The sequence below is a fragment of the Caloenas nicobarica genome, chromosome 2 (assembly GCF_036013445.1).
Source record: "Caloenas nicobarica isolate bCalNic1 chromosome 2, bCalNic1.hap1, whole genome shotgun sequence".
Classification (NCBI taxonomy): domain Eukaryota; kingdom Metazoa; phylum Chordata; class Aves; order Columbiformes; family Columbidae; genus Caloenas; species Caloenas nicobarica.
In genome coordinates, this window is record NC_088246.1 from 122892080 (window position 1) to 123036258 (window position 144179).

The 144179-nt window shown below is 38.8% G+C and overlaps 2 protein-coding genes across 14 annotated transcripts in view; both read right to left on the reverse strand.

Moving 5' to 3' along the window:
• Nucleotides 1–31159: 31159 nt before the first annotated feature.
• Nucleotides 31160–77772, reverse strand: PCMTD1 (protein-L-isoaspartate (D-aspartate) O-methyltransferase domain containing 1). Of its 9 annotated transcripts, none has more exons than XM_065629546.1 (7): nt 77480–77527; nt 58687–58718; nt 57196–57622; nt 53027–53129; nt 42597–42768; nt 40886–41009; nt 31160–33945 (listed from the first exon to the last, which is right to left on the reverse strand). In XM_065629546.1, exons 3-7 carry the CDS (start codon nt 57500–57502, stop codon nt 33575–33577), a joined length of 1077 nt encoding a protein of 358 aa, XP_065485618.1. In that variant the 5' UTR covers nt 57503–57622; nt 58687–58718; nt 77480–77527; the 3' UTR covers nt 31160–33574. The 9 variants fall into 9 exon arrangements, with proteins under 9 accessions (XP_065485618.1, XP_065485620.1, XP_065485617.1 ...); XM_065629548.1 differs by lacking the exon at nt 77480–77527 and adding an exon at nt 75415–75544; XM_065629545.1 differs by lacking the exon at nt 58687–58718 and having other exon boundaries at nt 77480–77568.
• Nucleotides 77773–138940: 61168 nt separating this feature from the next.
• Nucleotides 138941–144179, reverse strand: part of ST18 (ST18 C2H2C-type zinc finger transcription factor) — a 165246-nt gene continuing 160007 nt past the window's right edge. For all 5 annotated transcript variants that reach the window (XM_065628046.1, XM_065628047.1, XM_065628050.1 and 2 more), the window contains 4 exons: nt 143674–143762; nt 142073–142176; nt 139906–140049; nt 138941–139081 (listed from right to left, as the gene is read on the reverse strand). In XM_065628046.1, coding sequence (XP_065484118.1) covers nt 138941–139081; nt 139906–140049; nt 142073–142176; nt 143674–143762 — 478 coding nt within the window. The remainder of the gene's footprint in view (nt 139082–139905; nt 140050–142072; nt 142177–143673; nt 143763–144179) is intronic.

Below are 144179 nucleotides of genomic sequence, written 5' to 3' on the forward strand. Positions count from 1 at the left end.
CTGTTAAATCAGCACTAGCAATATCCCAAACCTTTGTGGCAGGCACCTAATGCCAGGTCACCACCCTTCAGCAGCTGGTTCTTCGCAATGTCTGAGATTCCTTTTCATTGACAAACCCAGCTCTGCATTTCTTTGTCTCCTGCTCACGAGTTCTCAGTCCTTGCTTAGAAAGATGGTGGTATTTAGTACTCGAGTGTAATCACATAAACTGACCTTTGTTCTTCACTGTTTGCCACTAAAGCGGTTGAGATTTAACTTCCAGTTTGGAGGTTGCATAACCAACACAGAGAGGTGCTGTAAGACGGTAACTGTAATTCTGAATCAGAGGAAAAATTCGACTTAACACTGTACTACCATGTGCTGTCAAACAACTTTATCTACTCTTATCGTGAGAGTACATCAGAGATCCAAAAGCTTTCTCTGCTGCTCCAACAAGTCCTGCAGCCAGCACTGACCCAGGTCTCTCACCTAGCAGGCTACCAGTGCCAAAGCCAGCTAGATTATAAACAGGAAAGCTCCAATATTGCCCTAAGTGCTATGTGTTTATATATACATACATAGACATATATGTACACAGACATATACACATACATGTGGAGACTAGTAACATAGCTTTGTTTTTTTCTTGGATTACCCACCCATGTCATTTAGTATGGGTGTTTTCTCTTTAGTAGTTACACTCATCTTTCGATATTTCTTATGGTTTAACCTATTAAAGTTGAAAGGTCTCTTCATGACCAGAGACTCTTCTACAAACCAGAGACCCTTCTACAGACCAAACTCTTCTACAAATACAGACTCTTTGAGATGACAAATATTAAGGATTACCCTGCTGTTATTTTTAAGGCTCACTTCACAGTTCAATGCTATGTTAGGGATGTGTGAGATACTTCCGAAGCAAAGTGTGTGTCTATAGGCATAGCACCATGTTACACAGCGATAGTGAGTCCAGTTCAAGATGAAACACAACTTCATCGCAAGATCTTGCATCTGTGGCAAATATAATCAAATTTCTGACAGAAGGAACAAAGGTTTTTTATGACCATCACATACTTGTCCTTAATACAGATGAGCTTTCCTATTAATGGCTGCTATAGAGAATTGATCTAATTAAAGCTGAGAACATGGAAGACATGCATTCAAGTGTCCTCATCGTGGATAGATTTGCTCTGGGACATGGCTGTTGGCAAAGTCTGTCTGTGCTTAAGATTTCCATCTCTAGAAAGTGGAAAAGTAGCTTTTTCATTTCTTCCAGGGATTTTGTGCAGATAAATATATGGTACTTACAAGTGCCATGTAAGAATGTAAAACGGGATCTGAACAACAGCCTCAAGAAAATGACCATGATACTCATTCTTTTAAAGCGAGGATATTAAATCAGTCAAGCAGAAGTATATCATTAAACTATTTCTCTTTCTAAGGTTGTAGGATCATTCCCCTGAGGGTGAATTGTCAGGAACACATGTATACTCTGTAAGCTATCAATCTCTATTTGCAGTTTGTTAAATATTACTGATAAGAGAATCAAGGCATTTATGCTTCAAATTGTGATATTTTCAACAGCTGCCCACAGAATCACCTACCTGTCAAATTTTCCCATCATGCACCAAGAAGAAATAAAGTAAGAGGAATGGGATTTCCCTTCCCCAATCTTATAGCACAGACATTTAAACCTGAGCCAGTCACCCAAGGCTTGCTTTCAAGTCCATGTTGTGAATACATTCCTTCTAGCATGCAGTTCATCTCATCCTAAAGCAGACAACTAAAAATAGGTAAGAACTGCAGACTAGGAGTTTTTTCACTTCTGTCAACTGCAGCAGAAGGCTCTCATGAGAAGCTTACCTGAAAAGGTCTATACAGCATTCCACCATATATCAATTTTTTCTCATTGTTTTGTCTAGACTGTCTTTATCTCATTTCTCGTGTGTTTAGAAAGTCTTTTAGTATAGTCTAAAATAACAGTTTCCCAAAATGTAATGAGTTTAGAAAGAATATTACATGCAGATTACACCTTTTCCTTCCTATGAGATGAACATTTGTCATGCAAATTAATTGTACTAAAATTTTCTGAAGCTTGAGTGTTTCATACATAGCTAAGTAAAGAACAGCGAAAGTTTAAAAGCCATGCTAGCCTTTTTCTTCCTTCTGAAGTAGTAAATATTCCTCTTTCCATAGAAATGTCGTGTTTCCTGTCAAAGATCTGTCAATAGTAACTATAAGTTACACACTGCTATCGTAAAAATAAAAAATAACACATTAGCACTGAGATTTGAGAGAGCATTTTTGCCTTAAACAAAGAACAGCTTCCAGAAGTCTTGATAAATTTTCCTAATATAACTTCAGTGATCAATAACATGTTTTCAGTAGAGGCACCTTGGGAAGACCTACTTAATGAGCAATCACATTCTCTAGAAACACCCTGTTATTAGTGCTTACTTTATAAACAATTACTTCTCAAATGAAAGACATGAGTAAAATTACTTTTAAACAGTTGCAATTAAGACACCAAAGAGGACCTTAAAATGAACTGAAGAGGAAAAATATCATATGTTTTTTGTGGCTTTTTCACATAGTGCTAAGGGAAGTAAGAAAACAGAATTTTAGTTACAGACCAGTAGTACAGATCTTCTTAGTGTTTTTATGGTCTTTTAAAGGACAAAAAAAATCTTCAGTGATATTTTTAATCCATTTTAGAATAGAACAGAGAAAGGGAAAGGATCTGTTTATTTTATCGTTTGCTAAAAACCATTTTATTATTTGTTAAATGTCAAACAACTTCTCCTTTTATTGACAAACCTCTTCGTATGTCCAAGAGATCTTAAGAAGTTGTGAAGTCCAAGAAAAAGCAATGCAACCTACTCAAGGTATGAGCTGCACTAAAAATACCATTATCACTTTCTTCTAATTGCCGGATGGAAACAGCTCAATTTTATCTCAAGGAGAAGCCTGGGCTGCATCAGTAGGGGAGGGCCTGACATATTCCTGACACCCCGTGCAGAGGAGACATGGAGCACTTAGTACCCAAGGGAATGGCAGGAAGATGTGCCAGGGAAGGTTTAGGCTGGATATTAGGAAAACCATCTTCTCCCAGAGGGTGGTAGAGCACTGGAACAGGCTGCCCATAGAGGTGGTCATGGCCCCAAGCCTGACAGTCTTCAAGAAACTATTGGACAATGCCCTCAGATACATGGTGTGAATTTTGGGATTGTCATGTGCAGGGACAGGAGTTGGACTCAATGATCCTTTTGGGTCATTCTATGATTCCAGGATAATTTCCAGTGCATCCCAGATGTTCTCTGTGCTGCTTCTTGAACTGGGTGCAGGTGCCCAAGCGCTGGAAGTGGGAGCTGCAAGGGTGGCTTCTGTGAGGACAGGCTGGGGCTGTCCTATGCTGGACATAGCTGGTTCCAGCCATCTCCAATGGACCCACCACAGGGCACTGGTGAGCTGATCAGCAATGCTGGTGGCTCCACTGTGGTAACTTATTTAAGACAGAGTAAACAATTCTGCATACCATCTAAGAGAGAGGAATGAGAAAAACGTGAGAGAAAGAGTCTTGCAGACACTGAGGCCAGAGAAGGAGGGGAGGAGTTGCTCCAGGCATCAAAGCAGGGTTTCCCCTGCAGCCCCTGGAGGAACCACACTGGACCTGTGATATTCTTGAAGAGACCAGTAGAGATGGTTTACATATCCCATGTGAACGTGTAACTGTTTTACTCACAATATTTGATCTTTTCCTCCAGAGACAGCCGGAAGGGTGTTCAAAGCTGTGCAAACTGAAGTTATCCAAAACTTGGAAGTGGGCTATAAAAACAAATGAAGAGGTTAGCTGAAATTAGGTGAGCACAAATCCTTCTTCATCTACTGAGAACTCATTCTTGCAAAGCATTTTCTTGCAAGCCTAAACAGCAGGCTTAAAGCTAACTCTTAGAACTCTTTATTGCTTGCACAGCACACAAAAGAAAAGCTCGGATACTCTAAATAAAAGCAGGATCCATCGTCCATTTTTCATATTCCTTCCCTTACAGAGCAATACAAAACCTATCCATACTTCAAAAGCCGTAGCTCAGAGTGATCAGATGCAGCAAACAGCGAACAGTCCTAAAGCAGCTTCACTAAATCCACTCTTCAGTGACCAAAAGTTTGCCCTGAAGTTGTCCTCACTAAAACTGTGCAATAGAGCCCTGTATACTTATTTAGGGAAAACATATTGGTGCACACTCCTATCTCATGCTCTTATGAAAGGAATGCAAATATAGCTGCAATCCTGCCCTAGAGACCCACTAATTTGTATTTTTTTCCTCATAGAATCGTTTTGACTTATCAGCATGACTGTAAGTTATCTGAAACATGGTGTGATATAGCGAACTTTTCCTGAATATTGTTTTTAGGAACTGTTAGATCCCTTGATTTACCCTGTTACTAAGTATCTAGCATGCCAACCACAACCACCAATTTTGAGCTAACTTCTTGATCTGGGGTGAAAATATATTTTTCCTCCATTCATCAGAGCAACGCAGTTCAGCACAGACTTTTCTCCAGGTGACAAATACATTATACTTGGTAAAGCAAGGCTTTTAAACTAATGCTTTATAAATGCTAGTATGACTTCAAGGATTTTTCTATAAACTGTTAATGTTCATGTTACACTTTAAGATCAAATTAGAATATTTTCTATATAAGAAAGATACAGTTTACATCTCTCTTCACTTGTATTTTACATACAAGACATCACAGACTGACTTCAAAATTTGACTTCATAAAGAAGTGCATTAGCCATTCCTGTGGCTTTTCCAGCCATGATTAAAATTTTAACATCATTGGTCAAATTTGGAAAACATCCCTTAGCTTCCCATAGTGTTAGAACCAATGTTACTAGATATTAGAATTTGAATGGAGTGCCATTCAGACAAAAATCTAAAGGACTTGATTTATAGTTAAGACTTGTATTTAAGATGCAAAAAATTTAACTTTTAAGGTAGCCAAGACACAAACATCTGTTTTGTGCTTGTCTCACTTAAAATTAAGATTTAGGAGCCTGTTAAAGTAATCAGTGCCCATTGCTGTTTAGGATAGAGAATGAAATGCAAACAGGCACAGAAAACAGTCTTGACTTTTCTTTTCCCCTTTATTTCTAACTGCATGTGGCTGTAGCCTTTAACCTGTTCAAGCTCCATTTCTTTAGAGGATGACATTTGGATTATGCTGGTAATTAGCCCGGGGAGGCAAAGACTAATGACCCCAATTACTGCTGGAGGCACAGCTGGAGAGTCTTAAAAGCTAAAGTTTATCAGTGTGTGTGGGGGGGTGAAGGATGTTAAAGAACAAACAGAACAGCTTTCCATCTAAACAGGGTTGCAGTATTCTTGCTATGTATTTTAAATTGAAGTTCTTTGGGAAAAAGCATTTTTTTGCATTCAAAAGAAAAGAGGTTTTTAAGCAATCCAAATGTTTGAAATGGGCTGATGACAAGGAGAATTTTTGAGAAACATAAGCACCATATTAAAAATGTCCACATGTATTCAGAAGCATTTTTTCCTTTTGTAATTATGTAGCCTTGTAATAGGGTATTGACACTAGTAGTAACAGGTCACATTCTTATACTGTTCGTGAGGCCTCTGGACTGGCTACACCTGAGCTTTCATTCACTGCCCATACCTTTCTTTTACTCAGTTTAGCTGTGACAACAGTCTCTCCAGCTGAGTTGGTGTCTATAGCTCACCCATTTTACTCATGTTTGCTGTATGGTTGTACGATACAACTCTAGTTTTGTATAGGTAGCAGTAAAAAGCAGTTATAGTTGGCAGATTGAGAGATTTATGATTCTCACACAAGGCCATAGTGCAGAGAAACGCTGTCTTGGTATGACAACAGAGCTCCTGAGAAGTGGATATGCAGGAGGTGGCATAGGTGAATTCTGACATGGGATGGTAAGAGATAGGTCCAGCATTTGGTGCAAGAGACCCCAGAGCTGTGCACAGCTCTCTATAATTGTCAGTTAAAAATCAAACAAACAAGCCAAAAAAACCAGCCTGGAGCTGGAGAGAACTGGGCTTTGGGGTAACAAAGAGAACAAAGAAATAGCATCTAATATATGCAAAAAGTACCATATATCATAAATCTAGATATAATCTGGAGATGCAGAGCAGTGAAGAAAAAGAACAACATAGAAGTATTAGCAAACATACAAATGGTGGATCTCAAGTGGACTGTGGAAGAGGAAAACAGCAACATGAACATCATATTCCCCCCAATGAAGAATTCCAGATACTGGTGATGTATGGAATGATGCTGGAAAGCAGCATTGCAGAGAGTGACCTAGGAGTTTTGGCAGACAACAGGTTGACCACAGGTCAGCAATGTGCCCTTGTGGCCAAGAAGGCCAATGGTACCCTGGGGTGCATTAAAAAGAGTATGACCAGTAGGTGAAGGGAGGTTCTCCTTCCCCTCTACTCTGCCCTGGTGAGGCCACATCTGGAGTACTGTGTCCAGTTCTGGGCTCCCCAGTTTAAGAAGGACAAAGAATTACTGGGGAGAGTTCAGTGGAGGGTTACTAATATGATCAGGGGTCTGGAACATCTTTCTTATGAGGAGAAACAGAGAGCTGGGTCTGTTCAGCCTGGAGAAGAGAAGGCTGAGAGTGGATTTCATCAATGTTTATAAAAATCTCAAGGGTGGGTGTCAAGAGGATGAGACCAGACTCTTTTCAGTGGTGCTAAACGATAGGATGGGGGGCAACAGGCACAGACTGAAGCATAAGAGGTTCCATCTGAATATGAGGAGAAACTTCTTTACTTTGAGGGCGACAGAGCACTGGAACAGGCTGCCCAGAGAGGTTTTGGAGTCTCCTCTGGAGACATTCAGAACCTGTCTGGATGCATTCCTGTGCAATCTGCTCTAGGTGAACCTGCTTTAGCGGGTGGGTTGGACTAGGTGATCTCCAGAGATCCCTTCCAAATCTAACCATTCTGTGATTCTGACATGCTATAACACCCTTCCACACATCAAACTCTAGAGTGAAGCCACCAACCTTCAGACCCAACAGAGTGGAGGAAAGGTAAACATAACCACAGGAAAAGAGATAAAAGTGTATTTTGTGACATTTTCTGTATCAGTATTTTAATTACACTATTCTTTCTTTTTCTATACAATCAGATACGGTCTAACGATGGTGCTTGAATTAGACTATTAAGATTCCCATTATACATACAGTAAGTTCTCGGCTTTACAGATAGATAAATATATGTGTATGCACACATATATACGTTTATTTAGATATATATATTTCTATAGACATATAAGACATGCTTCCATTCCCCGTAAACAAGATTCTGAGCATAACACTTCATAGTTTATTAAAATACTATAACTTACTGATAGTTGTTTTCTTCACAACACACCTCACAATAACTCAAATCAGCCCACTCTTAGCAACTTTACATCTCTATTGTTGTTGACTGTTGGACATCTTGCCTTTTTGACCATCCAAAATGGATGTCTTGCTCTTCTGTCCTTCTGCAAAGATATCCAGGAACACAGATGGCAAGGGCTGTCTAGTAGGAGAGGGCTTGCAGCAGCTATTCAAAGCTGACATTGCCACTTGTAACGTCATACTTAGAAATATTGGAAGAGTTATAACAAAACTATTAGCAGAAATAATTCACAAGCTCTTTACTAAAGAGCAAGACAGGATTCCATTTCCTCTGAGAATATGACTATTTAAAAAATTAAAAAACAAACAAACAAACAAGCAGCCTGCTTGTTGTATCATAATGACAATCTAGGTACAATGTTATGTGAGCTTGTATTGGACTACAGTCTAAACTAAATTCTTAATTTTACACCACATTGTCTGTTCATGTTCTTCTAAGCATATAGGAACTTTCCTCCTCAGAATTCAGTCCAGTTTCATGTTTTGCTTCTGTGTCTGCAGGACTTCTGAATGTCCCGTGCAGAGCAAACAGGCACCTATTCTGCCCTGTCCCGGAACACAGTGAGTACATGCTCTCCTCAGGCCACTGCACAAACAAAATCTGTGCTGCACAAGAGATGCTCTTCATTTTGCTCGGAGGAAAGATCTCTCAAAGCCCAGGGCAGTGGGGAGCACTCTGTGTCCTAAACCCAGCCACAAGGACCAGGTGTGTAGCATGTAACTCCATTTTAAACCTCTGCTGGGAAAGCTGCTTTTGGGAAATAGGCTCTCTCACAGTCCCCAGGCTACAGTAGGACACAAATGTAGAGGACTGCACCATCTTCCTAGATGTATTTTTTATTTCGTTGTCAGAAGTATAGTATTCCTTTGAAGCCCTACACTAGTTCCATTGTCTAGAATGAGACCTTTCATGTGTGAGAAGTATGCATGGAGCATGCACAAGTATAAGCAACATTAGGAGCTTTGTCTTTCAAAGATAACACAAGTTGAAGATATACCTCAGAATCGTTTTTATAAAGTTTCTTCTTTACATTTGGTGAAATGGTAATAATCCATTTCAAGACACAGAAAAAAAAAATAGACCGCCACCCTTTTATTTTCCTTTTAGAGACAATTCCTCAAACTATTAATACACTTTTTGCCTCACTGAACTCAAAGTATTTTTTGGGAATAAATGGATCCCACGCATGTGTAATTTTGTAGTTAAGTGCGTGTTCTGTCTGATCAACGCTGCTGATCACAACCACACAGTGATGGCTAAAGCGATAAACAAATTCAAAACATACTGACTGAATTAACATCTCCAGGAACAAAGGCATTGCAAGTAAGCAAAACAACTGGGCTGAATATTGCAAGATCAACACAAGAAGGGGGAAACATTGTCATACTGAATTTAGTATTCTCTTCTGCATTGGATTGAATTCACATAGTCATCTAAGGATAAAATTTTAGCAAATATTCACACTTGTGAATCTACATATACAAAAGTAAAAAAGTTGCCTAATGTGTTCCCAGGAGTATGTTTTCTTCCTAATTTCTCCAATTTTTCCTGCAGCACAGCCCCTCGGCCAGTACTGTAAAAGCTTCACCATTTCATGCAGCTGAACTGCTCATTAGTGCAGGAGTTGATAGTATTGCATAAGGCGGCACACATACTGTGTTGGAGCAGAAGATAAGAAAGAAAATGAAAGTAGTAATTTTCTTTTGCTCAGGCTTTTTCTTCACTTTGATGTGATTTGTTAGAATGCACTTCGTAATTTGATAGCTTGCTTTTTTCCCCATCAGTACTTTAAGAGTGCCCCAGGGTGCCTGTCACTCCCTGACATGTGTTACAGTTGAAGGCCATCACCTGGGTTTGCATGTCGAAAACAAAGTCTCAGTAGGTCCTGCAATTTCTCTGGGCTGTTGCTGTGCAGCAAAGTAGTATCTATTGATCACTGACTAGAACTGTGGTAGGTCAACAATTACTGCTGATGGGAGCTCTCCCGTGCCTCAGCGTAGCAGTAGGCATTTATGTTGCTCTAAATGAGCAGGTGGAGGGCAGGGTACTCAGGTAGATGAGACAAGGAAAGGCTCTGCCCCTGAGAAGTACTTTTATAAACAAAGAAACTTTAAAGCACTTAAACGTATAATAAAAGAAAACCACATTATGTAATGCAGAGCATCCATCTAACACAGAGGAAAAAAAAAGAGGCCAGGAAATCTGAAACTTACACAAAACTATCTTAAACATCTACGTTAAAAAGTCAGAGATGATAACAAATTCTTCCTAAACTCTCCCATTACTCCATCCTACACCTGATGTTTCAAATGCAAACACACATGTAAGGAATTAAAGAAGTACTAATGTATTATGAAGAGTACTAAAATAATTTGTGTTTAGAAGTGAAGCTATTTTAGACACTTTCTTCCCTTCCATTTTACTACAACATAAGATTTTGAAACTTCAATCAATTCAATTCTACACTACAGTAAAAAATTACCAATTCTAATTGCAGGTGGGAGAACTGTAGGTGATTGCACGCCTTTAAACAGTGCTACTCAGATTTAGACACTGGGATTTTTTTGAGAGAAAATAGAAAGCATGAAATTCAAGCCAAAATTTGGCAATTATGTCAGATAACATGCTACTTTTTATCAGAGGAGGCAATAAATAAATATCAAGCCTGTCCCACTGCCCAGAGCCTTAGTATTGAGGTGATTAGATTTCCCAAAGATCTCATTTCAGCCTTAGTTACTAAGAGTGAAAATCGCCACCAGCAAATACCTTGAATAAATGCAATCTGCGAAACTTCAGTCAAGCCTGTCAAAAAAGCTTAAAAATCTGATTTCTATCTTTTCTATCTCCTTCAGTCTGGAAAAAAAAAAAACCAAAACAACACAACACACACAACCAAACCCAAACCCAAACAAACAAAAAAACCCACCACCACCACCACCACGCAAACAAAACCCACTGTTTAAAGAATATGATCTACCAACCATGCCAAACACACTGTTACCAGACACAGGACCAAGAAAGCTGTTCTCCAGTCCCTAAGCCAGCTCTGCCTCTACCCAGCATGATCAAGGTCTTCATTTCTTCCCCCAACACCTTCTGGTGAGGAGGCTTCTCTCCTGCCAGCCTACACAACCATCAGTGCTGGGAGCTGCTGCCTGGGGCAGGAGGTCCAGAAGTGCAAGGGTTCCCTCACCTTCTCCCCATCTCTGCATCTTCCAAATAAATCTGAACTCACAGAAAAATGCAAGTCCTTTCCTCACTGAGCAGAAATGATCTTTTGCCTCTCAAGTAACCTGTAACACACCTTGTACTGGTACATTCGTAAAGGGGTACAAATAAGCCCTATCTGAATGTCATAAGCCAGTCATGATCAGAGCAGAGATACTCAGTCTACTGCATTCATATTTTCAGCAACCCTATTCCCCATTTTGATGTGAAAAGGAGACTAATGAACACACACACACACACAGAGTGACAGACTTTCTTCTACGAACAGAAAATTCCATTCATCTGGAGAAGAGTCTTTGCCACTCTTGCCATGACACATTAAGGATGTATTTGCTTCATGGCACCTCAGCAGAGAGCAGGGATGGGGGGGAAACATCATTTGCAGGAGTTAAGCAATGGTGTTTTTCCATTAAGAGAATATTAACCAGAAACATATGTAAAAAGAAAAAAAAATACACTGTTTTAAATCATAGCAGTCAGTGTTAAAGTTGAAGGCTGCACTTGAAATATCAGAAATGCCTAGAAATTAACAGGACCAATAACAGCTAAAATCAAATCTGAAATTTATGGAAGTGCAAGAAAAAAATCATTTTAATTACTCACACCACTATGATTGAGGCAAAGGGGGTAAGCATTTCCAGTAATGTCTCTTTCCACTAATTACAACAACGCTACACGGAACTAAACCATGGAAACAGTCATGTTACTTTCAAACAAAGAACATTATTTGAAACTCGTAATAAGAAAAAAAGTAGGAGACTGAATTAAAAATGAAGTAGAATGAAAAGGTTTACAGACATAGTCATAGCACAATAGCTGGTAATAACTATAATATTTAAGATGTTCTCTTTTGAAACAATAACAACTTGGTAGTTCCTCTGCATTGCTTAAAACTTTGAAAGCATAAAAAGTACAGCAGGGGCATAAACTTTTTTTCTCCTAGATATGTATCTGTTTCATATTCAGCAATGCCAAACCATTATTGCATACATTAAAACATCTTTTCTGCATCTCTATGAAAACTATTTTCCTTTTCTGTGTTTAAAAGGCCACAACGATGTGCAAGTAACTTGGGACATAGTTCTAGTGCTGATACACCAGCAATATCAGTTACAGCAAGTACAATTATATGAGCATAAACCAAGTCAAATGCAAACACATGGTTCATTCAATCAACCAATAAACTGTTCAGACTGCATTTTTCCTCTTTTGCTCTAGTCTTTTTTGAAGTCAGTTTGCCATGTGCAACAAACAACGCTATTTTTGTGGCCTCTGATTGTAATCTCTTCATGCATTTTTGCTTTCAGATTCTAGATGTTCAAATTCACCATCATGTCTCCAGCATGCAAATGCTTCAGTTTAGCCTAACCTGGTTTTCTTACCAAAATTTAATTTCTTTTTTGTCAAGCCTTAACTCTGAATATCACATGAATCTAGCACAGCAGATTTGGTGCACTTCTCTTTATGTTGTTGTCTTCCAGTGCCATTAGCTTTTCTCTCCAGCAACTTCAGCTTACTCTCAAAATCTTCCATGTTTTCTACCTCCTTCTGAAGTTCTGTAAATCTCACCTTCCTGGACTTTGGTGTTTGTTGGGTTTTTTTGCTGAGTTTTTGGTTTGGTTTGGTTTTTTTTTCTTAACATCTTATTCAGTTTATCTCATTCAAAACTCTCTTGCCCAGTTAAATAAAAAGAAAGCAATCAGATAACCCTGGAAACTTTTTTATTGCTGTTGTTGTTAATATTCTTTCATTTGGATTGTTTCTTCCTTTTGTTTTTTTCTGGCACCTGCCATTACGATGCATCCCAGTTAGACCACAGTTTCAGGAATATCCAATGAGAATCTGCAATAATGACAGAAGGGTTCCAAATTCTTTTTCCTTTGCCATTAATACATAAAAAACATGTGCAATGTGATCAGCAACACAGAATTTTAAAATTTACTTAACGACAGTTTTTTTAGCCTTTACTTGGAAGCTTCTTTTAACAGTATAAACCAATGCTTGTCACTTCATTAAGAATTTGATAATATATAAATAAAAGCTATGTTTTCATATTGTCACATAATAATACCCTGATAGAAGTTGCACTTATTTTATTTAGGTATCATTTCTAGACTGCTTCTATTTTTCCCCACCCTTTGATTGATTATAAGAATTGACATGCTACATAAGTGTAAGTCTTTTGAGTGGTGTTAAAAAAACCCACTAGATTTCTCACACTGACAGTAACAGCTATGGAGAGACAAAAAAAAGTATAAGCTTAGCAAATGTCAAATTGCTTTATGAAAAAATCAAGTTCTTATCAGTCAGGCAATCTGCATAATATGCACTTTTAGGTCTCTGCAACACTGCAAACAACTACCATATGGACTAGTGCTGCTAATCCTACTTGAGACCACAAACGTAATGAGACAATTTTAGTAAGCCAGAGGATAAGCTGTGCTCTTCTGTGTGATGTTGAATTTCATGAAAAAAAAGGAACAGGATTTACCATTAGCAGCCTTTATAAGACTAGCAGAAATACTACTAAGAAAGGAAAAGCAATTGAAATTGCACAAAGTGCATGCCCCAAAATATATTAAAGTATGTCTGGAGAGAAGCAAAAATTGTATTTAAATTGGATAAATGCAGCATACCTTGCTATTCTACGGTTTAAATTGCAATGCAGTTCCAAATCAGTCAGATAACTTAAAGTGATGGAATCTGTTTCCATATCATTGGCTACATGCAAAGCAAATTTTGCTGAAGTAATCCAATTATTCTTTCTATTATTTAATTTGATAGCATGCTGACTAACTAATTATCTGAAAAGTTGGACAGATGTATTTCCATAGGAATTATGCTGGTACCAGCAGCTAAGATTCAAATACCATGTAGGAATCAGCAAGTGGAACACTTGGTTCCTGGGGAGTGTTATTTGTTGACATGAAACTTCTGCTCAGAGGTACTCAGGCTCTGCCAGTTCCTCTGATGCCTCTTATTCTGGTGATTTAAGACTTTGTCTTCTCCAGATACCAGGCAGACATTTGCCTTGTACCAGAGATGACCAGCTACTCCTCAGCTACTCCAATTCCTAGACTGACATTTAGGGCAAAGTGTCAAAAAGGGGTTTTGCTGAGCCAGCAGCAGGTGGGCCTGCAGTATAGAGATGTCCACTTTGGTCACTTCAAGCTACCATAGCTCAACCAATCAGGCATTGTCTGTGAGAGACCTGGACCTTTACTGGTCAAATCTCTGGAGGCAGTGTCTGCTGTGGTGTCGCACACCGTGCTTTTATCTTCTGGACCACATATTTTAGTAGACTTCGACGTGTTAATCATGGCTGCTGTCAGCAGGTTAAATAAAAAGAGGAAGATGTAAGAGTTCCTCAGAGATTGTTAATATTTTATTATTAAATATCATTTTCACCAATGGGACTATATTTTATGTAGAACAGGTAAAAGTTATCACATATTTTTATTTGGGATCTAGTATGACTTCTGCTAGTCTCTGACAAAGTTTCTATTTGACTCAACAGAACAGGCCTGCATCCTGTAAGTGGCTTCTTTTAATTTTTAAACACCATTAGTAGGCAGTATCTCCTGTATAGGGTTATGCAAGAAAACTGATTTATCAAACTAGCTGTTAAGTCAGTCTTATGATTTTTTTTTAAATATCGAGTTGCACAGAAAAACAATTCTCTCCCTTCCACTAAAATGAAACTTTTTTTTAAAATGGATGTGAAATGGGACAATTTATTGTATCACACAAGCCAAATGTTCTGTCTTAGCTCTGAAATGTACTGTACTTCTTGTCAAAAGTACAAGACAGAGTTGTTGACAGCCATGTTTGCAAATCTGCTTTTTAATTCCTTGTCCATATTCATCCATTCAGTCAAGTAATTCACTTTCTCCCTGATGGACTGCTATTGACAATTAAGATAATTATTAATATTGTAGCAGTACTACTTTCATGCAGACCCACAGCCTTTAACTTTTTTCTCTTCGGTCCAAATGACTGATAAATTTTCCTTTCTCTCTCAAAAAAAAATCCAAGCATTTCTTCCTCAAACTTAGTATTTCTACTCATAATGAAATAAATTATTTTATGTCTTGCTTATTAAGACAATTTTCCCATGAAGGGACATTCAAGAAAACTGAAACTTTGGTTTTTATAGGCCCCTACAATTAGATATTTCCCAGTGTAAGTCTAAACACACAAATTACAATCTACACTCAACGGCTACTGAAATTAGAGACTTCAGTCCAAGATATCTTCAAGTAAAATTCTCTACAGTAAACTTCAGTGTCTATCTTATTTTACTTCCATGCTCCTCTGCTACAAAACTGATGGCTGAGTCTGTTTTAAGATCATGAACCTGCAAAGACTGATAAAGGAACTTCAGAGGCAGATGTGGCCCTCAGCATTGCATGTGTGTGCAAAGCAGTCAGAGGAACGTTTCCCCACTAGACCTGTTGGTAAGCCCCTTGGTGAATGAGCCTTCAGCCACCCAATGTGTTTGTAGCCACCAAGACAGCACCCACCACTCCCCATGGTGCCTTCTGTTCAATGCATTTCAATGAAAAACTTTAATCTAAACCACTTTAGAAGAAAACTAATAATAAACGGATGGGATAACCCGTCTGTCAATAGTTAGAAACCGGATAACAACCTGATACACAAAGTTTTCTCCCCCTTCTAATATCAAAAAGCAGCCCACTCACCTCTAAAAGACTATAAAAAATATTCTGAGAACATTTGTTATTTATATATTCCATGAACTTGTCTTCACCTCTACCCAGTAACAGAGTCAGCATCAAGAGAAGTATTGATAAATGAATTTATTAAATAGTGAGTTCATAACATCACCACATTGATACACAGAAGCCGAGAAGTTTATAGTTTTATAGATCATTACCAGCTAGTATGGTAACTGACAATATTTGAATGATGCTCTGAAATAACATTCTTTAAATAATTTCCAGTGAACTACATAAAAATGAAAATAAACTGCACTTCTCCCTATTCGATACTGTAAAAATCTGTTTTGAGCTTAATTTTCTGGAAAACATACATATAAAAGAAAGGGAGTCTAAAACTGCAATATATTGTCTTACAAGCATAATTAAATCAGAAAGTTTTGCTAAAATATTTTCCTTTCTCCACTGAAAGCATTCTCTTGCGAAGTCCTGAGATTCTTCTGCTATCCATCTCTCTCTGCATATTTTACACAAGACTTTTCTGGCCGCATATTGCAAAAGGAAATGTGTCATTAAATTATTTTCAAAATGACATCACCGAGCGTGTTGGAATTATTTTCTGTGCTCTTCATGAATGACAGGCTGTGCGTCCCAGGCATTATCTGTGCGCAGTTCATTAGTGCTACACCTGCAGCAAATCAAATGGCTGTTTTTGCCAGCTTTCACTGACTGAGGAGAAGATGAATCCTATAGCCACAAACTTCAGCTTTTTTTTTTGTTTTGATTTGGTCTTTGGTTGCTGTTATTAGTTTTGTTTTGGTTTTGCTTTTGTTTTTTCAGAAAACAAGTTGTTAGTCAGTGAAAAGAAGAACGAAAAATAGATTTCTAAGAGACACATAGATCTTTACAAGAAACTTTTCTATCCAGGTCAAATTGGAGAGTGGGAAATTTTTTGCTGGAAATTTTTCTGGAAAAATCCTCTATTTTTCCTTGATGATTTCCTTCATAATTTGTGGAGGTTTTTAGGAAAATCTAAAACAGGGTCAGGTGCATCCAGCATCTGGAAAGGGTACACAGAGACAGAGAGACAGTTTGCTTGCAGGAAGTATACTTGAAGTTTCCTTAAGTGTATTAATATATATACACTTCAAATTTTACTTGCAATTACTAATTCAGGTAGCTTTTCTATAAGCCTGGTTATTAATGTATGCAGTGGGATCACTGCATTACCAGTAGCTTGGTTTCCTCTAATGGTTTGCTGTATAGCTAGATTTTCATGAATGGAAATGTAATCAGTAGATTAAAGTCTTGAGTGCACCCCAATATTTTCCAAGCACAGATGGGGAAAGACTAGAGCAAAAGTCTCTTAGGTCTTGTTTACGTAGAACCATTCTGAGAATTAGTCATCCTTATGCTAAAGGATAGGATATTTTTTTAGCAAAAAAACTGGACAAAACATTTTGGAAAGGTAGAGGAGAATATTTTTAAAAAATGCTCTATTAGTTCTCTAAAACCATTTTGTCAAGTTTAAATGTGAACTTATGAATACTTTCAGAAACTCTTAGAATTGGGATAGGGTGTTGCAAAGAAGAGCAAGCTTTGCATCTGCCAAATCATGCTACTAAGGACTAGAGAATGAGATGGAAACACATACAGCAGTTTTAAGCATAAACATGACTAGTTTCTGTATGCATTTGTCACAGCATGCTCCTTCTCCTGAGATATATAATATCTGATAACCTATCCCACAATCCAGGACACAGACAACATTAAAGCAAATTTGTGCAGCCACATGACACCATACATCAAAATACACATTTAATGAATGTAAGCAAGCCACTTGTTAGCATGACCCACTGAAAAATGATTGGAATCCAAAAATCACTTAATCTTTCTGAAGGACCTCGAACCTGAACATCTGGCACCCCTACTATAAAATTCTCATATCATCTTTGCCTCTTCTTTTCAATTATGGAGAGGTAAGACACCAGGAATGTTCATAAATAAGTGAAAACTGCAAAGCAAAAGACTTCAGGCTGGATGTAAACCGCCCATGCTTCCTTTGTCTCCCAAGTCAGTTCAGATAAGCTTGTGACAACAGATTGCTCAGCTACTGAGAGATTCATAGTTAGACATACATTCTACACTGAGAAAAAAAAATTGAAAGGCTAGCAGCAAGTGGTAGGTTTGACAAGACATCAGGTGAAGAGAGACAGATGAAAAATGCAGACTTTACTCAGGAACCCAGGTTTCAAATTAGGTCCAAGCTCACAACTTTTCTACAACTGAGTGATTTTATAAGCATCTCACAAATCATTTTGTCCACAGCGAAAGGGAGTTTCTAGCTCAAAGAGTAACAAAACAAAGCAAAAAATAGCCCACTTGATTACAGCTTTCGGCATAAGATCCAAGACGTGAAAGAAAAAAGCTGTATTTGATCACCATTCCCACTAAGGAAAAAATGAAGCTTTTTTGATCCAATAAAACACACAGGCTAAGATCTGGAATGAGAACTGCCAAATCTCAAACAAAACCCTATTTTGTCCTTGACAAAGCAGAAATTATTCCTTCAAGATGGAAAAAGTATCTTTTTGTCCAAGCTTATTCTTTTCACAGTTTGTTTCATTTCTTCACAGAAATAGGTAACCTCTTCATTTCTACATCAAGCAAAAAATGCCATAAATAGATCAAATATAGATTTGACACAATCCAAGTGAGAGAAGTGCATTCTACAATATATGAAAGGAATCCTAAACTAGAAAAACAAAAATGAAACCAAACTTCTAAACAGGTATTTAAAATTTATGTCTGAGAAAGCACTGTCCATATTCAAATGAGAACCAGTTATTGCACTTATTTACTCAACTTTTTCTTTAGTTGTTTATCTTTCTATATACATAATCATGCAATTCACCAGAGAATTGCATGACATACTGCAATCATGCAGAGAACTCAGCTGAAACAGTTGAGACAATGTTAGACTGTTTGTCAGCAAGAATTCAGTTTGCATCTAAAAAAACGGTATTTATTATAAGGATTTTTTCCATCTCCCGATATTCAGGTCCATTTTGAAAGCAGAAAATTTTATATTTTCCACCCTTTAGGCTGATAAGGGAATTCACACTCTTTGAGGGACTTTAATGGTATGTCACATGCATTTATAACCAGGTTAATATTGAAGATACGGGATAAGATTTCAAGCAGATGTAGCTCTGCATTTAGCTTAAGTTTATTTGGCTTATGCTTAAAAAGCCCTAGATTTGCACCTTTTGGCAGAATAAGGTTATAGTTTAAATTAATACATAAACGGGGTTAATTAAATGCATACAAACATTTCCCTAGCATGCTTGTGAGTACATTTGCAATGCTCAGTAATTTTTGTCTTATGGTAAGTAAGCAGATCTGTTCCAGAGCAGACCTTTTATCACTTGCATCTTTTTTAGGTCACATGCCTGAAAAATGGTACATCATGGGAGTTCAAGGCACTGCTTATAATACATTGCAAACCTTTTTCACCATTAAATTAATTTAAATGTTTTAAAATAAATCTCTTGGCTCCCAGAGGTTTTCATTTTCTACATATATTCCACCCTCTATGGAACACGCAGTCTTAAATCTCTTTTAAGATCCCATATTAGTGCTGTGCAAAACACTGATTAATTACACAGCACCAATGATAAAGAGAACTACCAAGATAAAACCACGCTGCTTCTTGTGGAAGGTATGTGACACTGATGATGATTAGACACGGCATCCAGCTGTGAAGGAACAGTAGGTTCCCCACATACAGCAGCCTTTTGACCAAAAAACCAACCTCATAAGAATCCAGTGAGGATTTTCTCTACAGACTTTTTGCTCTCTCTGTCTATACTGCATATATATGTTCCCAGTGCTATTCCATCTCCTCTACTACACGTTTCCATATTTCTTTCGGCTGTGGGCAGCATCTCACCAGGTCCATGGCTCTGCCTGGGTAATCCATGCTGCTCAGGACACTTGGCAGCATCTACGTAGGACCTCACTGCTTGCCACAGAAGAGGCTCCCACGCGAAGGAGCAATAGGAAGGATCCCACCTCAGACCATAAACTGGTGCATGGACTGTGCCACAAGCTTGACATGTGGGCCCTTCATGAATTATTACTGACTCTAACAGTACAAACAACAATAGCAATGTTTTTGATAATCTTGTTGTATTTCATCAATTAATTTCAATGTAATCCAGAGATGATTTAACTTCCTAACTAAAGCCTCCAGCATTCAGCTATATGTAGGTGCTATGAGTGACTGTAAATTGCTCTTTTCTTCTTTAGGAGAAATAAGCAGGTGAGCTCAGGTGAAATTTTCATTGATCTGAGCTTCAGCAAAGAGAATGTGAAGGAACAACACACAGTGTTGTGGCTACAAAACTTATTGCTTAGCAGTTTCAGGTAATACACTGTATTTGAAAAGATTAATTCAATTGTGATCAAATCCAACCCAAAGTTCTTTCATTCCCATGTAATTTCCAGCCATCCATTGTTCACTGCCACTTGCTTCGCAGGCTCCAAAAAAACATCGGGCAGACTACAAGAGGCTATAAAGAAAAAAAAAAAGGAAAAAAAAAAAAAAAAAGAAACACCACAATTATTACAAAATTCTCAGCATTGTTGTAACTCTTTCCCGAAGGCAAACTAGGACATCTCCTGACTCAGATCATCCCGTCTACACACAGAATTAGATAGGCAAACAGAGCATGTTTGTCCACAGCAGTTTTAGTCAGTTACAATCAAACTATTTTTGATTTTAAACAGCCCGTAAGTAGGTGGCAGGCTCAAAAACATAATCACTTACAAGCACATACTCTGAAATAATAGTAATTTGAAAATCCCATGCTGCTGTAATCATTATCCAGTGTTCCTTGTTCATATTGCACTCCCACAAAACAAGCATTTCCAAGCATCCCCTTCTGACGTATGAACATAAGGAGAGCAAAAATTATATGTGGAAACCTTAGCTAAATGACAATACAAGTAATCAAGCTGAAAAAACATCTGCTACTACTGGCTGTGCAGTGAAGTTTGCTCTAAAAACTACAGTGCGGGAAACTCATCTCATGAGCAGAGAAAAAGGTATCCTGGCTTAGCAGCAAGGAGAACCAACAAAGCCCAGACCTTCAGATGCACATCAGCTTCCTCCACCAGCAACAGCACTGTGTGGTCTCAAGTCTGCCATCCAATATGATTCAGCTTCCACGTGCAGGAAGATGTTACCTACTACTTATATTACCACAGTATCCAGCAGCCTTTTTATTCAGCCAGTGCATCCAAGCACCATATGATGCAGCCACATGGTGCAGGAAATAAGTACTTCTCCTTTAAGCAGACAATTTTCTGTCCTGCTGCTGCTGCTGTTAATTCTGCTCAGAGGTCCTGCCAGCGCTAGCCTCTTCAGAGCTGCTGCATTTTTACCTTTGATATTTGTAGAAATTCAAATATTTTGAGGTTCTGCTCATGCACCAGGACAGTTTCCCCTTTCCCCCTGCCCCCAACTCCATCTCTCCTTGCCACTCAAACTCTTGCAACCCAGACAATCACCTGTGGTCTGGCCCTTCCCTGGAGCTCTTCTGAAACCCAGCAGAGTAAGGCCAGTACCCTGTGGCCTGGGACAACATCTGAGGAAGGTTTCTGCATGCCAGCAGGTGCAGAGACCTTTCAAAGGGAAAGAGGAGCTAGAGGAAGAGCCGCTTCTCACCTGAAAAGTAATGAAAGCCAGGCTGGAGAACTCAGCAATGCACACACCTACATGGAAAAGGGGCAAATGTTGCTGATGCCAAACTGTCTTGCAAGAGGAGAGCTGCCAAACACAGTATACTTCTGAAATTCCTCAGGGATAATATCAGTCTCAGGCTGTGACTACCAAGAAGTTATCTAGATACAGAGCATTAAAGCTACATCACATTCTCTGCAGCCTGGGCAGACAAACCTCCTCTCTTTTGCTTTTGCTCATTCTTCTGTTTTTCACGGCTGTCTTTCCCCATTATTTCCCAATAAGAAGAAAATAGGAGGAAAGCAGCTCACTGACTTGGCTTGTCCTGCACCAGGACCTCAGCCCAGTTACATAAGGTCTCATTTAAATAATAAAGTGCTTCTTGTAATGAAGTAGTCCTTCTTGTAAAAGCATTTGTTAAAGGGGTTCAGTGACACAAAGCATGTTTTCCTAATGAGTAAACTGAGGCATTGGCTAATGACATGTATTGTCACCAAGAGATCACAGAAGGAGCCTCCAATTCCCCCCCCACCGATTTCCTGCATCCCTATTACTATGAAAGGCTGTTTCTTCAGATCTACTGGTAAAATTCAAAATTTGTGGCTAGATGCACTTAACAGCTTAGATCTCACAGTTTTAGCCGTAGCATTGTATAGTATTCCCTAATTTGGGGGCATGATGCCTAGAAATGATATGTGCTCCTATTGCCAGACAACATTTTAAAGTTTTAAAAAGAAAATTTTGGAGACAGGCTCTTTACTTTCAGCTTCACATTGTAATGAAAATAGACTGGCATCTTCAGAGGAAATTAATATGGTTCCCTTGAAGCACAGTGTAGAGCATCTATATTTATTCACAGCCTCCTGTTGGGCCCCATACCAAAGAGATATTTGACAGCAGCCTTCTCTCTCCCACCAGTCAGTCTCTTGTTTAACTGCAGATTTAAAGGTATCCATGGCACCCTGCATTAAGTGATCTTCCTCCCTCTGTGTCTGTCAGGCCCCGAAATCAAGGCTGGGGCCAGGTGACAGGAGAACCACCACGGCCAGGCAGAGTATTCAGCCAAAACGAAGTGTTAAAGAAATGGTGGGACTGGAAGTTGAGTCTGAAATTTTACAGTTCTAGGAAGAGCATATTTCATCGAGTCCTACCATTTATCTTCATCGAGGCTGAAAGGGCCGAGCATTCCCCTGACAGATGCCTGTGCTGCTCCTTTCTCATGAAAAAAGTACCAGTGTCAGCTCTTTCTTTCCTCAGTAGTTGAATTACTACAGGAACAATTTTCTAATATTTTCTCTGCTCCCCTGAAGGAAATATGCTGTGCTGGCGGGACACAGGATGGCCATGGTGAGCCCTGGCTGGGGAAGGGTTGGCCAGACCATGCAGGGAGCAGGGGTCCAAATCAGCACCAGTGAGTTCATTCCACTCCCTTTTCAAGGGCAGCCTCAGTACTTGTTTATTTTTTTATCCTCTGATCTCTGCATATCTGCTACCTTTCATCTGTTTCCAGTCAGAGTGATCTCCATTTTTGTGGCTCTGCCCCTGCCTAATGCACTTTCCCCTCGTCTCCCACCTCCATGTCCCTTCCTTTCCCCTGGAAGCTGCATTTAGAGGTGTCTCAGCCAAAGTCTCCGCCCCTTTTTGGAAAGAAAACTTGCCTGGGTTTTTCTGCATTTAGTGTGTTCCTTGTGAGGGTGCTTAAAATAAAGTATTTAAACACATATGGGATTGCAAGTTGAAATTCAAGTCCCTTCTCTCCCCAGTGAGGACCCTATCCACCAAAACCATTTTTTTCAGTTGCCTCTGACATAACGCTTACTGAATAATTCCATTAAAGTGAAAATATTTTCAAGTTGAAACTCAGAAAAATCACATATTATCTTCCACGCAGAATAATCTACAGGTCAAAAATTAGCATATTCAAAAGACAGAGGATTTTCAAACACTTCGATCTAGCACAGAACTGCAAGAGCACATCACGTACATTCAGTGGCCTATTGTTCAGCGCTTTTTTCTTTGAGGCCTTACATACATTTTAGATTGGACTCCAAAAGCAAGAGAACTGGAGAAATTTGCAGAACCAAGGAGTTTCAATGTGAATGAGATGAACCCTAGACATAAGGACTTGTGTTTGTGAAATGTTACAAGCATGTGAATAAATTTTCTTGCCCTCCTCTGAGTTATTTGGACAGATCTAGGAGAATAAATTGGTATCCCTTTTAGCCAGACTAGGTCAGAAGTCAAGCAAGGCTGTGCCATAGCAGCCCAACCACCACCCGCCAAAGCCAACAGGTCTCACTGGGGCTTTGGAAGACTTACAAAAATCTCAGGAGCTTCCCATGCAGGGTACAAAAATCAGCAGCTCGCTCTTCCAAGCTACAACAGTATCAATGTCATTTCACATCTTCCTTTCATTGCTGGCTCATCAGTCCAGTCCCTCTCCTACCAAGAGAATCCCAGAGCAAACCCAGTCCATCCTTTGTGCCTGATACTCACAGTTCTTTCTTACCTTCCAACTTTCCTCCTTCTCACTTTCTGCTTTATCTGCTCAGCTCATGTCCCAGAGAAACCTTCATGCTGTTATGCAGGCTCCATTTCACATACTTGAAACCAGAAAAGGCTTTGTTTTAAATTTGAACAACTTACTTTAAGAAAAAACAAACCACAACTACTAATCTGACATGAGGCTGGTTACACACTACTTGCATATCATATTCCTTTACTACACACTTCATCTCTTCTTTGTCTTGTACTATAAACTCTTCAGAGAAAGGAATTTTTTTTGAGCCATGAAATCCAGTATTTATTGGAGGTGATAGCAGAAATCCCATTGACTTGAATGGAATGAGGTATTCATTTTTTTCCGTTATTCCTGAGTAGACTGCTGCTCTTTATCAAAATACACTAGAGTTATATTTGTAGCTGCTAGCACATTGATGTTATAGGTAAAATCCAAGTCAGAAATGTATATTCTGTTCAAAGCTATAAGATTTCTGGTACGTTTGAGAACAACACAGTGAGAAGCTTACTGTTCAGCTATTTTCATTAATACTATTGTCTGTTCTAAGCCATATCCTCAAGCACTAATTAGGAAATTGCTTTGACACAGAGCTTTAAAAACTGTCAAAGAGCATAGCTAGCACTTTTGCCATTCTTATCTGTGACCATAGCCTTTTCAATCTCCCATTTTTTTATATTGATTCTGAAATCTCCAAGCAAGTTCACAGCAGAGCAAGGCTGCATCATTAAATACAATTGACTTAACAAAAGCTATCATAACTGGAGAAGAAGAAAAAAAATAAATAAATACAATAAAAATTGAACCTAACATAAAGCACATGCAGGCAAATACATATTTTGCTCTATGGTGCTACAACCATAGTAGGGCTTTTTTTCCCCAAAAGAGCTAAATAGATAAGTGAGACCTAGTATCCCACTATGTTGCAGAAGCCACACATCTGAGATAACTTGTGGGGAACAGCATAGGATTCACAGCTGTCCGCACGATGACATGGGAACTAATTCAACCAGCCACAAATACTGAAGCCTAAGAGAGGAAAAGATGGCTGCTATTCACTTCGATAAATTCTCCCACCATGGCAGTTAGATCTCTTACCTGTCACAGGAGAACTTCCATTGACAACCTTTGTCTTCCTGGTTTTGGGATGGCACTTGCACCAGTACCCTCGCTGTCTGCAATAGCATCATTCACCTTCTCTGAGGGCTGAGGCTTAATTCAGCAGAAGTGTTTTGAACTTTCAGCACAAAATGAACTGGTGAATACCTGCTCTGTGATCCTTGTTGGGATTTAGGTGACAGCTAAGTTATATTAAGCCCCATGGCAGGTGGGAATTGGAGGTAGCAGTTGAGTTGAGAAGCTACAGACATAAAAACTTTTGTCTTACATGCCTGAAGTGGTGGCTGGGCACTTGAACTCTTTTGCAGACCTTTGCCTCTATGATTTGCAGTCCTTTGATTTTTTTTTTTCTATAATTTTATATTTCCCTGAAAATGATCATGCAACTCCATTATCCACTGGCATTCAACGTTTCATCTGTGATCAGTTCCTAGAGATGATGTTCTCCTCCCAGCATCTTATACAGGCAGTGGCTTGCAATTAGTGACTGCTGGAGTCCATGGATTAGATACAAGGCAAAATGTCAGTAGTAAATAAAAACAAGCAAGATCACTGTGACAAAACTAAACCTGTCTCACCACAATTCCTATGACTGCAGAGAAAAAGAACATTAATGTGATGATTTTAATAGTAGTAAAAGGAAATATTATGTTTACAGGAAAATAGTTACATCAGAATTTATCATTAATCTTCAGTCAGTATCATATCACTATCACTCCCTAAAATGTCAGTTATTTTCTCTTCTCCACAAAAGAAAAAAAAGTCTGATTAATTTTTAAACCGAATTTCTTGAAGTGAGATAAGGTCATGGAGATGTATGGCATTTTAAAAAATATTTAGTAAGGGTTAAAGAAAACCCAAAATCCCTGTTTCTGGTATGGAAGTAGTTACTGAGTGCAGGTACTTATGATGATGATCCTAGAACAGCTTTCACAACACATTCACACAATCCCTATTTTAGGGAGTGCCTGAGACTAGAAAAGAGAAGCTGTGGAATGAAGCACTAGAGGTTTTCCTAAGGAGATGCACCTTGTTACCCCTTTCCCTTATTTCAACTTGTACAAATTCTGGTCTGAAAGCTTCTTAGTGGCACTTTGCGTACCTTGTGCTATTCGAGCTAACAAGCCTGCCAACCTTTGTATCCAGGCAAAACCTCACTCTGGCCTTTGAACATTCATCATTGGTGTCCTCTCTCTGCTACCACAATAGTTTAGAAATATATTCTGTTTATCAAGAGCATCTGAAACTGCATCTGAGTAAGGTTGTTGCCAGTGCTCATCTCAGCACTGGCATCATCACCAAAGCTGAGATCACACTGTGGAAATAGTATGACAGATCTGTTTGTCTTATGCTTTAAATATGACACTCGTGGTTTTGGCCACTGTTTTCTATTCTTCCCAGTTTTCAGAAGTACATCAGCAACTGCCAGAGACTATGAACTCTCAGGACTGCAAAACTGCCAGTTTGCATAATCCAGAGGCTTGAATGGCTACCTTGGTTGTTGCTGCAAACACTGAAGGTAGGACTGGGACCTGTTTGTGGCACAGCTAGAGGATCTGGGATGGACAAAACTCTTGTTGGGGCCCTTGGCAGCAGAGCAACTCCAAGGTTACACCTCTTTCTCTGGGAAACGTTGTCCCGCTGGGGCCAGGCTTTAGCACTACATGCTCCGTAACACTTAACATGTTTTTGCTTCACAACTACCGCCTCCCTTGCAGCCAATGCCTCTGCAACACACACTGCTCTCCAGCATAGGAGATGAGCAGCAGCGCTGTGCAGCAAGTACGTACAGCAGGCACAGCAGCAGCCAGCTACTGCATTATATAGGTCTGCAAGAATCATGCCCACGTATAGGTGACATCATGCATGGCAGTTTTCTACACAGCCATGCTTTCCTCACACGCTCAAGCATCCAGTTCTCACGTTTTCAAGTAAGCATTAGTATGAATTTGAAAACATCTCTGGCAGCTGAAGATCTCTAATACCAAATTACACAGCCAGTCAAGCCCTTCCAGACCCTTCTACAGAGTGGTACCTTAAACTCCTATGAATGGAAGGCTTTATCCACATCAGTGACTATGGAAATGTCTCAAATTGCATTAAAACATACCCTTGAAGAAACCAGTTACACTATACCCCTAAACCAGACATTTCATAGTATTTAGAAAAATCATAATACCACTTAGAGGAAGATTCTACATTTTTCAGTTATGCATCTAAGCAAGCTACTCAAAGAAACATTTCATTATGAAGCATCAATATAGGTATGATTTTATTATTGTCTTTTCTGCCAGTTGTCTACACTGGCAGAACTTTAAATTTCCTGTGAGGCAATACTGCCCTCCTTTGGTGTCATTTATTATGCACAATTCTTTTGATGCAATTCCTCAGCAAGGTCAGAAAGCATTTTTAGGGATGCTGGGGTTTTTATTTTTGTAGAAAACTAACCCATTGAGTTTTGAAAAAACACAACAAACAAAATCAAGCAAAGTACTACAAATAACAGACTTTGTTTTGTAGGATATTGATCTAAAAAGGTCACTACTGTTAACAGATTACTGAAAGCCAACATTACAGAATTTGGAGCAAACAATACAAAAATAGTGCATTATGTTTGCTTTTACTAATTCCAGCACAAATATGCACTCTACCATTTAGTAGAGAGGCAAACTTCAGGCCGGGACAAAAACTAATCGAAGTTAGAAAAATTAAAACCAGATATTTAAAGTGGTTAAACCACTTAACCAAGAAAAATCTCCTTTCAAGCTAACATTCAAAGATTATTGTTTGGACAGACCTGAGAACTAGGAGAAATCAAAAACTTTGAAACAGAAATTAAAACTTCTTGCTAAATCTTCTGTGATATAAACTGATCTGTTGCTACTATTTACCAGACACTTCCCCCTATACAGATTTCCCACCTCTCACTCCTCCTTTATCCCTACTCCTGTCCCAGCCCTAAAAAAATGCTTTGTGATGACTTCATCAAGAGCTTGTTTTCACCCTTGTGAAGCCCCGTAGTACAGCACCGACACTGCCAGTAACAGGCCATATACTTTGTATGGAGTTTGCAAGGCCTCTGGACTCACTACATTTGAACTTTCCTTCACCTGCTTGTAGCTTTTGCTCAGTTTAGCTGCGACGGCAAGCTCTTTCGCTGACCCGGTGTCCATAGGTAACCTGTTGCACTGTTTACCTATGTGTAGTATAACCCTAGTTTATACAGATAGCACTAACAAGCAGTTATCGTTGGCAGAACAATATATTTATCATTCTCGCACAATACCACAGAGCAGAGAAACGCGGCCCTGGCTCAAGAGCAGAAGCCCTGGAAAGTGGGGACACAGGAGGAAGCATAGGTGACTACTAGCACGGGATGGCAAGAAATGGGGCTCAGACCTGGTACTGGAGGTCCCACAGCTGTGCATGGCTCTCTGTAATAGTCAGCTAAACAACCTGCAGACTCAAAGCTTAATAAAACTGGTGTTAAAGGCAACAAAATACAGTACCTAACATATAGGGAATATTGTATATAGCGAACTTGGATACAAGCTGGAGCTACAGAACAAAGAAAGAAGATGCAAAAGCACATTATCCAACATACAGACTCCCAGGCTGACCCCAGGAGAGTAAGAGGGAACCAGCAACATCCACAGAATACTCCTCCCACAAAGGACTGCAGAGGTGTGCAACTCTGTTACCCTCTCCAGTAGTCACAAGCTCTGGATTTAACACTCGGGAAGCCAAGGGAAGTTGAGCATAACTGCCAAGAGAAGGAACAGAAACAAAGAAGTGCATGTGCTACAGTTTTGCTTTTATTACTGTGATTTTTTTTAACTCAATTGTGGTGGGGAGGAAGGGGGGTGTGTGTAACAATGATTCCAAGTGTAACATCTTCCAAAGAGAAAAACTACCTACCATTTTCTGAGAAGCAGGATTAGTGACCCTGCATATCTTGATCACGAACCAGGTGAAAGCTTCAGTAAAAATGACCACTTCAGTCACAATGGTTTCTATCAGAAGATGGAAAGAGTCTCGATCTGGGACATACAGGTTGTCATATAGATTTGTAATAAAGATCTGCAATTCACCAACACAATTTCAAAAGTGAGAGTCTAAGGCTCCTGAACTAGGTAGTTTCCTTATTTAAATTGTCTGATTTTCAGAAACATGACATGAATAGAAGCCACTAGCCTTCAAAATCAAAGTATACAGAAATGTAATCAAACTGAAGATGCTAGTGCAAAACTCAAAAGCACATCAAAGAGAAAAAACTAACAAAGGGTGTATCAACAAACACACTACAGGTCTACTTGCCCACAAGGAACATTTCTTGGTTTGTGGAGATCATCCACGTGTAGTACAGATGCTTGAAGTAGGACAGTCAAGTAAACAGTAGAACAGTAGGATGGTTCAGTATTGTCCTAAATCAGGAAACTCTAATTTATTTTTCAGCCAGGAGGAAGAGGCTAGCAAAATAGCAAGGAAATTATCATTAAAAAAAATAAATTTAAAAAACCATTTCGCATGTATTGATGCACTTCTACCCCAGCCTCTCCTTCCAGTCTACAGTCATCATGGCTGCTTGTAAATGCATGAGAGAAGAGGGAGATAAAACAATTTAGTGCTTCCTTCAGTGCTTTTGCTTCTCCCCAGCACTGAAGTATTTCGCAAAACATCCTGGCGAGGTATTAGAGAGATTTCTAGTTCACAGCAAAAGAGGATGGAGCTTTAACACAGAAGTGTAAGTTCCCTTAGCTCACCTGACAAATCTCTGAAAGTCATCACAGAATACAACACATGACAGACAACACTACAAAGAAAATGCTATCGTTTTAGAAAGAATTGATACATCAGTGTTAGACTCTTGGTGCCATACTGACCATAAACACGGTGCAAGCCGTGCAGGCCAGCTTACTTGAACAGAGTAATTCATGAAGTTGGCACAGAAATATACAATCTTTTAGGTTCGAAAAGACCTTTAAGATTGAATCCAAGCACTAACCTAACACGGCCAAATCCATCACTAAACCATATTCCTAAGTCCCACATCTACACACCTTTTGAATACCTCAAGGGATGGGGATTCAACCACTTCCCCGGGCAGCCTGTTCCAATGTCTGACAACCATTTCAGTGAATAAATTGTTCCTAATATCCAATCTAAACCTCCCCTGGTGCAAGTTGAGGCCATTTCCTCTCATTCTATTACTTGTTACTTGGGAAAAAGAGACTGATGTGTACATGGTGAAGCTGAAGAAGCCAAAGAGGCAGGCACTTATCAAGCCAGCCACTTAAGATTTTACTAGGTTAATTCCACTGAAGGGATATCCAAAACCACATAACTTCAAAGCTTTCCTGTTCCAGTTACACTCCAATGACCTTCTCAAACCAAGTTTATGGAAAGGACCTCATACATGATTCAAGTCTTGCCAAAATAATTAGCAGCTCATTAAGGTGAAGCTCTGTACACACCTCTAAGAACACAGCACACAATTCCTTTACCTTTTATAGTTGATTACTAAGTTACACTAAGGTAGAAGCTTTCATTTTTACTCAATTACATGAACAATGGAAGGAGACACTCTTGAGGAGATACAGATTAATACTTAATGAGTTAGAACAGATTTAATCAGAACCAGCACATTTTATTACATTTCCTATTTGTTTTCAAATTGACAGGTAAAGATGCATTTTAAAGAGTAGTTTAGAGAGAAAAAAAACCTAACCACACAACAAACCACAACAATCCCCCCACACACACACACCAGGATTTAAAAAAAAAAAGGCAGACTAAGTTGCCAGCACCTAAACAAGCCAGAAATACCACCCAGTTGAAAAGAGCTATTAAGGTTCACTTCAATGAAAACCTTTTCCCAAGTTTTTCAGTTGTCCTAAGCAACATAAGATTAAAAACTCCACATCTTCTGAAAGTCTGCAATGGTCTTGAGTGCTCCTCCAAACGAAAGAAGATAGAAGTCCCTCAAAGTTCCAACTCACCGCATTTCCTCACAGTGATGACACTTGAGCAGCACTGGTCAGCTTCGCCCGCCCACCCGCCCGGTAATTTTTGCTCTAATTGGTAACAAAGTACAGCTTCATCTAGAGGGAATTTCAACACAAGTGTGAGTCGCTAGTCAGTCACCACCCCTTGCTATTTCTTACCTCAAAATTGTCATTATTTATTTTGACATATAGTTGCTCTGTTAAGGGTGAAAACAATCTCAGTATTTAGAAAAAAAAAAAAAAAACCACGAAACTCTTCTTGAGTATATGGCTCAAGCATAGGTTCTGGGCTCTCCAGAAGAAACTAACTCTCCACATGAGTACTTCAAATGTTGTGCTGGGCCCAAAATGCCTTTGCTGTGTTATGAATAACATTGCATCTTCCAACCTCTGCAAAAATTGAAAATTTAGAAAGAAAGTGTATTACTGTATTTCTGAAATTCAAGAATAGCCTTTATTAAGAAATTACTGACCTAACTATGAACAAACTGGTATCTGAATTTCCAAATAACTGAAAAAAACTTGCACAGAAACACAAAGTCAAGCAAGCAGAAACCACCAAAAAAACCATTTTATTGCAACAATGTCCCCATCATAACTGAGATGGCAAAAATTAAGTTTTAATTCATTTTGCGTTTCTACCTTTTTATTTATGTAAATATAAATTCAAGAGTGTAAAATAAATCCACATATAAAACACAGAAGAAACATCCTCTTTCAGCAACTCAAAAAAACCCTTACATACTGAAAAATCATGACGAGTCATCCGCTGTCCATTTTTGCCAAGTATACAGGCATGAAAGAATGCAGAAATTTATTCTCCAAAAGCATCCTGTATAAAGTCCTCAAAGTATTTAAGTAACATTTAGTAATCTCATACTCTTGAGCTTATGGATGTAGATTCCAAGCAAAGGAGAGACAAAAACCATCTCAAACTTCAGATTACTTAAACTCCATCTAAAATAATCCATTTAAAACATGTTCAATTCTTAAAACTGAAGCATCACAATTGCTTTATTAGTATCATTATTTTGGAAAGCTATTTCTTATTAGTTTTTCCTGCTTTTAAAATAAAGTCAGAATATTTATTTCAAATAGTTTTGTCTACTTATACTGTAAATATATTGCGGAAAGTAACTCCACATGCTGGTACAACAGGCCTTCATGAAGTTCCACTTACACACTACTACAATGTACCTTAAAAAAACAGGGACTACAGCATGAAATGCATCATAAAGAGTCAGTGTCATGGGATTATGCATTATCTTCCTTCTCAGATGCAAAAAAACAGTTATATATTTTGAGGTCAATATTGGACTGTTAGGACCACATGAATATTGGCTGGTTATAAATACTTGGAGTAAGAACATTTACTGTTTTAAAAAGATATGATTATTTTGTTTTATTGTTATTACACAAAAAAATAATTACTAGTATTATAAAATGTATTTTGCAGGATATTTTAAGAGGAATGTTTTTCACTGGGTTCAACAGGCAGTTCCTATGATTGTGGTTTTTAATGCATATCATGCCAAGTTCTTAATAAACAGTGTTTTCCCTCATGGTTATAACTGCATGAAAAAATTAATCTGGTAAAGGCAAACAAAGTTGAAAATGAGTACTGCAAGTAACTTCACAACTAGAAGACGAAAAATTGTAGGACTTAAATCAGTACTATTGTGGATCCCCACAGTTGCACTGCTACTCTTAGATTTCCAAAAGATGGATATGATTTTATAAATATTTTTGTGCTAACAGCCATGCTCAGAAACAAAATATAGGCTAGCACAAGTCTGTCTTCTTCAAGATGCATGTTAAGTATAAAACTCGCTTACTAAAGTGCATTTGCTGAACAAATTCTAGCTTCTACTATTACAGCTATCCCAATAAGCAATACAAACTAAACTTTTGTTGAAATCCTCTCTCTACTTAAAAGCAGTAAATATAGATGACTGCAACCTAAATTACAACTTTGTATTACCAAACATTTTGACTCAATGCTGTGAGCTGTAGAAATAAACAAAGTGTCCTGTCCCAAACCTCCCACAAATGAGGACGTGCCTCTAGTTAGAAATACTGAAAGTGTAGAATGGAGTTAAATATAAGCAGAGCTGAAGTAAGCATTGCTTTGCTTCTTATTCAATGTGATGTTTCTTTAAGGCTCTGAGAGAAGCTGTTACTTTTCTCAAGATCTTTTGGCAAAAGATATAAATGCAGAAGTAGCAAGGTCATCTGACATTTTGGAACTTGTATTTTCTTATTTCACTAAAGCCAGCGCATTCAGTGTCTGAATATATTTATTGCACTTGTGTTGTTGGAATACATCTATACCAACATAAGGAATAATGATTGCAACAAAGCCATAGTAAAATAAACTTTAAAAGGGTCCGATTCTGACATTAGAGGATAAGTGTCTGCATGTTTAAAATGTTCCCCTAATAATAATAATAAATACAGACAAATTGCTCATCAAGTCAGATGCACATGTTTAACAATTATTTAGCATATATAAAATTTCACTCATCCTTTTATCAATACAAATCTGTTAGGGATCAAAAAAGACTTACCATGCAAAATACTGATTAGTGCTGCATAATGGAATATATATTTCTATCAGAGTTAAAACAGCATTTTCAAAAGTTAAAGAAAAATAGATTTTTAAAAAGGGATTCTACTGTTGAATGCAAGTCTTCCTTTGTAGCAAAGATAGAGACAAGTTACGATTTATCGCTGTACTTCAGTCTTGATGAAAGACTAATAATAATCTGTCCACCTACTTCTTAATAAATGCTACATATTCAAGAATAAAGGAACTATCAGTAGGCATTATTTCTACTTAAAACAAGTTATTTCTCTCTGTAATAGGTCAAGTATGCTTTTAAAGATTCAGGTAATGGTAGACTCATAATTTTCTCTCTCAACAAATTTCGAGGAGGCTCTTCTGGCTTCAAGGCCTCACTGTGATCTTTATCCTCCTCCTCTTTGTTATCGTCTTCCATTCTTTCATCTTCTTCACTATCTAGAGGCTGAGGAATGAGCTGATTACCAACAAACACATAGGTGTTAATCCTGCGTCTACGACATCTCCTGCGTTTTCGTTTTGGAGGAGCCTTCTGAGCGATACCCTTGGCTTTCATCTCCTCATTTATGAAGTTTCTAAGGGTGCGTCTGATATATATTCGAGCTAGGTCCTGGAGATTCCTAACAGCACATGGAGCTGAAATGAAAGAAAAGGAAGTTACAGTAAGTGAAATTTCCCTCTCTAGCAAAAAAAATTAGCTGCAAGGCAGTAAGACTAATGCTCAAGAACAACTAACATTTTAGTACACAACACAATATGCAAATGAAACAAGGGCAGATAGAATTTTTCCCTATTTCCTACTGAATCCAACTGATGAGGGAGGGCCATGTCAACTCCACTGCTGACCAACCGATGTAAGTTACCTGTGTCTTTGCAGCAGAAAATGAATCAAAATTACTCAAGTCCTGAAGAAAAAAAAAGTAAGTAACAAAAAGCCAAAAGCCACATATTTTCCAGTAACAGGCAGGTGATAACTAAGTATTGCTGTGCTGGTGGATGTCTGTCCTAGGTAAGCCACGGCTGGCTAATTCCAAGGAAAACAAAACCAAAGAAGCACACAAACCAAAACCGCAGCCCATTCCAACTTGCTCCCTACACAAAGTAGCATAATGTTAGTGGGGACTACAGCAAGGAAGAAGTTAGTGAAGAAATAATTTTGGTAATTATACTTCCAATATTGCATCATCAGCTTAAAAAAAGCTCAATATACTTCAAACAAAACCTATATTTCATACACCAACTTCAGCTGCATGCTAATTACTGTTATTTGAGACAGAAAGGGTGTTTATGACTGGTAATACTCGTTTCAGCTAATGACTATAAGAACAAATAAAACCACACACAACCTAAGCCACATTTGTTTAATATAAAACCAACCCAGAATTAAAGAACAAAACCCTATCTAACCATCCAAAACACATTTATCAGCCATGATTGCAGGTTATATGGCAGTAATAATAAATGCAAGCATAAGGTATATAAAGTTGAGGTAATGGACTAGCAAGCACTCATCCCATATGCAGAACTGTGTAAGAGAGACTTCACAAAATCAGAAGAAAAAAAAATTATTTCCTTCAGAAGAGGATGGAACAAAATTTTGAAACACTGTGTCCTGAAAAAGGTGTAAAAGCAGTAAGTTCTCAGCTTTCTTATCCTCTAAGGTAACGAAAAATGACCATATTATTTTTAGTGCGAGTTATGACTCATTATATGCTATTTGATTGTGAAGACAAGAGCATCTAAAAGGTTTAAAGACGAAGAAATGTTTCAAGGTCCAGATGGGAGATAGGTGCCAAGTTGTGTCCCTCAGGGGTCTGTACCAGGACCAGTACTGTTTAATATCTTCAAAGACACAGACAGTGGGATTGAGTGCACCCTGAGCAAGTCAAGCTGAGTGGTGCAGCTGACACACCTGAGGGATTGTGGCAGATTTGAGGGATTTTCTTGAAAAGAATGGACATTATATGGAACTGAACAGGCCTGCGAGACCTATGTGAACACAAGCAAAACAGTCTACGTGCCTTACGTGACTTCGAGCAGCCTTGAGCGAGAACAAGAGAAAGTGTGTCCGGTGAAGAAATCAAAAGTCAGCAAGTCAGCAATTTTGTAGTGAAGTAATGCTGAATGTTAGAGCTCGTGCTAACTGTTAAGATCCAATCCCTTGTTAGTTTGCAGCATGTGAACAGTAGCTATTAACCAATTACATGCAGCCTGTAAGCGCGTGGACAGAGCAAAAAGATATATAAGGAGTATTGTAACAAGTAATAAACGGCTTCAGCTGAATTCATATTAGATCACGTGGAGTCCTTGGAAAACGTCCTCGCAAGCGGTGACCCCGACGCGATCCGCAAGGAGAATTTACGGCAAGGGGATGACTCAGAGGGCAAGCCTCGGCTGGCAGACGCAACTGGACCATGACCGAAGATGCAGTCTGTGGGCTGCGTGAAAATAAAAAAGCCCAAACAGAGGATCTGACATTGTTGCGCAACGGAGACCCAAAGAAGAGGTCAGTAGCCGGGGGCGAGATGGGGCAGAATGTATCAAATGAAGAATGGGCGATTCTGCAGCTACTCTCGCGTATACTCTCTAGGAGAGGAGTGAAGTATGAGGAGAGTAACCTCAAAAGATTATTAATTTGGTGCCAGGACAACAGGTTTGGATAGAGACTTGGGAAAAGGTGGGAGGTGTTTTATAACATAGGAAAGCACTTGGAAATATGAGGAAGGAAGATCTTGTGAAATACTATAATCGGTGGTTGCTGTGTAAGTTAGATGAATGGGAAAAGTGGCCGGAGAATAGAACCTTGAGGTATAACATTTTGTTGCAAGTAGTGTTGTTTTTAAGGCGAGAAGAGCAGGACAGAGGTTTTGCAGGAGGAGTGGTTTGGGCTTCAACAGGCTGGGGAAGAATTGGCTGATGATGCACGGGTCATGGGGGGCTTACTCGAGTCTGCAAGATGCTTTCCTTATTAATCTGTTTTCTTTGTAGGTATCTGTTTAAGCATATTACAGTTTAATAAATCTTTGCCTGTTATATGATATAGTAAGTTCACAGAATCATGAGAATCCGTTGACTCAAAATATGTATTTTGTGATTATACAGAAGAACGTGAGTAATTCAGTTCTTTACTGCGTGAATGTATTGATAAGATTTCGTATGTAACAGCTGTTAGTTTTCTTTCTACCATGCTAGCTTTATTCCAACATCCGGACTTGTGCAAGTCTGTGATAGGCTGTGTCTCATCTCGGTGTACTGAATTTGGCTCTTTTGTATGCACGCCGGGTAAACAATCCTGTTTTGGGATAACAGTTGTAGCACCTCAGATGAGGCGCATACAAAAGCCTTGCCCAGTCCAGCTTGCTAGAGCAGCGGGGGGGCAGGTGCCAATTGGGCTCCAGCGCGCACTGACCTGTTTTGTCTGGGAGATCCAGTGGTACCTCTACCTGGCTGAGCAGCAAGCAGTCTAAAGGTGCAATGCTAAAATTGAGATATTGTCTTGAATAAGTGTAATTGTGACCCATTTGCGTATTTGAACTTAGCGTTTGGTTTGCATATCTGAGCTCGGTATTTTAATTTGCATATTTATATTTGGTACCAAAAGAATTTTGTTTGGGGAGATAATTACAAAATGGGAACCGGTTCCAATACTAAAGTACCACTTCACTTCCCCTTAGGATGCATCCTTACACATTAGAGTAACTTTTTGGGGAAATACTCTGATAAAAGAAAAATGTAGTTTGAATGTGGAATTCTGGGTTTTAGTGCTATATTGCAATTAATGTTGTTCTACAGAACTTTGGAAAAAATGAGATGAAGTATAGTACTATATGTAAAAAATAAAATAAAAAACCAAAACAACAAAAACAAAAAACCAAAAGCTGTTAAACTCTGATTCATGTTGAATTTATGTGCTAGTTAGAAGTATAGGAAATAAAAGGTTGTATTTAAAAGTTGCTAAAATATGAACTGATTCAGATTTAGGAGAATTAAATTAATGAAATAATGGTTAATTTGCTGTTTATTAACATCTTTAAGAAATTACAAAAAGTAAATGGGGCTAAAGAATGTAGCTATTGCTGAGCTAATTGGAATTGCACATAAAGTGTATTATGTTTGGAATGAAACGGGAATATTTAAAAATAAATCAATAAAATAGCAAAATATCCCAGGTCTGTGCCATACAGCTTGAACATAAATTTAAGGCCTGTGTCAAGCTGCAAGATAAACTCAGCTCATTGTAACTGAGAAGTTTTGCCAAGGCCAGGCAGCTCCCACTTAGCACCAGCAACTATGCCACTTGTGCGGCCTTGCCTGTATCTAAACTTCAGCAAGAAGATTCTAAAGCAGCAAAAGGGGGGATTCTCTCCCCACCCCCGACACTGCAGCGGTGGTGTAATACTGAACGAAGCAGTCTGAGGGTGAAATTTAAAGACATCTCCAGCAGATCCGTAGTTCTAATGAAACTGGGAAATTAAACCAAAAACTTTTTTGATAGACTTTTTCTGTGGTAACTAGTTGTAAGAGACTTCTTATTAAATTCACCGTGATAGTTTTTGAAATCGTGAGAAAGGCCATTTTTTGAAACCAATGGAATGCCAAATTTGGAACGAAGTTTTAAGAGATGAATTCTCGTATTTGCCAGAAAGCCCTATACCTCTTTTGGGTCAAGATTTGTTAAGTAAACTGTAAACTCAAATAATGTTTTCTGAGAATTCTGCTCAGTTGCATGTCCCATAAGATGATGTTTGGATGGTGCAGATCTGCTTGCTGCAAGCAAAAAATCTCCAAGGAAATTCTGGATGCTGTATTTCCACTAGTATCGGCAGCCGAAGTATCGGTAAAGCCAACGCTATACTGACAGAACTTAAACAGGACTTCAATCTGGTAAGGAAAAACAATATCCAATAAACATGAAAGCTAAAATGGAGTTAGAGACTTTGATGAACAAATTTTTGACAACCTTACAGGCTGACTGCATTCGACTGGACTTGCATATTTGTCTATTTACAGTTACAACACAAAAACAATCTGTGGCTATTGTAGGACAGTATGATGAGAACGCTAACAGACTGACATACTGATTGTTACTGATCAAAAAAATGCAGGGAATTAATTTAAGTCTTAATGGGCCATGATCCTTTTGTCATATATGTACCATTTGTGAAATCTAATTTTGATCTTTTTTTTTTATTTGCAATCTATGTCCCTTTAAATTACATTAGCTGATTTTCTTAATGGCATAGCTTTTGGCATGCCTAAATGTAAATTGATGTAGAATCTGCATGTCTCTGATGTCAAGCTACAGAACATACTTGTATTTGGTCTGATCCCACATCCTTGCACAGTTTTTGTAGATAGTTTAGGAAAGTCTCACAAAGCTGTAGTAGTTTAGCATGAAGATAACAACTGGCATCATTCTGTTAAAATTATTGAAGGTTCAACCCAATTAATAGAACTTGGTGCAGCTTTATATTTCTTAGGGCTTTTTAAGAAGGAACCTCTAAATTTGATTTATGATTCTGAGTACGTAGTCAGGACCATCCCCTCCACCTTTTCTGAAGAAATCTCGCAACAGTAGCTCTTTGAATTGTTTGTATCATTGCAAACTGCATTACAGCATTGCAGACACCCACTATCTGTTACTCATATATGCTCTCACACCTTGGAAAATGTCCTCGCAAGGGATGGGATGCCATCCAGAGGGACCTGGACAAGCTTGAGAAGTGGGCCCATGTGAACATCACTAAGTCCAACAAGGCCAAGTGCAAGATCTTGCACCTAGGTCAGGGCAACCCCCAATATCAATACAGGCTAGGGGATGAAGGGATGTAAGCAACCCTGTAGAGGAGGACTTGGGGGTACTGGTGGATGGAAAGCTGGATATGAGCCGACAACATGCACTTGCAGCCCACAAAGCCAACTGTATTCTGGGCTGCAAAAGCAACGGAACCAGCAGGTCAAGCAAGGTGATTCTGCCCCTCTACTCCACACTGGTGAGGCCCCACTTAGAGTATTACATCCAGCTCTGGAGGCCTCATTACATGAAAAACATGGACCTGTTGGAAAGGGTCCAGAGGGGCAACACAAATGATCGAAGGGATGGAACACCTCTCCGATGAGGAAAGGCTGATAAGAGTTGGGGTTGTTCATTCTGGAGAAGAGAAGGCTCCAGGGAGATCTTACTGCGGCCTTTCAGTACTTAAAGGGGGCTTATAAGAAAGATGGGGACAGACTTTTTAGCAGGGCCTGTTAGAATAGGACAATGGGTAATGCTTTTAAACTAAATGAGGGAAAATTCAAACTAGATATAAAGATGAAATTTTTTCACAAAGAGGGTGGTGAAACACTAGATGCCCCATCCCTGGAGACATTCAAGGCCAGGCTGGACGGGGCTCTGAGCAACCTCATCTAGTTGGAGATGTCCCTGCTCATTGCAGGGGAGTTGGACTATGTGACCTTTAAAGGTCCCTTCCAACCCAAACTATTCTATGATTCTAAGTTAATTTCAGGAAATACTTCTGAGGTCTCAAAAAGCAAGTGTTAATGCAATCCAAATGATTTCTACAAAGAACGGATTACATAAAGAAAAGGATCATCTAAATTTTGAACAAAAAAAGTAAAGAGAACTATAATAAGGAACTATCCTTGGCAAACTCATACACACTCTCATAATTAATAGCCAGATCAGTAGTTACAGGCAATGCCACCTGATAGGACATTCTGGAATCCTGAAGAGTTTATATTTGTTTCACAGTTAAAAAATGTTCAAGGAGGCAAAAAACATGTGAAGAGGACAGGGGGATTAGTTCCCATTGGTTATGTTAACAGAAAACAAACAACAACAACAAAAAAACAGAAAGAAAAGCTGTTTTCTTCTAGGCTCTTTGTTGTGTTTACTTAAGTTCCCACATGTTACTGAAGCTGTGTATTACTCTACTCCTAGCCCTGACTACTCTGACAGGAAACTTCAACTCTATACCTTTCTCTGCCACTTTTCTCTTTCCCCTTATCATATCATCTTGGCAACACATGTACATTCAGAGACTTTCCAAATACACTTAATAAACTAACTCAAAGCTAGAAAGCCAACCCCAATGACTACTTCAAAAAAACCTACGCATGTCTGTATCAGTTGCAGACAGACACAAACACACTCTGCTATTAACATCCTCCAGTACCACAGCTGCACTTTAGACTTGTTCCTTCCATTTCAGGGAGAAGAGAAAACATCTTTTTCTCTGGGAGTCCATCAGAAAGTTAGCATTCTTGACAGACCTAATATCACCTTGCTATTTTATCTATACCGTGCTAGAAAGAGATATGATGAACCTAAAAGAAAAGTGTGGAAAAAAAAAGCCAGAAACATCCTATCAATTTAATTCAAGATATTGACTGTTTAGCAACACAGAACACGTGCCAGGAGCAACATATTGGTGAGCTACTGCTTTGCGAAACTGTATGTTCCTGTTCTATCACATTATGTCTATATAGCATGGTCCTCCTACTTTCAGACTCCCATCAGCAGGAACTGTAACGACCCCTCAAGACAAGAGGAGTGAGCACAAATCACACTTACGCAGTCCCACGGTGTCATGTTTGCCATTGTCATTTCTGTTTGGTTGCACTAGTGGAGCAAATGAAACAGCAAGAATATTTTTACTTTCCCATGTGTTCTGTCCCGTTCTCAAGATTTGTGTTAGCTGCATAAAAACAAGAACAAAACAAACAAGCGGTTACAGTTTTGTCCTACTCAATACTATTCAGATTGGTGTTCAAACACACAGCTACTTTTGATTTGCTTCAAAATCAATTTATAAAGGCTTTTTAATGAATAGAAATAACTTTCCCCTTCCTTTAAATATTACTGGGTCACTAGAGAACTGAATACGGCTCTTCGGCAATGGGAAAAGATCCAACTGGAAAATTAAGGCACAAAGTAAGTTTTGCTTTTTCTCTTTTTTTTTCCAAAAGATCACAGAATACTTCAGATTGGAAGTAACCTCTGGAGTCCTGCATCCTTCTTGAAAAAGACCAACATCAAAGTTAAATCACGCTTTTACAATTAAGTTTAAAAAGATTACCTAGGACTGAGATTCCTCCAGCTGTCTAGGCAGCCTGCTGTAGTGTTCAACCACTCTTATTATAAAAAACTGTTTTCCCTATATGCAGGCAGAATGCCCACTTGCTGCCATTTGTAACTTTGAGTTTGCTGGGCATCTGCGAGAACTGGACTCTTGTCTACTAGGTAAATTGTCTACCGCTTTAGTAAGTCAAGTCAAGAATTATATGTTCCCTCAACTGTTTCTTTGCAGGCTAGATTAACCCAGACCTTTCAGCTGCTCCCTATACTTCACATGGTCTGGCCTCCTAAACATTTGTATATAATGTAGAGATGATCAGAGTTTTAGTTTTAATTTCAAGTCGTGACTACTTTTAAGATCGATTCCATCAATTTCAATTGACAGTATCTTAGTCCAATAAATACTGAAAAAAACTATTTATGGAACTAAATCATGCAGACTGTGTTTAAATCACTTTGGTATTTTGAAAAAGAAGATACATAATGTGGTAATTCTTTTTGGAAGATAAATTAACTAGCATGTTTATCAACAAGCATTCTAATAATTATCTGTATTTAGGAGGACATCAATTTAAATTATATAATCTTTCTCCATTTCCCTATTAATAAAACAGGGAGAATACTACTTACCTTCGTAAAGCCTTTTGAGATCTAAGGATGAAAAGTGATAAAAGTGCGAAGTATTATTAAAATAATACACCTATCTGAAAAATGTTTAACATGGAAAAGCAACACTAAAACCAGCTGGAAATAAGTTATATTTTTTCCATCAGTTTTTTCCTCCCTGTACAATGTCTCACTAATCACAACTATTTTATATTTCTCTGAAATAAGTTCTCTTGGTTCAGAGGGTGGTTTCTTTTTTTTGAAGTACCAACTGAAAACATCTGGCAGGCAGATTTCAAAGCAGTTCTGGGACTGGTATAATATACCAAAAATACTTTGAATAGAATTCTAGTTTTACTGAAGACACAGTTTTGCCACAGACTTTGCTGGAAGCAGGATATTGATGCCTTCCTAAAAGTTTAATGGAAAAAAGTTCAAGACTTCATTTAAAAAACTAATATGTGCTTAACTGCAGCAATACACTGAATCAAGACACCATTAATTGAACATTAACTTAAGTCAAATATACATTTAAATGCATTACTTAAATAATACATTTCTTATACAAAACGATAAAAAGGGGAAATTGTCACTAAGTCACCTGATCTTCTATAGGCATTACTAAAATGCCTCCAACTTTCAATAAAATTTTCATGTAGTTTTCATGGTCTTTCTGGACTCCAGCTCCACAGTAAATCCGGTCATATTGGTGACTGTCTGAGGCTATTTCCAAACAATTGCCAACCACAAAGGCAGGTTCACAGAACTCAAATCTAAGGAGAAGAGAAAAAAAAAAAAGGGACAAATTTCAAATCAGGATTTTTAAGAAAAACTAGTCTGGATAAAGACAGAAAAGTATTTTTCATATCTTCCCTTATAAAAAAAAGATTAGCATACGTACTTTAAAAGCCTGTATTATGGCAATAATATGAAAATAATCTTTTTCTTCCTGCCACATCAAGGACCAAAGAAAAATTCTTAAGCAGTGATAATTATGTATTATGCAAAACAGAAAAGCCCTCAAAGCATCACCAGACTTCCTAACTGCAAGCAAATAGATCTGTCTTCAGAAAACTTACAAGCCATATAGTAAAAGTACCTTTTAAATAGTGCATTTATCAACAACGTGCAATATCCAGGCTGTTGAATAAATACTGAAACAGTTTCTTTCCTAAAAGCCCCCTCCATTTTTATTTTAAATTAGGCATTTAAAAGATTTGTTTTCCTCTACCTCCTAGTTTTCCACCTTGAAACCAATCCACTTTTGACCAAAATAGGAATTTAACGGAAAAGTCTGCCACTTTTTTGACCACACACTAAGGAAAAAAAAAAAAAAGGAAAGATTGTCTCAGAAGCATCTGTTCCAATTTTCACCAGCAAATGAAAGTTATACAACTGCTTTTAAGTGGACTTAAGTTTATGATAAAAGCTGCAAGGACTGTTAAGTACTCTTTGTCACTGCATAAAACACTGAAGGGAAGAACAGGATAGAGCTTTATTGCCAAAGCTGGATATGTTCTCTGCTTCGCTTATATTTGCTGACGGTTTTCAAGTCTTTGCAGCACCTTACTGCTTCAGCTGTTAACACCATAATAAATGTAATTTGCCTTTTTGTAAAAAAATTCCTTCAGCTAACAACTTTGTTTTCTCCAAGCACTTTAATTTTAAAGACAGGTTATACAGTTTGTCACAGAAAGGATTTATGTTTTTCTTTGAAAAAATATTAATTCAAACTCAACACCTTGTTGTTGCATGAAATAGTTCATAAAGTTCATCTGGCACTATTAAAATCTAACGCATCATACACCTCAGCCAGAAGGAATGAATTTTTCTAAGAACTTTATCAAATACATATAGCCATTTACTTGAGTTGGTCTGACAGAAATAGAGTAGATTTTCTTCACGCAGTTAGAAACTCTTATTAGAACAGCTATCATGGTCTTTTGTTTTAGATCTAGTATGAGAATACTGTGATAACACACTAAGTTTCCCATGTTTTGCCTGACAAGAGCTAACTTATTTTTTCTCAGTAACTTTCTACTGTTTGGGATGTGGTATGAAGAGAATGTAAGAACTTACAGCTATGGATACATTGTCAGGGAGACCAAGGTCTTTCTGGGCTCTATCTGCAAGTGTGAGGCAGCTAGGGAAGCAGATATGGATGGGAGACCTTGACCAACATGCAGGTTGATCAATGAAAATATTCCCTACCATTATTGTCATGCTTCACATATAGTTGGAGTTGGCTTTTCCAGCTCATTAGTTCTTGTTCTGGTTTGGTTCTGTTCCAAAGTTCCATTAGTTCAGCCTTTTGCTGTTTTCCAGTTGGCCTTCGGGCCTTTCTGCCTTTTGCCTTTCTGTTCTCTTGCTGGGACCGGCTGCTCAGCACAACTGGAGTTTCATGAGAGATTTTACTGATTATCGTTTATTTTATATGCATTATTATTTTGTTATTACAAGTAATACATTATTATTTTGTTGTTTCATTAATCTGTTTTTATCTCAAACCATGACTTTCTCCCTTCCCTTTCAATTCTCTCCCGTTTGGGGGGTGGGGAAGAGTGAGGCACCAGCTATCATGGTTCTCTGTTGCTAGTTGGAGTTAAACTGCAACACCATATTATGAACTTTACAGCTGACTATCACTGGAATTTTTTTTTTTTTTTTACTTGGCTAGCAGTAGCAAATCCCAGTACAACACCTGACAACATTCAAATCTGTATTTCTTCAGTTAAGCAAAGCTTGGCAGCTTTCACTGCTTAGGGATGCTGCTTATAAGGCCTGGCTGACCTTATTATCTACAGCACTGCCATTAACAAACTGAAGTTTTTGCCTGAAGTTGTGCGGTTTTTTTGTTTGTTTGGGTGGGGTTTTTTTGTTTTTGCTTCCCCCCGCTCCGCCCCCAAAGATGGGATGCTTGATCTTGAAAGTGATCTTCCTTCTCTGACTAGTCACAGACAGACCCCAGACCCCCTGTAGTAAACAGTCCATAATGTTGTTCCCTTGTGCAAATCCGGAGGAAAAACAAAGCTAGTAAATTAAAAAGTAAAAAGGGAGAGGGAGGGCGAGTGGGGAACAATTACCTTGTTGCACACAACTGGGCAGCTACCCCAGCCTGAACTGTGGTTGAAATAATTTCAGATTAACACAGAAAGATCCAGAAATACATTACGCAAGGTTAAATGCTGGGAAGAAAATGTAACCCAAGGCATTGATCACTTTGCTGAAGAAGAGATCTCAATTCATAAGCACTTGGACTATGATGTATTTTTCTAAATTGACTGAAGGTTGATCAGGCAGTTATGTCATAGTTTTAATTTAGGTTGCCTACAGTTTAAGTCAAGCATCATCACATCAATTTAATTCAAAAGTTTGAGCAATGTTTTTTTGGTGGCTTCAAAAGTACAAGAGGAAAGGGGTATGGGAGCAGGGAGAGAGACAATATGATGCTTTTCTAAAATGCAGTTTGCAAGCTTGAGATAGTCTCTGGTTAGTTTTAGAAAACTGAAAACAGCCTGCCTGCCTAACCTGGCAACTTTCACAGCTCCTTGTGATCTTCTCAGAACACTCCTCTAAAAGCTTGCAAGCTTATTACTGCTAAACTGTTTCCTCTACTAAAAAACATCCTAAACCTCATGAAGCCACTTGTCGCACACTCTTAAAATAAGCAAGAACACCAAACTCTCCAAGGAAGCAAAAATACAAATCACATTAGGTTCTTCAGTTGAATCTGGTATCTTGATTACAAGAGCACCAACAGCACAGAAATTAAGACTTCCTATTATAGATAACATAGCAACAGAAAACAAGCACTTGCCATAGGATAAATTTAAGCACACACAGATCACATTTAGCCATGGCCCAAGCTAATCAAACAGTTTCAAGCACATAAAACATCTGTTGATTCCATTCCACCCTTCTATCTCCCGCATTTGTGTAATCTATCCCTTAAGGATGGGCATTTCAAGTTCATCCTCACAGCCACAGGACTTTTCTTCCAGCTAAATATTAAAAAATAAAATTCTGTAGAATTTAAAGCACATTTCTGTCTTTTCTGCAGCAACTTAAGAAAATTCTCAAGAAAATTCTCAAGAAACTGACTGTTAGTGCCCATGTTCTTTTAAGTAAGATTCCCCACAAATATCAACACAATTAAGTATTACTATTGTAATAAAATGAATATCCATTAAAAAAACATTTATAGCAAAGAACTAAGATTAAAGTTTGTTGCTCTTGTATCCATATCCACCAATCTAGTATTTGTGTGATAACGAGATATTAATAAAAAAGAGAGCATAGTAAAATGACCTACCCTAATGACAAGTTGTTTTTTTGTTTTGGTGCTTTTTGGGGGTTTTTTGTTGTTGGTTTTTTTACATCAGTTGGTTGTACCATAACATCCACTAACAGAACCCACCCTTAAGCTATTTCCAGCTCTGAGGATGTGCAGGACGCTTCTTGGGCTAAGCTCTTCTATCTATACAACCTTCTTGAAAGTTGGATGCCATCCTGATGTCTCTTGAAGACAGAACTAAGTGCAAATAGGCATGAATTGTCTTTTTTTTTTTTTTTTTTAAGTGATATACATACTTGATTCTTTAAAAAAAAAAAGTTCAATGAAACTAGGGAGAAAAATCAAGTAATGTGAAGGAAAAACAACTTTCAACATCCACAGCCTTCTGTTTGAAGGAAAGAGCAAGATACCTTACAAGATGCTTTAAAAAAAGCAATACTGAGGAACCACTTAAACTACTTACACTTATCTTTTGCTAAGAGAAAAATTAATTAGTTCTTAAAACCAGCATCACTCCAGGTACATTTTACACGTCTCAACTACTACGTTCAAACCAAGATATAATCTCACAGTACACTTCTGCCTATGCCTTTATTTACTAACCACAACCCTACTTCTAGGAAGTTCTGGGTCCTCTGACCATTCGCATTAAAAACACTATATTCTCAGAGCTTCTCCTATGTCAAGCGTAACAATTTCATAAATCAGCAATCTTAATTCACGTACTTGTAGAACTTGTTTAAACACTAGTACATTCACTGAAAGAAGTCCTGAAGAAGCTTTCAGATAATTTAGATTTGAAGTTTTAAACTGACATAAAACTTTCATTTCTTTGAAAATCACAGATGAAGGTCAAAACTCACACTGCTTTGTGTAATACAACACATCACAAGAATGTGCAACAGAACAATAAAATAGTTTTTGATTTCTATGCCTTATTAGCCTTCCTCAACTTGCAAAAGTGCTTTAGAGCCAATATCAATCAGATTTAAAGGTACTTCTTACATATTTGCAGGAAAAGGTTTTTCCATCTGTTTCTCAATAAATACTTCCCATGTTATATCCTGTCAGTGATGGCCATTTAGGATTAAATCGCTACCTAAGAAACTTAAAACCTGTATCAGTCAATATGAGAAAACAATTTTAAAGAGTGTTAACTCTTTTTCTATCAAGTAGGACAACAGCAAGGCAAGAGGGCAAGTTCTTTCCATCTTTTTTTGTATTTTTTCTCTATTTTTGATTCCATCTCATTTAACTGTTTTTTCAAGCTCTTTGAACTAGTATTTGGTTCATGTATAAACACATATCTATACACATGCTACAGCATGTTTTGTTGAAAAATTACACACATTTTACCTACTATTAGTACTGCTGTTATTTGTGAGACCTTCTGCATGTACACTACAACCATTAGAATAAACAGAAACAAAAATTCAAAATCTTTGAAAGCAAAATCTACAATGACAACTTTTAAAGTCCCTTGCATCCCATTACAAAACTAGTAATTTTAATCAGATTAGAGTAATAATCAAAAGTAATGGTGGTAAAACTTCTATTCAGTAACTTTGTCTTGAACATTTTTTTTTCAGATTCCAGACAATATAGGACAGTAAGTGAGAAACTTGCATTTCTACTTCACTTGTATTTGTACTTGTAATCTCCATTTTTGAATAAAATTGTCTTGGTACTTCTATTATATGACCTCAGCTATCTTGTTTACAATTTCAGGTATTTATTTCATTAGTTTCAGTGAAGTGGAATAAAACAATTATTTTTGAAGAAAAAATTCAAACACTGGCTCTTAAAGATACTTATGACTAACCTCATTCTCCTTTCAATATTAGTTTATAAAATTTAAACTTCATTGTGTCCTACTCCTAAACTTTGGTGGTAAAGTGAAGAATTATATCGAAAGAATAATTTTTATTGATTCCACTGTGAATTTTAAGAAAGGTGGACAGGAATAGGGAGGTGAGAAAACATTTCTCTCACTTCAGTTTACTGTCAGGGCTCTAACACATTCATGGATGGAAGTCTGGAAAACAACTCATCTCTTTACAGAAAAGTAGGGGGGGTTTGTGTGTAGTTTTGTTTGGTTGGTTTTTTTACGGAAGCAGAAGAATGTTCTTGTAGGTTGAAGTTATCATATTTTATACTGCATGTTTTAGCAAAGCAACAGATTTTAAAGGAACTATGCGCTAAGCATTGTCATCACTTGCTTTAATTTAACAAATGTTCTAAATACTATCAAAACATGTAGCAATGAGAGATTTCTAGAGGAAGGCAGTGTCTACCACGGATACATTTCTGAAATATGTGTGTTTCTGAGAGGGCAAGAATATACATTTCCGCAGCTACCAAATACTTCAAAAATGCAAGTCCATACAGGGTGTTTTAAAAAGATAGAACCCATTTGAAATCACAACACAAGGTGTTTTAGGTCCATCTATTTGAAACAACCTGTAGATTCCTTCCTAGATAAGAGTCGATTCAACTGTCATTTCTGAAGCCTTCTCATTTATGAAGTGCAGGATTAGAAATAGTACTTTATTAATCTCTAAATGAAAAAGGGATATTAGAAAAGCTTATTTTCCTTTCATTTTTAACATAACCTCTGGAATCAAGAATCCCACTAGAATTCTTGTAGTCCGTGTGTTGTTCTGGTTAGACTAAACCTCAACAAGAACTAAAAAAAATATCTGTCATTTACACTGTTTGAAACCAAGACTAAGTTATCAGTAAGATTTAAACTGAAAAAGCCACCAGTGAGTTTTGGAGACAGTTTGCCTTCCCTGCTTAGATTTTCACTGCAATCCACAAGCTGCACAGAGGCAGGAAGGATCTTTTTTTCTTTGCATGTATACAAGGAACTTTCCATTTTAAATCTGCTCTAATGACAGCGAGCCTTCAGAGTCCTAGCAGGAACTCTGAATTTCAATTAAGACAAATATATACTCTGTTGGAAGATTAAGCTTACTATTTTTCAATGCCAATAAAATCTACTACAGGACTTCAGGAAGAAGTTTCACTCATAACAATTATCCCAGAAGTAGTACTAGGGTTCTTGTGACTTACCATTGAAGTGGTTTCTTTTGATCCTGAGAAGGGTGGGTGATTTTCCTTCACAGCAGGGACTTCACCAGCTTACCCAGGTTTGGTTTTTGATAGGGTGCTAGAAGATGGGCAACCTAGCCTTGCCCTGTGGCTCTCTCTCCGAGCTGGATATTCTAGGTCTAGAAGTTGACTGGGAGCAGAAAAGACAACACATTCCCCTTCAATAAACAGGTGAAGCGGGGCCTGGTACTTGCACATACGTCTTTCAGACAGAGTCGTCTTAAGGAATGATTTTTTTTTCCCCTTAATTGGCATGCATTTCCTGAAGGTTTTAAGAATGACTTATGCCTTATGCATATTTTAGACTCTCAGATTTCTTTAGTCTATACCTAAAAGTTTTGTACCTCAAACATAACACTTTCAGATGCCACTTCTCCTTTGCTTCTACTGGTGAACATAGGTTGTCAAGTAAAATCAAGGCAGCATTTTACCTCTCAGAATGAAACACTCCACCTCCATTTAGAGGAAAACTTTTTATAGATTGGTGGGATATGGATACAGATACAAGTGATTACTGGAATTATTTGTCTTTCTTAAACAGGTACCTGAAAAGCTTTTCCTCTAATCAACAGTTCAAGAGGCCAAAACAGAGAGAATCCCAGCTACCAGAGACAGATGACCCTCCCTTTAGGCAGAGAGTGTGTCTCAGATCCTTCTGAACGTTCTATTTTTACATTGTCTCCAGCCTCTGGTCAAGCACCTACCCCAATCATAGAAAAGCAAGTTTTTAATTACATTTCAACAACATTCTTATCAAGAATTAAAAAAAAATATATATATTTTACCACACCACACTGGATCTTTCTTCCATAAAAATGGCATCAAAGCAATACTCCATCTTGCTTTATCAGATAGAAAACTACCCAAATCATGACCCAGCTCCATGTAAAAGACAGATGCAAAGACAATGGCTTATTGCTCCAAGCAAAGGAACACCACAAAGCATTTCTTTAGGATCCAGGTTGAAGCTCTCCAAGTATCTACCCATAAGGCTAAACCTCTGCTTTTTGTTTCAAAAGGGGATTGCTTAAAATATTCAGACTATTCAGACCAGACCAAAGAACATTATATACTAAAGAAGGAACACAAGGAAGCAGCAATGCAAAGCTTTACAGAATTCTCCATCTGCATTACTCCGCTACAGCAAGTAAAACTAATTGTGGTCTCCATGTTCTTTCTGTCCCCCACATGCCTCTCTAGAGGCTGCTGGCAAGAGTAATGTATTTTTCCCCATCCACTCAGACAGTTAAATTCATTCATACCAGTCTAACACACAAAATCTATTTCCAATCAGTAAGGACACCTACAAGGTATACACCAGTGTTCAACAGGAGACAGACACTGCACACCTTTTTCTTGAGTGGTCTTTCATCCAAATACTAAGCTGACCAGCAGTTAAGTTCAGATGCCACAGTCCACACAATTTTGGGTAAATATATTTCAGTTATAAATGAAGATGCAGGAAAAAGTTACTGAAACAAGAATCAAAACCAGACTTACTGACCCAGAGTACATTATTTTGAGATACAGATTAAAACTCAAGACATGCTGTATGAATTTGCTTCTATTAAAAAAAAAAAATACAGAAGGAAACCATGACAGAAAACCCCACATACCATCTTCATTAACTACATTAAAATACAGAGTATTTACAAAGAAAGCAGTTAGCCAGAATCAGCTATGCAAACAAGTTACAAATGCCCCCACAAAACAAAAAATCCAATCAGCCACTCATGTCAGCTGCAGTGCAGCTCTTACCAAGTAGATTTGTATCAAAAAGCATTTTCACAGAAGTATAATTTTGTTATGGTAGTGAGGAGGGTGTTTCTGTAGCCATTGCTTAGTATTTTATTGTTGTGAGGAGAAAGTGGATTGTTAAACAGCATATGCCAAGATATAATATACAAATTAGCGATAAAGTTTAATCACATTCACCAATCTGCTGACTTTTTCCCCTCAGTGGAATAACTTACTCCATTTCCTTCAAACACAAGAGACATGCAACACTGACATCAACTTACGCCAAGTTTAGCAACTTTGAGTTTTTCCAGTTCTTGTATGTTTTGAAGCATAAACCGCAGTGTTCTAATATTCATTTACATAAATATCCTAATGAGATTGTATTTAAACAATAATAATATTTCTTCGCTATCCGTTCAGTTTATTTTAATTTCTACATATAAACATATCACCAGATTGGAAAAACATTTCAATCAAAACCTGCTTTTTGTACATCTGAGTACACACACCTACAGGAACGCAAGAATCCAGGTATGTGCAGGAATTAGCTGGTAGGTACATCCAACTTAATAGAGCCACTAATGCAATATTAGTAATGATCACAAGTGACCACATTTCACACACTTTTTTACAAAACACGTTATATAAGGTGCGCCATAAAATTCTAGACTGAACCCATTTTTATTTGTTCTGCCTTCTGTATGTATTAAACTCAGCCAACATAAATTCTTGAATTAAGACTGCAGTAATGAAGCATATGTACTTCCTCTTACATAATTGTATTGATTCTAATGGAGGAACACAGTACTAAAATCATCTAGCCAATATCAGAAGTACAGAACTGAATTCAGATGCAGGTAACACTAGGATGATGCTAAGCTTAACTTTACACTCTAATTTAGAGCATTCCATTACTTAGGAGCAGGAAGGCTTGTGGTCAGAACAGAGCTCCCAAAACCTGGGGTATGGAAAAAAGTGGATTGGGCTCCAGCAAACAAAACCATGAGCACAGCAGTTTATAAAGCACATTGCAACAACGGTAAAGGGATAGAAAGAATTTTCTCTGCTGTCCTCTGGGGAAGAGAACAGGCATAGGACGTGCAATTCTTAGGCTGCTCCTGCAATTCAAAAGCCCTTCTGCATTTCCAGAAGCTACCTTATAATCACTGCTGGAGAACTTAATGCCTGTAAGGGAAAAAAGTCTTTAGAGAAAACAGCCCTAAGTTAGAAACTTGTTTTGCCTTCCACACAGGCAGAGAGGCCCAAGATCCAGATTCTTATGGACAAACATAAAACCAATAATAATAATACAAAACTGTTGAGCAGGCAGAACAAGTAAGTTTCAAAGCCCTGTAACCCAGTACAACAGTAAGAATGAATAGTGTGTGAGCACAGATGAACACTCCTAAATCCCTCTCTTCAGGAAATAAACATGAAGACAATCAGATAGATTTACTCATGTCTAGATCAACAGTGGCAAATTAGAAAAAAAGCTAATACTGTACAGAAAGATGATGTCCAATTTAAAATTGACTTAATGCTCTGTACATGCAAAGACACCTGCATATCACATCATTCTTTTAAGTATGTATGTATATATGCATGTATGTGCACATACATACATGTCCCAAGTGTATGTAGACACACCACCAAAATGCAAGGAAATCAATTTTGTTAAGTATTACACAACAGAAACACTCCCACGCTTCCAAGGTGTGCTTTCTTAAGCCTTAACTTACCTTATGAACTATTGTCACAAACTAGAAGTTTTGTGTTTCGGTTGTGTGATGCCATTCTTCTCCCCTCCCTAAACTCGTAAGCAATGACACAGTTTAAAAACAAATACATTGCTGCAAAGTGAACTAGACAAATCAGATACTTACTTATCAAAGCTATCACTATATTTTATGAAGCACTCCAATTTTTCCTTGGCATATTCTACCACATCTGAATGAAGCTCTATTCCATGATTTATCCCAAAAGGTCCTGTAAATAAAAACAGCAGGGTGTTGTGGGTGTTCAACTTTTTTTTTTGCTTTAAGCACAGCACGACTACATGGAACAGCATTATATCTTTAATCTGTGAAAGCAGCAACATCACATAAAACACAGAAGTCTCCCAACACCGCTAGACAAAGCTATTTTTTTGCATCTGCATTACCAGTGCTTAAGAGGAAGGTAAAAAGCCAAAGGATCAATGAAAGAATAGGGACAGAACTGTGGCAAAAATATTTTATAGAATGAATTTTCTTCATAAGCATGCACAAAGAAAAGATTCTGACTGCACTTACATCAGTCTGAGCAACATCTTTTTCAACATAGCATTTAGTTTGACTACAACAATTTCAAATTATAACTCAGTTGGTATTTTGGTATTTAAATTTTGAAGTCTCCTCACAGCAAAATTTTAAGCTTTTGACAATTCAGAGATCGGGTACTATATCCCTTAGCCACACCTGATCTATTTTGCAGGTTCCAAAATGTGAAGTCTGCTCCTGATCTACTTACATAATAATTAATTTCCATCTAGAACATTGAAATTGACCACATGTTATGTTCACTCATCACAATCCCATCACAGTTGCAACACTGCACTCCTGCAATCAAATCCAAGTAAATCTCCAGGTCAATTTGTGTGCCAAAAGTTAACGCTATTTTTCAGGAACAAGAAGAAATCATGAGACAGCATTATAAGGATTATCCACATCAGGAAGGAATCTGAATCAGATAGTCACATTTGCTGTGGGGATTCTGTATTTAACATATAGTCATAGCCCACAGACTTTAGTCACTGGAGTACAGAATTGGGAAAGAGAGAGGGAAGGAGAAGTAAACATCAGTAAGACAAAACTTATACCTCATTCTAAAGCTTTCCTAAATATTTAGCTCAAAGACGTTACCACAGTGAAAGAGAATTCCATTTGTCTTTTCTAGGACACCGATTAACAAAACAGACCTAGGGTTACTGAGAAAGGCTTCATTTTACTGCAAGAAAAACAGTTTATGTCACTAAGATGATTAATAATTGCAAATCTTAACATAGTTTAGAGTATTTTCTACTGGTAGAATAAAACAAATCCAGTAGGTTATATGCAGTGCTCATAAGACCTCCTCTGATGACAGGCAAGAGGTAGGCAGATCATCCAAGGGATGTTCTTAGAACTTATGAAAACATGTACCTCCTGTTGACACTCATACCTACTCTAAATTTAGTTTATTATCTACCACATTAAGAAAAGCATTAGCATAGGCAATCCCTTCCTAGATGTTTAATTATTAAATGTTCCCCCTTGTACAGTGATAGGTATAATGTTTCTACCCGGCCTAGCTATGGTTCTACAGCATGCAGCAGCATCCAAGGCACGTTTTCTTTAATTAAAGTTAATTGCCATTCCTTGAACCTCCTAATTATAATTAAAAATGCATCAACATCATCCCTCCCAAAATTCACTAAACATTCCTATCAATACTCAATTTTGAAAAACAAAGAACTAAAACCACCTGTAAATGTCAGTTGCCCCAACAGCTTGAAATTAAACCTATGAATGCAAGACACCACCACATCGTGATACATTGTAGTATTCATAATACAAACAGAAATTCGAGAAACATGTTCTCTTCTTTCATCAGGAAAGTCACAGCTGTACATTTAAGCAAAGAGTCAGCAATTCTAAAAATGTGAAACCAACTTCTGTGCTACTCTCTGAAGTCACTGGCCTCTTTCAGCATAATGAGCTAGCAAGTCCACCACCTAGTCTGAGCTAGGTTTACATTTTAATGGTATCAACAACTGTTAATTTAACCTCTACAGAGTCATGTGGGTGGGTAGTGATTTTTATTTGGTGGTGGTGGTTGGCCAGTTTGGGAGTTTTTTGTGTACTTCAGCATAGCAACATACTGAAGAAGAAAAAAATAAACAAAACCAACAAATGTTTACCAGTTTCAAATTATTTGCTAATTTAATGTTGTCATTTTGACACTGCCAAGGTGAAAGAAATGCTACTCACTACACTGTCAAATTGAAAGATAACCAACTACTGTAAAAAAACCACATGGTTCTCTGTTACTAATTGCAGTACACACTGAAATTGGTTTTAAAAAAAAATGTGAGCTTCTAAAAATATATAAGGTTTATCTGTCAGAAAATTATGTCTGTTTTTCTTTCTTAAAGTAGCTGTTCCCTGGTTTAAAACAAACACTAAAATAAAGAAGAATGATTAAATATAACTAGTAATTTTATCAAAGGGAGCAGAGCAATACAATTTGTGTGCCTTTATTGTATTTATGTTTCATGCCTCAGCCTAGCACTCACACCACATCAGAACACTAAGCAGACTTTGGAGCCTGGGTACAGTGCTACAGAAACACGGACAGTCTGCTTCTGCAAGTGGCTGAGCAGTGGCTGCTCCAGGCTCCTCGGTGCTGCTAGAGGAGCATCAGCACCTGAGCTGGCTCTGTGGGTACATCTGCAGCTCTCTCTCATCTGCTCCTCGGGGCTGGCAGCCTATCTCACTCGCTGCGGAGGACACGTCTCTTGCTGTTTAATTTCTTCAGCTCCACGTATTACACTCTGAAGGGCAGGAATTCTGCTTGATAAGGAGAGGTCAAACCCAGGAGTGCTCAACAGCCCACCAACAGCCACTCAGAATAGGTTAGATAAATACACAGATACAATTGCAATATACATAAGCCACAATTTCTTTTTTAGCTGTCATAGTTAAGAATAATGGAATAACAAAGCTTTCCACAGGGCAGAGAAATAAATGCATATCATTACTCACTACCGTGGGCACATATTTTAGAAAAAAAAATACAGCAGTATTTACTAATTAATGCTGAAATAGAACTCTGAACTTATAATATTACAATCTCATTAAAAGTATCTAAACAGAAACACTTGAAAATGGCAAAGCACCACTCCATTAGACATTATTTTTTCTTTAAACTGTGAATGAACATAATTATTGTTTCCACAAAAGAACAGTACACTATCTGTTGTGTTTATTGGTATTAATTGAAAGAAAAGACATTGCTGAGATGCCAACAAATGAAGTTTGCTATGTACTATTAGGGATAATTTCTACACTTCTATCAATAAGAATGAATGATAGAAAGTAACTAAAGTAACAGAAAATTCACAAACTCGTTACAGTTCAGTTGTGTATATAACTATATGCAAAATCTGTGTATCATCTGTCAGCAAGTTTTCTGCAACTAAGGAAATATGAAAACTCCATGTAACACAGTCAATAAAATTGCATCTATGAAAGCTACATACCAAAATAAGTTATTTCATGTAAAGGAAATTTTTAAATTATTTGTTGGTATACATACTATGTTAAATTTTGGGGGGAGGGGGCAGAAATAAAGCATTTCTCTCTTTACATTTGTGGTTGGTTTGTTTGGGGTTTTTTTGTTTGGTTCGTTGTTTTTTGGGGGTTTTTTTGTTTGTTTTTTAATTTAGACAGCAATATTTCATTCCATTTTTTTTTTCCCCATAAAAGAAATGTATTTAAAAACAGAAGAAAAAACAGTGCTAATCTGTTAGAGTAGTTTTTAAAACCTACAGACCCTTAAGTCCTTAAACAGTCTTATCAGTTTACACCCCGAACTTTCTCACTACTCAAGTGATTAAATAAATGTATTGTAAAAGAACTGTTTGCATGCTCATAGAAAATTATATTTCAATTAAGTTTTTAAGAGTCATTAGTTTCTACAATTTAGATTTTTCTTTCCATAAACTGAAGATCAAAACAGTAACCTAGAGTAAGGACATAAATACAGTGCAAACACAGACTAAAATTGTCCCTCTATGCCTTTTCTTTTTAAGCAACACAAGGACTGTTTCCTTTCAAATAAGAACTTTAGCTTATAAACAGGCAGTGTCAGTGAATAACCTGTAAATAACAACAATATTTTAACAAATCTCAAACACCCTGTCTTAAGTATAGTGCTGTCATTTTGAAGAAGCAGAAGTTTTACAAGGCTTGTATAACCTGCTGAAAATATGCAGAAACACTATTTTAAAAAAAAAAAAAAAAAATCAAGTTACCTAATATTAATCCCACCATTGTACTCAAGTATCCGGTTCCACTACCCAGATTTAGAAAAGATAATCCAGGCTGAAGCTTCAGTGCTTCCATGACTTCAGAATAAATGCAAGGTGCTGACAAGTGTATATTTCCATGCTTCCAGGCCAAGTCTTTATAAGCATTGTCCCTGTATCCTTCCAGATAATAATCACCACGATCAATTGCTCTGAAGGCTTGCTCCACACTCTCAGTGCGAATGTACTGAGCTTCTTTCAAGTTATCAATTAAGTCATCATTGTCTTCTCCAGCACTCACAGCTCCTCCCATGCTGAATTTCTATGATAATTCAATTAGTTTGCAAAGCACATTAGGAGGAGAGTTTTCCCCAAAGTGTAAGTATGTAATGGATTCTCAGTTCTTCTTTCAGAAGTACATCACAAAGGTCTCCTGGAAAACAGACATGTTTACATAACTTGAGTTTCGAAAGATAAACAAATCAACAACTATTAGAGGGCGATGAAATATTGTTAGAGTTAGATCACCTCACGAAGCAGAACTATTAAAAGTCAGGACAGCTAGTATTTAATCAAAACTCTGCACTTCAGATTTTAACTCAATCCAATGTTTTTTTCAGTTTAGCTTTAAACTGTCAGCATGGGCTGGCTACATCAGTAAGCAGCGCAGGAGTTCACACAGACACTAAAACCAGCACTAAGAACCTATCAACCATCTTATATACATTTGGGGGCAGGTTAACAACTGCCTTTGGACTCACTCTAGCCTCACCCTGAGAACTAAATGTCCAACAGGAGTTGGAGCATGTACCAACTTAGCTACATTTCAAAGGAACCAGGTTTACGTGCTCTGAAATCACTCCACAGTGGGAGACAAAGCCAGGTGAGTAGTGATGTCCAGGAGATGCTTCTCAGATGTTCACTTTTGAGCTGACCCAGAATATGGGGCTCTGAGCAACCTGTTCTAGTTGAAGATATCTGTACTCATTACAGGAGGGTTGGACTAGCTGACAGTTCAAGGTCCCTTCCAACCCAAACCACTCTATGATTCTACTAGTGCAGACACTACCGCACATTGCTCTCTTCAGGATTCAGCACAGGAAACCCCTTCTGAGCACCTCAGCTCCTCCCAAGGCCTGTCATATTGAATAAAGGAGTACAAATTCCTTAAGTATGTACACATTTTCAACAGCTTGCCAGCTCTTAAGTGACTAGCAAGTTTCACAACTTCAACACAGCATATTAACTTCAAAATAATTCCTTCAGATCCATATTTTATCTGCAGTTATTACATTATTAATAACTAAACTCATAAAAACCATGTCAACATTTTTAATGTTGCATGAATTACACGTAAAATAGCAACAGAAGACTGAGGGAAAGGAAAACAAAAAAGTTTAATCTATAACTTCTAGATGAATAGAGTACACATAGTGAGCTAATTATTAACATTAATTACAAAGTCAGCTTAGATAGCCAAAAGAAGAAGAAAATTACCATCATGAATCCTGGTGCACATTCCAGGTAACCTAGTTAACAAAGGGAGAAAAAAAAACAAACAAAAAAAAGGACACACTCACTCCTGACTCTTTAATTGCATTGCTGAGTATCACCTTTTAAAAAATTCCACCTGCCCCATTCAACAAGCATATTGCACCAAGAATTATTTTTAGAATTACGAAAGTAGTCTTTTATCCGAGAACACTCCAATACAACTTAGCAATTTCTTGTTTTGTACATGCCTGTTTGTGCAAATTTGTGAGTCGGGAGCTCACAAACACAATCCAGACACCCAAGGTCATTTAAGTCACCAGAATGAAGCTGGTTTCTAAGTTTGCAATGTGGGGATCACCACAATACAATTTTTATGGTTACGTGCTTTAAACGATGAACCTTCTTAAAGCACTAATGAATCCTTTTCCATATGTTTAACAGGTCTCTATCAAAACAGTACTAATAAACCTTTCCACAAAACTAAATGTAAACTTCCAGAAACTACAAGCAGCTTCAATCCTGGTGGGGTTTTCTCCACTCACTGCAACAATAAACAAAGAGTTCTGGAGATTGAACCATTTTCCTGAAGGATTAAACTGCAAACAGTGATGATTCTGAAGTAGAGCACTGTAACATCCTTGCAAATAAAAAAAAAAAATGTGCTCATGTGCTGGACAGTAGCCCATTGAGTAAATTCACTTTTCTGAACACCAAGCTCAGAATCAAGAAGAGTACTAAAACTAATGAAGATCAGTTCTGAACAGAAAGGGCATATATTTTATAAAGAAACACAGTCCTGAATAAGGGAAAATTACAATTAAACTTTCGACATTTAGTTTTGGCTTGATCTTTTCTTCTTGCTTTAAAAGTTTGCACAGTATCCAAAGTTGTATAATTCTTATCCCTCCTCTGTCTAGATGGCCATCACATTCTTCCAACAAAGGAAATCTCATTTCTATTTGCAATTCTGACAGTAGCGTTTCCTTATCCTTCTCTTATTTTTATGTATCATTAATTTACATAAACACCAAGTCATTAATAAAGATAATAATCATATAGTACCAGTGCTAAGATACATAGCTAGGTTTAAAATTTCAAGCACACAAGCTCAAGTTTCCCAGATCATACAGTCACAAAGCTACTCCTTAACCACAAACATACTTAAAAGGGGGAAGAGAAGGAGGAATGCCCAGGGCTGCTAAAGCCTCGGTAAAATCATGGGTGAAATGATGACTGTTTGCCACTCAGCTGTGTGCTTCTGTCTGAAGCAAATGCAATTCTCACTGACATCTTGGAGTGGGAAGAGGTAAAAAGTGACCAGGCACAATTATCAACCAGCAGCAAAATATTTAGTGAACGTAGAAAAACTGCACTTCCCTAGTGTTCCTGGGCAGGATAAGTAACAGGAACATCCTTTTTTATCTGTGAAAAAACTAAGGGACAATTTTAGACCGGAAATGTGGAACTTCAGGGAGGATTTTGTAATTTTTTTTTTAAGTAAAAAATAGCTTATGAAAATATTCCAGCCCTGCTCATTTCTCTGCACTTGCATCACACCAGAAGTTCAAGGAACTACTGAAACAAATTATAGTTAAGTTAAATAATCTACAGTGACTAAAACAATAGTTTTTGCCATCCCTTCATCCTAAAAAGTTTATGGCTGTCTTGAGATATGTTTGGAAATAATTGCAACTAAAAAGGAAATTTAAAAACTCAGTTTAAGACTAATGCAGCTGCCACATTTACAAAACAGAAGCACCACTTTATCTCAACCTGCAGAGTGCATTCACCACCTCGCACCAGCAGATGGAGAACTTCACCAACTATCTACAACCCAACTGGTGAGCAGGCAAATACAGAAACTGCTCTGGCAGAAAAGGGCTGTTCTTCCAACCTAAAGCTTTATTGTTTTTAATCAAAAAATGTCTTCACTAGTTTCACATATCATCTCTTTCCCATAAATAACATTTTCTAATTTGAATATAGTCACTATGGTAAAGCAGAATTTATTTCTTCAGGTATTTTGTAATTCTATATTCTTGGATGTAGCAGCTAAAGTTACTGTAGTAACACAAGACTTTCTACTGATGACACCCACCAAGCGTTTCACCTTTATTAATGGTTATCACACAGAATCTCAAAGGCAAGAACAGAAAAATTCTGGTATGTAGCATGACATTGTGGAAAGCAGGGGAGAAAAACACAGGGAGCATCTGTCACAAATGGGACACTTGCTTACACAAGAGAACAGAGTGACTAGTTGGAAGTGTGGTTGAATGTTGCGTCTTATTCTCAATACAATGTCCAGGCTGAAAAAGCTGACATTAGGTAGAGACAGTGATATTGTTTGACTTTTAGGTATCTTGCTTTTGGTTTGCTTTCGTTCATCAACTATGGTGCTCTACTCTGGCCTCTACAGCTATAGGTAAGCAAAAATGCTATTCAAGTGGAAAATATTAAAAAAAACAAACAAAATACATCCCAGGAAGTTAAAGAAATAGATCTTCTCATGGAAAGTGACCTCTCATGCTGCAGAGAAATATTCTGTGATATTTTAATTCCCTCCAGTGCTTTTGTTTGTAAGCTTTTACTATATGAAAGCAAAATTACTTGCTTCTAACAGATGCAACAGATGTTTGAAGTCAGATACATTTTCTACTATTTTAAACACACAAAACAAAATACGCCACAAGCTATTTTAGTACATCTGGAGAAAAAAAAAAAAGGCAAGTTAGACTAAGCTTCCTTGTGACAGCTGACCCAGGACCAAGATAAAAACAGCAGAGCATACTATGATAAAACTTTCTACATAGCTGCAATGTTTGCAGAAAGCATCCTGTGAAGCTCACCAATACCTAAATTGAAACACACACAGTTCACAAGGACCACAAACAGCATTCTGATGCCTATTACACCAGGAGGTATAGAAATTTCAGAAGAACTAATATATTAACAAAATATTAAATATTAAATATTAAATATTATAACATAATATTAACAAAATGCAACAATTGCCTTTAGCCTTAGGCATCTTTGGAACACAGAAGCCAACAGAAATTGTAGTTTAGGAGTTAAAATTTCAATATAGTCTTGAATAAAAAAGTTCATTCACTGATTAAAACCAACTACAATTTAAAAACCCTCTGTTTCTCATTCCACACTACTCATGAATTCATTTTTACAAATTGGAACACTTTATCTTTTTCATATTCACAATAAAAATTAAAGTGTCAACACACTTTCAAATTTCTGAAAACATTCACACAACTGTATCATAACACATCTGACCTGTTTCTAACTTGCAACCAATTTTACTGAAATTCCTTACCATAAATAATTTCTGGGGTTTTGTTGTTGTAGGTTTGTTTGGTCAAGGGTTTTTATTTATTTTTTTTATTTTTTTTTTTTTTTAAATATTGTCACCTTAGTTGAACAGGTGTTCTTTGGCTATGCGAATCTAAAACGTGCTGACAACTTGAGCGCATTTTAATTCTTCAGCCTTTTATAAGCTATGCAAAACTCTTATCTGAGAAGTCAGTAACCACATGTAAGGTTTGCCAAGGGTTTTTTTTTGCCAGCTCTCAAAAGGAGAGCTTGGCACATTTTGAATTTTAACAAATACATTTGCACTTCAAGGAATTAGGTCACTAAGGACTGCATACTCTCTTAAATATAGATTAAATACCATGCTAGCAAGGTATCCAGTTAATGTGACAGACAAAACTTTGCCTTTGCTAAATCCATACAACAAATATCTCACAAATTCAGTATCTTGTAATACTGACACATCTTGACTCTACGTAGATAACCTGTATCTTTAAGAAGTTATCTGAGCCTATGACCCATGTTGTTTCAAAGGGTGAAAAATAGAAGAGAAAATACAATAAATGGGATCAGCCATATTTCAAGTCTCCTCCTCAGAACTATTTTCACTAGGCTATCAGCTTGGAGCACACCACTACAAACTGAATCAAGACGGTGATACATTACTTTAAACTCATGGACGGCATACAAAATTGCTTGGCAAATCTCCCCCAGGAGGGCACGAGTTGGAAGAGACAACAACAAACCACTGAGACGCTCATTAATACAGTCATAGCAGTCAGCTGTTGAGTTTCCCCAAAAAGGAATACTCTGTGACTGGTGATAGGAGAGAATTAACCACAAATACACACAGCGGTTTGAAACACTTCAGTCCATTTAACAGTTTCAGTTTTCTCGTGACAGAAGCCAGCAACACCACTCTCATCAGCAGAGGTTCAAACTTTCCCAGGCCACCAAGCATTAGACCTACTTCTGTTCAGTTTCAATTCGTTCCACTCCTGCAGCCACAATTAACTCAACATCATGTTTTGCCTGTCCTCATCCCCTCCAATAACTCCTGCAACAAAAGGACTCCACTTGTAGTTTAGCTTCGCCTTTCTTCCTAAGTATTGTCACAGTTGTTGCACAAGGGGAAATTCTATTCTAAACTGCAGAGCTAAGTCTAAGACCTTTTGAATAAACAGAATGACTGATTACTATCTGAAAGGAAAAGAGAAATTGTAACATCAGCTTCACCAGACAAAGGCTGGAGAAAGCCAATATATGAACTGTGTGCTGGAAGTAATTGTAGTAGGTGAGTACAAAAATCAGAACAAACTGTAGTACAGCAGTTATTTTAGAACAAAATCTTTACAAACATTTTTTTTTCAACTTTTATACATATGCTTTGGTGCTAAACTTCTAATAAGGACAACAAAAAGCCTAAAAGTTTTGGAAAAGCAGATGCTACTGGAACTGCCTTCTCTTCCACAGTTATTTGTTTTGTCACTCCAAATACTTTAGAAAGAAGGAAAAGCCTTGTTTTCACAATAAAGTAACATACTACTTAGTACATTAAGGAAAATTCTATTGGAAACACCGCACATTTTTGAAGTCTAGACTCATCTCACTCATAAACATTCACTTCTAACCTACTGTTCAGTGGATCATTTCAAGAAGCCTTTCAGGTTAAACAGCAACAAGTATAAAAACAAGTACAGTCAGCCCTGCAATGAAATGTACTCCACAAAGCATACTTCAAGGTTCTTTGTAATATAGCAATGGAACAAGGAATAGACCATAACATTAAAGTTAAGCCAAATGAATGTAAACAGCTACAACTACTGACTTAACCTGAATTGCATTGACCTACTTAGGCAGAAAATCTTTGCCAAGTTTGATGTAAACTTAAGCCATGATCCTCCTGTTCGCATGTTCAACAGCTGTTTATGCAAGATTGCAGGTATGCGCTTGCTCTCACTCCTCCTCCACCTCCAGTCACCTGAACACACCAAACAGCACACGTGGTACGGCATCAGATGCACTTAAGCTTATGACACTCCACAAATGTATAAGCAGTGACAAGCACACCAGCCCAGATTTCATGAACAAATTACCTTAACCTTGGTAGTTATACAAGAGCATTTTTTTTGGACCAACCTTGCTATCTATTAAAGCTTTTGACTTCTCAGTCTGTGTTTTCTGTACTAGATTAGCTTTTCCCATCTGAAATTCTACCTACGCTCCTCAAATGATGGCAAAGATTCAATGCTGAAAGGAACATCTTCTGTATACCAGTTTTATATTCCAGACCTGTTTTCAGGTATGCCGATAAAGACTTTAAAATTAATTACCTTTTACTGCAAAGCAAAGAATCCTATGTATTTCCTGGATGGAACTCTGGAACTTTTGGTGCATAACTTAATGCCACATCCTGACTGAGTTCTCCTTACTGCTTAAAAATTCAGGCAAGGAATGTTTGCAAAGCTGAGACTCCCAGGCTTTAGAAGTGGTTTCTTCTTCAAACAAAGTCTCCTATCTGTGACACCACAAATGTGTTCTTAACAACTACTTCAAAACAAAAAATATAAGAGTTCAGCATTTCCAGCAAAATAGCTAATAGTCCAAACTGCCACACCGGGGTGAAACCCAGAGTACAGGAGAGCTGCTGAAATTTACAGGTGTAGGCTCATACCCAGAAATTAGTAAAGCAGCTCCATACCCTCAGAGAACAAGCCCTCAGCTACGTTCTTTATCTATTTAGGGCTACCTTATGATACTCCAAGAGTTGTCACTATGGTCACCGCTTTAACATTCACGGCCTAGAATGCTCTTCAGGCCACCAACTGACCTTTTTTAATTATATCCTACAAAAACTCCCTGCTGACAGGAAAGCTGTCTCACTGCCTTTGTTAAGTGACTCAATTGCTACTAAAAACTATCTGTTGGTCATTTGCACAAAATTATTTTCCCCCCACTTCCCACTTCAAATACATGGGATCTCTGGGATTTGCATACCTACAACCATTTTGAAACCAGTCATTCATGGTACAAAAAGCTTTAAATTCAGAACAAGCACAGAAATACTCTCTTCTCTTAAAATAATTTGCTAGTATCTAATTTCACAGTAAGTTTTAATTTAGCCAGTATCTGCCAGAAAACTTTTGTTAGGAAATCCTCTTATTTGTAAAATGAAAAAGCATCCATGGATGAGAGGCTGATGAGATGATATACAGCTCTGGAATTTTCCGACTGGCCCATCTTTGCAAAAAGTCTCACGAGATTTTAAGCACCTGACATTATTACCTGTGCGGAAGACGCTAGTCTGTCAGGCATAAAGAGTTTGCCTGTTACTGATTGACAGTATTAATAATCAGTTGCTGCTCAGTCCCCAGAACCAGCTCCTCATTTTCTGAAGCAGATGAACAGAAGTGCTGAAAACAAAATAGCTTCTTAAGTGCTCTGAAAATAATTTTCCAAAGCAGTAAGATGCTACGATCCTCAGAAAAAACAAAACTACAATTTGTTACTGTGTCAGTCCAGTGAAACTGGCCACAAGATTTAAAACAACAAAAACAAACCCACAAACAAACAAAACAAAACTAATTCAACTAGGCAGTTCCTGGTAACAGTACTTGATCAGAGCACCATGGCACGTTCTTCTCACAGTATGCAGTGGTAAGATTTCAACAAAATAATAGTTGTCAGTCTGTTGCTTACCATTAGAGGTCAGCTCTATGTAAACTGGCAATTACATCTGAAGAAGCTGTATGCATACCTTTATGAGTGAATGAACATCAGCTCTGCCCTGATTCTGTGTACTGTATAGTATCCCATCAACTATAGATTTCAAACCAATTAATACTGCTTCTCTACCCATACCAGTCAAAAGTTTGGTGGTGCTTGTTTGTGAGACACTGCATAAAATATTTTCATCTCTGAGGAGCCTAAGATGGCTCAGTGACTTGTCAAAGATCTCATAAGCAAAGGATGCCAGCTTAACCCAATGTCCAACATAGAGAAAATCCTCTATCCTTCCTCTGATAGGAGTGTCCATGAAAGAACCCCACAGTGCCCTTAGAGCATACTCATTTGAAAAGTCTCAACTCCTGAGAGGCATGCCTACAGCTCTGCCCATTCCCACACTGCAACTATTTTCAGTCTGTCCAGTACAAACTAGTCAGAATACTGCTTTATCACAGACTGGCTGGGAAAAAGGGGAAAGAAGCTTCTCTGGAGAGCCTAACAGACCCATGAAAGCATGAGGTAGCAGGTAATAGTGACTTGCTCACAGGCAAGACAAAAATATCAGGACTTCCTGAGGTAGATATGAATCAGTGATGCTCAATACATACAGGTATCTGAAATCCTCTTGAGTCTGTATCATGCACCTGTTTTTCAAGAGAGAAACTGCTGTCTGTGCACATATTTCACAGGAATTTGTGAGCTAGAGAGTGACCAGGCTGCAAAGCTTATTGCCACAATAAACGGCTTTGTACAAGGGTATTTAACAGAAAATATTCATTTCAAGCAGGTTTATATAAGCCATAACAGTTAAATGTTAAGAATTAGAAGAGTTGTAGGGAGATGTGTAAAACAAACAAAACAAAACAAACAACCAACAAAAAAAAGAAACCCACACCACACTTGTGGAATATCTAAACCTTTTCAGTCTGAAAAGGCATAAGGCATACAAGTGACACAAACACTTCTGCAAAATTTAACATTATCCTGATTATAGACCAACTAACACACTTTGACATAAAGGACAGGCCAAATACTCAACATTTTTCAAAGAAAACTGTTTGTCTTCATGAAAAGAAACGCTTAATAATTTAGTCTGTGGTGACCAGAAGGTAAGAAACCACAGTAAAATATGATGCTTCTTTACTTTCAGTATCACCTTCAGAAAGCAACCAATAACCATCGGGGGAGGGGAAGAATCCTCTGGTCTAGTACAAGAACTGAAGTATACTTTCCTAACCTCTTACTACAAATGTAGTTTCTGCAGCTACACTCTTAAGCAGACCAAGTCACAGTTCATATAATTTTGAGTAGGCTAAATGTGGGCCATAACAAAATATTCACTATTTCAGCCACTGCTAAAGTTCAGAAGCTTATTGCACATAAACATTTTAAGTTATTTAAATAACTCACTTCCAGCAGCAACAGAACAACATACGCCTGTTGCCTTTAGCAAAAGAAAACAGAAATGAGGTCAAGTGTAAAAATAGAAGATGGTTACATTCCTGACACTTGAAACCTCATCTTAGAGCTATGTATTTACTGCAGTCTCTAGGAAAAAAAACGCCAGGCCCAAATAAAAAACAAAAATATCAATCAGCTTTATCAAGACCCAAGTGCACTAAAGCCTTTGGATTTTCTGGTCTTTAGAAATATATGTAGACACATGAAAATAACATGCAATAATCACAGCATAAACAACTTTTAATACTGTATGATCAAAATGTTTACTTTCACAGCCTAAGAATCTCAGTTTTTATATGTCCTCTTCTTATGAGATGCTAAACAAATGAAAAAAATCCAAGTCCTGATCCTGTTTAACTAGATTCTTAAAATAGTGCAGTGCAAATACAACAGTATGTGTTGAGAAGTTAATTTCTTCAGCCTGTAATCTTCAAGAAGGATGAAGAAGTGAAGCCTACTGTTTCCTGCTTCTCTTCCTCAGAATCATAATACAAAATTCTTTCATTGATGCAATCTTTCAGAAGCATCACACTAGATCCACCAATTCTTTCATATGTCAATTGTTTACTAAAATACATGCACACTAACAGTTACTTTTAATTTATCTTGTCAAAGTGATGGATATCTTCTTGCACATCACTTTCTTCTTTTTAATCCCCAAATCTTGCATACCTCCAAGTGCCTCACACTTTAAGGCCCACGTCATAATCTGCCTCATTCTCCAGAGATAACAGAAATCTATAAACAACACACTCTAAAATTATGTGACCTTGTCCATAAATCCCTATTTCTTAGGATATGCAATGCCAACTTCATATAAAACAGAGATTAACTATCCCTTCATGGTACTTACCAAAGGAAAGTGATGATTTATCAAAACTTTCAAAATGTACAAATCAAGTATGAACTAAATATATTTTTTAAATCTACCAAAGAAGTCTCTACATAAATGCAAGAAAACCAGCAGAAAAACAAAACAAATGCCACACAAACACCACACAGCTCCCTGTTTTACAATTTAAAACATTACAACATCAGTAGTTACCAAAGCCTGTTATCAAGGCCTGTTCCACAAAGTTTCATGCAATCATTCCAGCATTCTCTCTGTTCCTGTTGCCATTGAAACACTCTACGCTTCGAGGTAACATTTCAAAGTATTGCTTTTGTAACAGTTTCATTTTAATTCACATCTCTGTGGCCAACCAGTAACTTCTAGAGTGAATTTTCAACTGTGCTTACAAACGATTAAACAGATGGGCCAGCACATATCAAAGTTAACACTGTTAGGTTATACAATAAAAAGCTGTCCTGCACACAAAGGAGCACAGAGGCGCACTTGCAGGTAGGGGAACCCACCTAAATACCCTGACCCAGCTACTCCCAGGGCAGTCAGGAGAACCATCAGCTCTCTCCACATCACCACCACCAGACCTCTCCACAGCACTTTTGAGACGGAGAGGTGTGGCTGCCTACAGGGCTACCAGATTTATCATGGGGTGCAGGGAAAAGGCACTTCGGGATTGCACAAGTCCTGTTACGTGGTGTTTAGGGGAGGAACCAAAGATAGGGAGAGGGAAGAATCAAAGTGGCTTGGGGAGAAACAAGCATGGGAAAGCTGAGGGCTACGGTGACAAGTGGGACAGGTTGCCTGTGAACAGGCTGCAGGTGGGTATGCATAACTAGCTGCGCTGCTTTCCCCAAAATCATCGCTGCCTGTTCTGTCTACACACTAATCTCCATTTGCAACTTTCCTTGGGGCTCTCTTCAGCATATATGTGTATCTACATGACAAGTGGAGTCAGACCACAGGGGCCTGCGGATCTGTGGTGCCACAAAATGAAGGGGTGAGGAGCTTTTGCAGGTCAGGGTGTGATCACAGGGAGCACCCCACCGGACTAACCAGCAAACTGGCGGAGCAGCCTGGGAACCAGGGACAGGGCAGACTGTCCGAGTGAGGCCACTGAAGGAGTTGGCTGCTGGAAGAGAAAAGGGGGCCCAAGTGAGCTGCTGGAGAACCTGGGGTGTTTGGGGAGGGTTAAGTGTGTGTGTGTGCAAGAGGCAGTGTGGTATAAACGGACCCATGGGCCAGCTTCAGGGCAGAACAGGCCTCTAAACCCAGTAACTCGGAGGATCCACACACGCATGTCTTTTCCACTAGCAGACATTCAGCATGACTATCCAGACAAGGCGACAGGATAAGGCCATTGGCGCTGTTTGTGTTTGCACTACTGCTGTGTTTTCTGCACTGATGTGGTGGCCAGCTATGTATTTATAGATGTACATGCTGAATACATGCATTTGTGTGCTACTGGGAATACATGCTGAGCCTCACTACTGACTGGGCCTGGGGCCATACATGCCTGAACTAAGAGCTAGAACTACTTCAACAAAATGCCTTTTAGGCATTCTTTAAAAGCCAAAACAAAGATACATAAGCACGTTTTTAACTCGAAAATGTTTTTGTACTACTGGTTTTGTCTCCAGGTATGAATCAAGTACTATTACAAATACGGCTCCAAAGTTATGATTTACTTACAGTACAAGCAACAGCAGATGTGGCCTGGAGGGGGGATCTGCAGCGTTTGGGAAAGCTTCAGTAACCATTTTAAGATATTCATACAAATATTTCACCAAGAAATGGAAGCTGAGAACCTTTTATCGTTGCGTGATGTAGCAGCTGTGTACTTGCACAGCGTAAGTTATCTTCATCATCATAATCTTACCCCATCATTTTTTTTCAGTCACACAAAGCTTGTGGTTTTCACCTGAAAGAAGTGTAGTTTACAGATATAACACAAGAGGCTGCTACAGTCACATAACCTGCCTTAGTTATACCATGAACAACTCCAGTTTATCCAGAGCATGCCAGAATGAGGAAGCCAAATCCTACACTGACTTTTTCTGACAACCAAGTTACTCCAGAAAACATCACAGAATCTCAGGAAACTTGGCAGTAATGAGTCTTAGTCATAATGAACGCATAATTAACCGAAGTAAACAAGCGGAGACTAAGGCCTATGGGATTTATAATGTTGCAACTGTCAGCTCAGCAGAAGTTATAAATAAACTCAGCAACTCAACTTTTCTGTGTCCTTTCAGTTGCACTGACCTCCTGACTGCAATAATGCCAAATTTATAATTTCTTGAAGGAAGAATACAGCAAAGCTTAAGAAACGGGACAGCAGGTGACTACACTGAATGGAAACAAAACCACAGTTCTTTATCTAAAGGGCAAAGGGGAGAGTTTTGCAAATAAACACCAGGGTCGCATACCCCAGCAGAAGAGCCAGCAAAACTCCATCTGCCAAAATCCACCACAAACAACAAGAGTAAATTAGATCTCTAAGGGTCTGAGGCAAATATTTTCGGATGGAAATCAAACTCTTTAATGGCAAACTGATATCCTAGTAGAAATACCCACAGCATTCCTAATTACTCGAAATTATTAGTACTGCAGGAATATTAACCTTTGCTTCATTTGCTGAAATTAAACATCTCCTTTAGTGAACTTCAGAGTTCATTTGTCCGGCAATGCTAACTTGCATACATTTTAGCTTCATCTATGAAGCAAAAAAAATTGTGTTGAAACTATAATTACCCAGATAGTGGCCCCAACTTTCTTCTCTTTCTTTTTGATATATAGACCATTATACAACGCAGTAGTCCTGACTGGGTTGAAGAGTATTACGTGGCATTTTCTTTCAAGTATTTGTTAAGAAAACCACATGATAATTCCTGAATATCTGCTGAAAACATTTACTACAGAAATAACACAAATAAATTCTCAGAATAGTAGTCACTTCTCATTTTCTCCCAACCACATGGTCCTAATTCCTCTTTCAATGATAAACCATTTATAAGAATCAAGCTTTTCATTTGGGACTGGGACACCATAGGCCTATCAATTGCTGATGTGATTGATTAGCTGACTAGTACCATAAACAATTCCAATGACTTTATCACTTATGGAAGCCATACATTGATACAAGTATCTTTTTGGAGAAGCAGCTTTTTTGGTCATTAAAAAAAAAAATGAGCAAATAATTAAGTAAGACATGTCATCTCTGAGTTTTTCTCTTTGAAATTTAGTTCCCTTTCACTCCTGAAGACAACAGGAACTGATAGCAAATGCTATTTGGTTTGCTTCAAGAATAGTACCAGTACCCATACTTTGAACAGTTACATTCAAGAGTGCATGTATTTTGTGTTTACTATATTACCACATACTGCCTTTCACTACATCTTAAATTACTATTGCATAAGAGCTCTGATTTGACTCTAACTCATACTGCTAAATCTAAAAAAACATTTCTGGACATTAGCTGGCAAAAAAAAAGTCTTCCCAATGACATAGAGATGTCTCCTGGTGGAACATTATCCAGTATCACAAAGTTGTTGCTATTCATCATGAAAACAGTTTTCAAGATTGCTTAATTTGCCATTAGAAATATGCATCTATCATTTCAGACTTTAACAAGCCAATTGTTAAAAAAAAAAAAGAAATAATTGTAATTACTGGTAGCTTTAACAAGCATTATATATTTAGAAATCATGCAAAGAAAAGTTTTTGTGTTAGTAACAGCAAGCTTTTGAGACTTGCTATGTGACTCAGGTGCTTAAACACAGACCTCAAGGGCTATTTTAGGTGCTTGTGCCAACTGTAAGCTACTTGGTCTACGATATGGCAACAATTAGTGTTAAGTAACACAACAGAAAATTCTTCTGCCCACATCCTGTCCTCGCTTCCCCACAAATAAGCAAGAAGAGCTGCTGTTGTTATGTGACTTAAGACTCATAGGCAGAATACAAACCACGTCAAGCTGATGGATGTGTCCAGTTTGGACTGGAAAAGCAACCAGATAAAAAAAGTTAGGGCATCGTCAGCCAAAAGACTCATGAGACCAGAAGAACAAAGCTGGAGAAACTCTGAATTGTAACCAGAACTGAATGAGCAGCCTGCCATCACCAGGTTCTAAAAGCTCTCAGGACAGAGATCCTGTTCACAGTCACTACACTCGCACAACTAGTTAGCTGTTGACATATTCTGTGTGTGTGTGTGTCTAAACACACAGAGTCTCCAGTACAACATGCATGTTAGCAACCATGACAAAGGCTGTCCCTCCTCTAATGCTCAGCTACCTCTACTTAGATTTATCCCACCTGGCTTGCTTTTTTTTAACTTCAGAAAATGTAGGCCTTCAGTAAACTCCACCTCATATCTCACAGCTCCATGCTGACAACTCAGATACCCTACAGCACCTTCATGTAAGAGTCCTTCACACAGGATTCCGGACATCCCATGTCGCTATCAAACCACTTGCTCTAAGCCTATTAGGTTTTTTAATTAGTTTTTAAACCTAATTTTACTGTTTTGTTGGCAAGTTCTGGATTGCTTCCTCAAATAAGTTTTTAAAACGTAAACTCCATTTGTATTCTTTTGCATGCTAGAAACACTGCAAATCCAAATTCAGCATTTGTTTTGCAACTGTATGCTGAGCAAATACTATTTCGAGAAAATCTGGAGTGAAATGCAATATTTAAGAGAAATTCTAAATCTGTATTTTATTTCACCTCAATAATACTCAGAGTGTCTTGAATCTCCAACTCAGTGCAGCTCACAGAACTCAGTGTTCTGCACTTGTAACAAACTAGATGTTTACATCCTTTCTTTGCTAAGCACTATACAAGACAAAGCCAGAACTCCAACATTAGCCTTATTAAATGCATCTTCTAAGCAGTGGACTCCAAGTCATCTGCCACAAGAGAGCCCTCTAACCAGAAAAGAAGTTTACTCCTCCTCCACAGTCACCTCCCCACTCTATCACATGAGAACACACCAGAATCTGTAGCCTGAGAGTTACCATGGTGACTCCTGAAGTCACCTCCGAACTATTTTAGGGCTGTAGTATTTAGGGGGTTTTGCTTGGTTTTTTATTTTTTTTTAACTGCTCTATGATGACTTTTAAACCAGTGGGGTTTTCTCCACACTATGAAGGGCAACTTATATTTCTGTGTTTCAATTTAAAGGGCTGATAAAATTTGTTGAGAAACAAGCCCCATACAAACTGCAGTCACGAAGTACAACTGACAGACACCACAGTTGCTCTCAAGATACAATTTCTAATATTTTTTGCTTCCAGAAGTAAGTTTCTTAGGGCTAACTGCTGTTTTTCAAAGACATCTTTACTTTCTGTTTACTTTTACTTTACTTCTTACTTTCACGGTTTCCAATAAGCTTCTGATCAGGAGTACATTTAACAAGAATCCACACACACACATTCACCAAGATTTCAAGCTCCTTGGGTTAACATCCCTGCCAACCTCGCAGTAGTAACACTAACTCTGAAACAAAGTTGGCATGATGTATCAGGACAAAAAGGACAGAGAACTAACACTACTACTCTGAATGGCAGTCACCTAATCTTTCAGCCCTGCAAAAAATTACATTTAGCATCCTAAGCTGCTACAAAACCTACCCTTTCTTCAAGGCCCAGAAGTCCAGCCCAACTTTCTTAACGCAGCAACAGCAACTGCATTAAGAGCCAGCATTAAGTAGGTCTGAAGGCTCTCATCTAATGCACATAAATAGTTCCCAAAGGAATTGGAGCACAGCAGTTATTGTCTGATGTTTTAATGTAATTATATCCATAATATTTAATATAAACTACTCCCTAGAACTCATAAAAGAAAAAAGTGGAACGGTATGATCATACTTCTGTGAAGCAGATACATTAAAAGAATTCTCCATCCAAAAAATCCACACTCATCCATTGGAGAAGATGCAGCATACAAATCAGCTTCTGACCCTAGCAGAAGATTCCTAGAGTGCCTTAGGCCAGTCACATACCTGATTATTCATTTGCAAAACAAGACGGCAAATATATTCTTCCCACTTTCCCTTTGAGGAATTTACATTTTAAGTAGGTAAAATAAATGAGATAATATTCAATGATGTTTGCATTCAAGAGTGCCAAGTGCTGCAGACTTCAAGGCACTTTTCTTACACAGAGAGCTTATTAATGATCAGCTACAGCGCATCATTTTCAGTTCAGCAGTGTAAAATAGCAGATCTCTGTGACATTCCTGCTGACAATGGGAACAAAGCAGGAAACGAAAAGAACAGGTGCATGTAAAGACACTTCTCATCCAGCAACAATTACTGTATTCTCAGGTGTTTCTCATCACGCACTGAAGACTGGGATAAGTATCCCCGTACTGCCTATTTCAGAATTGCTTTTAATGTATTTGTTTTGGAGAACTCTTAAATCTCCCTACTTAAACCTTCCCTGCATGGGAAGATTATCTTGCCTATACTGAGTTTTGGGAAAAAACAAACAAACAAAATTACTAACCATGTCTTGCAGTAGGAACTTCAAATTTAATCTTTGCATTACCGATTCTTCTTCTGCCTAGAAAACTGTCACAGACAACATTCTCTTTAGAGACTTCCACCTGTGCTGCTATCATGCCTAAGCCTACCTTTAGCTTCAGAATACACGCTTACCATCTCAAAGCAACCGCACTTCAAGCTTACTGAAACATAGCCAAGTGACTGCACTGGTATGGTGCAGCACAGACACAGAAAACAACACTACACATCTATCAGTCAGGTTCTGTTCTTAGTCTCCTATCAGGCAGAAGCCTCTTCGAAAGGAGTTGCTGCACCTTGGGGTAGTTGCTGACATGCAAACATAAAACTGAGCAATAAAAATCACTGAACTGCCAAGATTAGGACTATAAAAACAGCAAGAATTCATAAATTCATAGAGTACTGCAAGATTGAAACTGGCTGGTCAACTATCTAAAGCAAGTCACAACACAAGGCCTGAGACTGGATGAAGAAAACCCAGAGAGAAAGCCAATTAGGAAATACAAAAGTTTTTTCCAAGAATTCAGGAGTGAATATCGGAGACTATGCAGGAAAGGAATCTAATCCTTCTCAGACTCAGTGATAACATTTGGTCATCCAGGGCTGTCTGGTCTGTTCCTGTGATTTCACGACACTCTCCTCACTGCAGACCTCCCAACAACATGCAATTGTTTTTCCTTGCCTTTCTGAGGGACACTGACTGTTGTAAAGGACATCTGGCTGAGTGTCCATCTCCAAAGCCCTCATTGTGGCTCTCTGACCTCACATACTCCTTACATTCCTATCATTATATTTATTCACACAAAGTCAGCTGAAATACCAATAGAACTTTCAGGCATTGATCCACCTACACATCCAAAATATTTTTCAAACTTCCCCAACAAATCAGGCAGGAGTTCTGCAGAAGACAGCTCCATTTATCCAAGCCTGATGATTCCTTCCAGGGATGGTCTGCCCAGTGCTCAGAGTAAGGTAAGGGTCCTGCAGGGGAAAAAAAATGTATCACACATATTATGATTCATTTGCAAAAATAACGAGTGATGGTTACAAAGGCATTCTCACGATACACTCTCATCATTTACTAACTTCAAACATCAGATTTCTTGCATCTTGCACCTTAAAAGCATCCTCTGTAATACAGAGGGCAAGAAGGATGGGTATCATCATTAATTCACTGAAGTGCTGACTATTCTTACCTGTGTCTTTTTTTTGTGTGTGCATCTCAAAGCTTACTGCTCATTATCAGAAGTAACCTTACTTCCTTGCTAAAAGTCTGCAATTCAACTGTGCTTGACTTTTAGTTGACAAGAGTAAAAAATACCCACTAGGAGTAGCTACATGTGCCGTGGTAAATACTGCAAGGACACAAGCATTCTTCACACATTGCAGCAGTTCAGCACTTCCATATGTCTTCTCTCATGCAGACCCTAAAGATGTTTTCCTTCATCTCCCATGACAAAAAATGAACACACGACGCACACACATACACACCTTCCACCACAGAAGTTTTTCTTTTTCCCTTTTGCTGTCAAAGATGACAGAGCTGTACAAAGCAGGCCCAGGCTGCTGACTGCGTATCAAATAAATGCCAAGATTCCTTCCCCCTCCACCCTCCCTTCCCCTTCCTCCAACTTCACTGCGAGCCGCTGACAACTGCCGAAGCTGGGGGGGGGTTGAAGGGCGACGACGGAGGAAAGACAAGACCTGAACCATGCACAGAAGGTTTGGGGCCGAAGAGGAATCACATTAACCGCAGACTCTAGCTCAGCTACAGGCAGCCGTGACCCCAGGACGCCTCCTCCGAAGAGATAACAACAAAGAAAACAGAGCGGTGAGGAGGTGGATGCCCCGGAGCGAGTTCCTGCTCCTCCCCTTACGCTGCTCTCAGCCAAAACAGACACCACAACATAAACAGAGACAAAATGTGCGTTTATGGCGGGGCGGGGGGCAGCGGCTGCCGGCCCTAACACTCACCCTCTCCTGCCGCCGCCTGCCCACCGGGGCTCACGGAGCGGAAAGCAATCTTATCGACCATTTTGCACGCTTAATTTATGCAAATAAAGTATTTTCCCTTCGCTGCTGCTGCACCACTTTCCCGACAGAAGAAATACCCTTCCTTAGCTCACAGTTTTATACTGAAACAAAACGTTGCCTCACACTCCCTCCTCTGAAATGCCTCTACCTGGAAGACGCAGCCCGCACAAGACCCTGAGGTTGTAAGGACAACAACCAAACAAAACCAAACACAACCTTAAGCTCCCGTCCTCGCAGCACTTCCTCAAAGGCAAAACACCAGCCGTGACGGGGAGGAGGCAGGGCGGCTGCGGGGCCGAGCGCTGCCCTCACCTTGCCTCTAGCCCCCTCGCCCAGAGCTCAGGGCTGGAACCTTCTCTCCTGTCCCTATCCCGCGCCCCCCTTTAAGTCCCCGTCCCCTCACACCTGCCCCGGGCCAGCGCCAGCTACACCAGCCACTTCTCCTCCCACCTCTTTTTGGGCCAGAGATTATTTATTACGCAGGCGGCGAAAGGACGCGGGGGGAGTGGGGGGGGGTGGAGGGGTGAAGATCAGGCAGAGGAGGATTGCACTGTCGAGGGCGTACGCACACTCTCCCCGTCCCTCCCCACCCCGCAGACGCGAGCGGCCCCGTCCCGGCTGCGCGAAAACAACCTTCCCCCCTCCCCGCCACAGGGCGCGCGCCTGCGTGCCTGCGCGCGGGGCCAACGGACAATGGAACCGGAGCGCCCGGGGGGAGCGAGGGGAAACCAGGGCAGGGGGCGCGCTCCCCCCGCGCCGCAACTCACAGTCCCGGCTGTCAAACAACAGACTCCGCGCCCCGTGTCGCACCCGAGGAGCGCAATTATGCCCACCCCACCCCCGGCCTCCTTCTTCCACCCCCCTGCCCCGCGGGACACTCACCCGTTCTGCAGCGGGCCCCAAACCCTGCGCGGGGGTGGGGGGGGGGGGCAGTGACGAGACCCGCCTGGGGTAAAAGGCAGGTGGGATAGCGCTCCGGTCGGCCGCACAAGGCGCAGCGGGGGGATCGTCGAGGGACCGGCAGCCGGCGCAAGCGTAAGGCCGGCGTGCCCCCGGAGCCGTCCTCCCCCAGCCCACACGCCTGAGGGGTCCGCAGGTCGCTGCCGCCGCCGTTTGTGTTGGTGAGAGACGGCGAGGGGAGGAGGGGCCCCAACAGCTGAGAGGATGTAAACAGAAGGTCACGTGACGCTACCTCCGCAGGCGGCCGAACCCCCTCCGCGCCACGGGGCGGCTGGAAAGGCGAGCCGCTCCGTTTCGTGCTGTGATTGGCCGCGCTTTGCCAGCCAAAGAGCCAATGGGAGGCCGGCATTTACGGCACTCGTCACTAGTCGCTTGGGGACGTGGGGATGCTTGTCTTCGCGGTGGCGCCCGGCCATAGGCTCCCCCCTCCCCCACTAGGCTGGGAACCCCGTCCTGGGCCTGGCCCGGGCCGCCCGTGGCAGGTGGCTGCTCGTCTCTGTGTGCTGTTGAGAAAAGAAAATAGGACCAGGCTCTCGCCCTGGAGGGACAGGCAGGGCGAAGCAAACCCCCGAGTTGCGGGCGGAGGGTAGGGGCCAGCCGCGGCGGGGAGGAGCCGCCGCAGCGCTGGAGGGCAGAGGAGGACACGTAGTTCTCAGGCCCCGTTTTTTAAAAGTTGCGGAAAGGTGCCCAGCGCCCATCCGAAATTACGCTGCTTTCACCAGGCCACCAAATTTTATGGTGTGTTTGCCCTTCTCCGACAAGCTTGAGCAAGGCGGGGAGGGAGGCGACATCTTCTCGTATCCCGCTTCTGTCGGGCCTCTCACACGGGGACCCAGAAAGTGGCACCGCTTCCTGCGAGAGAATCACAGAATGCTACGGAATGTTAGGGGTTGGAAGGGACCTCGAAAGATCATCTAGTCTAATCCCCGAAGAGACTTCAGGCTTTGATGTTGCCGATGCTCTGAGTGATGAAACAGTTTGAAAAGCTACAGGAAGGAAGAGATCCCAGGGAAAGCTCTGAGAGGAATTTAGGAAAGGAGGAAGGACTGTGGAAGGGAATAGGCAGGAGCATGCGAAGGTCGGGACAGCCTGGGGCCTTGGTGTAGGCTGGTGAAGCCCAAGGTGGTCAAGAGTCTTGGGTCGTTCCGAGCCCTGGTCTCAAATGAGGTTTCTAAGACATTGTCTCAGGTTTGATTTGTAAATGGGGGCTGCAGGAATGGCGTGACATCTAGGGAGCCAGTGGGGAAAGCAGGCTGCTGCTGGTGTTTTGAAGAATTAGAAGTACACAGGTGTCAGGACTTGCAGCAGCTTGGCTCATCAGTTTTCCATTAAGGAAAGGAATGAGAAACACCAGAGATCAGTATCAGAGAATGAATGATATTCACACTTGTGGAACAGTGAGTTCTTATTCACCAAATGATCAGGCAAAAAGTATAGTGTTTATGGGTTTCACACTACTGGGTATGAAAACCTGAAGATCTAGAGTGGATGCTACAGTAAAATCAGCAATTTAGGTAACTTGGTGGTATTTACAATGATAATTTAATCTGGAGTACTTTAAGCATTCAGAGTTTTGTGAAATGCAACTGAGGCATAAAGTTTTGAGCTTTAGCCAAAGTTTGAATACTGGTGGAACAGGATTTCATAGTTAAAACCCTGAGAAATAGAGCACACAAAAATGTAGCTGGTAAGAGGCCAGGAGTGAGTATGACTCTGTCAGGGGCCAGAATTAATTAATACCTGCAGCACACAATGGTTGTAGATGGGAACATCTGAGGTGGAGATAATTGGCAACACAAGGGAGAGAGTTTCTGCTAGGCTATCACTAAGAAATATTTTGTCTTTTTTTTAGTAGTACTGAGGGATTCAAATAGTCCTACAAACTGCCATACTGTTACTGCTGTATTTAGTGCACTTTTGCATGAGAGAAATGTAGGAGAAACAAATAAATTCCATTTTTATATTGAAATATGCCTTACTCTCAGATAGTAAACTTAAATAATTTTTGCTGGCTTTGAGTGTTGATTTTTTTTTTCTATTAAGAATTTTTAGATAGATGTAATAAGTGTGCATAATTACCTGCCTATTGGATGTATGAAGGTTTCCTGGTTCTCATTCCTTCTTTCCATCACGTCCTAGATCTTCTCATACATGACCAACACATACTCATTATGTGTCAGACAAGGTGCACTTAATCAGTATTCACCCAGGACAGAAGTTATGGCCCTATTTTGCTCATTTAATTTTAAGACAAATTTTCAGATAGCTTTTTACCTTGTAAATTACCATGTTATATGCTTGAACTGATACAATTTTTTTCCCTTTACAGTGGACGTGGACATCCAGTTAGGAAGGTCATTCTGCCATCTTCTCTCAGAGCTGAAAAGAAACTTCAGCATTCAGGTCTAGCAGAAAATTCTACTCAAGCATGTATGATTCTCCAAATCTGCTCTAACTCCCGTCATCCATTGTCAAACCAGCAGTAAGGTAGATATTTTCTGTTGCAGTATGTAACTTCTGCATCTTGATGTTGTCACATTATTTTAAACTTGAGATGTGCATAATTTGGGCATGTTTACTTTCTCATATGTTTTTCCTTATTGAAAATTTCCATCATCTTTTGTTATGCTAATGACGCAGGAACAAAAAGTTGTCCTCAAAAAGATGGTAGGACCAGAGTTTTCAGAGTTAATGGTAGATGCTGTTTCTGTTTCGTTATTCTCATCAGAGGGATAGTACATGGACAATGTAGCACAGTCATTAGAAACTAAATGTGTTGGAGCTGAAGAACTTCAGCTGAAGAACTGAACAAAGAGTTTCACCAAGAGCAGCCATTAGTAGGATAAGAAGAATCCTTTGCTTTCTGAACTTATTCTTAGTCCAGTGTTTAGACTGATAGGGAGATCAGAAGCTGCTGCTTTCCATCTATTCCACAAAATAATTAAAAAAAAGTCTTCATACTGAAACTGCACTGAATGCTCATATACTTTTAATTTATGTTTAAAACCTAAAACTTTTGGTGACTCTTCGCATAACAACCTGTTTCTCATTTGTTCTACATGTAACTATTTTTTTTCTAGTTTCCACAATTATTAGACTTCCTTCCCCCAGTCTAATCTCATTCTACTCTTCTGTTTCATCTTTAATTACCAAGCATTTTAAAATTATAGTTGATTTACTGTGACTAGGGTTACTATGACTAGGGTTCTAGTAAATGGGGTTATGTCGGGCTGGTTACCAGTCACTAGTGGGGTTCCACAGGGATCCATCTTAGGGCTGGCCCTCTTCAATTTCTTTATAAATGACTTAGACTCAGGACTTGAGGGATTACTGAGTAAGTTTGCTGATGACACAAAATTGGGAGGATCTGTTGACAGTCTTGAGGGCAGAGAGGCCCTGCAGAGGGATCTGGACAAGTGGGAGAACTGGGCAATCACCAACCACATGAAGTTCAACAAGAGCAAGTGCCGGATTTTGCACCTGGAACACAGCAACCTTGACTGTACATAGAGACTGGGGGACGAGATGCTGGAAAGCAGCTCTGCGGAGAGGGATCTGGGGGTTCTGGTCGATGGCAAGTTGAACATGAGCCAACAGTGTGCCCTGGCAGCCAAGAGGGCCAACCGTGTCCTGGGGTGCATCAAGCACAGCATTGCCAGCCAGGCGAGGGAGTTGATTGTCCTGCTCTGCTCTGGTGCAGCCTCACCTGGAGCACTGTGTACAGTTCTGGGTGACACTGGAGAGTATCCAGAAGAGGGCCATGAAGTTGGTGAAGGGTTTGGAGAGGAAGCCGTATGAGGAGTGGATAAAGTCACTTGGTTTGTTCAGCCTGGAGGAGATCCCATTGCTGTCTACAGCTTCCTCACAAGGGGAAGAGGAAGAGTAGGCACCGAACTCTTCTCTGTAGTGGCCAATGACAGAACCCAAGGGAATGGCAGGAAGAAGTGCCAGGGGAGGTTCAGGTTGGACATTAGGGAAAGGTTCTTCACCCAGAGGGTGGTGGAGCACTGGAACAGGCTCCCCAGGGAGGTGTCACGGCTCCAAGCCTGACAGTGTTCAAGAAGAGACTGGACAACGCGCTCAGACACATGGTGTGAACCGTGGGGTTGTCCTGTGCAGGGACAGGAGTCAGACTCAATGATCCTTGAGGGTCCCTTCCAACTGAGGACATTCTATGATTCTGTGTCTGTTTTGTATGCGTTTTTATATTGATGCCTACCTGATATTCTTGCGTTCATACAGTATATACATTGAACTCTTTTTTGTTTTTCATTGTCTTCTTCCTTTTCCTTCATTTTTGGTTGTCTGTCTGTCTTTACAAGCTTTGACTGGTCAGTTTTACAGGTGCAGAACACAAAAAGCAGGTGCTGTATAAGTAGCAGTTACAGTTTTCAGATAGTGTCCTCTGCTCCCTCCTGTAAATATCACTTCAGGGAACTGGATACAGTGAGCACCTGCTTCACGCTGTATCATATGTCGGCACAGGCATAGCCTGCTTCAGGAAGAGAACTTCAAAATGGAAAAGTGCTGCAGTGGTTTTCTCCTGTCTTGCAGACTTGGTCTTCCCACATTAGCATCTTGTCTCAGAGCTAAAAATACTCTACTACTGAGAAAATTATAAGCAACACAAAGGGAAAAGGAATGAAATAACCGCTGGAAGAGAGTTTCTTTTACCCTTAATGTTTGGCTTGCCTATCATACTTTTAAAATGTCTTATTTTTGCATTCTTTGCCCTCAGATATTGGAGTGTACCTTCTATGGCCCTCATCTGTACTCCAGCAGCCATCGTGCCATTTCCAAAGATTTATAGTAAGTAGCGTTCACATTCCCAGGAAGGGAACTGTATCAAACCCTCCTCCCCGGAGTGCCAAACCCAAGCTGAGTCTGTTGAGTTTCACGGACAGCACCAACCCACTCACAGTTAAGCTGTAATGGACTAGTCTGACTACACAGTGACATATCACATCAGAACCCCTGCTTCTGATGAGCAGCAAAACAACAAGCTGGCTCCATAGGCTGTTGATGTGGACCTCTGAAACCAGCTATGCAGCTGCTCTACTTTCAGGTGTGGCTTGGCTCTGGAAGTAGTTTAGTCACATTTGTATGGTGTTGCTGTGACAGGTGAAACTTGAAAGATTTAACCTGTGAGACTGATAAGATCTGCATATGCAAGCTCTAGCATCTCTTTATCTTTGGCAATTTGGGTAAACAAACCCAGCATAGCCGTGATAAATAAAAGTGATTGTATGTTGATCAAGCTTTAGATCAGAATAACGTTTCCCAAAAGCTTCAGAGCTAGTTGATTAAAAAGGCATCTTTAAAAGGAGTAAATCATCATTTCACAGAATCACAGAATGTTAGGGATTGGAAGGGACCTCAAAGGATCATTTAGTCCAATCCCCCTGCCGGAGCAGGAACATCTAGATGAGGCTACACAGGAAGGCGTCTAGGCAGGTTTTGAATGTCTCCAGAAAAGGAGTCTCTACAACCTTCCTGGGCAGCCTGTTCCAGGCTTCAGGCCATATCTATATGCGAGGTTACTTCATAGAGTACTCCTGCTTGTCTTTAAGACTTAGTTGCCACTTTAATTTTCTTTTAGAACTGCACACTCTGTTCCTCTCCCACCTCTTTCAGAGAAGCAGGTGGTACTGTAACCTTGCTAAGACATTTGTAATTTTAGAAATAGAGATTTTCTTTACTGTAGATTTTTAAATATACTCTTCTCAAACGTGAATTGTGTTAAGCAGTTGAACAGCACTACGCATGCTGTGGATCATGATCATGCTCCTCTGAAGCACACATAAAATGTGTTAGGGTTTGAGTCACATACATCTATTTGGTATGCCTGTAATCTGTCCATGCATCCCACTGCTCATGCCCTATTTAAGTGATTGCAGCTCTTATCTGCTTTATCAGAGGAAATGTGATACAATAGTAGCAGAAAGTTCTTCTTTTGTTGGCCTGAGTAAGCAGGAGTAGCAGTGATAATTACCAAAAGTGATATAGCTGCATAGGTCTGGTTAGGAGAGAGCAGGAGGCTTTTTTCCCTTGCCATGAGCTCCTCTGCTAGGGTGGTGTTAGCACTCTCAGGCTCCTTGGAGCAATCATGTTGGAGATGCTCCTGGCTGCAGGCAAAGGATGGCACAGAGCCAGAAGTATGATTTTTAGCTGCCGGAACATAAGCTATGCTCAGTTCATACTTTAAAACATTGAAAGCACATGCTAGAAAAAAAAAAAAACTTACATATTTTTATCTTAAATATGAAAATGACTGAAATAAAATGAAATTAAATGGAATCTGTGGCCACAGACATTGGTCTCAAGGATGTGTCTCATCATCAGCTGTCTGGCCTTCTTCAGATTACTTTTCCAATTTAGTGCTCGTGCCTTCATGTTTTTTTCTTCTGTTAAGAACAAGCCTGAGATAGTAGCAATGGAAGGGTTCCAGTGGCCTGTAGTCACTAATAAGTGTATAATCAAATGTTGTTCATAAACATAGCAAACTGATCACATTTAGATAATGTTTGATGTACTGTTAAATCTAGTCGTGCAATCAAACGTTAAAAAATATTTTAGAATTTGGTACCAAGACAAGTATGTGTCTTTTAGACTTCATGTATAGAAGTAACCTGTTAATCTGTAATGATATTTTACAAATAATAGGGTATATTAAGCCATTCTTCTCTTTCAAAAGTTTATGGATACCTACTTTCATAACTTTTTTTTTTTTCCATGACGGGAAAATAAATGTCTTCCTTCAGTGTTTCTTGTTTCAAGCGCTTGTAGTTTGAGGTACATTAGGATACAAAACGAATGTGCCCTCAGAAAGTATCACATTATCACCTCTGTCCTACTCATTGATTGTAAACTGCAAGCATAAGATGTTCTCCATGGAAATATGTTGATTTGTCTCTGCCTGTAGCTGACAGTGAGTCAACAACAGACTCTTATGTCATCTTTTTCTTAAATCAATAGGGTGTTTTGCTAAATTTATAATGCCCTTTTTTTAGAAGCAACACAGTCCTTCAAACTGAGAAAAATTATATGCCACCATGAGTAATAGTTTGAAGCCAAACAGTCTATGAGCTTCCCTTGAATGAGTCATATTGAAAGGAAGTTACTGTATTTTGAATCTTAAATAATAGAAAAAATTTTATTCTGAAATTAATATATGTTGACAATTTGCCTGCAATTTTGCCTGATTTTGTTAATCAGACATGGAACAATATGTAATTAAATTTATATGAATTAACATTTAACTTGTAGAGTGTCTCTTCTGCTTATGGGCTGATAATACACTATCATTGGTCCTCTTACTCATAGTCAGCTGAACTATGCAATAATTTCAGAGGCTTTTAAGACTAACCATTAGAGTGATAATCTATTAGGTATCTGTTTCTTACATGCTGCTTCTATCTTTAAGTAGGAAAGATGATGAAAGCTATATGTTGTAAATATGTCAAAAATCCAAATGTCTCTAGTTTCATTTCCAACACATACAATGTTTTGGCAAAGTGAGAAGGTTAACTTTATGTGATTTTTTTTTTTCTTATGAGAATTTAAATCTCTTAATCAGTTGGATTCAGTTGTTATAGATATTAATTTAGTTGCCTTTTATAGTGTATAAAAGCATCCTTTACCAACAGGGTACCAAAAAGACAAGGAAACAATCATTTCTTGTATAGAGATCATTAAAATTAACGTAGTATTTTTTAAAGTTCATAACATATAATATTATACACTTTAAGTAATTTTTGTGAGAAATGGGGAAAGAATATATTAGGTCCAACAGAACTTACCAAAAGATTTGAGATTTATATTGAGCATGCAGATTGCTTTTTAAAGGTCTTTTTACAGAACATAATCTTTTCTTTTAGCGTCCTTCAAACTCTTGATGCTTTCCAAAAAAAACCAATTGATATTTTTCTCCTAATTTGGCAGAGGTTTTACACTTTTTTTTTTTCTTGTTTTTTGCTTTTTGGATGATGTAGTTGACTATTATTAAGTCTTTGCTATATGTGCAGATGGCTGGGGCAGTAAAGGTGAAACTTCATAACTGTGTCTGAGGAGAGCATTATTTAGTAAGTTATATGAAACTAGATTGTTAGGTGAGATGTAAATGATCTCTGGAACAGATCTGTTCTCAGACATTTAATTAGAATGCTTTCCTAGAATCCTTCATCTGTGGTTGTACATCACACCTTTAGCTAAATAGTAGAAGAAATTAAATGACCTGAATAGTCTTCTCATTTTATTCCTCCGTCTCTTGGAACAATGGTGAGAAAGTAAAAAATTATGAGACGTTAGCTAGGTAAGATAACCTGAAATCAGTTAATTGAAGGGAACAATATGCATATTAGTGAACTATGTGCAAGTAGCAAGCATTGAGTTAGTTTCACAAGTTTATGGCATGTAAAGGTAGGTAGGAGAAGATTAAGTGTGAATGAAAGAACATGGATAAAAGGAAAAGGCAGGAAACAAAGGATGAGAGACACGAAAAAGGGTATGACAAGAAACTGGGGCCTGAGACGTTATAGAAAGTTGCAGAAAATAGCTAATGAGAGTAGTGCAAAACAAAGCTCAAGATTTTTTTTTTTTTTTTTTTCATTTTGACTACACATCTTGCTGGCCTTTTCTGCAGCTGTTTCTGCTAGTACTAACTGCAAGATACTTTCTGCCTTCAGCTGTTCTCATACAAAGCCATCTAGATTGGAGCACAGCTAGACCCTAGTATCTGCATCACGGAGGAAGTGTCACTAGCCCATTTTGGAAAGGTTCTGAAAAGCAAGAGCGGCTAAAGAAGGAAAAGTAAGCAAAAAGATAGCCAAGACAAATCTTGTAAGTATGCTGATACTAAGAGTGGTAGACTTGGGCTCCTCCCTGCATACCTATTTGTGTGATATGCTGAATGCTTTCAGGTGCCTCACTTCTAAGAGATATTCACTTTTGACAGGAATGACAGCCGCAGAGTACCAGGGAGCAGCAAGAGCAGGACTCTAAGGTTAAAGGCAAACCAGGAGCTTGGAGCAGCCATAGCACAGGATGAGCAGTGTCCTCATTTCCAGGGCACAGTCCAATAGTGCCTAAGCTGGATAAACAAAGCAGGGTGGCAACAAATCTATGAACAGTCCAGGGATCATAAGGCAAAAACAAGGCAACAAGCCAGATCTAAGGTGAATCCAGGAAATCCAAACAATGCAGGAATGAGAATGGGAAGTACCCCTACAGCATAGAGCAACCTGAGGCTAAATGGTCTTCTGGGGCTGTGGGCAGGGGTTGTGAGTAGAGGTCTCAGGTGGGGAGGTCATCAGGGCCATTACAGCACTCAGCCCTGACATGGAGTTTTTCAACTGATCAAGCCTAAATGGAGCTCTTTCATGACATAACTTGGCAGGCCACACTTCGCAGTAAATACATGAGTGCAGAGTGTAATATCCAGACTAAGATTGTACTGATTAGTCATGTTTAAAGTACATCAAGTTAAAAAGCTTCTGTTTTTTTCAGATGACCTTAGGTAGGCATTAGGTCTCTTGTAGAAATTATATAGCTAAATGTTGTGATAAGAAGCAGGCTTGTGATCTTTCTCATTTGTTCTATTTGGCCTAATGCATGTATCTTACTGTGCAAGACTAGGACAAGTAAGCAGACTAGTTCTGTTAAGCCTTGAGTAAATGCCAAAGGCCAATGTTTTCTTCTTACTACATATTGGTAATAGTGGAAGATGTTGTTAAAGCCAACTTGTTCTTGTGTGCAACTACAGGACTGAGCATTTTATACTCCAGAAGGTATGAATAAGTTCCTAAGTCTCAACCCTTTAAATAATGTGAAAGATTGTTTCATCCTGATACCTGGCAGTTATCAATTTTCTGCTAACCCAAAGAAATAAAAAAACCTAAATAATCAAATAGTTGGCAACAAAACAGCTATGCATTTTCATAGGGATTGAATGCCTTTAACAGTTTTACTCAATTTCTTTCCATTTTTTTATGCAGTTACATGAAAGGGAAAAAAAAATCCATTGAAGAAAACTCAGGTATGGGAGACGCAGATTTATTTAATTGTTTTTTATGTAGTGTGAAAATTGCTCTGCTAAAGTCGGCAACTTCTCAAGTAAAATAACAGCCTGACATCAATGGGACTACATGCAACTGCGAGGGTAGGTCTACATGCCATTTCTTCTTGTGTGTTGAGCCTTTTAGTAGCATGACAATCTTCATCAGACTCTGAGATAGAAAAGTATAAATGTATTCTGTCAACATTATGCTATACATTACAGCAATGGCAGAGTCTGATCCTGGAACAATTAAAATCTCATTGTATTAAAGAAAAATAATACAATTATTTATTGCATATGTTAAGTTTGCCTCTGTATGACTTATCACCCCTCTACTCAAACAGGCAAAAATGCAAGGATAATACAAACACCTTTTTCCTCCGCCGATGAATGAATTGTGTTTCACTGACTTGCTGTGCTTTTTCTTTGTATATTCTGGGATATGATCAGTCAGAATCTGCAATCGTGAAAATGTTTTACAGTGTGTAGGCAACAATATTAGAGAATGCCCACTAATTATTTCTGTTTGCTTTCCTGTTCTTAAAGTCTGTATCTAGCTATTTTTAGGTGTGTCAGTGCTTCACATAACCATTTCCTATTGAAAAGATAGAACTCGAAGCATACTCCAGATTACAGGTAAATCTAACCGTGGCAGGTAAACATGTGTATTTAGATTGTGCCAGCATCAACTTAGTGCAAACCTTGTTTAAAGTGAGATCTTAAATCTCACTTTGGCTTTGAAGTAGTCAGGAATTGCAGAGCCCTGCTGATTTAACATTTGTTCTCTAGAAAGAAGGCTTGTGCTGCAGAATGGGAGATGAAGCTCAAGAACTTTCCTTTCTGTAAGAAAGTAACTGATACTTTTTCTCAATGTATTTTAATTCCCGTGAATAAAGCCACTTGTATTTTTGGCGTAAAATAGTAAACTTGAACACATAATGAAGACAAAGTTAGCAATTAATACCAATTAAAAGAACAGCATCCAAGTGGTTTCAAGTCTCTGGTGCAGTAGAAGCTACCACAAGCTACCCAGCATGGAAGTTACTTACATGCTTTTAGCATGTAGCTAAAAATGCGACACATGAAATTATTTGGTATCCAACTGAGTTCATGGGTTTTCTTCATACATGTCTGTCTAAAGGGTAAAATTACACAGATATGCTAAAAATAGATATATAAAACAAACAAAAAAAAGCCCACACAGCTAAGGCTATTTAATCACACTCAACTTTGTATGCATCTTTTAACATTAAAAAAAACTGTATGAAGGCTACTGCATAGCTCTTCATATATTTTATGATAGTCTTCTACCTTTCAAAAGTTGCTAGAATCTCTAGAATGATATTTAGGAATATAAAAGAAAAAGGAAGTGCAGTAATTTCCTGAACCTCAGCTACAAAGAGAAGAGGGTAGAAGCATCTTATTTTCTGGAATAATTCACTTGAAACAGATTTTAGAAAGACACAATGAAAGATGCATCATAGGCGTCTAAGAGCTGTTCTGAATAATTCTACAAATGGCACACTTTGTTGGATTCTATTTTAGATTTTTTTCTTTTCCGTTATGACACACAAACAGCTTTAGACATTGTTCAATCCAACTTTATCCCAGATCCTTAAAAATTTCTTTGCATTTTCTTGCTTAGAACTTTTGGGCCCTTTAGACTTTAACTGTCAGGGTAGCTTCAGGTCGTTGTATCATCTAGCCAAGTGACCCTGAGGCTTTTTTCATGGCCTTTCATTTGGTACTATCTTTACCATCACTGACATTAATAAAGTCAATGTATTACCTTTATTTATTCTGATTTCCTACCCTGCGGCAAGGAGGGATCATCCCAGAAGATAACAGTAGCTCTTCTTTATTCTGGTAATTACATGTAAGAGAAGTGTTACAGAACCTTCGTTTAATTCATTTACTAACCCACTTCAGTCATTAGAATTATTTTATATTATCACAGGCTAATCAGTTTTCTGCAACAGAAATAAATGGAGTATATGGTTGTAGAGTTTGTGTGGCTTTTTAAAACTAATTTAGCTGTTGCAGAAGAACGACACCATTTGTTGCAATCAGAACTTGGGAATCACAACACAGTCAGATAGTGAGAGTCCAGACTGTAATAAGTACTTGATTTGTGACTCAGAGCTGCAGGAGACTGTAATGTCTGGAGACATTCATAGTTAGAGGATGAAATATGCTTTTCATTTCACAAAAAAGGAAAGGACATGTAAACACATAAAGGTGAAGACCCAGCATTATAATAATGCCAATTTCCTTTTTAGTGAGACTTGATGTAAACCTTCCAGCATGCTAGGATGTAAATCTGAACAGCTATAACGAGTTTCCAAAATCTCAAACCAACTTACGCAATACCTACATTTTATCTGAAGCCGTCAAATCTTATTAAATATAAATATGCATATAAAAAAAATTAACGCTGGTAATCTTCTTCGTTGATGGGTTAAGTGCCCTCTAAATATTCTTAGGGTTGTTCTTGTTTACTTTTTTCCTTTTTTTTTTTTTTTTTTTTTTTTTTGGTAATGGTCACGGGATCAGTAAAGTCCAAAGGTAGTGTTGTTGCAAAGGTCAGTAACATCCAAAATCTTTGTTACTTCTTCTGCCTAATAATACAGTGTAAATTCTTTGGGAACAGGGAGTGTCGTTATATTGTTTTATTATTGCATCTCAGCTATCACAATGCTCCATTTTAATAGATCAAATAGCTTCTGACCTGATATTGATGTAGTAATCCTTCTGCTGATAACTTTTCTCATTTTGCAAGAGTTGCTTTCAGAATCACAGTCATTGGTTAGTGCAGAGGAAGGAGGGACATATGTTACACTACTCCTAATTTTACTAATTTTCAGTGGGACCTTGGGTTTGTCTTAAAAATCCCTGAAACACCTTAATTATGTCATCACTGTATTGAGGAAAGTTTATTATATTGCTGCAGAGAGATTTGTGTTTAGTCAGCATTCTACTGTTGTTTCTCCTCCCATCTGGGACATTAACACCGGAGAATTTGATTTCTTTAGCTTATTTTTAGATTATTTTTCTTCATAGTGTAATTACTAGAACAGCATTGTAATGCTACCAAAACGCAAATGCTCCCAGGTCTGAAACACTACTAAATGTCTGAAAAGAGCCTAAACTAAATGGGTGATACAAATTTGATGGGATTTCTTCCTCTGTGAGACAGAAGATCAGCTCTCTTTCTCTAAAAGGACTTGGATCTACCAATCAATTCATATAAGTAAACACTTTTACTCATAGAGAAAATAAAGGACTATGGCATTCGTTACTTCTGCCCACTCCTCTTATATTTAATACAAAAGGCTTTAATGGAAGTTGAAGGATAATTTTAATACAATTAAATACAATGAAGTAATGATACTTTTTTGTTCCCATAGCTTTTCAATGTAAAGATAATTATCTTCCCAGATCTCTGTAGAATAGGCAAGTATCATCATTAACCTTATTTTATAGAGAGTACAATGAAGCACAGCAAGGTTAAACAAATTTATGAGAATTAGAAAAAAAATAAGGAAAACCAAGAATAGTACTCTAATTTCTTGTCATCTTGTTCTGTTCTGTTTTCACAAGATCAGCCTTTATTAAGTTGTCATCTGAAGCACCTTTAACAGGTTATATACCCATGGAGAATTTAAATGAGAGGCTTCTAAAGTTCATTTAGGAGATGAAGTATCAAGACAGGGATATAAAACACATTGCACTGAAGATGAATTTTGCCAGGTATACACAGTTAAAGTCCCTGTCATGCTGCTTTGGTGTATGCGAATTTCCTGTGGACTTTCTTTTTATGACTGGAGCACTCACCAAAACAAAACCAAAAATGTGATTATATAGGAGACATTGCCAGCTTGTGGTACTGTGAGGTTCCTCTGAGCAGAACATGTATCCTGCTACTGTAGGGACCCCAAAGTACTGGAGATGTCCTCTGGTAGCTTTTGTACTGCAAGCCTTATATTTTTTTCAAGGCGAAGGGGAGTGATCTACAATTCCTGACATGCAGGGACAGAGCTCTTTGCTTTTCTTTGGGCCCTTTTTTCTTGCTTGTGTCTGATTATGGGAAGTTGAGCAAAATGGATATGGATACCCACCTTTGTTTTTTGTTTTGTTTTCATTCTTCGATAGATCTTACCAGATTTTGGAGACTTAAAGGTGAAGTCATTAGAAGCAAAAGAGTGTCCTGGGAAAATTATATGATAGATATCCACTTTAGGCAGCTTTAAAAGAAAAATCAGAATCAATACTTAAACTCAGTATTTTTTCTGTGGAAAAAAAAATATACTTTAATATTAAAATGTATAAGCAATATACCAAATGGGTTTCCTGAAGTAAAAAATTACAATCCTGACGTTTCTATTTAGATTTGTCTTTAGGGAGATGACATTTGGATGAGTTCAAGAGCTGTTTTCTTGAGTTTTTGCAAATTTCTTCCACAGCAAAATTTAGCTACTTTAATCAGGCATCACTGCCAGTTGCCAGGAAAGTGTCAGAATTCTTCTCAGTAAATCTGTTTCTACAAATTTGTCCCAGGTAGAAAAAACATTTTTGCAAAGAAAATGAGTCTTATGACTAAAGGGGAAAAAAAGAGAGAGAAATCTAGTTATTTAGAAAGAAAACCTAAAAAAACCTTATCACTGAAGACTATTTAATTTCATTTTTGTCCATTTTTTAAGAACATTATTTGTATCCTTGTGGTCAGTTCTACTGATTACTGATCTAATAATTGGTTAAAAAATGCTTTACAACCTCCAAAATATGTTTCTAATAGGTGAGGATGAAAAGGTCACTACACTCTACAAGAGAGCATTTTTTTACGTAATTAAATGTTTCTCTCTAATATTTTCAGTCTATTTTTCATCTTATAGGTTAGCGATGTCTGCAGTCCATGCTTAAATAAGTCAGTACAGTTGCATCTCACACAGTGAAAACAATTTTACAAAATCAGTTATTTCTTCAAGTTGGGAGTGCTGCTGATGGGACGTACTGCTGATGGGTGCACCCCATCTCCTGTGGTGTGATAGACCAGAACTTCCTTGTGAACGGGGCCTCGAACGTTGGCTCCCCAAAATGGCAACAGTAATGAGTATTCTACAAAAATACTAAAGTAATTCTGGTAAGACATGAAAATAAAGTCTTACTGCACCTCTAATAGTGTTTGAGTGTTGGTTTATTTTGTTTGTTAATTTTTCTCTCTGAGAGGCTCTATCCTGGTGCTTCAATTTTAGGACTGTAAACAAGGAGTGCTTTTTCCTTCTGAGGAGCAGCTAAAGTCACTTGTTTTTTTCAGCCTGGAGGAGACTGAGGGGAGACCTCATAGTGTCTACAGCTTCCTTACAAGGGGAGGAGGAAGGACAGATGCTGATCTCTTCTCTTTGGCGACCAATGACAGAACCTGAGGGAATGGCAGGAAGATGTGCCAGGGGAGGTTTAGGTTGGACATTAGGACAAGGTTCTTCACCCAGAGGGTGGTGGAGCACTGGAAGAGGCTCCCCAGGGAGGTGTCACGGCCCCAAGCCTGGCAGTGTTCAAGAAGAGACTGGACAGCGCCCTCAGATACATGGTGTGAACTGTGGGGTTGTCCTATGCAGGTACAGGAGTTGGACTTGCTCTTGTGGGTCCCTTTCAACTCAGGACTGTGTGATTCCAGGATCATGAGTACTTTCTCAGTAAACACATAGACCATGTTTGAAAGGTCTCCAAGACCCTAGTATGAGGTTCAAAACAAATAATAAAGGAATTATGATGCTGTGTTTGCATCTCTTTCTTTGTTAAATAGAACACTCTTGGGTGGATTTTGGAAATGTTTTTTGAAGAGAGTTAAGCGAAAGGTTGGTACAGAAGAAGAAAATAATTACAAGCTTAGACATTGCTTGGAAAGCTTGTATTTTGTAAGAGCCCAATTTCATCACAAAAATATGACACTTTTTTATTGGGATTTTTCATGTTTAACTCTAATGTAACAGACCTGAGTCCAGATTTTGTTGCAAAACCTCTGTTGCTAGACTGACATCTGTCAGAACCCGTGTGTTTTTTTCCTGCAAACTTATGAAGTAATCTTTTCATTTGGAATGAGCATGGAAGCCATCATACAGAACTTGCAGTTCGAGGGCTAGTCAAGCTTGTAAGTCTATGGCTCCACAGACTTATTGAAGGCCATTCAGCAGCCCTGTCTGTAAGACATGCTAGAATGTGTCACAGATGGGAAGGAGAAATGTGTAGACATTTCCGTTCATTTAAAAAGGATTGTGTCTGCAAGCATAATGCCATTAGTTTTCCTTCTCGGGAGTTTTTTAACTAGAGAAATGTCAAAAGGCAAAACCCTAAGGGAACCATTCTGGTATGATTTTCTTTTATATTTAAAGATAGTGTTCAGGAGAGGCAATACACTTGTTAAAAGGGTAGGTGTTTTAAGCTGAAGTGAAAAATGGAAGGCATTCTGTAGAAGACTTGAAAACAAATTCGTCACTTCACACATTAGGCTATCTAGAGATGAGATTTTGGCACAGTGTTTGAGGATAAATGGTATGTGTATTTGATCAAAGAAGTTTTTGGAGATTGGCTGAATATTAAATATGTAAATATACTCGCCTCAAACGGGTATGTAATTGGCAAGAATGATCAAAGTATCCTTTCAAATCTCTAAACAGATACCAAGTATGCATTTTCCAGTGTTCAGAATTGTATATATATCTTTTTTTTTTTTTTTCAGAGCCTCCTCATCTCTTCTTGAGGAAAAACATCACACTGATAAAGAACACTTATTTTGAAAGGCTGAAAAAAGAAACATTTGTTGTGATATATTGATCCTTTGGAAGCAGCTGATGGTGGAAAAGTCTGCTCCATCACTCAGGAGTCTGACAGCCCTGGCAACAGGCTGCCCAAACTGCATGAATCTGGTTTTTACATTGCTTACATCCCTGTGCTAGCAGCTGTTATCATACTATTAGCCTTCTGTAGTCCTCATGTAATCTCTTGAAACTTACATGGGCTCCATGCTCTGAGACTACCTGCCAAATACTTTTAAAAAAAGAATCATCATCACCTCTCTCTTTTAATTTTCCACCTGGGGGAGAAATAGCTTGATTAGTCTGGATGATGATAGGAAGCTGGAGGAAATCCAGTTAGGATTTTTCAGTCTGAAGGGTTCCTTTCCATTTCCATTTCCATTTCCATTCAGCTGAAGGTAATGAGGTTATGCAGGTCTGATTTCAAAGGGCACAGTTTTGAAATGGTGGGTTTTGCTCAGGTACACTATAGCTTTAAATTGGTGATTTTGATGAGGTTGCATAAACTGGAGTATAATGCAGTTTCTTCTCTCAGAGATATGGTGGCTCAGCAGTGAAGACATGCAGTGATTTTTTTCCCCCTCTCCCTACTAACGCACACAAGAACAGATCTGCTGAGTAGGAAGTGCTATTTTTACATAATCACTTTTCAAACAGAGCCTCACTGTAGACATTTTGAAGAGACCAAACTAAGCACCCTAGCAGTTGCTGCTTCTCGAGCTGCAAAACTGCGTATCAGAAGCTGTAGTGCAGGTCATTTAATAATTTGATAATCTCCTCTTTGTCTGTTCTGCTGTCAGCTAGCTGAAGTATTTCCTGATAAGTGTTCTTCACATTTCTCGGGTTAACCATCCAGAAATTCCTTGCTTACATACAAACAGCTTATGATTGACAAAATAGATTTTTGAATTGTAAGTATATAATGTTGATGTGATTATTTTGTTTTGAAAATTCTTTTTAACTTACTGGGATGCATTACTATAAAATCTGAGCATCTAATTTATTCTCTCAATCATCCCTTTGAGATGGAGAAATGTTGTTATTCTTATCCTTGTTATTCAGATGAGAAGTGTTTTGCTTAAAGTCATCCAGGACCCACATAAAAGAGAAGGGAGCTAAAACCATCTTTTGTATCTCATTCTGAATCATTCAAGTGCTAACAAGTAACAAACGTGATTAAAGTGCTTGTTTACAGGTTGATGCAGAGGCATCTCTCCCTTGATCATGCCAGTGACTCTTATCCTCCCTTCTTTTTTAGACTCCCTCCAGCTGCTGCCATTGACCTGTAGTTCTTCATCTTGGCACCGGTAGTAGGGGCAGCATATTTTTCCCCATGTGGGTTAGGCTAAACTTCTCTTTTTTTCAGGCTTTGCTATAATCTGGGATGACTCTTAGCAACTCCCTTCTATCTGTTGTCTATCAAAAAGAAAAAACAACGTTAAAAGAAAAAAAAACACACAAAATACCCCAACAAAACAAAAACAAGCAAAAATGAACCAACACATTCATAAATCATAGATCTGATGATGATGTGGTAACCATAACTATTCAAAACATTTGTTGAAAGCCAACCTTTTGCCTAGAGAGCATAACTTTTCAATAAGTTTATGAAAATTACCACATACATACTTAGTCTTTCTTTATAGTTTCTGCAGAAGTTTTTAATTAAGAAGATTTAGCTCACCTGAAGCAAATTAACCTCTTTGCATGCCAACTGGGTTACACAGTGTTTGTGATATTCAGTTGACTTTTAAAAAAGTGTCAAAAAAAGCAGTAGGAAATATAAGGTATGTTTAAGGCTTCCTCCCAACATGAAGCACAAGCTTTTTTTTTTTTTTTTTTTTTTCACCCGGAGCGCCTTCTCCTTGACTTTGATAGCTCAAATTTCAGAGCACCTGCGTAACCTTTTACAGCAGCATAACATGTGGCTGCAGGGCCCGTAACCAGAAACAGGCTTGGGGCTGAGTTCTAGTTTGCTGACTTACAAGTTTTGTGGATAGAAGTTACTAAACATCAGTCTGCTTAAACTCAAAGCACTTTTTAGTTTGCGTTAAAGAGTTTTACGTCTCAGATACTGGCTGTATTAACATTGGAGTTTGAATTAATATTGCCCCATAGTTTCTCATGAATATATATTTTCTACTTGTCAAGAGAGCTGCGTTCAAGACCAATTAGCATTTGCATCCCAGCACAATCCATTTTGTTTGCAGAGCAGCCTGGATGATACTGAAAGTTAAGATCATTTTGGGCTTAGCTAGACAAGGACTTTTCTCATCTATCACCAACAAAGTGTTTTGTTGAGTTCTGAAACAAGCAAAAGGAAAACATTCGCAAAGTGTCAGTACATAATTTGTATAAACGTGTCTGGGCATTTATCCTTTTATTGGAGATATTTTCCATCTGGTCCACTGAAGCAGAAGGGACTGGGCATAATGCAAACATTGTACTTCCAAATGTTAGATTTCTGATATACACATTATTATAAGCTATTAATTTGCTATGCCAGTATTCAAGTAAGGAAGCAAAACCACACTGGATGAACAGGTGAGTGCATCCTACTCGGTAATGATGTTCTGTAAATCACCTTGAAAATTATCCAATGGACTTGTGATATCCAAGCAATAGATTTAAGTCACTGCATATCCCTGTCTTGTAAACAAACAAGTAATTATAATGCTTATGTTACATACTCATCTACAAACTGGAAGAGCTGGAATGCTTTGTATGATAAAAAGATCATTGGCTGCTATACTCTTTACACCCTTTTGTAAAAAAAGTGTTCTACCAAAGAAATTACATTTATTCTTACTATTTGATGACTTACCTACATTTTCAGTTTTTTTCTTTTCTTAAATGACAGAGTTTCATCAACAGCTTCAATGATAATTCAGTATTTTTTTTCTAGAAAGAAATGTATTAGTTTACATAGTTTATTCTCTATGCTTTAATGTGTTTCAGAAATACAGATGTTTCAAAACTTTGTCTGCTAGGTTGAGTTAAAAAAGGTTCTTTATCCTGATATATACTTTTTTTTAAAGACAAAAACTCCACAACATTTTAGAAAAATTACTAGTATGTTACAATTAAGAGGTATATATTAAATTATTTGTTTACCCATAGTCATGCATCAGTACATTAGCATGTGAACTCTGCTGTTGATTACTTTCCCTGAAGACCCTACTTCGATCTGAAGAACGGAAATACAACAGTATTACCAGCTGGCAAGATATTAGGTGGTATGAAAAAGTTTGTGAGATAACTTCTTTTTGAATCTCAGGGTGGACTATATGTGTTTTCATGGTAAAGTTATTGTCATTTATGAAATCAAGGGATCATTAGAAGTGTTACTGAAACCCTCAGACTTCGTAAAACATTAATTCAAACATTAAGCTAATTGCAATGAAAAGCTGCTTTGTGTTTTCCCCAGTAATTCTCTTTCAGTTCTAGTGACTGCATTAATTTTGCTAGATTTATAGAAAAATATAATTTATAAATATAAATTTAGAGGCTCTCTACATGTTAAACTCTTTCAGATGAAAAAAAAAAAGGCAAGTATCGTTATACAAGATTGAAGACCTGTAAAAAACAAGAAAGGTTTATTTTTCTAGTATCATTTTAAAATGATGAGCGTACTCCCAGGTCTGCCATATCTTTTTAACTGATGATATCCAAAAGGCTGGATTCTCAGCTGATGGAATTCGATATTACTTGACACAAGTAAAGCAAAATCCACGTAAACACGTGGCTTACTAGGAAGAAAAGCTGCAGTGTGTTAGCTAAGCAGTAGCAGAAATGAAAACAAAGCCTACGCAATTAATAGGTTAGAAATAAACATACTCTTCTTTGTTTTCCCGGAGATTCATCTGTTTAGAAGGAAAAATATGTTTGCAGTTCAAATAGTTTAGTTTTACACTTTGTTTACAAGTGAGAGCTAATTAATTTACTGTTTTCCCAGTAGAGGAGCTACCAGAATGAATAAGCCCTTGAGAAATATCTGGGATATTTCAGTTTGTACTAAGCTTTTTATTAGTTATATAGAATGTCCAATATCCTAAGAAAGCTAAAAGAATTTCCCCTTTCGAATTGTTTATCAATCTGCATTTTCTCGAAGTATGCAATGCCCTCTGGTGGTGCACGTGTTTTATATCAAGTTAAGGTACAGGAAAAACTAGGAATTAACAGCTGGGAGTGCATCCTTTCTTCCTCTCTGATTAATAGCTCAGTGACAGGGCTATTGTAGCTATGTACAGTTTTGATAACTCTTTTGGGAAGTGGTTGAGGTTAAGTGGTGAGGTTTTGTTCAGAGCTGCTTCACAGAAGTACATGGGCGAGCTGTGCTGTCCTTGGAACAGGTAAAATTCCTGCCAGGGCTGAAGCAAGAGTTAAAGTCAGATTGTAGTCTGAATTACACTATCATAGGACTAGAAAGAAATCACATCTTATTCAGGATTTAGAGCCATGTATCATTATTGGCCAAAGACTAAATAAGAAAGAAATTATTTATCCTGGTGATATGCATTAGTGGCTTATCTCTAGTATTTTTTCAAAGCTCATCTCAACCTGGACCCTGGTAGCTGAACAGTCCTGTTGCTGCCAGACATAAGAATTTTTTATTATTATTTTTTAAACCTTATTAATGCTTCGTATACCTAATACATTTTCTTAAAAAGAACGGCTGTGAATCTATAGCCATCTTCTTTTAGCATAGTTATCAGAACCAAACAGTGGAAATATTTTACCTCAATAGATATGCATATGGGAAGAACAGTTGCTTGGCTAGTGTTTTGTGAAGGTTTTAATTTTTGTAGGAGAGGGGATGAAAAGAAGATGAATGAAGAATGGGCATAGGCAACCTCTTCTCCCTCTCTCCCATCCCATCTAACTGATGGTGTCTTTCTTTGAAAAACAGTAAGTAAAGGTGGTCATGGAAAAGTAAAGAAAAATGTACATGAAGTGGTAACTGGAAAGAGACTTCAAGTGCAAGTAAAGGTACTGTCTCTGGACATTTTATTCCTGTGATATTCCAAAAGCCAATTGTTTTTCAAAAGGACAACAGAGATATACCTGATGGATAAGCTGACAATTTTTCTTGACCAAAGTTTTAGAACATAGTATTTATATATAGCCTTATAAATCTACCAGCTTTTTAACAGAGAACTCACTTTCCTATGTCAAAGACCATCAATCTTAAAACTTGCTAACCTTTACACCTGAGACAAAACACAAAGCATTAGGAAGACACAGAAAGAAAAGGAAAAAAGTCCACAACATAACTTACAGGGTTCTAGTAGGAGAGAAAGAGAGGATAGATGAGACTTTTTGAAATTTCAGACATTCTGTTTTGTTCCATTCCAGCTGTATTTAAATGCTACTGTTGCTGAAAAATGTTGAGATAATCCAACATAAACCGATCTAGACATTAAAGAAATTTTTGCCTTTGGTTAGATTGTTAGTGATAGTGTTGTTGGTTGCAAAGGGCTGATTGTGAAATCGGGCGAACAATAATAGTTCCAAAAGTTCATTTTAACATGACAGAGCTGACTGGAGGCTCATTATAAATACCAGCTCCATATAAAGAAAAGCAGAAGGGAATTCACTTCAGTATCCCCAGCTGTTTTTATTCCTAGAGGTGACACATGCACAAAGTGAAAATAAAAAATGAATAAAAGTAACTCTTGCTTGTAAAGTGTCAAACTTGTTTCACCCACACACAGTTTTTATTGAAAAATGATTAATAAAAACCCCAACCAACATTCCAATTACTTCACATTTTACATCCCTTTGACTGAAAACCATTCTATACATTCAGAAAACAATCTTATTTTAGGTCACGACTGTCCTGTTACTATGAGTACTCTGCTTGTGTCTTTAAGTTTTCTCAAAGAAATTCCTGTGAAAGCCCTGTCTTGGCAGTTAACCTGGGATGTGCTAATTTGGCCAAGAAAGCTACAGTCCATTTTTAAGTGTCTGACTGTACTTCAGTTTTTAAAAGTCTTAATGCAGCTCTCGGCCAGAAGACTTAGTGAAGATAACTTGCTCCACATAACACTTCTTCAGGTATGACAACCAGTTTGTTTTTGCAGGGAGGGAGGCACAAGTTCACTCTGACTGCTCTGAACTGAGTAAAAACTGCATAGCAATGTAAGATGAAGACAAGACTGAGACAATGTAAGTTCTCACCACCCTCAAGTTGCCACATGTTCACTACATGTGGCAATTGAATAGTTATTTCTCATATTTGAGGCTATCACAGTAACACTGGACTATCCTTTTCTTCCTACTGGAAGCATTTGGTGTTTTTGTAAATGTAGGTATAAACATCAAGTAAAAAAATGTAATGACTGATTCATCTGATATGTTCTTAAGCCATTAGTTCTGGCTATATGGAGGGATGAAGACAGGAGGATCTGGAACTTCCTACCTGGAAACAGCAGCAGTTGTTGAGAGATGTATTTGAAGGCATTCAGTATCATCTGCTGCAAGCATGAGAACCCAGAAATTGAACACATGTCTTCCAGTGTTACGTGGTGCCATTTGTCATGGCAATCTGGGCGGGATCTGAAAAACTGGGAGGCTACTGGGGTAGCAGAACACTGACAGATTTGCTCTATGGTAAATCCCTCAAAGCCAGTCCTAATAAACCCTGAAGAGACCAGCTCAGGAAAGGCTGGGGGAAATGGAAACTCCTGCCGTACACTACGGTTCAAATGAGTAATTGCCATCTAGATGCTATTTGTGGCTTACCAACTTCTAGGCCTTGGAACAGGCCATTTATTTTTTGAAAATACTGGTTGCATTTATAGGGCATTCTGTCCCCAGATAATTTTATTGACAAGTATGCGGTTAAACCTGCAGTTTCTCAGACAGTATTGTATTGATTACCTTTCACCTTTTATTATATACTCCTTAACGACCAAATCACCCAGAGTACATTAAGACGTAAACTGACTTTCAATTGCATGCCTTTTTATTATGGTAGGTACTTTGGAGTAGTGGCATGGCAGTTTGCAGAATGTGTTTACAGCTTCCTCTGTTACTGTACTTCCATAATATCTAAAAAATAGGGGAAAAAATCCATTTAGAGATAAGAATTCACTCTACAGAGAACTTAATTGCAATAAAATATGATTAAGTTAAACCGAGTGAGGTCAGACAATAGTCGAACAATAAGTATTTGTTTAAAATAACAGTGTGCAAATCATGTATGTGAAACAAAGAGAAAAGAAGGTGCAAATTTAACTGAATCAATCCTGAACAAGAACAAAGTACAATGTGAAACAAGAGAATTATAGTTGATGCACAAAACCAAAAAAAAGAGGGGGAACCCCCCCCCTCCATAAAAACAGACTCTGTCTTAAAAAAGTTAAGGTCAACCAATCCAAAAGTGACACGAATAAACAGAACCATATACTATACTATATATAGTGGGTTGTACTTTAGTCACAAAACCTAAAATGTAGGAAGGCTGCATTCCTGTCCTCAGTTCAATATTTTATTTCTTCCCAAGTCCTATCCTTTGCCCCAGCCCTGTTTGTTTTGTCTTTCTTAGCTGGTTTTCCTGACCTGTCTCACTTCACGTTCGGTGGGAAACGATGGCCCTCCTTTACAGGACTTTCAGTTCATCATGAGAGTATGAGAGACATGAGAAGTGCTAATAACTTAAGCAAGGACCCAATGATCTGTAAGGGGACATGTTTTGGCCAGGGTTAAACTTTCAGGTTCTGGAGCATGCTTAGACCAATGCCATACTCTTGTGACACCTCGAACTATGCAGGACCTCAGCGAAGGTGCAATATGGGTTCTTAGATTGTCTCCCAGGGCTGATGTTTCTTTTTCAGCCACTAACTGCACTAGGTTGCTGCAAGTAACAGGATGGAGGAGGAAGTGGATTCTGCTCCATGGACTGACTTATCTCTGACACTTACCTCCGAAACAACTGATGAATCATTGCAGAAAGGTAGCCCACAGTTCCCACTCATCCTTGTCAACATGCCATCCAGTGCATCCCAAGCTGATTATTGGTAAGATGATTGAGGATACACTAATCCCTAAAGACTTTGCTTATGCAGCTCATCATATTGAAAATTATCTTTATTTTCTTGTAGTAGCCTCTGGGCAGACCTGCATGACTAATCACAAAAGCAGAACTGCAAAACTTACTGTTCAACTTGTGCTCCTTTGTTGCTTCCCATCTGCTTGGCTCTGTGTAAACAGCACATGCTGATGAACATATGGCTCAGGTGGGTGACACTAGAAGGTGGGAGAACACCTCAGCAGAGCAAAGTGCTTCCTACACTGGAGCTGGCTGAGCCTTGGGAAGACAAAAATCATTTACCAACAGGTACAGGACTTTTTATTTCCTTTTATATCAAAATATTTACCTTTTTTGTTGTTGTTGAAAAGCAAAAATAGGTAGTACAGATAACAGACTGAGACTTTACCTTTTTCACCCTGTGCACAGGCTGGCTGATTAGCCTAGACATTCCCTTTTGGTGTCTAAGTCTTGTGCAAAAGCTTTTTCTGGTACCCCAGCAGTCCCAACAGTCCCATCTTGCATTGACTTGGAAATTGTCCTTTGCCACCCCTCCATTCTGACCATGTTACAGGCCAGGGGCCAGTGAGCACTGATACAAAAACCCTGACAAAAATACAAAAAGCACACTGGTATTTTTTGACCCAGATCAGCATGCCAGAGACATTAATTTCGTTACAAAACCACTAGGTGGCAATTTAGCAGTCCTATTCTAAATGTTTAATATATGCAATTTCTTTATTGCATTAGACACAAACGATGAATGGCAATCTGAACAAAGTTCTGGAAAATCTACACTGGCCGTTTCTGCCAAATATAATGAAGTCTTTCTACTTACTGCACCCCTCCCAGATGTTAATTAAATTCAGTGAGTGCCTCCAAACACCGTAGTGAACACCTCTGGCCAGGTGACAGGACAGGGAATTATTAATTATCATGGAAAAATAAGAGTCCTCCTAACTCTTAAATGTACACTTGGTGTTGCAGGCTATATAGAAGTTGTAGCTGTATATGCTGTGAGGAGACTAACTCTATCCACAGCCATAGCTATATGACCACGAGGTAGCTATCTGCATACACTGAGAGTGAATTTATGTGGCAGCACATCAAAGGCAGCAGGGGAGCTGCTGTGGCCTTTGTATCTGCCAAATGTGTCTGTGGAGACTCCGCATCCCCCTCTCCCTGCTAACCAAAGAGCAGAAAGATGGTATGAAGCATTTTCCTAGAAATTAAAAGCTATTTTCCTTATGAACAGCTATTGTAAGGTTGTCTGAGAGGACTGAATTGCTGCAGAAAGCATTTCAGGTCTGAAAGATTTAAGACTGGCATCAAAACAGAGAGAGAGAGAGGAGGCAAGCAACTCAAATATATATGTGTGTGTGAATATCTACAGTTATTTTCATTAAAAATACTGTATAATTGATAGGAAAAAAGCATAATCTATCAAACAAAACACTTACAAAAGCTACATACAAGAGCAATATTTTGATTGCATGCCCCTTCACATTTGGGATATTGTCCATGTTAAGTCGCACTCTTCAATGTTGAGGGGTTTTATGCATTTTATTTATCAGTGAAGTGATGCTCAAATGACAGATCCCAGAACTTTTGCAACAAGTATTCTTAGTAGTGTCCATGGTTTATGATTCAATAAGGAGACTTACAAAAGTAATTTTTTCCCAGTGATCTCAAATGACTCACACTAGAAGCAGTGAGCTTTTGATGTGCTGACATTGGTTCCTGTAGAAAAAAAAAATTAAAGAGCAATAGCATATTGTAAAATTTCATCCTTCAGATGCTAAAAATGGGAGGAAATGGAAGAAAAGAATTGCTTGAAGTCAGAAATCAACAACACAATATGTAGTGCTTCTGTAGCTTCAAAGCAGGCTGACTCAGAAGCTAATGTTTTGGTAGAAAAGGTCAAGAAGAAGATGGTTTAGGATTTTCAGTGATCTTTATATTAAGTGACTCTTAGGTCTCCAATGACGGAGCTGTTACTTGATGCAAAAAAAAGTTAACTAGTCTGTTAACAGCAGAAAATATTGCAAGTGAGCACAGACTAAAATTGCAGGGTGCAGGGAGCGGGGGGGGCAGAAGAAATAAAATGGATGAAAAATAATGAAAGGTTTTGTGAAGAGTGCCTGGATCCAGATGAAATATAGAGCAAAGGATGCTGCCAGATAACACAGTAAGAGGAACCAAATTTGCCAGTAAATAACTGTATGAATAACAGAGAGATTGATACCACCTTAGCATTTCTTTTTTCTGAGTTCCCTTTCATTTGTGCCCTTCATCTTTAAAGGAGCTGAGAAGGGGATTCTCGCTTGAGATAAGAATAGCTTAGCATTAAAGAGAGCTGATGTGGAGGTGGGGTGAAGAAGGGAAGGCAGCTGTTTCCAAACCAGGTAGGAGAAAGGAAAACTCGGTTCTTCGTTCATCTGTACCTTTGGAACCGCACTCCTTTGTATCGTTAATGAATATGAAGGAATCAACAGGAAAAAACAAGGTTTATTGGGATTGGGTTTGAACAGGTCTGAAACTGAACAAGATCTCAAGCTTCCCAATTCATGATATTTTTTGTTTTGTTTTGTTTGGGATTTTTTTGACATCTGAAGACCTTGAAAGTAAGAGGGGTTGCTTTTCATGCTGTGACTGATGAAGAGCTGCTGTTCTCCGCTCTGCTCGCGGCTCTTGGACGCTGTTACCCGCTGGAAATCCCAGCGCCACCTGCTGCAGAGGTCACTGTACTGAAAGTTACTAACGATATCGTATCACGTTTAGATGTTTTAACGTGGGCATTGCTCTACAGGGGTTCGGTTCGCATGCTTCAGTGACTCTGCGGCTCAACCAGCACCGCCCAGTAAGAACCAGTTAGAGGAGCCGCTATGGCCGGCGCAGCGCGCCCCCTGCTGGCGAGAGGAGGCCTCTGCGGGCGTCCGCGCCCCCTGGCGGTTCTCAGGGCTCCCGCACAAAGCTGCTGCCCGGCCTCTGCTGGAACGCCGGACTTCGCTCTTCGTGCTTTGAAGCACAGAGCACCTCTGCAAATATTTGATATTATTAAAAGTTCCCCCACCCGCAGGGCTCTTTACAGCTTAGGGGGGAAAAAGTCGCAAAATCGCCCTCCTGTGGTTTTGCTGAGCAACAAGTAGAGGGAAGATGAACAGAAGCTGCAAAGCTGCTCTCTGGCAAAGGCTTTCCTTATTTGACACTGCTTCTTCACATTCAGTGGTTGTGAATTACACTTGAAAAGGATTGTATTTGAAAATGTTCTTAGAAAAACTCAATTACAAGCATGAAAAGTATTTTCCCTTGTTTATTTCCTGTGTGCAAACTGAGAAGCTTCATGTTCAGTTGATAACCAGTAGCAGTAGGAACCTACTTTCCATAAAACAGTCTTAAAAAGCCCTTTCATCTCAGAGAGTGTTCTAAAAATAAACATTTTCTTTACTCTGAGGAAACAGTGTGGGGATATTGTTTTTGTTTTTATCAAATAAGTGGATTTTGATTCCTGACTGCTGGTTTTTTCCTTTAACAAAAACCATTGCATAACATTATCATTTTGACAAAGTAATAATTTTCAAAACACTCTTTTTTTTCCCCTCTAAGCCAAGACAATTTAGTATATATGGGAATTTCAATACATCTGGCTTTAAAATATCAATTTTACATTCATTTTTACAGGAATTGCTGTGTTATTTGTTACATACATTATTTCTTCTCTTTAAGTCAAAAAGAAATAACCAACCCATAACCTCTTCCATTCCATATCTGAAACTCATAAAAAAAAATCCCCCTATGCACTGTTATCTAAATAACATACTTAAAACCTGAACTATGAATAGAAATTAAAGGCTATAGAGTATTTTTTCCTCATTTTTGTGAATTATACCAGTTGTCTTTCTACTTTATAGCTGTCTTTTGTCTTCCAGCAGTGACACCCACCATCTGACTTACGATCTCTCCACAGGAAGTCATTGAGTGACACAATAGAGTTAATGAATTGGTCTTTCACCTCCAAAAACCTGATCTAAATGCTAGCCTGAGATAATGAGCATGATGGAGTTCAGTAATGTCAGCAGAGTATTAACTTCTGTTTAAAGGAAGAATAAGCACTGGCAGGAAAATGGATTTTAAGAGAGATTTGGAGCAATTGCACCTGCATGCATTATGGCAACTCTAGCCTTCCTTCATTAGAGTCATATTCACATTATCTCTTTGCCATTTGAATAGAATTTGGCAGAGGTTTATAGGCAGAGCATATAATTTATCAAGGATCTTTCTAGATATTTAAGTTCCCTATCACTGTAATATCTAAGCACCACACCTTCAGTACCTGGCGGTTCAATGTCGGGATATATCTATATAGAGAATCAGAGAGGAGCACTTAACTGGTCAACAGTAATATTTCTTATTACATAGATACATAATGGCAATATATTTCATGCAAAACCCCACTATCATCTAGTAAGCACTGGGTTAACTGCAGAAGTCAGCAGGACCGACAGATTATTCCTCTTCCCAGTGCAGAAAGGACAAATACAGCTTATTTCACTGAGGAATCCTTGCTGAAGGTGGATCATTGGGATGCACTGGAGGCCTTTAGCACCTATAAAGATAAGTCTCTTGTTCCTTTGGGAAGGGATTAGCAAGAGGTCAGCAACACTTTGCCAAGCACTTCGTTATTCACAGACATACTACAGACTGTCAAACCATCTGGCCAAAGAAAAAAAAAAAGTCTTCAAGTTTGTTGGCATATTTACACCATCTTCCCGGCTCTTCCTCTTCACCTGCACTCTCACGAGCCACTTTTCTCAGTCTAAAGTGCAAAGCATCTCCCACACTTTTCCCAAATTCTTGACAGATTTATAGCTGTGCTGATCCAGTGATGTCAATAATCATCTTAAGGCTACTTCAAAAACTACAACATCTGACATAAAATGATCCATGTGCCTGTACCAAGTGCCTTCACCCACTTCCAAACTTCCACAGGCTCTGTAAAATGATGAGGCTAGTCTAGTCATCACTTAAGAGAGTATTTCCTCTGAAAACCAGCAGCGCAGTGATAGACTGCAGTGTCAGTTAATTATTCTCAACCTGCACTTTTGATTTCACTTCCAGACACACCACTGGAAAGAGCAGCTGGCTGCCAGTGAGCAATGGGGAAGGATGCTGCTCCCTAGCTGGAGCTACATCAGGAAGCCAATCGAAAGAAGAAAATCCCAAGCAGTAAACCCCAGAACTCATCATCACTGTCAAAAATAACCCTGAAACTAGTAAAACTGTAATGCAACAGCAACAGCAAACCCTTTCCCATTTCTGTTCCCACTGAATTTCTTTCCCTGTGAATGTCACGTCTCTTGAGGGAGACACAGTAATTTTCCTAAGTGCTCCAGAGAACTGTACAGGAGAAACAGGTTGTCAGAGCTAACAGGGTAGCTGCACTTTTGCCCTGGCTCTGATTTCTTTCTTTTACACAATGAAATTCAAGCTTTCACCTCAAAATTATCCCAAACAGAACAAAAACCCACACATGGATCAGGTATTTACAAAGTAACCACTGAAACTTTTCAAGGCAATGAAACCCTGAATACCTTAAGGAAACCAGGACTTCAGTGAAACAGTTTTTACCAGCATGCATACACAGAAAACACCACCTTCACCTCTTAGCCAAATAAGCTTTATTTTTTTCTGAGTGGCAACAGCATCTGAGTAACTTCTTCCCTGAACTGCCATTGGCGCTTCACACTCTCCAGCACTGTTGTTTATACATTCACTGGTTTTGTGTCTCTCTGACTTTAGCTTTCCAATCCCAGCAAAATACCAGTTACAGCAGACGGACTGTAGTTTATAGGTTAGTATTCTGTTGCCTTAACCATTACCATCTTTTTACTTTCTGCTTTTGTTTGATTGGTTGGTTGGTTTGTTTTTCTCTTTACAGCTCTTGATTTACCCCTAACTACGCGCATGAATAAACAGCTTTAACACAGCTTTGTCCTCCTCTTGCCCTCTTCTGCCTTCCCCTCCACAGTTGCCTGCAGTTCCCACTGAAAGGCTGGTTCAGACCCTCACAGTTCACATGTCCATACCCAAGTTTATTTGGACCCAGTTTATGCCTGTCTCCGATCAAAAGTTAATTTTAAACTTAAACAGATGTTTGTCCCCAGTGTTTACATAGTTGATATATTTAGAAGACAAATGTTCTCTTGGCCTTTGTTATTCTAGATTAAACAAGCCAAATTCTCTTCGGGTGTGACTGCTAGGGAGCAGGCGATGGTGTTTGTGCTTGGTTGGTGCCAGGGACCAGCTGAACCCACAGCAGACCTGGACCCAAAGCCAGGCAAAGATATGTGTGTGGATACCCGCTCAGTGCTGTGCTTGTGGTATTTTGTCCTGCCCCTCAAGGCCAGTTTACACCAGCAAGGATCAGCCCAGGTCCTCGACAGCTTTGCTTTGCTCGTAATACAGGTGGAGAAAGTGCACCTGGATGTGTGATGCAGGACCTCAATCTCTTCTCGGACGTAGTCTTCAATCCAACAGTTTACCAAGGAGTTTTTCCCAAACATAGCTGTTAAACAGATGAGCTCTCTTCTGTTCATGGAAAATTGTTGTTAGCTCTTAAGACCATGTCCTTACGCCTGGTAAAGCTGCTCTGGTTTCCAATAGGTTTGAGAGTTTTATTTGCTTGTTTGCCTTGGGATGAGGCTCAGAGCTGTAGCGCTCAGTGTAGGTGACTTGCCCCAGTGATATGACCCAGGACTTGCTCACAGACTGCATGAACAGAGCGCTCAGTTGGGTACTGATGTACCAAAATGCTGAATGGGCACAACTGAGATGCTGAATGTAGCACATATCTCAATGTCCTCTGCAGCAGGGGCTTGGTATCTTGCTTAGGGCCTTCTGGGACCCAGAAACATGTGAGCTTAAAGACCACAGGGCCTGACATGAACACAACCCAAGAAACACTGCTTTAGTAGTATGGGGGAAAAGGAGGAGTGTCACAATGTTTCGGAAGGAGTTCTCTCTTGCTTTTACTTTCTGCCTTACAGTGCTATTCACTCCACTTGTTCTGTGCTCCAGCGAAGAAGGAAACTATTAGATGTGCCAGTGTGTAATGGCATATTTGCTCAGCTACATTAAACTTTTGCCATCTCAGGCGGCCATCTTTTTTTTTTTAAAAAAAGGCTCCTTATGATAAGATTTGGGGATTTTTTAAGCAATATGGGCAGTGTGAAGTTTGTCTGTTGATATCTTTCAAAAGCATGACTATACTCCAGGAGGAGAGTGCAGATTTGAACTTTGTAGCTTCATTCTGCTCCTTGTTCGCTGAACTCAGTTGACTTGAGGAACTGAGCAGACAGCTTGAATTGTACTTAACTTCCTCCTTCCTCCCAGCTGAGTGTTTTGTGTTCACAATTGTATTTCAAAATGTAGCTATGCGAGGTGTCTCATGTCTGGATATGCTCAGAGCAAAATAAGAAATGGCAGAGCCACATTTTACATGGTGTTGTGGTCAGGTTAATAAACCTTGCAAGCTTTCCAAATAGTATGTTGTTGTGCTTGAGCAGGGCTTGCCACCTCAAGCACAATGTCATCTTAAATATTGTTATGTAGCTTCTGCATCTTTGAAAATTTGTGTCCAGTCAGCTGAAAACAGGGGGTGACTAGGCTCATTTTCATCTGCAAAATACCAAGTAACATAGCCTAAAAAAAAATTGTATTTGTGCCAAAACCAAATACACAGAAATGGTAGCTATATTTCCAAGCTTTAGGTTTGGTTTTAAGCAAGCTAACAAAAATGGCTTTATTTTAAAATCAGCAACCATGTCTATAAAAAAGTATGATAGAACAAAAACACATTAAAATAGCTTTATGTGAGTGCACAGCATGCTTCCAGTGATAATACTACGTATTTTATGTATATAATCTTATTTGCATGAAGGGCTAGCCGGGTTCTGCTTTTTGTGACCATATACATGGTGGAAAATTGACCAGATTAATGTTCGCTTGACAAGCTGAGATCTCAGGTACACTGATAGCTGTTTTCATGACCAGTGTAAACAATGCCTGTGTTTTTAGCTGTCAGTGATATGGCTCTGAACCTGTAAAACAGAAATGAAATATAGTCTATATTTGTAGGATGGTCAGGATAGGAACAAGAGAAAAGCAAACAGTATTTATAAAGCATTGCGAGAATGTTTCCTGTACCCAAGGTCAACCACAAACCCAAGAAAAATGTATTTTTAAACTTTCTTATGCAGTGCAGCATGCTCTGTTTCTTAGGGGAAGAAATCTAGCTCAGCAGCTTTGTGCTACGGCAATTAAGCTGCCGACAGCCAGCTCGCAGCTCTCTAAACCACCCAGCAGCTAACAAAGAGACTGCAAGTGTAGACTGCCTGTGCTTCCTGCAGTAAGGAACCTACCTTTTGTTACTTGAAAGCACTTTTCATGTTTTTCATGTTTTCAGGCAGAAATCTACTCAGAATTATTATTCTCCAGGAGAAAGAGAAACTAGCTGTGAGGAGTCCAGAAATTTCAGTTAAACCTCATTCACCAGGAAATTATTTGCAATTCCTGGGAAATGCCAAACCATTCATTTGCCAGTTTTTGGACCTAACCAAACTGAAGAGACCTCAAGGAGCTCACCCCAGTCCTAGAACACGGGGTTTAGCTGATACTGTCAGTCATGATTTCTGAGCAACCTCTCCTAGCTCAAAGCAGGCATCTCCATGTTTTCAAGATATGAGAAATGGGTTGCTGTCATGAATGGGTAAGAATGGAAATGTTTCCCTGTAAAGAACAGGAAAATCTGCACTGACCTCCAGACTGAAGAATTAGAGAAGAACCTCCTGGACCGCTGGCAGGAGCAAACAGAAACTTTTGCCTCTTCAGTTTACTGTATCTGAGACACAGTGATAGGTGGGTTTTGTGATTGCCTAGTATTGATATTGCCAGACTGCAGCATGCATGTACTTCAGGATTTCCAGTATTTTAAGAAGACATTCAGCATCCAGACTCCAAGAAGTCCTGAGCTACAATTTAAAAGGAAGAAAACCCATCAGCCTGGGCAATATTAAATCTCTTTCTGTTGCATACAGAAATGAAAAGTCAGGGAAATGACGTTTTATACAGTATATTTCTTTTTCCTGAACAGAAATTCATTTTCAGATGATAAAGACCTTGAGAAAGGTGAACAAAAAAAAAATTTTAATTTTTCTAGATGTTCTACTGGCAGTACTGGTTTCAATGGAGAAGGAAGTTTTCAATTCTTTCTAAATTTGAGAAGACAATAGATCTGAAAGAAACACTGTCAGTAGTTCTGTGGTCTAGATTTTGACCTTTACAGTCATACAGTTTACTATTTTAAATTTACATTCAAGTCATTTGGATTCCATGTTGAGGCTAGGAAACAGATCAGAAATACACACTGTGGTTTCAAAAACTTCTTTGAAGTGAAATTTGACTCATGCAGTTATTGCTACTGGTTTTGTTGCTTGAACTGTCTGAAGAGTTTCCTAACTCAATTTACTGAAAATAATTTCTTAAAAGCCAATCCTTCCTAGAATATTTATAGAAACGAACCAGAAGAAATAAATATTAAGAGGAAAAAATAAAACTAAAGAATCTGATTGCACTTAATAAGACAGAGAATTGTGGAAACCATCTTAATGATGTATTTTCCAGTTATTCAGAAATGACTTTATTGTAACCCAAGTAACTCCTGTTACTACATCAGGATTTATGGCTAGTGTTAAGGGGAAAAAAAAAAAAAAGGAAGTTTAAAGAATTTGGAGAAAAAAGTATAGCCTATTCTGGAAAAAGAACCAAAGCAGCTGTCTGCATTGTATATGGTAGAACAATAGCATGCTGCAGGACATTTAATGAAAGAAAACAACGTAACGTGATGCTTGTACATCATGCTGATTCTGCTCCCTTGTCTGAAAGCTCATGGCCCAGCAGTACCTCAGCCTGGGAAGGGACAGTACCATTCATTGCAAACCAAATGAAAATGGTAAAATTCTATTTGATGGAATGGTTAAATTCTGACTCTGCTACATAAAAGGGAAACACATAAATATACATTTTAACCTGAGTATTCCACTTCTTCCTCACTTCCTTCACATGGAAGAGCGTGTTACTACACTGTCCCATGAATCTATTTTGTCACCACATTTTTTTCATTACTGGAAAAAAGGAAATCAAAATCCCTGTCTAAATTTAAAACTTCCTTGCCTTCAGTGCAGACTTCTCGATATAAAGAAAATCTTAGCTCCGTGTATGTTTACCCACAACAAGTAAATGTTTTTAATCTGAGTTTAGGGACCATGTTCGGATAGTTTCCTGCTTTACAGCAGCTGGTAAACATAAAGGCTGAGCTAAGCCTGGAGAGCTTGTGTGGCTTTTGCAAACTACAAAGACAGCTTGCTTCTCCACATTACACAGAGAGGAAACATAACCATTTATGTGATGAGGAGAAAAAAATAGCCAGGAAATAGCAGACGAAACCAAATGAGGAAAAAGGGGCGCTAGAAAGCCCTGTAGGTTTCAGGGTGCCCTCTGTCCTGCATGTGCCACCTAAACTGACTTTTCCTCAGAGAGCTGGCACAACCTGCCCTGTCCCTGCCACCTGCGGGTGGAGCTTCAGAGCCCCAGGAGGTGAGGAGCAGCTCCAGCCAGAGTGCCCAGCAGCACTGCTCCTATGCTGCAGAGCAGCCCTGTTGAGATTGTCCTCTGACTTTTTCCACCAGAAGCTGTTGAGGGACTGCAGTCCTCACCTGCGCAGGTACATCACCTTCTCCTCTGGGCTGGAGGGTGAAGGTGCCACATCTCCCCTTGGAGACCTCTGGGCAATGCCAATCGACTGGGGCAAGCCCATTTGGAGCTTTACATTGTTGCGCTTAGGAATGGCCTTTGACATTGAGGACTTAGAAATGAGAATTTCAGAAAGAAAGAAGACTTTCTGCATGGAGGTGAAGCATATGTTTCTTTCTCTGCATATTTCCTACCATCAGACTATCTCAAAGTACTTGACAATACCTGGCTGTGTTGAGGAATTAAATAAAATGGCTGAATGAGTGACCTCAAATGCCTGTCACACATCAGAAGACGTGAGAGAGCGGGGGGTGATTAAGAGCAAGCTCAGGAAAAGTGGTTTGTTCCAGTGCCATTTTATAGGTGTGGCAAAATGCTCAATTATATAGCCCAGAGGCAAGAAGGGAAAATACCCCAGCTGGCAGGGGCTCTTCCTTCATGGGCAGAACTAACAACTAGCAGAATTGTTGTGATCAAATACCTAGGAAAACGCCTGAAAATGAAGGTGAATATTTGTATAGATCCATACACACATTTACTTTTTTTAAAAAAAAAAAAATTTTTTTAAGTGCATGCCATATGGACATTTGAGTGCTTCCTGCTAACGGTATATATATGCTGCCTGGAACAGGAAAATTGGAACTTAGAAAGGATTTTGTTAATAAGCCTTTTCTAAATGACACTTTTACAGTCCATCTCTCAAAGGAGTACAGTGCCAACTTTGTTGTGAGGCAGATGGTAGTGAAAAAGGTGGATGTGACTCTGATCATTTAGCAGGGAAATTAATTTATGTGATACTAACCAGCCTCCAAATTGTGTTTATTGGCTCATTACAGTTTCTCCAAAATGCCAAACCTTTATGTTTTAAAGAAGCTGAAGGTTATTTTCAGGATATTTGAGAGAGAGAGAGGAGAAAATTGATGGAATGACTGAGGATCTGTATTAAAGGTAAGATGACAACTTTTATCTAACTTAGGACAAAGGACTTTGCAGATCAGACAAGAAATGTTGAGGAAAATCTCCTGTCTGGTAGTAAAATGCATCTTTAGCCATCCTTGGTTTCTCTAGTATGGATGTTCTTAGCTTATTAGCATTGTGCTTCTGACATGGATGCACCTTTCATTGAACAAAGTAAATTAAATACTCCATGGCCTAGCATTACAGCATATAGATTTTTCACAGTTTCTTTTTATAAACAAAAGCCTTTGATCCCCTTGTAGCAGAATAACTCTGTGCCTATTTAGTTTACTAAAGAGAGGAAATTCAGGATGAAATTTGGACAGCAAAATGAAGATCTTTCTTTACATTTCAGTGTTTTACGTCAGTTGAGTAATCCCTATACAGCACTTAAAAAGTTCATTCCTGGCTTTGGAGAACATTAAAAAGAACACAGAAGGTAAATAATGGGGATCATTTATAGCTTTAATTTTACTAATTTCTGTTTGTGAGTAATAAATGTCTATCATATTTCTCATCCAGCATTGGTGTGTTAACTTTTTTTTCCAAGTCTATGTTATAGCTCACGAATACAAGATTGAATATTTTATCACTACTTGTTGCAGTCTGTGGTCCACTGTGGTCCTAAGGACGATTCGAAGCATTTAGCACCATCCTGCCTGAGGAGACAATTAATAGTGTTCCTAGATCTAGTGCTTAAAACTTCATTGCTTCATGTTCTTCAAAGTAGGTATTTGTGCTTGTAAATTATCTAAGCTGAAGAAGATTTTATGTAATGCATTACAATATGCAATCTGATGAGATCTGTAAAGATTCTTTAAAATCTAGGCCTGAAGTTTTATTAGGCTGCTGTAGTCAACTTATCTTTAATAATTTTTTTATATTTCATGCAATACGCACACTGCAACTACGAGGGTAATAAAACACTACTCTGTAATTTGGTTTTAGATCTCTTTCCTTGGTTTGTGTTTACTTTAGTATAAATTATTTTAGCCATATAAAATTAATTTCCAATAGATTTTTTCAAGAATACGTGGTATTTTAGGTTTTCTATTTTCATCACAATGATTTTTTCCAACTTCATCGGGTGGACACTTTAGAAAGGTTAGCAGTTTGGATCCAGGCACACCTGCACAGAAGTACCAGTCATGATGTGGGTAATACTCCTAGATTAGGCTAATTCCATCATATCCATTGGATGGGCTTTTTATAGCTGCAACCTGAAATTTGCAGGATGCACATGATTGCTGTAGCCACTTGAGACAGGGGCGCTCTCATGGTTGCCTTGTTTTCATTTGGTGAGCTGATATTTATGAGCAGAAAAAGAATCATATAAAATTCCCAAAAAGAACAAGATGCTGAGAGCCAGAAACCAGTTGTTTGTGGCTTATGAATGTATGGGGAAGGGCTGATTGTATTATCGGGTAACTTCAGGTTCCTTTTACAATAACAATCAAAAATTTCTGATGTTTTTTGGAACTGGGAATATTTCACAGACACTCAGATGTGTCTCCTATTACATTTCAGTCCTGTACTAATACCCATTTTCTCCAGAACAGATTGTCTGTAATTAGTTGAAATAAATACCTGCTATGGAGTTTAGGAAACACTCCAGAAGGACTTGGCTAGAACGAAGGATACCCAAATCCCAATTTGAGACCTGAAGTATCTAATCCTGGAAAAATTTATGTTTGATAGCTGCAACCCTGTTTGACTTGGAAGTTTTCAAAGCAACTAGAGCTCTGCTTCTAGTCCCCAGAAATGCTTTCAATTGTGCAATGCAGTGTGTCTTCTGCCTAGACTATTGTTAGGATACAAAAATTAAGTTTGACAGCACTTCACCCTGATTCTACCAACGTGACTGGGGTTTTTGGAAAGACTTGCATGTGGGATGTCCTCACAAAACCAGCTCTGATCACTTTATATAGCAAATGGGAGGAAGTGGTAAAAACTGTGCCAAAGCTTAGAGGTCAGAGCATCTCTGTAGGTGACAGCCACACACCTTCTTTACAGGGAACCATTGCCTCTCCTGGTGTTACAAGGATAAAAGCTTTCTCCTCCAGCCCTGAAACAGGTTGCAGGCGGTCAAGATACATTGGGCTAATGAGAACAAGAATTTCCTCCCTATTGGTTAGGCTTTCATTTCAATTACAGCCTAATTCTTCCACAATTTATGCTGGAGACTCTACCTGTTACAGTTGTCCTGCTTCTTCCAAAAATCAATATAGTTATAAAATTTTAAAGGGCAATTAGAGACAAAAGAATTACATATGAAGCCTGGTGAAATGAAATGGAGCAAGGGCATAGAAAAGCTACTTGTCAAGCCTTTTCCAATAGCACTACTGGATTGCGGAGTAGCTCCCTGTGAAAAGCTGTAGTAGTCCAGTAATCTGGATAAAATACAGTTGAGGTGAACAAGGGCTGCATGAGCACATCTTGCAGCATTAGTTAACCCTGGCAATGAGAATTATTAGGACTTGAAAAACACTAATGCCCTCCTGCTTGCCACAAGACATACCACAAGCGGGAAGTGGAAACATGCTTGGTTTATGGCTCCCATGAAGCATTGACCCAAATCTTTACAAATATGAACTACTCATGAGTCTGAGTTTATGATTACATAAAATTCATGTAAAAATTTTACTAGGGAAAAAAGAAGTGTTTCAATAACCTAGGTTTGTAGTCCCCAAATGTTTTCCTTTTGCAACCCTCTTTTGATTGCTGGTCCTGGTTGCTATCAAACTAGCATAGCTGTCTGAGAAGTAAGTGCTGCAGCTTTTTACAGGACTGAGAAGAACGTGCTGCAATCCATAGCACAGGCTTCTGTGGTGATAATTCTATTGTATTAAATAGTATCTAATTTTTCATCAACCCATCTTAGTAGTACTTTGAAGGAAAATGGGGAGGGATGACAATACTTGTTTTTTCAAGATAGAGACCTTATGAGCCAACTGTTCAGTGCTATCTGTAGAAAAAATGTCACAGGATTAACCAGAAAGCACAATTTCCTGCCACACCAGCTCATAGCATAGCAGCTTCATTGGTCTTTCCGCTGGTCAGAATGTTTTCACCTTGACCTCATCAAAAAACAAGCAGTATGAGGCTTGAAAAAGTCACTTCTTGCTCTAAAATAGAAAATGACTGAAAAGCAGAAAACAGGTAATTTTCAGTGCAGATCAGATGGCTTGTCTCCTCCTTGCCTGTGAGGTAATTAAGGGCTAACTTTGAATGGTAAGATCTGAGTCTCTCCAGATTATGAGGTGGAACCTTGAGGAATCCAGTAACCCGCACCCAAACCACAGCGGATAATAGCTTACAATTTAGGGTGGAAAAATACAAGTGGAAGGGCCTGCTACATGAAATGTTGCAGGCTTTCTTCTCCCTCTAAATCTATGGCAGTTGCAAGTGTTCACTGCATAGAAAAGCTAAGCAGACCTATGATATCATACTCTCAGATCCCATGGGAACTTATAGTATAATTGATTTAGTATTGAGTGTAAACCCTCTGGACCTAAATGTCTAAACACCCCTTCTAAATATCATCCCTTTCCTATTAAACATGAATCTCCACTTGCAATAATATGTTCTCATTTGATTAAAAAAATATAAAATACTTTAAAATGGTTTTGAAAAATCCCATACATCATATTCTTTATGATCATAATTTTAATAGATTATCTGTTAGTTACAAGGACTGTGACATTTCATTAAGCCCAAACCAGACTTTTCCAAGTCATGTAGTAGTCATTGGCACTCTAGGTTTTAAGTGACTATTTGAGGCACATCAAAGGCAGACTTTCAGAAAATAACAAACTTTTTTCTGAGAAGTCAGATCTGTTTAAAATTAATTACTTTAGTTACCCCAGAACATTGGCAGTGAGGTTCTTGAAATATTCCTACAATAAGCAGAACGGTGACAAGGTGTGCTCACCATTTCATATGGCATCATTTAGGCACATGGTTCAGCAAGGTTTACTCAGTCGCTGCAGGAGACACATGCTGATAACTCACAGAATTATTTTTTTCTCCTCCTGCTTTACAACATTGAAGATCTGAGAGCGTGAACATCCAAGGAAGACATGCAGAACAAGGTCAGCTCCTTGCTAGTGCTGTAGGGAGACACATGTGAGCACATCAGAGCAGCTCTCTTTAGAGCTGGCCCATGCCTGTCTTCACTGGTGATGTTGCTCGAGCTAGTAGGATGAGGCGCACCAAAATACCTAATTCCTACTGGATCATGCCCAGTTCCTGAAGAGCCTTTGGTTTGCCTTAGCACTGCAGTCCATCACGACACATGCTCTGGGAGGATTATTCGCTTATGGGCAGTGCGTGATTTGGACTTGCTCCTCGTGCAGGTACCGTGTTTCAACAGTGTCTGTCAATCTACCCCTGAAAATAAAGTATTGGCTGTACAGGAGCCATGTGCAGAAGTGGCTCTGCAGGACCACACTGGTGACCCAAAGCACTGGCAATGAGCCAGCACTAAAAAGCCCAGATGGCACCATGCCACTTTTTTTCCCCCATAAATTCTTGGGCATCTCTACTCCTCCTGGTATTCTGGTATTCTGCTGTAGTCTGTGAGCCCTTGTGCTTTGTGCAAAATCCATATTAACTCTTCCCCCATCCTATTATTGCTTGTGCCCTAATCCAAAATCACAGCACTGGCTATAGTAGCTCTGAAGTTAATTTTGCTTCTTTAAACCCAAGAAAGAATATTAACCATGTTTTTTCATTGGCAAGGACATCTACTATAAAAGTCCTTAAACCTGAGTATTTATTTACCTTGGTATATAAGGTTGGCTGTTTGCTGACATTAGGAAAGATGTGGGAGTCTATTTGTTAGTGATTTTTTTTTCATATGTGTCCTGGCTTCATTAAATGGGCTAAAGCCAACTGAATTCTTGACTGTCAATCACCCATTGTCTTGGTTCATTACACAACCTATTTCTTAAGGCTCACCACAGCAAGAATTGTTTTCATTTCTGTTCTGCTAATGGAACCTGATTTGGAAAAACTCAATGGAAGCCTTTCAAGGAGCCTTAGCTTCAAATGAAAAATATGAAACAATTTACTTCCCAGTGGGGAAAAATATGGGTTGGAGAAAGAAAAAGGCAGCGAAATAAAGAAATGCAGATAGATATAGAATCACAACTCAATCCAGAGTGTGGGAGCCCAAAACACTGCAGGAGTAATCCATATAATGAACTAACAGACTGAGAAAGCCACAGGGAGTTTCCAAAACATTTTCCCTTTAGAGAAGATAAAAATAATTTCCATAAGAATTATAGTCAGGGGCTTATAACCAACCCAAAGATACTATGGCATGTTTTTAGCCAACTGTTTCTCCTCTGTGGCTGAATAAAAGTTGGTAAAGCCCTGCTCCTGTTCTCAGATAATGGACTTTGTTCTGCAGCTCGCACAGCAGAAATATCCCCATTTCAAGTCCTGTTGTCAGCTCCCTAAAAAGGGTTGTCTATCTGCATATCTTGACACACACGTATTATCTAGGTAACATAATTGCAGTATAGTGTTGGTTTTTGTTCTGAATTGAGCTTGACAAATAATTCATGGCACTTTTAAAAATTTTTAATTCACCTTTTTCTCTCTTAATAAATTTCCTACAACAATTCGGTGGGGTTTTTGCGTATTCATTTTAAAATAATTCCTTAGCACATAGTTTGCAGCAGAAGCAGGACATTCACTATTTGCAATTCGCTTTCACTAACTCTATAACTCAGCACAGTACTATCAAAACAACTTGTGTCAACAAATTTTTGCTTTCAGGGATTGATTCTCAAAAAAAAGTCAGGAAAACATCAGAGTTCTAAGGATTATAAAATTATGGTTAAACAGGTGCATTATTACCAGTGAAAACAAAGTACAGCATTGAGTATAACTAGGTTGTAAAGAGTTTCATCCATATTTCTTATGATTTCTCTGGATGACTATGGCTTTTTTTAAAAACAATGGTAGCACTGGAAAAAGCACGTAACATAGCCAGAATTAAAAACTAAATAGGTGGGTCAGTCAAAGACAGTGTTAAAAGAAAAGCAGTGACGACTGAAATATTTGAATCCTTCTCTTAAGGTGGTGGTTTGAAACCATGAGGAAAAGAGTTTAAGAAAAACCAAACAAACAAGACTCTCTGCATTGCTTTCCGATCAACCTGTTGAAGGCCAAACAGAAACTCTCCATGTCTAACTCTACCACTGGACTGACAAATGTGACACTGAACTTCCACTCCCTTGGTGAGGTCTCTCTTGCAGCTCCTTACACTGGGCAAGGTCCTTCAGCATGTCTTTGGACCATGACACCACCACTAAACACCCAACCATCATGTTTCTGCATTCAGCAAATTCCAGATGGATTCATGAGTTGAGGATACAAAATAATTAACCTTGAAATCTGTTTCTGTCCTGTTACTTTGAAGTCCCTTAGTCCCAGCTGTCAGAAAGTGCAGGTAGAAATACTGCTGAAAACACAAGCAAATACTTTCTGGGCATAATGCAGAAAGAGGTCATTCAGTCTAGAGTACCTGCGGTAGCTGTGGAAGGATATGTTGCCTAAAGGTCTGAACTGAAGGAGAAAGAGTCTGCAAAACTCAGTTATATTGGTATTAATAGAATACAGCCAGATGGTGCAGTCATCAATAATCTAAAAATATCCCTGGTGCATAGTCAAAAGCAAAGTAGCATGAAAATTAAAGTAAAAAAATTGCACTCACCAATGATGTCCTAAAAAACCTTTAATAGCAACTCACCCTATGTTTGCTGAAAGGTCAATGAGTAGATACAGTGAAAGCTTTTTGCAAGCGCATTTATTCAGAAATGCAGCTTTTTGATATGAGAAGTCATTGAAAGAGGATCTTACTGTTACCTGACTGATTTTAATGTCATGCTCTTCTGCAACTGAGTTAGAATGATTTATACAGTGGCTTTAAAAGGCACCAATTTTTAATCAGAAAAATGCACTTGTCTTCCTGTACACCTGGCCCACTAATGAGTCAAAATTCCTCTGACAAGCCTGATTTGTCATTCTTGTGTGGATTTTCATATTTTTTATACATCCTTGTGCAGAATGGGCAAGAATTCACCCTTCTGATCCGGTCCTATTTGTGCAACTACTGACAACTGTCTAAGACACAGTGGTAATCACAATAATTTTCATCAGAATCAAAATATTTATATTTATATATAAAGCTATGAAACTACTGTAACTAACATATATATGGTAGTTGCTCAATGAATATAGGCATACATACACATGCACACATATATTAGTAAGCTGTGATCCATGCTGCCATCTGCATAGAAATACAGGGTGTTTCAAAAAGATGGACACAATTTCAAAGCAGTATGATTTTCAGTTGGTCCATCTTTTTGAAATATCCTGTAGTTCTAGTCCTCAGGTGCTACATTTTTGCATTACTGTGAGCCTCTCCATCTAAGACTGTGGTTGGTAGCTGGATGAAAGAGGGTAAAATAAGCACAATAACGAACATTTATTTTAATGTTTATTAAAATAATAATACGATTTTAGGTTTTTTTATAGTCATTTATGAGCCAGTAGTTAACGTAAGCCTTAAATTTAGCAATATTAACTGGAAAAAAATATTTACACATTTACACATATTTTAAAACCCTTACCTAGGCATAATCTGGAGTTTCGATTTTCTCTGGGCTCAGGGGAGTAAATGACACCAAAGATAAATCAATTTTCTCTTGCTAATCCCCAAAGAAAAAAGCTGATACAGCACATTTTTATTAAGTGCACATAAGCTATTTCTCACTAAATCGGTCTTTTTATAGTACATGTCAAAAGGCAAGTTGGAGTTTTTTTCCCCCCACAGGTATTCCTGAACAATAAATTTGGGAGCCTTTGTTCAATGGCAAGTCAAAGATGTACTGTATACCTTCAGAAATCTACATGCACAGGCTCTGTAAGTGAAAGACTACACAGAATTTCTCAGAGCGTGCCAGCTTGTATGGGAACAAGCATCTCTTCAGTAACAAGAGAAGCAAACGGAACAAGATGTGGCAGGAGATTGTACCTGTCAAATGGAGGAAATAGCACAGCTGTGTACCACAAAGCCACCTCAGCCCCATGACTGCCTGTATGGCTCAAAGAGACAACTTAGACCAATAGTGCTTAAAGCAGTGATATACAGGAAAGACTCAATAAATCTTCAGAGCAGGATAAGATTTAAGATTTTTTTTTTTTGGCTCATTTTTCCCCCCTGCTCTGTCCTACTGACCTTCTCACAGATTCTCCTTCTCAGAGGCAGCTCTGGTTTGGGTTGGCACATGGGCTGCAGGAGAGAACAGAGCACATCGCTTTGACAGTGGTGGCTTTCCTAAAGAGTCGAAAATTATATTTTTAAGGAGAATAGACACCATGGAAGTGGGATGTGAGGTGGAGGTTGGGTTGTAGAGTTTGGGGCGTGCTAGAGATGACAATACATGTATGATATTCGCATACATGACCATAGAAGGCGCTCAAATTATTAAGGAAAAAAGCCCAGTTTTAAAATGCTTGAGAGCTGCTAAAAAAGGCATTTGAAGGAAATGAGTAGATGTACACAAGCTGCTTTTGCTCAAGAGAGCAGGCAACTAAGCAATACTAAGACAAGTGTTCTGCTCAGCATCATACCCCACCGCAGGTGCATCTTATGGAAATGCAGTAACATCAGGAAAGTATACAAAAATGAAAGTTGCACTGATTTTTCAATGGTTGCATCTAACACCTGAATCTAGTCCAAATTTATCCAGTTCTGTCAGTGACCTTCAACAGCTGCTTCTGAGGATGAAACTATTCACTCCTTGAATCGTTTCAGAGTAGGAAGGAATACATTGTTGAAGACAAAAGAGTGATGCCACCTGAAATTGAGGTAAAATGTATCATTTTTATAGACATTTATTATTTTTTCATACAGAAATTAGACTTGGGGTGTAGGAAATGTTCTTACAGTAAAATACTTCAGAAGTTATGAAACACCTAAGACTTCTTTTTGGCATCACCCAAGAAAAAAATTTAAATGGCCAAGATATTCTCATTACCAGCATCCTTTAAGCAAATGATCAAACCACCAGAGATACTTAGAAAATGTATCAGTTTTATATGTCAAAAAAAATTTGAAGGAACACACTATGTTTTTTTTCTAAAGCAAATTAATCCCTATATATATTGAAATGATTCATTGGAAAAGCCCAAACAACAATATGGTTTTAGGCCTGTTTTATGGTTCCTTTTTATTTAGACAGATGGTGATACTCTTATTTCTATTAATAATTTTTTTTCATGCACACTTCAGGAATAATTTCACAAAGTTAACAGTGGTACTTGGGAAGGAAATCACTTTTCAGCATCTCCATTTTAAGAGTAAATTTTTCAAAGGCACATAAGTGCCTTAGGATCCTACAACATTTTCAAAAGTGATTTAAGCCCCTCTAGCATAGTTTCCTCACAGCCAGCAAGATTTAGGATTTGAAGGGATTTATTTAGACGGTTTTCAGGGTTGTTTGGCAGAGGAGCACAACACAACTCCTCATCTGCTTGCAGCTTGGAATTTCAGCATCAACTTGAGTGCTTGTTTGGAGCTTGGGATCCCTACACGGGAATTGTTAAGCTTGTAAGAAAGGGATTTTCAGCTTTTTCAGGCAAACAGCTGAACAGGGAGCTGCCTAAATTAGCCAATAGTGCAAGGCTGAAGAATGGGGCTTATGTGTCTCAGCAACTGATGTGATGCCAGTTTAGAGGTGGCTCTTCTCACTCAGGATCCTTGGCTGTGAGCTCTCTGACGGACGTGGACAATGCAGCCAAGTCAACTACTTAAGCAGCCTGTGCCCTAGTTGTCAAAACCTCTGCCTGTCTTGAAAGCTATGTATGATGAGCTTATTCTATTATTCTCATTATCCATCAGCTGTCACATAGGCTGGAGTTGGGCTTTCCTTCCATGTAGAGATGGCCTGTACTTATTTTTCTGTCAGTGGTCCTAGGAGACAGCATGCCTCACGGATGCTGAGGACACTGCTGGATAGGTAAGACACTGATGAAAGGATTGTTTGGGTACCCAAGGCTAAAACCCCGGTGTCAGGGCTTGCAGGACGTCTGTCTGAGGCAGGGCTTAGTGCAGGTCATCGCTGTGGTGCTGGAGTTCTGATTAGGCTGATCGGAATGTGTTGGACAGCAGCAGGTGGGAAGGTGTTATAGCTGATTTACACTGATGGTTTCACTGTGATGTGGTTTTAAAACTCTCAATGAAGCCTCTTCAGGGGCCTAACTTGATCTTAGGATCTGGCTCAAAGGAAACAAATTGCTTTTGAAAATGGGATTTATTATCAGAACCGCGTTATGCTGAGGTCCTTAAAAATGATCAGTATCATGTCAGCATAAGTATATTTAGGTATTTAAGTATTTCTGTGAATCTGAATCTTACATGCTTTAAAAATCAAGGGTGCCTATCAGCATCCTCTAATACCTAAACGCCCCTGCAAACTTACCCCATAGATCCCCTGAAGCTTTGCTTTTTTGAATTGGGAGGTTTTGTGAGCATCTGAACTGCAGTTCACAGATTCGACTTTGAGTAATTATAAACATATTAAAAAAACTCTAAAAAGTACTTCTGAGTTAACTATTAAGCTACTATTGACACAGCTTCACGTTTTATTTTACGCTTTGTTATAACGGAACACAGCTTTTTTATTTCACAGTTTGCTTTGAAGTCCTGCCACCTATTGGTTTACCAGAGCAATGATCAGATCAGCGGGATTTCTCCCTGTGAAATCATAAAGGATAATGTATCTTACATCAAATCCCTAAGCAGTAAGAAATCTAATCTGCCCCTTTGCAGTTACCAGATGACTTTCTAGTGCTACATTAACACCCCATCCGGACAAGGCAATTGCTAAACTTGAGTTTCTGTCCTTCTGAATTCGGAAAAAAAAATCAATCCTTTCTAAGTTTGAAACACTGAAGCCATGGAATCTTATTCAAAAGATTTGCAGACTTCCCTAGAAAAGTGTACATATGTTTATTGATGCAAAATAGATTTAAATATACAGATATGCATGCACTACACTTACTTGTTTTGAGCCAAGTTGCACATAAATAACTCATTTTGTAACTGCAAACATATCAATCACTCTGCCTTTATTTGCAAATGCATTCTTCTATGCCACCAGCATGCTGCACTGTGAAAATATTTTAGAATTCTCTTTTAGCTTATGTCATCCTGGTACCACATTACTTTCAGGGTCCTTAATACACACTCAAAACCAGACAAAAGCTAAGAGTTACATGAGCAGTGTGCAACAGAAGTCTAAGGAGTAAGGACTAAGCAACAACTGTATGGAAGCAGACATAAAAACTGGGTGAAAAACTGTTTATTTCTAGACCTTCTGGTACTGAGATTTTTGACATCTTCTTAGGAAAGTAAGAATTTTTCAAGACACAGCTGAACCTGCTTTTAACTGCAGCTTTTCTTAAGGGCCTGCTTTGTTTAGGAGATGCTTCACTCTTGGGCAGTCACCTTTTTTGCCCCCAATACCTGATTTTTTCCTGGTGTCCTCCAGGGCAGAATAAAACAAATAACCGTCTGAGGAGAACAGCTTTGCATCTAATGGGGGCTGGCCAGCCAACCCACCCGCTGCTTTCCCTGCTAGTACCAAGCGTAAGCAAAGAGGACTGTGCAGAGGAAGCAATGATCAACTTGTCACAGCTGCAACATAAGCCGTATAAAATAAGGTGTCATTGTCAACATTGCTTGCCCTGACAACTCAAGCAAGTTGTGTTGTGATTATTCATGCAAAAGGGTCTGGATGGAGAAGACAAAATATTTTAAGAAAAGGGCTTGAAAAATATATCGCCAACAAGAATCTTCCAATCTGTTAACGGCTTTTTAAATATTGGGGACATGAAACTGCTTAATTCACAAGCCTTGCTGTCTTCTGTTCATTATTTTGTGTACCCAAAAGAATTCTCTAAAGTGCACTCCACACGATGACAGTGTGACAAGGGCCAATTTGTGAATAACTTGTCAACAGCTTGAATGAAACTCTAGAAATCCATAACAGGTGCTCGATAGCTATAATCGAGTGACAGATGGATTAGATACATGAAACCACAACAAACTGACTGAATGGGAGAGGGAGAGAGAGTGAGGGTGGGAGTGGGGGAGGTTCATTAACTATAGAAGAGAGCAAAAATACATGAATTATTAAAGGACTGGCATGAGCCAATTTGTGTGGATGCTTCCTGCTCATCTTCAGCAGGCCTGGGAAGAGGAGCTGCAATGCCAGCTACTACACACAGGAGCAATGGTCTAATATCTTGACTCCAGGCAGGGGTATACCAGAGCTTGGCACTGGCCTTGATTGCAGAAATCACTGTTATGTTTTAGAATATGCATAAGAGCTGAATCAGCAATGTACTTCAGCACATGCCTTGCTGCAGGCGTGTGAATAGTACCATTAAGGTCAACAGAACAACTGTGTGCAACTCACACTAACATGTTTAAACATCTTTCTGAATTTTTGTTCTCTGTTTCTCTCTGTGTGGTTTTTTTTTGTTTGTTTGTGGGAGTTTTGTTTCTTTGTTTTTTAAATCTCTGCGGGATTTAAAATAGAAGGGGATGAATCCCAGCTACACCTAGTGTACAGGGTGTTTCAAAAAGATGGACCCAATTTGAACATTACACCCTGCAACTTCTTCATGTGAGAGTACATCAAAGACAGTGTTTTTGTGCCACCATTAGCGACTAATCTGGATGACCTCAAAAAGAGAATCACGGCAGCAGTGACCTCAGTGGAAGAAGACACTTCTAGAGATGCTTGGGATGAATTTGGGTCTGTCTTTTTGAAACACTCTGTAAATCGCTGTCCCTGTGCCAGCAAACCCAGTCTGTCTCTCTTGGGAGCCGGATGCTGCCCGAACACACCCCACAGGCTTTTCCCAGCGGGGAGCCTGCAACATTGTTGATGCTGGATATCCTGTACTATAAGCACCCAGCATCATCAGTAGGTGCCTGCTGCCCACAGACCTTCCTGCCAGATATGTTTGAAAATTATATCTAGGCTCAGTAGTGACCAATTCTCCTTAGTCCATGAACAGCCTTCATCTTCCACCTGGCTCCGACTGCAGGCAAGAGCAGGGCTCCCATTACTGCTCTTCAGCTCACTCTCTCTCCCTCTCCGATGGGTTTTCCTTTAAATTAATTCTTTCCTTTAAATTAAACCTCCCATTTCCTTATTTTCCTCCTGTGCATATCATGTAATGCCACAGTCCCAGATTTACAATCCTTCTATCCAAACAATGCTTTTCCACGGCTTCCTATGAAGGGAATGAGCAAAACCTTGACAGCTGGTTTGCTTTTATAGAGACTTATCAGGTTTTTTTCCTCATAAGTCTTGCTGTGCCTAGTATCTTCCCTCAGAGAAAAATTTGTGAAATTTTAGAACCTGTTTAGATAATGAATAAAATACAGTTGCTGAATATTTCAGATGCAAAGACAGGACTTGCTGTTCATAAAAAAACCACTAGTAATTTGACTGCTATTCTCTTCATCACACTCATCATGTAAACACATGAACCAAACTACTGCTTAAGAAAGGAATTTGCTGTGTAGTCATTACTGTACCAGAAACCCATGTGATAATATAATGCAGCCATTTTACAATAACACACAGGATTTGAACTCCTGACATAGTTTAATCTTTCATACTTTGATATTATTTTTACAGTTTATGATATATAAACTCATGCCATAGTCTAGGCTGCTCTGTTTACCTGGGGTGAGACTGTGCTTTCTGTTTGTGTGGACAGTGATCCCCAAAATGTCACATTAGCACACTCATATTCATACATTAACCTTGAAGAAACAAATTCAAAGTGTCAGAATTAACCCAAGGAAGGCAGAGTTTCATACTTGAATGCTTTTCAGCTCATAACAATGAAAAAGAAAGTTGAACTCCGAGATCCAGAATGTAGGGAAAAGGCAGTCCTCTACAAGCAAGCACAGCTTATGCATTAATTAAACCCCATTTTATCTCATTTAAGCTCTACTTTATAAGTTTGCTGCTTGCCTTGGGTAAGAGAAAGATTTCATTGTAAGATTTTTTTTTTTCCTGTCTGCAATAGTGTTCATATGAAGATGTGACCAAGAGGCTGAAAGAACATAAGGGATTAAAAGACCATGAGCTCTGATAAGGTTGCTCAGCTGTCACCACTAAACTGGTGGTAAGTAACAATAATACAATGGCTAATGCCACTGCCTAGAAGAGTTTGGCTGCCTGGGGTAGTTTTAAACCACTGCTTCTATGGAAGCAAAACTGAGACTGGAAAAATTTACCTTAGGAAAAGTTTCCTGCTCAAGAAGTGAATTTCCTAATTTTGTTCAGATCTGACTAAATGTTCATCTATTTTGGCTGATAAACCCATTTTATTTATATTAGCCTTGGATCTAGCAGGGTTGCTCTGTTCCAAAGTTAAAAAACCCCGAACTGATTGCATGCTCTTCTGACTATGCCTCCTTTGTAATGCACACTGTAATTATCACCATGTAGACAATTTTGCCTGTCTACTCCACAGCTGCTTGTGGGTGAAACAGAAACTCTACGTGAGCGAGTACACAGATGTTCAGCTATTGAATCACTTCTTTGCAATTCAGGCCTGACAATAATTTGGATGTCAGTGATCTTCAAGCATCTGATCCAGTGTTTGCTTTCTTATTTTGAGAAATCAAACCAAAGTTTGGCCTTGTGGATTTTAAAGAGCTGTAGCAAAAAGGTGAACCTCCCTGGCAATTGTGTAGACTGGAGGAGATTGACAGTCGCACCTTGGAGCTAGAAGGAGGTGCTTATTTTGGATTTCTCTACTTTGCCTAACCTTTTTCAGGAATGTCGGTAACACAAAGTAGGCATTGGACCACTTTCACTGGAATGAACATTTCTTGAACAAGCACTGGACAATGTTTGTTGTTGTTGTTTATGTTTGGTTGGTTGGTTGTAGTTTTTTGGTTTGCCCTTGTTTTTGTTAGTTTAGTTTTTGTTTGGTTTTTTGTTCTGTAACTGGTAAGCCAGGTACAAAAGCTTTGTCTTAACTCCTCAAGACATTGTGAATGGCTGTATCACTGATTTACACTTAGGATCTCATTGAGATCATCCTAGAGACCACTGCAGACCTTGCTCAAGTCTACTGCTAACAGCAAGATGAAAGGAACATTATTAATCTCCCCATTTCACAGATGAAAGGTGAGACAGAAGAAGTACCAGTTTCTTCACAGCTGCAGATTCATACACTTGTGTAAACAAATGACAGACAAATGCTTGCATAAATCTTTCATTTCTCTGTAAACAGAAGTGAGAATCTGCACATGCACCATTTGCACATAGTAAATTGTTTGAAGTGTAAATGGTGTTTAAACCATGCAGACTTGTTTTTCACACTCATCCTGTTAAGAGACTTCCCCAAGATCTGTAGGTTTTAAGTGTTAGAGTCAGGAACAGCTGCAAGGAGAGTACCTTTTCCCTGGCATTGTAAGAGCAGCTGTTGAAAGAGATGGTGGTCTCTTGATTGGATAATAGAAACAGAAACTAGAGACAATCTGAAATGCTTCACATTCTAATTTCTGCAAAATCCACTCACAAACATGATTAACCTTGTAGTAGCCCATATGAACAACTGAAGGGCTTTAGAAAGCCATTACTTTAGCTTAAATAACTTTTTACTTCAGCAGATCTGACCTGAGAACATCAATTTCTCCACAGTTTGATTTGGGTTAGTGCTTTCAGCTTGAGCCAGAAGAGAAAAAGAGATGAAATGTCACACAAAAAGTTCCCTGCCTAATTCACCATCTTCCCAGACAACTCATGTATACAATTTCTATGTCAAAATAAAGGAAGCATGAGAGCACAATTTTAACCCAAAAACATTCCCTATAGAGGTTGTGTCTTCTGGGCAGAAAAAATCAAAAGCATTATAAATCCTTCCATTAAACCACTCATTCATTGTTGCTAGCATGTGTCATCAATGTAGCAATTCACCCTAAGTAAGGACTAGGTCTAGGTTCTGAATTTACAAAAGTTGTTTTTAAAAGACCATGAAGCTTACCGTAATAATCATGACCAGACCTGCTTATATTTAAACCTGAATTTTAAAGTTGTCCTGAAGTAAAAATTCACATGTAAATTGTAATTTCTAGGTCAGTTTGAGATCTGGAATAGCAACACTTTGCTGGATCCTGTATTTCAGTGTTAGAGCTGTTCCTGTGTTACTGGGGTGCATGCACAGAAGTGCACGAGGGTAAGGTGATGCACAAACTTCATGCTAATTTTCAGATCTTCTCTATCTCTCTGGGTACCTGAACTTACTGATTGGCTTTGATATTACACTTCACTCTAAGGTGGACAAGAAATCAAAAGGATGAAAGGCCTGAATCAGATTTCAAAGATATGTATTCATTCCATAGGGAAAAGAGAGAGATAGTATTAAAATTTTGGAGGCTGAATGCTTGTGCCCCCCAGCCAATGCTGTATATTCAGCAGCAGGCTGTCACACCCTAATTGCTAGTACCCCTTTGTGAATCAACAACTACGAGAAGCCAATTCTCCATGATGCTTCTTTAATGTACATCTTCTCATTTGCCCTACGTATATTTCAGTTTGCCATCTGATAATTGGAATTGTGTGGGTAGCAGCCGGTACCATCTGGCTTGTTAATAAGTAGAGGATAAAAATGTCTAATGCCTTGCTCTACATAAATACAAGAATTACCCTACAAATAAACAGCTCCCTAAAACCTCAACTGATGAGAACAAAAGAAAATAGTGTGGTCTTAGCTCATTAAAAAACACTGAAGAGAGAATGAGAGAGCAGTGGGAAAGCCTCATCACTTCCCATCTGAAGTTTTAGTGTAACTAAAACATATGGGAAAAATAATACAAAATTAAACGTGAAATGCACTTTTCACACCAAAACATATTGGGCCACTATACAAATGATGCAATTAAAACTGCTGCCTTCAGGAGCCAAAACCTAAGCTGAATAAGTACGGTACAATTGAAGTTTTTGATTTAAAACCAGTGAAAGATTTATCATAATGAACCTCAGAATTGAGATAATATGACTTGGGGGCATCAAAGCTAAGCTATAGAAAGCCACATGTCCTACAATGTGGGGTTAGAATTGGAAGACTGACATCAGCAGATTTTAGGGCACAGAAAGGCTTACAAGTTCATTTGCATGTGAATGGCCAAGACCATGCAAAATCTTGCATGTAAACAGTGTGGTATTGTAATCAATACTTTAATTAACAGGAAGGCAGTGCAAAGCTGTCTGCATTGGGGAAATAAACTCTGATCCTGTAGGCTGGATGCGAAAGCTGCGCTGTTGTATTTGGAACCTGCTGGAACTTGTACAGCGCCTTATCTGAAAGGCCTCATACACATCGCGACAATGTCCTCTAATCTGGTAATAAAAAGGGCATCATGAACGGCGGCAGCCAGGCCCAGCCAGTGATGGCTGCAGCCACGTTATGCTCCCAAGATGGTGAAAGCAGATTTAAGCCTCTTGCAGAAAAATAACAAGGGTTACCTCCAGTTCGGCCTGGGCAGGGAGAGAGGGGAGAAGGGAGAAGTGCAGCTGGGAGGCCACAACCTGGCTGGGGACTGCAGCACCCGAGGAGCTGCCAAGAGGCAGAGGAGAAAAGGCATGCAGCAAGCACCTTGGTTCCTTCCCCATGAAATCCCAGCCTGTGAAAGCAGACACGCTGGTAGTTGGAGTTTTACACCCCTGGGAGCTTCTGCAGCAAAGGCTTTGCCTGCCCAGCAGGTGCTGTGAGAAATATTCACCTTTGTTCTTCCAGATATAAACCCAGCTTGGGGTGAGTCAGAGATCGGAGGTAGCGTGAGTTTCCCCAAAGGCAGGGGATCTACTTGTGATGATACCATAGCAAGATGGAGAGGGTATTTAGTTTGGCAGAATGGGAAAAAACTCACATTTGGAAAATGAAGTAGTTTTGCACTGGTGGAGGTGATGAAGCCTGGCATCTGATGGACTCCTGTGGACTTCTGCCCTCTGCCTCAACCCCATCACTGTCACTATAAACAGAGGAGCTATATTCACTGCTTACCTACCTGCTTTCTTGCTCAAATATTTATACTCATGCATCAGACTTGTACTGTTTATATCGTTTGATACAAGAGTGCAGTTCTCTGGCCAACCATGCACTAACTCTTGCTGCTACTGCGGGTTCTACATCATGTTGATCAGGAGCTGGCCCTTGCCAAACAGAATCTGTAACAGCTGAGCCTCCCTCCTCTTCCCTCTTACAGTGAATCATAAATTTGCTCTCATAGCAATCAGCTGATTTTTCACAAAATCTGTAGGAGCTCCATTATCTCAATAAAAATGCTTCTGGTCTGATAACCCTTGTGTCTGTTGTTTTGAAATGTAGATTCTACATTTTGAAAATTAAGTTTCAGACTGGCTAGCAGCACTAACTGGAAGATATATTCAAGGAAAACAATGTAAGAAGCATAGAGAAAAAAAAAGGAGGACTGTAATAATGCCTTAGGAGGGGAAAAAAAGAGCTAAACTTACATGATGGGCTATGCATAAGAGCTGATATTTTTGAAATAGGAAATTTGGGGATTTGTAGCAAACCTGTGGCACACAGAACAGAGCCAGATCTGGCAGGAGGAAGAACTAAACCACAGGCAGCAGACCTGAATGCCTTTGCTAGTACCATGCAGCACCTCTAAAACGCAGGGGATGGAGTGATTGCATCAGAGTTATAATGACTGGCATTTAATATGTAGTATGGTATTGCAGATATCTCTCATCAAACACAGCAATTACTATTGCGAAGTTGATAATATACTCCCAGTCACATAATAATAGCTATTATATTCTGTTACATATGTGCTGTGGCTCTTTCACTGTATATGCATGCATGTCCTGGCATTGCTCATTCCTAATACACTTCAGAGTGTCTTTGTTTCGCAGATGTAAAAACAGAGCTAGAATGGAGTGTCTTACCCAGGGCTACCCAGAAGGCTGAGCAGGGCCTAGAGCTGGGCTTTCTGAGGTGCCGTTTTGTCTCCTGCCAGCTAGGAAGTACAAGACATCCCCTCACAACCTTCAGCACCAATGCTCTGCGTGCGGTGCCTCTGCCACACGTGTCTGTGCAAAGAGCTCAGCTCTTCAGTCTGTGAAGGTGGCACTGTAATGTTCTCTGAAGGAATTCCATTTACACACATTTGCCCATAGGTTTTTATGAGCGTTTGAAAACCTTCATTCCTTCCCTAAAATCTTTTTGACAAGACGTCATGATTAAAGAAACCGACTCTGTCTCCCAGTTCTAGGCAATTGCCTCCCAAGGGAAAAAGCTCATCCTGCTTCTAAAGGATCAAATGAATTTCATCCCAATAAATTTGAAATCAGCATAGAACCTGACTCCTAATCCAGATGTTGCTTATTGTGTCAGAAGTAGGGGGTGCACATGAAATGCTACATATGACTGTAATTAAAGAAGATTGCAGGCCAGATACTTTAAGCCCCAACTCTATCTTAAGTAGCAGTGACAGGGAACTGTTTGGAAAGATGATATTGTCAATTAAATAAAGAATTAGGTTTGGTCATTTGTTTTTTCTTCTTGTTTTATTTTCCATCAGAACCTTAACAAAGGTGTGCACAGACAGTAAAACAGGAGTTTGGTAAGGATCAGTATTAAGCTTGGGGTAGCATCAACAATGCTATATTCTTCAATACCTGTGCTGGGTACAAGTACCCACCTGGAATTTTATGGTGCACTGTACAGGCAAATAGGTGTTAACAAGATATATATAACAATTCTATGAAATAATAATATAAAAACTTAGTAGCTACTAATTTGGATTGGCCAGAGAAGAGAATTTTGTAAAGGCCCTGCTTCACAAAAATAGCTGTGCTTCTAAAAAATGAGGCCCCTTCAAGGGATGTGAAGCTGGGCACCAAAATCTGCTGCTGGGGACCAAAAGCTGGTTTGGAAAAATCTCATGCAGTAACAGTTTTAGGAGCAGACAGCAGCAACCTAAACCGTAATTGTTATCACAAAACTGAAAAGTCCTGAGGTTTACTTGGACAATGTCTCTGGGAACATTAGTTAAGAACAAAATGCAGTTGAAGCAATTTGTACCATGAAGTCAGACAGGAAATCAGACTAATCCTTGATGAAATTATGTGTAAGCTTGGCTGTCTAAGACTCACTAGAGCAAAAGAGACAGAAGAAAACCAAGCCAGAATGAGATATTGAAAGGTACTGAAACTAGGTCACTGTCCTACATTACACAAAAGCTAAATGAAGCTCTCTCATTCCACAGTATCCTGAGCGAGATGATCAAAGGACTTTGTCTGATGCAAATCTAGCAGCGTCCAAGTTATACAGCTGCATAAATCATAAAAAACCTTCAGCATAGCAGAAATACGAAGACAGGTAGAATGTATAGCACTGAAGGAACACGAGAGGAAAGGTGTTTAATTAGTAAATAATAATTAGAAATAAGTTTGTAGTAGAAAACAGAATCTGTTTTCTACACCATATACTCAAAAACATTAGTCACGATTAGTTAAGAGACAGAATAGACTTCCTGAGCTGACAGGATAGCAAATGCTGACTGTTCTTGCTCCTCTTCCTTCTCTTCGCTATTTAAACCTTCAATTCCATCCAAGTTGATTCAATCAATGGATTTTGTATATTTTTACTGCATATAGCACTTTTCCTCTTTCTATAGGCATAGATATAGAACAATTATTGACAATGGAAACTTCAGAAGACAGAAATAATTAGAAAGATTATTTCAAGCATGAAGGTGTTTTTTGTTTCTTTCTTTGTTTTACCCCATGGCTTATGTTAGTTTAGTAATGAATATGGCTTAACTGTTTACATTATTATTTTTTAATGGAGAACAACCATAATTTCAACACTGAAATAAACATTATCAGAGCAAGTTGTTTAAAGATAAATGCAGGAACAGTCTTTAGATAATAACAATAATTTAATCAATTAAGTCAGAATTAGTACAGATCTTTAAAAAATGACCTGTGGGGAGCTGTCTGTCTGACAATAAGGCCTTCTAAATTTGTAATTTGAAATTAGGCAGTCAGACAAAATGAAAATGTGGGCCTCAGTCTTTATCTGCTTAGCATTAAGGCACATTGCTACAGGAGACCTGTTTCTGCTTCATCTGTGATGTGTGAGAAGAGACTATCCCATTAGTGTCGGCTGACCTGAAAGTCTACAGCTAAAGTTAAACAGTAATTTTAAAGGACTCTGAAAAAAACCCCATTTTATATTTATTAAGAAATATTAAGAAATATTACTTAAGTAAAAATTTCTTAGGAACTAGTTCATGCTGTCCTTGGATAAGTGTCCTATAGCAAAGAAAACTTTGTACCCCATTGGAGCAGAGCTTCCCAGGACAGGTCTGTCTTCATCCCAGCCCTTTGCTGACTCTGTAGCTCCAAACTTGGCAAGATTTACGAGTATCCAGGATTCATGTCATGTTCTAAGTTCTGAACCTCTGCTCTGTTTAAATGGAGGACATGTCAGTTTTTCTAGTGTCAGATTCTATTTTGGTTTATATAACTATAGCTATTCAAATAAATAATTACGAGCTACTTTATGGGCTTTAAATTTACCTTATTTTCTAAATAAAAATTATTTGTGGTCTATCCATGGGAAGTTGGAATCTGAGGCATGAAATGCTCCTGAAGCAACTAGCATGCATCCTAAATAAAACTGGCTTGTTTTCACTACAATGAGCAGTGAAAAAATAAAGTCCATTAGATACCGGAAATATTGTCTTTCTAAAACCAGCAGATTTTTATTTGTGCAATATCTAAGCACTGCAAATCTCAGCAGAAAATCACACTGGAACAGTGGGCGGTACCAAATTGCTGGAAACTTTACAATAGCTTTTATGTTTAAACATCATTTAGCAGCTGTTAAAGGTCAGCACAAATCCTGTACTTTATCAGTATAAATGAAGTCTACAACTGCCAAGAAAAGAATGCATTAAATAATGCAGTAGTTATTACACTGATTTTTTTTTCCCTTCAGAAATGAAAAAGACCTCTTAAGCAGTTCCATTTTCATCCTCCTTATATCAAATTGACAAAGTAAAACACTAATTAAATTATTTATACCAGAAATTTAGTTACTGGGATGACACATTTTGTACACAAAGCAAATAAAACATCTGACACATCGTATAGTGCCAGGTGCAGTTAAGAAAGTGTAATACAAGTCAGCATATAGAGGCTAAAAAACCCAACAAACTTGCTGCAATGTTTCATTATCAATTTTATTTCCTACCATACACCAAATGTACAGCACAGAACACAATTTTGTTGTTTTGATGTAAGAAATATTAATTGTATGAAGAAACAGTATACAAACTACTCCAAATTAAAAAAATGCATACATCATTGCTCTTTACAAAAGGTCTAATTTACAGTATAGCTCGTCAATGCATTAAAACACAAAAGAAAGAAAAACAAAAAGAAAAAAAATCAGTGCACGTTACAAAACACATCAAGTACAAAGGAGGCAAATAAATACAGACATACTTCACAGAACATCCTGAGCAAACAACCAAACACAGATAAATTAACCTGAAGCCATAGTAAATCATAATAATAAATACATAGGTCAGTAAGAGATTTTTTTTTTACTTAAATAAAATATATAACAAATTTGTTAAAATATTTAGTAAATTAAATTTTAGTCTTTGTAATGAGTGAACTCATTTTGTATGCATTTAACAAGTATAACAAATGTTTCCTTTTTTTTTTTAGCAAGAACAATAACTTTAATAGCAAATTTTTGTTTGGTGTCCTTCTATTTATATTAGACAGCACATATGGTAGCTTTTGAAAAATCGATTGAAAAATAAACACAGCTCCTAAGAACATACACTTTCCCCTGTCTAAACTAAGATTGGAGAGTTGAATCAACTCTCAAACAAAAAGCAAGCCCCACCTAATGCAGAACAGTGACCACAGTGCATGAGAGTTGAATCACTTTTGAATAGTACTTTTGTGCAGGAACAGTAATAATATAATTGTATATGTCAAGCCTATGAATGCCATCATATTCAATCTAGATATAAATGAGGCTAATAAAAATAAACACTTTCATTATAGCACGGAAAAATTAAACACACGCTAGATCCATGTATACATTTACACTGAGGCACATATGCACATGAGGTGTGTGTGCATACAAAAAAGGCAGTTTAGCTGGTTGTTTATACCTTTTTCTTAAAAAAAATAAATATAAAAAAAACTTTTGAAACAATGCTTAGTTACTTACAATCCCTGAAATAGACATTGCCTCTGTTATAGCAACCGCTACTTTCTCACGGATTCAGAAGTTCCGCAGCCAGGCTAACCAGATACTGAGGCGCACGCCAGCGCCTCTGCACAAGTGCTCGTCTGTCTGCACTTCCGTCTGTCTGTACGCTCTGTAGCACTTGGTACCCTACCGAAAGACCGGTAACAAATTCAGTATCAGCCTAGTCTTAGTAAAGAAAGATGGAAGAAACCAGTCACGGTGTTGCTACCATTCGTTCAAAGAGAAAAGCAACCACCGTTGGGCCAGAGGGGTATTATTCCTCTCCAGACCGCTGCCTTCTCAGCTGCTGTTAAGTTCAAACCAGTATTAAATGCCATTTCAGGGGAGATGTGTTTGATCCATTTATGCACAAAGCCTTCAGCTTGGGATGTGTTTGCATTTTTCAAATCCAAATCTATAACAATACTGGTCACTTGGTTAAAACCTCAATGTCTTGTACTAAAAAAGTACCACTCTTATCAAATTATTCTTCTTGTTTAGAGATAATTGTCTTTTCCATCCATGAGCTAACTCTGAAAAAAACTGCAGTGGTAAAATAAATCTGAAATTCTCTTGAAACACTTTAAATGATCATTCGCATAGGCTAAATCACACAGCCAAGTCAAGTGCTTTGCTGATTGCTATATTTCATTATTGCTAACATATTCTTTAACACACTGTTTTCCAGCATACTGTGCTTTTAAGAGCCCAAATTCCCCACTAGTGGGCACCATTTATCTTCTCATTCCATGCATCTTCACATCTCATGTTACTGCAAACCCACTTCTGATACAAAGCCATTATAAAAAAGCAGGATGTGAAGAAAATAAAACTAGAACCACGGTTCAGTCATTTGTTACTTTCATATTTTTTTTTTCTTCCTGTACAAACCCAGCAAGTTATTTAATTTACAGTATAGCTTTCAGTCTATTGAAAATCCCATTGGAAAATAAATTAATAAACACATTTGTAAAAATATGGCAGGCTGCAAAAATGCTGTTAAAAGATAAAAAAAAGAACTCTTTGATTAGAAATAAATAAAAAATATAAAAAATAGTTGCACACACTTTTTACATTCACTTTACAAAAACTGAGTGCAAAAGAAGAAAAAAAAAGGAATTGTACTGAAATAAATACAATATACTAACAGAGTGCATTGCTGTTAATACAAATAGTCTGTTGTGTTTTTATTATTACATTTTTTTATGTCAGCTGGGAAAAAATTAGTGCAATGTTGCAATTGTAAATGCAGCATGGCAACCTACACCCCTTAGCAGTACATGAACCCCTAACAGATCCATCTGGAGTTTACCGCTGTTAAGTAATTTCTGTTGCCCAGCAGCTTTCACATCCTACACATGGATGCCCTTCACTGCCTGTTTGATACTTTCCAGCAGAGCTTTGCATTCGGGGGAATAGTCCCGTTCCAGATTGCTGTACATGTCTGTGAGTGTATTTACATATGCTTCGAAATTCTGCTCACTGATTGGCCCCTAAATGAAGACAAAACAGATTATAATTGTAGGAGAGAAAATTAAAGCCCCAAAAAAACCTACAAACACCCAACCTCAAAGCATGAAAAAGCAGCGATATGGCAACTGGGGAGAAGTCGTAAACAGGGCAGCCATCCAAATTAACGAAGAGGTTGTAGAAATGAAGGGAGTTGCATGTGCTGGGGGAACCACACAATCTCCAAGCAAGAAAAGGGGTTGGGGATATTATCACCTGAATAACTTGCTTTTTTTTTTCTTTTATTTGGGCCTGTTTGGCTCTGGGATTGTGGCTGACGTCCCTGTAGCTGTCCTCGCCTAGTCTCCCTGCAGCACTCTTGAGACTGGTGAAGGGGACTGTAACTCTGGAGACCCAAGTACCTTCATGCATGTGGCCTGTGTTTGCAAGTAAAACATCAAGGACATGGAGTTTTTGAGAAGGTAGAGCTTTCTTGACTCCAGAAAAACCTCCTGTATGAAACAGGTTAAAATTTTGATCTGAGAGAAAAATAAATAGGGATTCTCAGGGTGAAGTTTTTCGTCTCTGTGTATGGCGAACATTCAGCTAGGGAGGGATGAGGGAAAAGCCTGTCCTGCACAGTGCAGTACAGAGCAGAGGTATCAGGGCTGGCTCAGTCCTGGAAGCAACTGCACCTGCTGTCACACAGATTTCATGATCCAGCACCTGTGCAAAATAAATCAGGCTAAAAGAGCTCTCAGCTAATGCAGCTTTTAAGACCCTTGCTGGTCCCTGAGCTTCCTCATCTGCTTCAAGTGCTAGCAAAACAGTCTCAAAGAAGGTGTGAAGCTGCTGGCTGTGGTCTTACCATTTGTGGAAGCTGAATGTCAGCGAGACTGGAGATGAGGGCTTGGCTTAAGCCAGCTAACTCCTTCAACAGGCTCTCATTGTTCTGCTCTATAAGTTTGTTCTCCTCTTCTATTGTTTTCAAATTGCTCTCCATAGATGTGATCTAGAAGACACAGGCAGGCACAAACACATAAACGGGCAGACCCTTGTCAGCATTGTAACTACAGTTTGAACCCAAAACAGCAGTCACGTGACTATGAGAGGGGGCACAATAGACCTGAAACTCAGGTATGGGTTTTTTTTAAGATAGACATAACTTTTCCACAGAATATTCAGAGCAAGGAAGAGGCTGCATTTTCTCTGAATTGATGGACTTTGCTGCTGGTTCATGGAGAAATCTTGTGGCTGCAAGGCACCAGAGGGTTGGGAGGAGGGAACTGAGCTCAGGGGTGAGGTCAGTGTGGAGCTGGGATGGAGAGTGTGGCCGCAGGGCTGATGGAGGGAAGGAGAAAGGAGGCTGATGTTTACATTGCTGTCCTGCTCTTACAGCATCCCTGCTGATAGACCACAATAGCAAGGGCAGGGGTATTAGCTATTGTGCTACTTTCCTGCCCTGCTCCTGGGTGGAGCGTAGAGCTGTGGGCTGGCTGGGATTAGTGACAGGGCTGGCACTGCAAACAATAAGAGAAAAATAAAGTGGAAAGGAAACTGAGATGTTGAGCACACAACAATCATCGCAAAGATGATCTCTGACCAACAGAATGGAAGCGAGGGTTTTGAGAAGAGCAGGAAAAAGCACCCAAGGTAGCAAAACGGTGTCTTTTTAGTATGAGAGCACTGGTAATATACTCATCTCTGAAGGCTTGTATATCAAAAGCAGTGCTGAAAAACTGAAGGCAGCAACAACAGGGCCTGGTTCCCCACTGCCCAGCTCCTTACCCCACAGTGGGCAGTGGGGCAGCAAGCAGGGCAGAACCAAGGGCTGCCACCCCTGTGCCTGGCCACGAGGCACAGAGCGATGGAGTCACGTCCATGGCTGTTATGCGCACCCTCTCCTCATTAGGACATACATCTCTGCACTACTTAGATGTCTCTTGCTGTGGTCACTTCCTCACGCACCGTCATGCATCGAAACTGTCCCCAGTGGGAAGAACCCCTTTTTTGCCTGCCTGTGATCCACTGCAACCTCTCCTCTGGCAGTGCAAAACGCAGCCTAAAACCTGGCTGGGCTAGATTGAAAGGAGATAGAGCAAGTCATGCAGGGGATGTGTTGCTTCAGCAGTAGTTCAGTTCAGGCTTTGCTGGTCAGACTGCCTTCACCAGGGAGCAAGTCTGGGGAGGAAAAATCTGACTGCATAAATTGGGCCATCTCTGTGCAAACAGCACAGTGATCACCAGAGAGAACTGAAAAAAAGTGTCCTGAGACATTGAACACCACCACCATCCCCTCCCTCGCTGAAGTGCAATTTGGAATGGATATCCCCAGAACCTTTGCAGTGTGGAGCCAAATCGTCTAGATACAGCAGAGGTGGCATAAACTTCACCCTTATTTAGGCCATACATGTGGTGGTTATTGCAAAAGCAACATGAATCAACACTCTACATTCCCATGTGTATGGTTACATGGGTTACCCATTCCCATGGGTATGGTTACACTCAGTTTGTTTTAAATCAGTTTAGTCTTATATTCAGTTCCTAGACCTCGTTTAGGAACTTTTTTCTTAAACTCTTATTCCTAAAATATTCAGCAAGCTTCTGCTCTTGCTTTACTCTGTCACATTAAACTCACATTAAAAGTTAGAGTATGTTGGTAAGAGGTAATAGCCTCCCTAAAAACTGCAGTCATGGGATTCTGCACAGTTTGGTCAACAGAGGTTTGGTCAACAAAGGAAAATTAATGCTTTGTTTGGTAAATATGTTTTTTCTGCTTGCCAAGATTATCTTCAAACTGCCCTGAATTTTGCATTCACTAGATATTTAAGACAATACCCAGGCATCTATTTATTTACACCAAACAAACAAACTCAACAAAAAAGCATGTAGGATTTTGGTACTTTTAAGTGCCACAGAGTGATGGGAAAGAAGTGTACAGGAGATTAACTGTGTTTAAACATAGCATTTACATAGCATTTATTGTGCTTAAACATACCATAAGTAAATGTAAAACTTTCATGGCAATGTGATACCTGGGTTTGAAGTTTCATCATGTCAGCTTCAATTTTAAGATTGGATTCATTCAGTTCTTTTATTTCCTCATCCAAGTGTCTGATTTCTTCATCACTCTCAATACCTGCGTATAGTTGAAAATACCAATGTCAGATTTAAAGTGTCCACATGTAAATGGATGTATAAGTAACAAGCTGTGTTACCTGTTACTGAACAAGAGGAAGATAACAAGCTTTTGATCAAATGATTGATCCATAAATCGCCTCTTACTTTGCTTTTACTGTCAAAATTGTTTCCTAGCTGTAAAACATCTATACAAGCTGAGACATAGAAGGAACTTTCTGAATCTTTGTGTTTCAAAATTCTTTTTTTCCAGTGCAACATGCGACTACTATCTGGAGAGTACAGAAAGGAGAAATTGCCCAGAAAGAGGAAAGTTTATCAAAAAACATAAGGGGGTATCTACAATTGTGTGGTTGTGATTGTTTGTAGTGGTTTTTTGTTTGTTTCTTTGGTTTAGTTTTTGTTTTGTTTTGTTTGTTTGTTTTCATTTTAAAAGACAAATAACATCAACTCTTCTTTTTCGGGGAACACCCCAGGGTAACATCTCCACTAGTATAATTACTGCCTTTAGTGAGCTTATCTGTACCTACATCTGATCTTGCAAGTTGTTCTGTTGGGGCAAATCTCTCTGCAGAATATCTTCAAGAAGCACAGCCTTGGTTACAAGTGATAAATAGTGAAATTTCAACAACGGCAAAAGGGAGATTGTCAGGAAGCTAACAAACATTACAGAAAGCCTTGTCCTGAAAAATAAGGAGCAGCTACAGTTGCTGGCAATACACGTCCCTCTTTCTGCTTAGTATCACTCTGAGACCAACTGCCTAGAGATTTGTGCCACTGTTGTTTCTCCTTTAAAACCTAGAGCCCTGAACTGAGTCTATGTGGGAGCCAGCTTGGGAAATCTGTAAGCAGCAGTCTCTGCCTCTGTGAAAACATGGACACATGGAAGTAAACTCGTTTGCCTAACGTAACACGACCGTTTTGCTCAGCAGTTGGAGGCATAAAGAGCAAGTTCCCTGAATCCTGGCTCAATGCCCAGCTTTCTAAAGCAGGCTGTATGCAGCCATTCCTCATTTCTTATGAGACTTCTTCCTATTTACCCCTATAACTATTTGGTTATTGTTCCTATACACTTGGGTTAGCAAAGTTGTCCACATATGCAGAGATACTAAACCGCATAGTATTCAAGTTAGGGGGAGGAGTCAATTTCTGCACACAATATTTATCTCTTTTTACCTTGGTCATCAGATAGCTAAGTCCTCCTGATGCATAACTAATAATTTATTAGTAATAACAATACTGAAAGCATCTCCAAATCAAAAAAATGGTGCTCTGAGACAAGATGAGAGCATACCCTCAATTCTGAGTTATCAGGATGTAAATGAGAATAATTTTATAATCTCACGCAAAGGTTTTTGTTTTTCAAGATTTGTTATTGCTGGAGACAACTGAAAGGAGTGAGAATTAATGCCAGAATGACATTAAGGGGCATAAGTATAAATGGAGTCAGGGCTCTTGTATCTAAATAAATGTCATAATATTTTACAAATCTCCTTACCGCCACTTGCTTTAAGCTTGATAGTCATTAATTCTTCCGAAATTTTGCCCTTTTTTATGGCTTGTGCATTCAGAGGACAACCAGACAGGCTGAAACAGAGAGGAGAAAAAAAAAACATTAGCACCCACTTGGAAATGGCAACAATCCTTTCAGGCAATATTATCATGCACTTGGACAGACCTCTGTACTTAAGGTCACATCAGGATCTCCATTATAGCATAGCTTTGGGGAATGACATAACTCATAAAGAGCCATTTAACTGTATATTCCAGCTTGAAAATTGGTGCAGAAATCTCAACCTATAAGTAAACAACTCTTAAGCATATTTCAGAATAATCAAAATAGCAGTGGCAGCTACTGTTAAGTGAAGATGCATTTACAGAATTCTTGAAGTTCCAACACTTACAAATAAAAATTCTCTGTTGTTTTTACTCAGGGCTTGTGCTCCAGATGAGAGGGACAGTATGGTCCTTTAAAATGGGAAGCTTACTATGCTAAAAAAAATT

What these genes read in the sequence shown, in the direction of transcription:
- PCMTD1 (XM_065629545.1), bottom strand. Translation starts at nt 57,502, where the DNA reads ATGGGAGGAGCTGTGAGTGCTGGAGAAGACAATGATGACTTAATTGAT. An exon ending in TATAGTGATAGCTTTGATAA is followed by an intron (nt 42,769 to 53,026) that starts GTAAGTATCTGA and finishes TCTTCTCCTTAG; the next exon opens with ATTTGAGTTCTGTGAACCTG. An exon ending in ACATGACACCGTGGGACTGC is followed by an intron (nt 33,946 to 40,885) that starts GTAAGTGTGATT and finishes CTTTCATTTCAG; the next exon opens with CTCCATGTGCTGTTAGGAAT.